The following is a 144179-nucleotide window of genomic DNA, read 5'->3' on the forward strand; positions in this document are numbered from 1 at the left end:
CTGTCAACCGTGAATGTGCCCTCACTACACCATCCTGCAGCCAACAACGGAGAGCGTATTGTGGCTGTCTTTAGTTTAACGGATGAGCATTAGTGGGTTGACAGTTGTCTGTCACTTCCACTAACCTCACATTGTGGTTCTGGTTGTTGTTGCCGCTACAGTTGGGTTGGCCACCCTGCCTCCCCGATGGTGTAATTTGATATTGTGTATGGCTCTGGTTTTGTGGTGGTCGGTTGTAACTTCCTGACATGCTCTGCGATGGACCTGGGTTGGCGTTCCATTGTGGCGCTGTGTTTTGTTGCCACTGTGGTGTCGGTTCGTTACGACCACGCCACTGGTTTCGGTTATTCCGCCATTGCGGATTGCCGTTACCATTATATCCATTACTCATGCGTCCATCATGATGTCTCTTTCGATTTTGACGATTATAACCGTTGCCATTATAACCATTGCCACTGTTTGTGCCTCGATTCTGTTGCCGGTGCTCTTCCCTATTCCCGTTACCATTTGGTACTAAGTTACTACCATTACTGTGGCTGCTATTGTAATCGGCTTTTTGTTGATTACAGCCTGCATGATTCCATTTGTTTTCGGTTTTCATATCTTCGATCAATAAGTCAACAGAATCCACTATTTCCATGAATTGTTCTATATCGTATTCCGGCACATTGATGAAATATCTTTTAATTTCACTGGGCAACTTCATTTTTATCAATCTGATTATGTCACGATCGGACATTGGCTCGTCCCAGTACCTGGTTTTGTTTATATACTTTTCGAAATATTTGCGTAACGTTCCCATCTTAGGATTGTACATTTCTGGACTGTACAACTCCTTTCGTAGTCTTTCTTGGACGCTATCGGACCAGAATTTTTGCAAGAATGCACCTTCAAACTGTTGCATCGTTAGACATTTTTCGGACACGTCGGTGGCCCGCAGTGCCGCGTCACCTTGAATAAAGGAGACCACGAACTGTATTCTTTGTCTTTCCGTCCATGTCCTGGGAAACACATTCCTGAAGCTCTTAATAAATACCACAGGGTGGACATTTCGTTTTTCGCTATTGAAGGGTTGGAATGTCCTGTGTTTTATTACATTGTCCTCTTTTTTGCACATCTGATTGCTACATTCTGGGACATTCATTACTTCGTGATGTGCGCTGCACGGTATCGCATGTTGTTCGTGCTCATAATTCGTATTAGGTTGCGGTTGCGCACTCGCACCCTGCCTACCGTCAGCGTTATTATAGTAATCAGTACGCGGAGTCGGATTCATTATCTGTCCGCCACTGTTTACATTGCTTTCCAATGCAGACAGTCTCCGCGCGACCTCCTGTTGCCAATTTGGCAACTCCACTGTCACACGGGACTTGATCTGTGTTAATTCGGCATTTAGTGCGGCAGCGCTAGCGTCAATATTTACACTCGCGGCCGCAGTCGCTTGTTCTACAGCTGTTTTTACGTCGCTTTCAATCTTTGCAGATATCTCGCGATCCTTTACTTCTAGCCATTCATTTAATTCTTTTTCTACTTTTTAAGCTTGCACTTCCAAATATGCGTCAATACTTTTCCGTGCATCTGTCTCCACATTATCTACGCGGTTGGTTAAAGTCTGGACATTATCTTCAAGCCTAGCCTGCGATATCTGTAATTTTTGCATTTCGCCGGCTAAGCTTTGCACAAGATCGGGTATTTCTTTGCACGCGTCCCACATCTCTGCAAGTTCGCTTTGGATACTGTCTAGTTTTGCTTCACTGCGCTGCTCTTGCTCAATGAGCTTTTGCGTTAATTCTTTCCCTTGGTCATGTAGCATTTGCGTTCATTTTTTCTCCCGCTCATGTAGCATCTGAGCCAGTTTTTGATCTCTCTCCCTATCCCTTTCTTCTAACCCGCGCAGAAATTCTGCAAATTGGTGACCATACTGGTGTCCCGCTTAATCTAGCACTCGAATGGCCCCCCTGCCCAGGCAGTGGAGTTGTTACTCTATTCCCATTCTGCTGTGGAGCGTCATTCACCGTCCACAGATCCTCGCCCCCCGCTCCGGAAATTATGTTCCGGAGGCGGTGGCTTGGGATTCGTTTACGTTTTGCAAAGGATCCTCACTTTCCATATTAACAGAATTTTGTTCTTCTGGTACGGATGCTTTAGGTTGTCCTATCTTACCCATCCTAAATTCACTTTAAGCCACTGACAAATCTTTAACACTGATACACACACGAATAATTATCCCCTCCAAAAATAAACACATGAATACACAAAACACCGAAGGTATCTCATGTGCACATGGGATCGATATTCCGCACAGAGCTACACAGGATACTTGCACAATAGGCCTTACCTTTATTTTTCTTTATCGTAATCCCTTTTCTTTTCTACACTTTTTCTTCTCCAGATCTCCTCAGGGTGTGGTTTTGTTGTTGTACATGTAAAAGAATTCATATAAGCATTAATATTTTACAAAAATTATACACATACATAATTACATTCAGTACAATAGAATCATATTAATCGGGCCCCAAAGTTGCGGCGCCAATCTCGCGTACGTCGGCCGTCGTAATTTAATATATTATTATTATTTTTTGATTGTTGCCGACTTACGTGGTGGGACTTAATAAAAATGATATTCCATTTAATTTTGATTTTACGGTTAAATGCTTTCCTGAAGTTCTCCCTTTTAACAATATTAATCTCAGATTATTTGTTACGTTAATGAATGTTAGACTTGTTGCATCTTAAAACATGAGCATACAAGCTGAACAATGTAATAAACTTTTCATATTAATTTCCTCGGCTAGTCAATTCACTTTAAAGCGAAAGATCTTTAGTTATTAATTACAATTGCTGCCCACACACGCGCGAGAGTATTTTTTCTTACCTCCGTTAACCATCGTATTGTAGTCGGAGTCCTGGCTCTGGGTCTCGGCTATGGTACTGAAAATAAGAATCTTAAAGCTAAGTATTTTCTGCAACGTCGGGCGGCTGTGGAGAAAAATTAATATTATGTTAATAGCGGGCGAGTTTTCCGCTTCCGCTAATTTTTAATAAGTTAATATCGCCACGTAATGGCGTCGTTGGCTACATCGGCCGCTGCAATTGTTGAGCTGTAAATTACTTGAATGCAGGTTAATTCAAGGAAGGCGGACATGAAATCGGGATCACCTCTTACAAATTAAAAGTGCACAATAATATTAAATCATTATATTATATGCTTAACTCATACAAATATGCTTACATTTGCCAGCACTCGAAAGATGTCCGTCGATACACAATAAAGACAAGAGAAGAAGTGAAGTCGACTAAAAAATTAACAAAAGAGCGTATCTTGTCGTCTCTTTAGATCATTTTGTCATAAATTATTTCTTTGCAATCTGAACCTACACAGAGAAATTATTATTTTACGGCTACATGATAAAAATATATTATTCAATTTTTTAATGTCTCTTCTTCATAAATACTGTTTTTAAGTCTTTTCGTAATATGGCACTGGGGACGCTATAACTGATGAAGTAGATGAAGTTAAGGAATTCTGCTACCTAGGCAGCCAAATAACCGATGACGGACGGAGCAAGGAGGACATCAAAAGCAGCCTAGCGCTGGTATAAATGGCATTCCTGGACAAGAGAAGTCTACTAGTATCAAACATAAGCCTTATGTTGAGGAAGAAATTTCCGAAATTGGAAATTTGTGGTAAGTACTATGGGAGCAAACTGCTGAGGTCATCTGTTCCTAAGCTTACAGACAACTTAAGCTAACTTAAACTAACTTACGCAAGGGACAACACACACACCCATGACCGAGGGAGGACTCGAACCTCCGACGGGGAGAGCCGCTCGAACGGTGAGAAGGCGCCTAGACCGCGCGGCTACCCCAGTTGGTGAAATTTCCGAGAATGTACGTTTGGAACATAGTAGTGTATGGTAGTGAAACATGGACTGTGAAGAAACCGGATCAGATGAGAATCGAAGCGTTTGAAATGGGGTGCTACAGACGAATGTTAAAAGGTGGACTGATAAGTTGAAGAATCAGGAGGTTCTGCGCAGAATCGGAGAGGAATGGAATATGGGGAAAACATTGATGAGGAGAAGGGAAATGTGTTAAGACATCAGGGAATGACTGACATGTTACTAGAGGAGGTGCGGAGGGCAAAAGCTGTAGAGGAAGACAGAGAGTGGAAGAATTCCAACAACTAATTGTGGAGGTTGGTTGCAAGGGGTACTCTGAGATGAAGAAGTTGACAAGGGAGAGGAATTCGAGGCGGGCCGCATGAAGCCAATCAGAAGACTGATGGATGGGAAAAAAGAAAAGAAAAAGTTGGTCACAGACGCCTCGACTCACGGACAAAAACCATGACTCGTGGTTGCCTACCGCTATCTGCCTGAGATGCAAAAAAAAAAAAAAAAAAAAAAAAACGGACTATTCTTTTGTGGAAAAAGTTATCACTTGGTGTTATGAGTACGAACGTACCACAAAACGACAAATTGCGGAAATTCACATGAAGAATCAACGCTTTGCCGACATAACCGACATTAAAGCTAATATGAAGAGCCAGTTGAACAACATGCAAAGGAGGAGTTTTGTAACAGTGTCATGTGATTGGATTAATGTTCTGTGCGTGTACTTAAGTGGGGGATAGGGAAGACTATGAAGAACACCTGACGCATTAAAACCACCATCATAACTTTTCTGTAAGTTTTGTTAATCTAGCCTCGAAACTTTCTAGACTGTCAGAGTTAGTATTAACGTTGGCACGAAAGAAAAGAAATTGTAGTTTAAGACCATCTCGTAAATGATCAGCATCTTGCCATGTACAGAGTATTTTAGAAAATACGTTTTCCTCTGTAACTTACAGAATCATTAGTCAAAGAAATATTTATTTACACAGGTAAACGTTAGAAACGTTACTTTTTCTGCGGAGCTATAAACCTAGTTATTTTAGTTATTTTTCGGGAAGTTATAGTATAAATGGAAATGGAAATGTCGTGTGGCTAGGGCCTCCCGTCGGGTAGACCGTTCGCCTGGTGCAGGTCTTTCGATTTGACGCCACTTCGGCGACCTGCGCGTCGAAGTTATAGTAATAAGTCATAATTTTTTAAATGGAACATCTTTTTATCTGACTTGTAGTTGCTATATTTGAGCAAACTACGTAAAAATAAATTTAAATTAAATTTTTATCAATTTTAGTTAGTGAGCTAGAAAAATTGAACGTTTGAAAAATTGAATGTTTTAGGAGTGGCTGCAACATGTTGTAAATGACGCTGCTGGTGTCACAGAGTCACAAGCGTACTTTACGCGCTGTTTGTTGTCATAAGAGGTTGTTGGTTCGGTGACAAAATCAACTTTTCTTCAGATATTTCCAGAAATCTACTGGTGTAAAATCGAGCGACCGTTCGGACCATTCCTCAGAACCGTAGCGTCTTAATCATCTTCCATGCTGCATCTACTTCTAAAACACATAACGATTCTAGATTCTTGACTAAAATGGACAGAAATTTAGTTTAAGCTGATTTAAAACGTAATGTTCTACTTAAACAATTATAGCTCGTTGCTGTAACTGTGCAAAATAGCTAAATAAACTCTGTACTATGTCTATTCGACAGAATGGCAACCACTTGGATGTCATAATTTTAATACCTGACCGTGTAAATCAAATAGAAGATTTTCTTAAAAATTAACACACTGCAGTTCATTTGAAAACCGTCCTTTCCCCGTTGTCACACATTACGCCATGCAGTCCGTTTCCTGCTAGATGAATTTCTGAAACACCCTGTTTATTGTCCGACTCGGGCTGACGTATCCGTCTAGTATGGTAATGAGACTTCGGATGAGAATTAATAGTGTAGTTGACGCGTAAAATTGAAACTAACCAGTTTAATTCCCTTTGTATTAGTTTGAATTTGATCATATAACAAAATTACGTGTATAACTGGACGTTACAGAAACACACGTCTGTTTCCTACGAGATTTCAAGCCAGAACACACAACAGTTTTTGCACGGTTTTGAGCCGGAGTATTTTATTCTGTACTAGATTTTTGCTCGCGCCTTCGTGCGCGTACGTATACATCACATGTATTTGACTTATTTCACACAGATTTGTACATATATTTCAATTACATCTGTATAGAATTTCAGCCTGTAACTTCATCTGAATCCTGAGGAGACTGTCTTATTTTCCGCTGATTTATACCACACAACATCACAGAAGAAGTTTAATGAATCTGAGGTATTCAGTCTTGTGGCATGATCTTTGGGCCCGAAAGTCGTCGAGAAAAATATTGAGCTGCTGCAGAGCTCAGTCCCACGACCTACTTGACGCACTGAACAACACGAACAAAAGACAGCTTGCGCTTCATACTTCTGAAGTAAACCCAGGTCAACTAAATACAGGAAAGAAATACCAACAGGGCGTTTTCCCATATCTTGAAATGTCTCCCCTTTTTATCTCTATCCTTACCTTGGGGAAGTAGGGTACATCATTTCCACAGCATTTTCATAAAAATAATGACTCATTTACATACCTGACGTGGCTGAAATTGCACCAGGCGTTCCTGAATTATGCTTTTATGTAATCTATCTTCACCCCCTACACTCCTCCAGCAGAAGGAGTGATAGGGGTCTCTCACTGTCACAGCAATTTCTTCCAGATAGGAAGTGAAACTTCCGACAAGTTTGGTGTAAATTGCTTCAGGCGTTTCAGAGATATGTTACTATATTTCAGCTGAAGGCGGTTGACTGAATGACCGATGTGCATTTTCCTTGTGTTTCCATTTGTATACCCTCACATCCAGCATGTGGAAGAGTTACGCTACCCTGGGTACCTACGCTGTCTGCCAATACAGGAGAGTCTAGGTCAGATTTGTGTTACGTTTTTAATAACGTCATTTTTACGTTAATGATAAATTTTGGTACGTTTTTGAACAGGACTTGAGGAGAGGAAATGGATTAGCGAAAACAATATAGTTTGCTCTTATAACTTAGTAACGAACAAAGTTACAACAAAGTCAATCACGCTGATTAATGTCCCCCTGGCGGCTAAACATTTGCTTCATAGATTTCTTTTTGCAACATTTCTTTTTGCTTCTGGACAAAACGTTATTTGGGTTAGTGAAGCCAAACGATGCACCGTGTATAGAGAGGTCGCAACAACATAAAATTGTGGTGAAATGTGGGAATGTCTGCAGAGCATCAACGCTTGATGGAGAAATTGGCAGCTGACGCTCTACATAAACGACTGTAACGTACTGCGCGTAAATAGTCGGAAAAATACATTAATCTGTGAGTACACGATTCTATAGCAATCACTGGAAGCAGTCACATTTAGGAGTTATTTGAAAGTATGCGTACAGAGTACCTGAGGAAGTGCAGTCCAGGCGCGATGGAAATAGTTCACAAAATCGTCATTCATACGATAACAAAACATATCTGGTGAGTCGGGACCACTGGCAGGCAGCACTGATAGAAGAAATAGAAGAAAACCAAAATATGGTCACAGCCTTTGCTTTTGATTGCGTCTCGGAAGAATTTTGAGCGGAGATTTCAGGATTCTCATTAGATGCATTATATCTTCGCGGAAATGACCTTTCATTGCTACCGAGCAAGAGTAATAGTGTGCCAAGTGCGGTAACCAAGATGAATGTCCCTTTATGTTCTCCTTTGCGACCGTACACTGTGTGTTATTATTATTACTGCTACTGCTGCTGTTGTTGCTGTAATTGTTGTTTCTCATGATAATGTCATTAGTTTGACGGTAGTTAGAAGCAGCTGTCCACGCTACGTTATCTTTTGCAAGTCTTTTCATATGTTTATAAATGCTGCGCCCTACATCCATTAGAATCTACTCATGCATCCAAGCCAAGCTCTCCTTCTACAATTTTTACCCCTATGCTTCCTGCCACTACCCAGCTATGTCTCCTTTGTTGTCCCATGCTTCATGTTATCAATTTATCCCTTTTAGCACCGTAAATCTCCATTCTCCTCAAATAAATTCAGTACGTCTTCATTAGCTACATGATCGATACATCTAAGCTTTAGCATTTTCTGTAGCACCATATTTCGAAACCTTGTTCAGTCTTCTTGTCTGAGCTGTTTATCCTCCTCTTTTCATCTTCATGTGGGGCTATTTTTCAAACAATTACCTAAAAATGAGGCTTTCTAACATTTATATTCATACTGGATGATGAGCTACACTGTATTAAGTTTTTATTGAAGTTAGTTTTGTAAATCATTTCAAGACACTACCCACTTCGTTAAACTGATTCCCAGAATACAATTACTACCTTCAACATTTTTACAATTCCCACAGCAAACCTTAAAATTTTATTTCTTCTTGAAAAACTTAAATTCTATTTCGAAATGTCTCCTTGCTTCCTGCTTGTTAAATGTAGAGGTCGAGTAACACAGGAAACGTTGATAGTAGAGTCAGATATAAATTTAAGAAACTGTACTCTAGAGACGGAACTGGACAAAACAAGGACCAAATGAAAAGAAACTACAATAAATAGATGGAGGGAAGTATTTGTCAATAAATATTATAAAAGAAAAGACATTAGTCTGATAAATGTTGAAGTATCCATGAATTATAAACTCGGAATGAAAAGGAGAATATAGAGAAAAGTTGTAGGTACAATTAAAGTTAGAATATTTGTGGAGAATGAACATAGAGATGAAAAAATCAGGAGAAAATAGGAAGGCAATGAAGAAGGCAGAAGATGATGACGTAAATGCCTTGCGCAGTGCGGAGATATCTTGTTGTAAAGCACAGCTGTTGAATTCTTCACCGCTGTGTCCCTGGGATTTCCCTGGGATAGTAGTCACACTACAACACAGCCATGGCGGATCGGTTGCCATAAAAGCAGGTATTTACCGCTGGCTTCTCAACTTGTGGCGGCATGCACAGCTTGTCAATCACAACAATAACCGGTATACGCTGCATGTCATCAAGTATACAACGATAGGTGTACGAACACCTACCGATGAAAGTGTTTAAAAGCTAGCCTGCGACTGGCTCCAAGAGAACGTGTGTCGCTTACGTTGCCGCCGCCGCAACTGAACTTATAATCTGTGCTAACTTCAGGTAACTGCGATCAATAACTTACGTCTGGCCGGCTGCTGTGGACGAGCGGTTCTAGGCGCTTCAGTCTGGAACTGCGCGACCGCTACGGTCGCGGGTCTGAATCCTGCCTTGGACATGGATGTCTGTGATGTCCTTAGGTTAGTTAGGTTTAAGTAGTGCTAAGTTCTAGGGGACTGATGACCTCCGATTTTGAGTCCCATAGTGCTCAGAGCCATTTGAACCATTTGAATAAGTTACGTCTCTCAACACATTGAATATCAATGTCCGTACCTCCTGAGCAGTGAACTTATTAATAAGGCTTCAAGTAGTTACCGTCAATGATTTGTGTCCCTCAGGAATTTGCAAAATCGTGTGTTTGTTCATTCCGAGTAGAGAACGTATTTATCAGTGACTTCTATATCCGTTGTGGAACCTGTTCAGAAATAAAATGTCGAATCAAAATGCCTTCAGGCATCTAATTTCCATTTGTTATTCTATTTGAGTAACAAATTGCAGCGCTACGTTACGCCATCTTGAGGCCCCTGAGCGACGTGTAGGAATATTCCAACCGTTGCTCCAGTCGAAATGGGGTCCAGTAGTCAGTGACCGGTATCCGTAGATTTATTCTTAACACAGCGATCCTAGTCGGCAAGTGATGATCCAAGGGATCACTGTGTTAAGAGAAATCTACGGATACCAGGATAACCCTATTCTGACTGGATCAGAAGCGTGATTCTTCCTATACGTCTGTCAGGGGGCCTGAAGATGGCGTAATGTCAGGCTGAAACTGTTTGCTCAAAGAAAATAACAGCTGGAAATTTAGGTGGCTGATAGTGTTCTGATTCGACATTTTAAACTGAACAGTCGTCTCGCAACCCCACCTGTATAAAGATGAACTTACAGAGACCATTTAGGAATAGTCATTTGTGTGTCATTCAGACGAAATGTACATGCACTTGTGACCCCAATAAATACTAATTATTGCAGTGCCTGTTATTCTGTGCCACTTGGGGTTCTTTATTTGCCTGTGTGGATCCAATTTGGTCACCTCATTTAATACCGAAATGGACGTAAGAAATGATAAGTACATATGACATTATCAGTCACACTGAAGGGCATAGCGCAACACGATTAAAGGGTCTTTTTTTTGAAATACCGCCATTTTCTCCCATTGCGTCGCAGAAGTTCGAAATTTCACTCGATGTCTGCAACCATTATCTTTAGTGGTGCATAAGTGTGGCACTCTGCGACGACATTCTCGGGCTCGGCGATGCTTCAAACACAAGCTGTCCCACACATACGGAGAAAGGGCCAGAACTCAATTCAGTGAGGTATAACGGCTGCTAATAACGTCACACTGACACCAAATTTCACCAAAATCCAGCCCAATTCCACCGTGGACGTGTCACATGATGGAACTCTTGTCACGACATCTCTCACCCACAGATCACCCCTTATTTCGACACCTCTGCGATGGACGTCAGATCTACGACTTCCAGCATTGGAATCACGCGGTTTTCTTATGAGTGGCAGAGGAAAACATTTGACATACTGTCGCTCAGTATATACACGAAAAGGCCTCACAGGGTGGCATAACCACCCCTTCCCTTGGGGCATTGATTCCCACACATTCTGCTATCGGAAACAACAGATCGCAGTGCGATGGCCAACAGGAAGACGTTCTTGACAACCTTTGACACTGCTGACAACTCCTGGACGATTCAATCCTTCTATAGGGCCATTGGCGTCCTGCAACTTCATTCAGCGTGATTCCGCGCCTTTGGCGTGAAGCACAACCGCAACTTTTGCTCTAGTATACAGGCTGCAATCTATATGGAGTGTTCAAAACTATTCGACGAAATTTTGAACATCATCTAAAGCAGAAAGTGTTGAAACGGCACCTGTTCTTAAAATTCTATTTCTTTTACGGGAATCAAGCTCAATTGAAGATGAGGCCCAGGTGGTTCAAATGGCTCTGAGCACTATGGGACTCAACTTCTGAGGTCATTAGTCCTCTAGAACTGAGAACTAGTTAAACCTAACTAACCTAAGGACATCATACACATCCATGCTCGAGGCAGGATTCGAACCTGCGGCCGTAGCGGTCTCACGGTTTGAGGCCCAGAAAAACAATTTTATACGCCTTACAGTTCAATACGAAAGAGGTAGTTAACATTCATTTAGTACTTTTTACTTCAAAGGCGCCAGCTTTGTCTGCTTTTGTGTCAGACCAGTGTGCAAACTGATTAACGCACTTGTTAGACGGCGGGTGACCGATCAGCTTACCACAATTCTTACAAAAATATCACTTAATTTATTGGAAACTGCTGGTACGACATATCTCAGGGACATTTAAGTTTCCTTTAAGGAAACAGGGAACGACAGAACGAGATAAGTGTTCGGTTGTTCGCCGTCCGACATTTCGCACCAATCCCTACCTTATTTGGAGCCTGAAATAAAAATCTAAAAGCTGAATGAGTATTATGTGCAAGAGGAAAACTCGGATAGGTGATGGAATTTAAATGACAGGCACGGCTGCATACGGGACATTACAATAATTATTCACGTAATTTAGTATAAAGAATTAATTTACATGTAGCTTACAGAGCCGCAAGAAGAAAAAAAAGGGAAAGGTTCTCAGGCAGCTGAAGAGCGGACGTTCATTTTTTTTGCGACAGGCATTCATAAAGCAGCAACATAGATTCTACACCAACATGAGTCGATAAAATGGTACAAACTACTCTTCTCCCCATCAACAGAAAAAAAACTTTACAAAAATCCATTACTGAAAATATGAATTGATATAAATCTCAGTTTATCCCAGTGGTAATGTTTTACTGTGTTTATGCTTATTCAGCCCTCCTGTTTCGCACCGTCTTGTGGGTTGATCACGGGTGCGACATTGACGCAAGCGTAAGTGAAACGGCAAAAAGTCCCTCTCAGACCGCCGAGTTCGGTGTCACTAACGCACCTTATACCTGTCAACAGCAACAGCGTCGCGGCTGTGGTAACATGAGTTCCCGTCAGATCACCTAAGTTAAACGGTTTGGCTTGCACTTCGATGGGTGACCGTTTGAGTCTGCCGAGCACTGTTGGCAAGCGAGATGCACTCAGCCCTTGTGACGCCAGTTGAGGAGCCGCTTGATTGAGAAGTAGCCGCTCCGAGAGCGAAAACTGACAACGACCGGGACAGCGGTACGTTGACCACTTGCCCCTCCACATCCAATGTCGTCTATCGCCTGAGGATGATACTGCGGTCGGACAGAACTGCAGGGCCTTCTGGGGCCCGTTAAGGTAAAGAGAGAGATCTGTAAATGTAAACATGGTTCAAATGGCTCTGAGCACTATGAGACTTAACTGCTGAGGTTAAAAAAAAAATGGTTCAAATGGCTCTGAGCACTATGGGACTCAACTGCTTTGGCCATAAGTCCGTAGAACTTAGAACTACTTAAACCTAACTAACCTAAGGACATCACACACATCCATGCCCGAGGCAGGATTCGAACCTGCGACCGTAGCGGTCGTGCGGTTCCAGACTGTAGCGCCTAGAACCGCTCGGCCACTCCGGCCGGTCTGTAAATGTACCTCTACCCTGCATACCAGGGCAAAAATTGCGATCGCGCTGCATTCCAAAGGGGTGTGATTATGTTCAGTGAGGCTACAGGCCTAGTATGTCTTTAAAAATGGTATAGGGGATGTCATAACTTCTGCGTCGGAGACAAATGCGGGGTTTCGGAAAAGTGACCATTTAATTGTGTTGCAAATAGTGTATTTTTTACGTTACGTTCCCCCTAAATATGTAAGCCTTTGGACGCTCGTACAACACTAATTAGTTTTCTCTGTTTCGTTTTCAAATTTTACATTAAACAAATTTTCGAGCTTACGAAGTAATATGCATCATTTGTATACTGAATAGCATATAAAGGTAAATGATGGGATTTCTGTGCTACGCCATCACAATAAACGCTTCAACAGTGATTTAACTCTGAAGAGACTATAAATTCTAAAAAAAGCATAATTTGTTGACTCTTAAGAGTTGTAGTCTACAATGGCAGTTGTTCGGACATTTGTATCTTTGCTTTGGAAATTTTGTAAACAAATAAAAGCTTTAAATCTTTCATTTGTGTTGTCATATAGTCTGTAGTTGCTTTATAATTACTGAATGTATCTCAAAAAAACACACGAGACATATCTAGGAAGAAAGACACAGACAAAATGAAGTAGGTTTAAAGCTTTCCCGGCATACTGATTGTACTACTACAGTGGTACTCACCTCAAGATGGCCAGAACACACTGCGCCGAAATATCGTGGCAGTACGTTACTGATATCCGGCAGTTCTCCCGTGTTTTTATGGAACAAAATGAAGTAGTGTTACATTGTGTTGTTTCACATAAAGAAACAGTTCTGCACATCAGTGTGCGGTTTGGTCAGAATCATCAGTGCCAGACGAAGGAGTACCGCAAAAACGTGCAAGCAGACAGCGTTTCCTGATATGAGTGAGTACCAGTCATAAAATACCGTAAGTAAAATTTATATCTTTCGTAACGAACTTTTTTAGATGTAGAAAGCGTGCCAAATTCTAAATATCTTTCATTATACACCACTGATGAAGTTTTTTTTCAATAAGACTAATAGTTATTGGTGACAAAAGACGGAATAGAGAAAGGTTCAGTAACAATCAAAACATGTTCATTTTTTACTCTGTTGTAGATAAACTACGTGTGACTACAAAATACCTTCAATAATAATTAAAACATGTACATCTTTTCCTCTGTGATTCATAGCCTACGTGTGGCGAAAGAAAAACATTTCCAGTGCTCTTTCAAATGAAGGGAAACAGTGCAGTTAAGAAAAACCTCGGCTGCAATTATTACAGCAATATAGTTTTAGTGTAGACACAGATTTTAAGGACGAGCATCTATTCAAGCTTCTCATTACAACAGGGATTTAAAATGCCTTCCACTAAAGTAGGGAACTGGTAGAACCACAGTATACTTCATTTCACTTTCTGTAGATATAACATTGCATTTAAAGCACTTAAACCTCCTAATTTGAATATAGTTAAGCGTACGAGGACACTGCATTGGTAAATAATTTATCGCCTCGCTTCTGTTGGTAGCAAGAGGAGTAATTAAGCACGTAAACCCTTCTACATGCAAATGTCTAAAGAGCGTTTGCAGAGATTTGTGAGTCAGCTCGTTTACCTGCACACCAAGTTGCAGCTTCCCCCGATTCCAAAGCTGCGTGAAACAGTTGTTTTCACAGTCGTATTTTGCAAACTTTGCATTCCTTACATGTGACAAATAATAATATCGTACTTGAATGTCATCACTGGATTGAATGTGTCTGTGACTGCCTTCATGCGCTCTCTGGGTGAAGTTTTAGGAGGTAAATTATTGAAGATAGTCGTCTACACCGACCGATTAATCTGCCCTGAGTCGTGAAAAACTGGAAAAACTCAGACCAAGTTTTTAACACACAGCATCACTCCACGAGTAATCGAACCTGATTCGGACAAAATGTATGCTGTCAGAAGATTCGCCTTACCAAGGTCTTATAAACAGTGTATGGAACTGTGGGTCGTAGTGTTGAGGAGTATAGGTTAATTAGATCGGCTTTAAACAGCAGCTACATGACTGTCCCTTGTGTCGTAGCAATGTGTGGAAGTAACTTTAAGTTTATGTACCACCTTGATTTAACAGGAGGAAGATGCACTGGACGGGACACCAAGAACGTTTTATGACTATGTCATTTTACAGAGCAGAGACGGGGAGAAAGTGACTCGCGCGTTTCGTTACACAGTGTCAGGGTAACAAATGTTGTCTGATTTCACGTCGTGCATGATCGAGTGGTGTCGCTGGTAACGGTCGTTGCAGTGATGGGCGGCATTGTGTTATACGAGGTGCATTCAAGTTCTAAGGCCTCCGATTTTTTTTCTAATTAACTACTCACCCGAAATCGATGAAACTGGCGTTACTTCTCGACGTAATCGCCCTGCAGACGTACACATTTTTCACAACGCTGACGCCATGATTCCATGGCAGCGGCGAAGGCTTCTTTAGGAGTCTGTTTTGACCACTGGAAAATCACTGAGGCAATAGCAGCACGGCTGGTGAATGTGCGGCCACGGAGAGTGTCTTTCATTGTTGGAAAAAGCCAAAAGTCACTAGGAGCCAGGTCAGGTGAGTAGGGAGCATGAGGAATCACTTCAAAGTTGTTATCACGAAGAAACTGTTGCGTAACGTTAGCTCGATGTGCGGGTGCGTTGTCTTGGTGAAACAGCACACGCGCAGCCCTTCTCGGACGTTTTTTTTGCATTGCAGGAAGGAATTTGTTCTTCAATACATTTTCGTAGGATGCACCTGTTACCGTAGTGCCCTTTGGAACGCAATGGGTAAGGATTACGCCCTCACTGTCCCAGAACATGGACACCATCATTTTTTCAGCACTGGCGGTTACCCGAAATTTTTTTTGGTAGCGGTGAATCTGTGTGCTTCCATTGAGCTGACTGGCGCTTTGTTTCTGGATTGAAAAATGGCATCCACGTCTCATCAATTGTCACAACCGACGAAAAGAAAGTCCCATTCATGCTGTCGTGGCGCGTCAACATTGCTTGGCAACATGCCACACTGGCAGCCATATGGTCGTCCGTCAGCATTCGTGGCACCCACCTGGATGACACTTTTCGCATTTTCAGGTCGTCATGCAGGATTGTGTGCACAGAACCCACGAAAATGCCAACTCTGGAGGCGATCTGTTCAACAGTCATTCGGCAATCCCCCAAAACAATTCTCTCCACATTCTCGATCATGTCGTGAGACCGGCTTGTGCGAGCCCGAGGTTGTTTCGGTTTGTTGTCACGCGATGTTCTGCCTTCATTAAACTGTCGCACCCACGAACTCACTTTCGACACATCCGTAACTCCATCAGCACATGTCTCCTTCAACTGTCGATGAATTTCAATTGGTTTCACACCACGCAAATTCAGAAAACGAATGATTGCACGCTGTTCAAGTAAGGAAAACGTCGCCATTTTAAGTATTTGAAACAGTTCTCATTCTCGCCGCTGGCGGTAAAATTCCATCTGCCGTACGGTGCTGCTATCTCTGGGACGTATTGACAATGAACGCGGCCTCATTTTAAAACAATGCGCATGTTTCTATCTCTTTCCAGTCCGGAGAAAAAAAATCGGAGGCCTTAGAACTTGAATGCACCTCGTACTACGATATAGCACGACGGATCAACCGATTCTGGTTGGCTGGTGGGCGACATATCCCTTTCGCCGTCATTGCAGCCGAGGTCAACGCATGGCCACCTAGCCGCCTGGTCATGGTCTTGTTTGTTTACAACCGCCTGCCACCCTTAAACACTTCATGGCACAGCACCGCGGCACGTGTATCGGCGGGTGCAGTTACTACGATGTCATTGCCATATTCTGTGCTACCACGACGACCATTTCAGCGCACGAGTGTAAAATCAGGGCAGAGTGTTGTGTGTGCTGTGCGTAGTGCAAATAACTGAGATCTTTAAAGTGCTTTGTATTAATGTGTTTACAAGTGCTGGGTATTTATAAGAACATGTCGTCGATAAACGTATCAGAGGGTTCATCGAACTACCTTCATAATTATCTATTATTCCAATCTCGTATATCGCGCGGAAAGAACGAACACATATACCTTTACGTACGAGCTCTGATTTCCCTTATTTTATCGTGGTAATCGTTACTCCCTATGTAGGTCGGTGTCAGCAAAATATTTTCGCATTCGGAGGAGAATGTTGGTGATTGGAATTTCCTGAGAAGATTCCGCCGCAACGAAAAGTGCCCTTCTTTTAATGATGTCCAGCCCAAATTCTGTATCATTTCAGTGACACTCTCTCCATTTTCCACGATAATACAAAAAGGGCTGTCCTTCTTTGAACTTTAACGATGTACTCCGTCAGTCCTATCTGGTAAGGATCCCACACCGCACAGCAATATTTTGAAAGAGGAGGGAAAAGCATAGTGTAGGCAGTCTCCTTGGTAGATCTGTTACATTTTCTAAGTGTCCTTCCGTTTAGAGGTAGTACGCTAAGCATGTGCCAAGTTAGAATTTTAATTTTCCTGTGAACTGCAAAAGATGTTGCTATTTTATTAGACAATGACTTCTTTTCAGTAGTACATAGTCCCTCTTTTCTACTTGTGTATAGCTTTATAATGTGGTATTGACGTACATATACAGCAAGCAATAATATATCGCGTGGCGGACGGTACCTTGTTCCGCTGCTAGTCATTTCTTTCTATTAGACTCGCAAATAGCAGCAGGGGAAAATATCTATATTTCTCCTTACGAGGCCTTACTTCTCTTACGTTAAATGCGTGGTCCTTACGCGGCGTGTATTTTGCTGCAGTAGAATCGTTATGCAGTCAACTTCAAATACCGTTTCTCTAAATTTTATCAATGCTATTTCACGAGAAGGATGTCGTCTTCCGCGCAGGGAGTCCCTTTTGAGTTCATGAAGCATGAAGCAGAAAATGGTATAACGGGAGTAGGATTCGTTATGAATAGGAAGGTAGGACAGAGAGTGTGTTACTATGAACAGCTAAGTGATAGGGTTGTTCTTATTAGAATCGACAGCAAACCAACACCGACAACGAAGATGAAGAGATAGAGAAAGTGTATGAGTATACTGAAAGGGTAGTGCAGTATGTGAAGGGCGATGGGACTGGAATGCAGCTGTAGGGGAAGGAGTAGTAGAAAAGGTTACTGGAGAATATGGGCTTGGAACAAGGAATGAGAGAGGGGAAACATTAATTGAGTTATGTAATAAACCTCAGCTAGTAATAGCGAATACTCTGCTCAGGAATCACAAGAGGAGGTGGTATATTTGGAAAAGGCCGGGTGATACGGGAAGATTTAAGTTAGATTACGTCATGGTCAGACAATTATTCCGAAATCAGACTCTGGATTTAAGGAGTACCCAGGAGCAGATATAGACTCAGATCACAATATAGTAGTGATGAAGAGTATGCTGAAGTTCAAGACATTAGTCAGGAAGAATCAATACGCAAAGAAGTGGGATACGGAAGTACTAAGGAATGACGAGATACGTTTGAAGTTTTCTAACGCTATAGATACAGCAATAAGGAATAGCGCAGTAGGCAGTACAGATGAAGAGGAATGGACATCTCTAAAAAGGGCCATCACAGAAGTTGGGAAGGAAAACATAGGTACAAAGAAGGTAGCTGCGAAGAAACTATGGGTAACAGAACAAATACTTCAGTTGATTGATGAAAGGAGGAAGTACAAACATGTTCCGGGAAAATCAGGAATACAGAAATACAAGTCGCTGAGGAATGAAATAAGTAGGAAGTGCAGGGAAGCTAAGACGAAATGGCTGCAGGAAAAATGTGAAGACATCGAAAAAGATATGATTGGTGGAAGGACAGACTCAGCATACATGAAAGTCAAAACAACCTTTGGTGACATTAAAAGCAACGGTGGTAACATTAAGAGTGCAACGGGAATTCCACTGTTAAATGCAGAGGAGAGAACAGATAGGTGGAAATAATACATTGAAAGCCTCTATGAGGGTGAAGATTCGTCTAATGTGATAGATTAGAAGACGAAACAGGAGTCGATTTAGAGGAGATAGGGGACCCAGTATTAGAATCAGAATTTAAAAGAGCTTTGGCGACATACCATCTGATTTTCGGAAAAACATCATCCACACAATACCAAAGACGGCAAGGGCTGACAACTGCGATAATTTTCGCACAGTCAGCTTAACAATTTATTAATCAAAGTTGCTGATAAGAATAATATACAGGAGAATGGAAGAGTTTGGCTTTAGGAAAGGTAAAGGCACGAGAGAGGCAATTCTGACGTTGCGGTTAATAATGGAAGCAAGACTAAAGAAGAATCAAGACACTTTCATAGGATCTGTCACATGGAAAAAGCGTTGACGTTTGAAATTCTAAGAAAAATAGGGCTAAGCTACAGGGAGAGACGCGTCATATACTATACAAGAGGGAATAATAAGAGTGGACGAACAAGAACGAAGTGCTCGTATTAAAAAGGGTGTATGACAAGTTGCAGTCTTTCGCCCCTACTGCTCAATCTGTACATCGAGAAAGCAATGATGGAAATAAAAGAAAGGTTCAGGAGTTGTAATAAAGTTCAAGGTGAAAGGATATCAATGATGCGATTCGCTGATGGCATTGCTATCCTGAGTGAAAGTGAAGAAGAATTACATGACCTGCTGAATAGAATGAACAGTCTAATGAGTACAGAGTGTGGACTGAGAGTAAATAGAAGAAAGACGAAGGTAATGAGAAGTAGTAGAATTGAGAACAGCTAGAAACTTAATATCAGGATCGATGGTCACGCAGGAAATAACAATATCGGGCCTAATTTGAGAAAGAAATTTCTGAGAATGTATGTCTGGAGTACAGCATTGTATGGTAGTGAAACATGGACTGTTGGAAAACCGGAACAGAAGCGAATTGAAGCATTTGAGAGGCGGTGCTACAGACGAATGTTGAAAATTAGGTGGACTGATAAGGCAAGGATGTAGGAGGGTGCAGAATCGGAGAGGAAAGGTGTATGTGGAAAACAGTGATAAGGAAAAGGGGCAGGATGATAGGACATCTGTTAAGACATGAGGGAATGACTTCCATGGTACTAGAAAAGGCAAAAACAGTAGAGGAAGGCAAAAACTGTAGAGGAAGAGAGAGATTGGAATACATCCAGCAAATAATAGAGGACGTAGGTTGCATGTGCTACTCTGAGGTGAAGAGATTAGCACAGCAGAAAAATTCGTGGCGGGCCGCATCATACCAGTCAGGAGACTGATGACAAAAAAAAAAAAAATATAGCTGTTGGAGCCACTCACAACTCTAGGAACCTATTCAGTATGGTTGTACCTTCATTTACGGTCTGCTCTGGGGCACGTTGTCAAAAAATTTCCGGAAATCTAGGAATACGGACTCTGAATGCTGCCTTACATCTATGATTCTCAGGGTATCGTGCGAGAAAAGTGGAAGAATTTCTACGAAAGAATCTTTCTAAATCCATGATGATTCGTGAACATAAGCTTCTCGGCCTCAACGAAATTTATTGTATCCGAACTGAGAATACGTTCAAGAATTCTACAGCAAACTGCTGTTAAGGATATTGGTCTGTAATGTTGCGGGTCCGTTATTTGATCCTTGTTATATGGAGGAGTCACTTGCGCTTTTTTCAGTCACTTGGGACTTTGTGCTGGGCGACTGAGATTCCATCCGGACCTGGCGACTTACTTGTCTTCATCTCCTTCAGTTGCTTCTGTACTCCAGAGATGCCTGTTACTATGTTCTCTATATGGGAGTCAGTGCGACGAACGATTAAAAATGATCTACTTATCTATAAAGAAAGAAAAAGAAAAAAACTTACGTAAAGCACAAAATAAAGAAGGGTGCAAAAAAATTATTTGAATATATACTTCTAAATTCACTTATATACGGTTTCCAAACGACAAGATAAAGTCAAAATCTTGAAAATTTTTTCACAGAAATATCAGTAAATTTGTAAATGAAAGGCTAACTGAATATATTCTCCACACTTTGGTAATTTTTTACAAAAAAATGGTTCAAATGGCTCTGCGCGCTATGGGACTTAACAGCTGTGGTCATCAGTCCCCTAGAACTTAGAACTACTTAAACCTAACTAACCTAAGGACATCACACACATCCATGCCCGAGGCAGGATTCGAACCTGCGACCGTAGTAGTCGCGCGGTTCCGGACTGAGCGCCTAGAACCGCTCGGCCACAACGGCCGGCAATTTTTTTTTTTTTTTTACATTTCCTATTCTGATGCATATGTACTCGCTACGATGGTGCGTAAAGCCACAAAAATCTGCACTTGATAATGGCCTAAGGCCGAAATTGCAATCATGAAATAAAGAAAGTGTTACGGTCACTGGCGTAAACACGATGTCTTTCATAATCCTCTATACAGTTCTGAAGACTACGTAAATCTTTAACACCACATGTCTGTAAATGGCCCCTTTTCATTAGGCTACGAATAATAACAGATTTCACGGACAGTACTTCGCGAGGCACTACCAGGGGCCGTTCCGGGAGAGTGTTAACTGTTCGTGGTGGGCGGCTCGCATGTCCGTAACTTTGAGCTGCAGTTTATTTCACTGGGCCGCATGTTACGTCGAGGAGTGTTATCGCAGTCGTTAGTTGCATAAATTAGGTAAAGTACGCATGGCCCGGAGACGCGGTTGACTCTACGAGTAGCAGGCCAATCTAGAAACTGCTGTTCGTACTTGTTCGCTATTTATTACCAGCTTTCCTCGTAGTCGGCAAAGTAAGAAGAGTTGTACATCACCTACTTGTTTAGTATTCTCCCGTTTCACCAAATGGAACAGACGTGGTGGATGATTACGAGTCGCGCTGATGTAAAAGCCCCAGGAAGAGCACAGGCAACCAACCCATTAGCGTTCAGGATTCATGCATTTAATTGCGCAGCATTTCAATGGCTCCTCAATGCGAATGGGAAGACGTGTGTGGGGAAGGGCTTTCAGAGGTTCTAGCCGCCTGGCTGGTACGTTTATAACACACAGGCCAGAGTCCCATTTTCACTGCGGTGCACAAAAGGATGGTAAGACGACATTAGAGGGCCTATTTTGTGTTGTCAGGTACTCATCAGTTACAAAACGAAGGACTAAAATCACACTAATACCTTTACGTGAAGCGAAATCGACTATGCTCGAACTACCATTTCCCGAGCACTCTGGTAGGGAGATGACGGTTTTATCCTTCTGTAGGGGACACTGTCATTAGAGATAGGAAGTGATCAGGACACAGCATTGAAGTAAGTTGTTAATCACCAGGACAGTGATTCAAGCAGTGTTGGTGTGTCTTGTGTCCCGGCAGTAAACACGTGTTTCATCTTTAGGAATGATAAAAACACATCCAGTTGCATTACGATTGACGTTCTAATCCAAGTTGCAGATCCTTAATATCTGGCAGCGACGACACTCTTCCGTGAGCACCGTTGATTTAATTACGGGCAGACCAGTGAGCAACATGTATACCAAGTGGTTGTAATTGAAGTGCAGCTAGTCATAGAGATCCAGTGTCGGCTATAACTATCGTATGACAGCGAAACTTGGCAGATGTGCTAAAGCGCTAATGCGGAACCGATCTAAATTGGAGAAGAGTTACTTCCAATTTTGGCCACCAGGTTCAAAAGTGGTTCAAATGGCTCTGAGCGCTACGCGACTTAACATCTGAGGTCATCAGTCGCCTAGAACTTAGAACTAATTAAACCTAACTAACCTAAGGACATCACATACATCCATGCCCGAGGCAGGATTCGAACCTGCAGCCGTAGCGGTCGCTCGGTTCCAGGCTGTAGCGCCTAGAACTGCACGGCCACTCCGGGCGGCCCGCCAGGTTCAATTTTGGCGTTGTACACTGTTTATATGACGGTATGACATACACCCTGTCATTCGACAAGCCACAACGTGAGCGAACAGCACGGCTATTAAGAAGAGAGGCCGTGTGCTGTTAGTGAAACCGTCTTTTGTGAACGGTGGCAATTACAATGCTGTACTGAGAGTGCGTCGCCGATTCAAAGGTCTGAGGAGAGGCCCAAACTATTAAATGGTTTAAAAGAAGGTGATAATGAAATTTGAAAACACGAGTGAGCTTGGTGCGGCATCAAGAAGAGGAAGGCGTCCTATCCAGGTGGAACTTATTGACGAGGTTGCTGTTGCCGTAGCTGACCAATCAGCACGATTCAGATGGTTCTCAGCACTGTGGGACTTAACATCTGAGGTCATCAGTCCCCTAGACTTAGAACTACTTAAACCTAACTAACCTAAGGACATCACACACATCCATGCCCGAGGCAGGATTCGAACCTGTGACCGGAGCAGCAGCGCGGTTCCGGACTGAAGCGCCTAGAACCGCTCGGCCACACCAGCCGGCGATGACGCGAAAAATTTGTTTCATCCAAAAGGTGTATGTTACGGCGTAAAGTCAGCGGCGGCACGCCAGTCGGGAACGAGAGAGAAGAGAAGAAGGCTGTGAGAAGAGGTCAGCGAATCGCTCGCTGACAGTCATCCCTCCAGGACGACAACGCGACAGCAGCGGCCCCTATGTGAAGACGACATAAGCGCCGCGCCCGACTGGTCTCAGCTCTCTTCGATAGCAGCTTCAACGTTAGCCACTTCGTTAGCCGACTCATCGTAGCCTCTGCATTAGCAATCTCTACGTAGCACAGTTAGAAATAAGCAGCCACTGCAGTTCAGTTGACATACGTTTGCTAGTAGCGGTCATTAGGACCAGAAGTGTTAGTTGTGTTTGACTATTCTGAAAGAGACTGATTATGGCGCCTTTTGTTTGCGACACATCCGTGTAATTGCACTTGTGGTTGATCATGCATAAAGGACTACAAGAATTCTCAGGTCAAAGTATTTTTGCTTGTCTTGTTGTAATAAAACTCATGAATACGAGTTGTTTGATTGTTCGTCTAGCGAGCTGAGTACGCAGGATTCCTAGACACAACAGTGTGGGGCTGGATCACCGCTCATTCAAGCATACATCTTGCCGTCTCAGCCTTATTCGAAACTGTGAAGACGCTTCACTTACCTCTTCATAGAATCACCCTGAATCTACGCCGCTTAATGAGTTCATACTATTACCAGACTAAGTCACAACATTTTGTACATGAAAAGTATCAAAAATCTGTATTCGCCATTAGCTACTTGCTAAAATTCTAAACAAAACTGGCACTTCATACTTCATTCCACGTGCAGCAGTTCGCCAAAAATTTAATGTTAAACAATGCATAATTTTGTTGCAATGCTAAAAACCAGTTCATGATTTCTGTGTCACAAAAATTAAGATAGCTTTATCAGTTTTAAAGTTACGGGCAAAACTATCCGTATTAATAAACAATGAATTGAAAAACACAATAAAAATATAAATATTACGAACTAAATGTTGGATATGGTGTGTAATTACGCCCGAGAACACAAACTGCCTTGCTAATTGTGAGGCGTCTTGTATTTAATTCGCAGATTTTTAAAAATTAAAGTTCAGTGAAAAAGTGCCTCACGGGTTAATTAACTGACAGAGGTGCGGTCGCATGGAGTCTGCGCTACTGTGCGTGCAAATCAAACGCTGATCGCGACCATAATTAATCACCCACCGTCAAATACAGTACATCGTGTCACACACATACAAAACCGCAGCTGCTTTCCCACCATTCCCGCGCCTCAATGCATTTCAAGCGGGTTGTATTTAAAAAACACCGGTCAGTCTGAGTCCTCACTCATGCATGTGGATTAGCATAAAGAAAATGAATGACGTTTACACATGAGGTACTTAACAAAAACAGACTATATGCAAAAATAAAATAATAAACAAACGGCGTAAGTAACTAAAGCATTTTGAATGGCCGTTTGTCATGTTGTCTTCACCATTTACATCAGGCACACCTAAACGATGCTTGTTTTTAAACAGTTTGCATTTATTCACTAAATATGTGCTAACACCAACTATTTTGCATGTATGGGATAACGAAATATGTCAATTTATCGCATGCTGTTGTCATATAGAGTGTAAATATAAAACAATCAGCATTATAGACATGTTTACATATTGAAGATAATTATTGCCGTAGTACTAGAACAACAAACTACTTTGATATGGAATTTTAGTCACTCATAGTGATGAACATTATCTTCCACTTCATGCATTGTATGTCTCCGTCTGCGTTTGTAGGTAACTGACGTTTTTATAAGCGATGAACGATTGTCAGTCTTAATTTGCGCTCTAACTACGTTAGAAATTGTCGACAGATCGTCTCACGAAGTAGCTGAATTTCCCTCCTTTACGAGAGTGGAATGATGTACCAATATTGTACGTAGCTCTGTTACACCTATAGAAATTTACATCACGCTGAAAGCAACGTGCTTCCTTTCAAGCTTTCTCAGTCGTCCCACTTCAAACGTATTCTTTAAAACCGCCTTTGAGTTTTTCCCTCTTCTGTCTTGACCAGGTAGGTTTGCTTCCTCCTCGATGCTCTGTCCGCTGAGTCCACCTCTCGAAGCTGCTCCTCCTACACCGGCGGGTACTAACCATCGACCGTTCGTCCGTCTTAATCTGTGTTTACAGCATCACCGACAACGGTCGTCAGACGGCGACGCCAGAGGTTTCCAGATAACATCATTCGACAGAATGAGATTTTCACTCTGCAACGGAGTGTGCGCTGATATGAAACTTCCTGGAAGATTGAAATTGTGTGCCGGACCGAGACTCGAACTCGGCACCTTTGCCTTTCGCGGGCAAGTTCTCTGCCAACTGAGCTACCCAAGCACGACTCACGACTCGTCCTCACAGCTTTACTTCTGCCTCGTCTGCTACTTTACAGAAGCTCTCCTGCGAACCTTGCAGTACTAGCACTACTGAAAGAAAGGATATTGCGGAGACATGGCTTAGCCACAGCCTTGGGGATGTTTCCCGAATGTTGACGATACCGCTATGGCTGCAGCACATGAGGACTTTGTTTTTATAAAACAGGTATGCCTCTTCATACTTAAAGCGCACAAATGCACATTTATGTCAGTAGCACTTTTCATTATGGTCCATTTATTGTTTTTAAGCTGTAGACAATCTGCGAGTGTATTTATGTTTTTCCCATTCTTTGTTTCAGTTCTGATGATGGTCATTGTAGACCGAAACCGGTAATCTGTTAACAAAACGTTTGTGACCATAGACGTAAATTAAAGGAAACTTAGTTGTGAAATTGTTGTATAAATAATAACTTATTTAATGCCCTCGACACTGATGCACAGCCATTTGATTCTGGACTTATCAGCACACTGTTCCAGCTAGTCATGTTTTATACTGTTGCAATTCTCCACAAGGAGCCCATGATACCACCTCGTACCAGAATCATCTTTATCACAAATAACATTTTTGAGCGATCTGTGTACAGTAATTCTATGGGAGTGCTCAGCAACGTAGTATTGGCAGCGTTGCCGCTGTTTAGTTCTGTTGGTATTTCTGGATTAATTTTTAGTTTATGTAAGATATCTTGTATTTATGTTCTGTTTCTCCTACTGAAAGAAGTACTCTTTCTGGCTACTTGCTCTGCTACATTATTATCACGGATTCTATGATAGCATCCGTTAAAATATTGCTCGTTTTCGTTTCTTTAATAATGAGTCTAGTACACTAGATCTAATTTTGACGATAGTCAAAGTTTTCCGGTGTTCGTATGAAAGTCTAGCTTAAAGGGCAGATGTTACATCATGCATTACCACCACATTATCGAACTCGATTTTCCGAACAAGAAATGGTGTATTGCAACATTTATGACTAGGAATTCATCATCAAGACGTGTTTAATATCTGTCAAGATTATGAGAGAAGGCGGGAGTCTTATCTGTGTACTCCTATACCTGGAGTTCCATCTTTTCCTGCTAGTCTGTATAACAAGGAGTTAGTCTTAGACTGGGTACTACGTTGTAATAGTGTCTGTGGAGATGGTTCTGAACATATCAAACTGAATGTTTTCTTGTGAGGATTTCTGTTAAATTAACTTTAATGGTGACATCAGTGTACATGACTGGAAAACCGGCGATATCAAGTTATGTTTCTCTGCGGATGGTCAGTAATCATCTTTTACGTTAAGTATTTTTGAAAATCTATTTTTGTGTATTCAGTGACACTGAAAATCTTATAATTCGACCAATTACTACCTTACGGTGACCTAGCAAATTTCCTCTGGAGGTTCGAGTCCTCTCTCGGGCATGGGTGTGCGTATTGTTCTTAGCACATAAGTTAGTTTAAGTAGCGTGTAAGTCTAGGGACCGATGACCTAAGCAGTTTGGTACCTTAGAAATTCACACACATTTGAACTCTTTCTAAAATAGGTATTCTTTTGATATCGTATAATATAACTTTCTTATATGTAACGATGTGGAGGAAAGAAAGTGGTGTTGCTCTAATTACTCCCACAATGATGCGTATCGCTAGATTGCAAGCAAACTCTAACAGAAATACTTATGTGGATATTAGCACTTCACTTCCACATAACGTCAGAGCTTTAATATAAAACGTATAAGAATCTACTGGTATAAAATGTTAGAATGTTTAGGTGAGATAAAAAGAAGCTTCTTTACCTGACAAAAATCTTACATGTTCCTCGTTCCCCGAGAAGGCTTTGACACTGGTTGTTATAGTCCGCAGACGGAAATCTGAATTTTCAGTTTTACCAGAGGACCAGGATTTTAAAGGACTGTATAATGGCTCGGATCCACTAGGATTGCAGAGAATGTCAACATACGTAGAGCTGCACTAATTAGTGACAACAATCTCACACAAAGAAAATATACATATTCACCTTTTACCTTAGGAGCCGCGTGGGCACCGGGAGTCCATTCACAACTCTCTCCCCTTTCGCCTTGGTGAGTGTCCCGCTAGCTGTTCTTGCAGGGCCGGCGTCATGGCTATTGTGACTCAGCCGAGTGTAATGACCAAACACTACTGATAATCGGAGGTGGTACGGCTAATGTTGATTTAGAGCTGTCGTTGACCTCATAGGCTGGCCAGGGTGGACGAGCGGTTCTAGGAGCTACAGTCTGAAGCCGCGCGACCACTACGGTCGCAGGTTCGAATCCTGCCTCGGGCATGGATGTGTGTGCTGTCCTTAGGTTAGTTAGGTTTAAGTAGTTCTAACTTCTAGGGGACTGATGACCTTAGAAGTTAAGTCCCAGTGCTCAGAGCCATTTGGACCATTTGACCTCCTATGAATTTCTTTTTGAAGAGGGCAGATGAAACTTTTCGTGTTTGAGACACCGACAGACAATTCTGAAGAGCTGGCTGTCCGTTTGGTAGAATCCGCAGCGATTATTCGTGGAACACGTCTCGAGCATATTAGGCAATCGGTAGCAGCCAGGTACCCGTTGGGCATTAATGTAAACGGACGAAATTTTCAGCAACATCTCTGAAACAATATTCGTCAGACGGCAGTTTGAGCACCGTTTCTGAACATCACTAACGTCAAAATTTCGATGCTCTATAACTTTTTCCTCCCGTAAGAAGTGTTACTTTTTTATCCTCTCTTAACATTCTAAAATTTTGCGTACATAAATTTTTTTACGCCCAGGGTAATTGATATGCGCAATTCAAAACGGAATGAACAATAGGGATGATGTTTGTAGCTGAAACAACCGCTTTTCAATTATATCGGTGGCAGGGGTAAAATACAGGGAGCGAAAGGCCATTTACAATTTGTACAGAAACCAGATGGCAGTTATAAGAGTCGAGGTGGTCAAAATCATTCAAATGACTCTGAGCACTATGGGACTTAACTTCTAAGGTCATCAGACCCCTAGACCTTAGAACTACTTAAACCTAACTAACCTAAGGACATCACACACATCCATGCCCGAGGCAGGATTCGAAACTGCGACCGTAGCAGTCGCGCGGTTCCAGATCGTAGCGCCTAGAACCGCTCGGCCAAGAGTAGAGGGGCATGAAAGGGAATCAGTGGTTGGGAAGGAAGTGAGACAGGGTTGTAGCCTATCCTCGATGTTATTCAATCTGTATATTAAGCAAGCAGTAAAGGAAACAAAAGAAAAATTCGGAGTAGGAATTAAAATCCATGGAGAAGAAATAAAACCTTTGAGGTTCGCCGATGACATTGTAATCCTGTCAGAGACAGCAAAGGACTTGGAAGAGCGGTTGAGCGTAATGGACAGTGTCTTGAAAGAAAGATATGAGATGAACATCAACAAAAGCAAAGCGAGGATAATGGGATGTAGTCGAATTAAATCGGGTGATGCTGAGGGTATTAGATTAGAAAATGAGACGCTTAAAGTAGTAAATGAGTTTTGCTATTTGAGGAGCAAAATAACTAATGATGGTCGAAGTAGAGAGGGTATAAAATTTAGACTGGCAATGGCAAGGAAAGCGTTTCTGAAGAAGTGAAATTTGTTAACATCGAGCATAGATTTAAGTGTCAGGAAGTCTTTCGTGAAAGTATTTATATGGAGTGTAGCCATGTATGGAAGTGAAATGTGGAAGTGAAATGTGGACGATAAATAGTTTAGACAAAAAGAGAATAGAAGCTTTCGAAATTTGGTGCTACAGAAGGATGCTGAAGATTAGATGGGTAGATCACATAACTAATGAGGAGGTACTGAATAGAATTGGAGAGAAGATAAATTTGTGGCATAACTTGACTAGAAGAATGGATCGGTTGGTTAGGACATGTTCTGAGCCATCAAGGGATCACCAATTTGGTACTGGAGGGCAGCGCGGAGCGTAAAAATCGTAGAGGGAGACCAAGAGATGAATACACTAAACAGATTCAGAAGGATGTAGGTTGCAGTAGGTACTGGGAGATGAAGAAGGTTGCACAGGATAGAGTAGCACGGAGAGCTGCATCAAACCAGACTCTGGACTGAATACCAAAACAACAACCGCTCAAAATAGTCGCATTCTGAAATAACGAATATTGTTTTTTTTGCTATCATTTCCACCAATAAACGCAAATTTGAAACAATTCAAAAAAATTCTAATGACGGTGAAGGAGTAGGAGACCTCGATCGATGTGAGGCTGAGGCGGTGGCAGAAATCAATTTCAGTGTCTCCAGTAGAGATGACGAAGGTGAAGGGATCGGCGCGGTGGAGGTGAAGGAAAAACGTCACGAATTGATAACTTTCTTGCATCGTCGCCTTTTGACGGTATCAGTTTTTCACCGTGAAATTAAGGATTCATTAACTGTTCCAAGTTTATAGCACATCAAATTATAGGTATGTGTGTCGCATTTACCTTCCCTTCCAAGGGATGTCGTGGATACTTTCTGCTTATGAAATGTCGCAGATTTGTTGTGCCTCCTCCCTCCTTTAATCTCTTACACCAAATGAAGCATGGTACTTCGTTGCTACCACACTTCGTAAAGTGCTTCAAAACTAGAGGTACTGTCGTTCTGCAATACAACCAATATCCAGTGACGTCAGTGAGAAAAAACCATACTGATCAGGTTGGAACAAGTCTTGCACGTACGTTATTGTTTCAGCAAACCTAAATGATTCTTGCTAGTTTCTAACTATCGGTGTTGCTATCGAAACAACACCGATCACTTTCCCCGTTTTCTATAATAACTCAGTATTTCAAAGAAGTGGAAACTGTACGAATAAAATTTAATCATTTCTAAAAAGCGGTTCGTATGAAAACCAAAATTATACTCCATTCTTTTACCCAGTATTGAGCAAAAAAATTAAAAAAAATCCTGTTATAAGCGAGACCTAAAAAATACCGAAAAGTGTAGGGTATTCAAAATTATAATACCGGTACTGGTTTTAACCGTTAGGTTTTTCCCGTCCTTAGAGAAAAACTTCAATTTTTACCAACAGATCTCGTAAGGGTACTTATTCCGCCCTTCCTTATGCTAACATCTTGGTAAAAATTATGATTGTGGGGATAATAGGTATAAAATGGAGTAATTGTAGTTGCATTTTAGCAAAAAAATTATGAAGACAATAATATGCATAATTGTGGAATATTACGTGCAGACTAAGAAGAAGAACAAATTACCAAATAAACGAAAAGTGGTGCTCCTAACAGTGTCTAGAATCAAACTTTGGGCTTCGTAGACTGAGCCAACACCATCTACTGTTTGATGATGAAGATGTTTGGTTTGTGAGGCGCTCGACTGCTCTGTTATCAGCGCCCGTAGAAATTCCTAAATTTTACTCAGTTCAAACTTGCCACTTTCATGAATGATGATGAAATGATGAGGACAACTCAAACACCCACTCATTTCGAGGCAGGTGAAAATCCTTGACATCTACTGTTTGAGTTGCCGCAATATAGTCCGCAGAAAATACTGCGTACCTGCCCTCTCACGCTTTCCTTTGTTGGACGTTTTACAACGGAACCACGTGTATCTCAACACGGACGTTACACGGACAGGAGAGCATTCTTCTCCTGTCGCCTGGTGTGGCGCAGCAACGGACGTCGCTTTGGCCATCCCTAATCCAGTCGACGCACGAAACACGGAAAACGCATACAGAAAGAGCACGGTCGACCGAGCCGCTCTGCATTTCATTGCGTTCTTCTCCTCTGCTGTTTCCCCGTTCTCGTTCGTGGAAACACGTAAAGCGCGCGCGCGGGATAAAATGCACGACTCGATTTGGCCGCGCGCCGCCAGCCGCCGTGCGCCATATTAGAAAGCGAAGTGGGGCGAGCGGGCGGGCGACCCTGCGGCAGCGGCAACCGGCGGCAGGAAATTCAATTTCCTTCGCCGGGCGCTCGGGGAATATTTCAGATTATGCACTTCCCGGCCGTAATTATGCGGTGTAATCAAAAAGTATCCGGATATGTGACATAAATCCGCGGCAGCGCGCCGCAAAGGCAAAGCAGGCCGGCCGTTGCGCGGTCTTGTATCTCAACGCGCATCAGCAGTACTGTTATTCGACCAGTAATAACTGCAACAAACGTGTAAAGCATTTTGTTGTGAATATGGTTCCAGTCAAAGGGCATATGTTCTAAATTGAACTCGTCTAAAATCAATATCTCAGAGTGATGTAGCCTAATTAACAGCAGTAATAAATATGTCAATAAAATTCTTCAGGGGAAATGTGTAAAATTGCCGACGTTTCGGCCTCTATTGCGTATGACCTTCCTCAGGGTATTTTCTTTGCTATATGAGGAATGAGAAAAGTTTGGTTCTTATACAGGGTGAATTACCTACAGCTTGCACTGCAGATATTGCAGAAATGGAAAGTGCTATTGATGTCCGGGTTTTCACAGGATGATTGGTAGTCAAGGGCTTGATTGTTAGCCAATTAAAAGATTGTAATAACACTTACAAAGAGTATTTTTTGTGCAAAAGTACATTTTTTTAAAAATAGTACAATGCCAATTGTCAATAACAGACTAAAATTAGGGTAGACTGGAACGTCAGTGATGCTTGTAGCTGGATTCTAGTGCGAGTCGTTCACGAGACATCGTATTTCGAAAAGTTCCCGCATCGAACCTCTACGATACCAGGGGAGCACACATTAAAGAACAACAAAAGTTTATACACCACCGGCAACGACAATACACGCTTCCAGTCCGGTATGGAAAGACTGCTGCGCACGTGCTAACGTTTCAGTGCGTATGTCCTAACAGGCTGCAGTAATACGTCATTCCACATCATCGGATGAAGTTGATATCTCTTGTAAACAGCGTCTTTCAGCTTTCCCCAAGCGTCGAAACTGGGGAATGTGCTGGCCAGGGTACAGGTCGTCTGCATCCAATTCAAAGAATTTGGAAAAAAAATTGTGAAGATATGTTGTATACTTCGTGCGCTATGCCTGGACAGCCATCATTTTGGTACCACATGTGACTGCTGGTCTGCAGAGGTACGTCTTCTAGCACCTGTGGAAGATGGTCTGTTAGGAGGCTGCGATACTTGCACATGTTCAGTGTTCCGTCTATGAAAAACAGGGCTATGAGCTGATGGTTCACTATCCCACACTAAACGTTTACACTCATGGGCACTGACGAAGCGAGCGGAGATTGTCAACAGAGCAGTAGTGTGTGTTTCGCTGTTAACTTGGCTACGATTGATAGATGTTGTTTCATCACAAAGCATGATACATTATACATCATTAGCATCCTGTCTTAATGCCTATGTGCAGATGTTAATACGGTTCTCTTAGTCATTACGTAGTTCTTGACGGGGAGAGATGCGATGGGGATGGAACGTATGAGTAGGGGAACAACCTTCGTGTGACCTCAAAGTTCCGTTATCCAAGATGGCGACCGTGTCTTCAGCTGATGACGTCACAGGCGCCATCTTAGATGACGTCATCAGCCGACTTCACCGCCGCAATCTTGGATGACGTCATAAACATACGTCACGGCCGCCATCTTGGATAATGGTACTTTAGGGTGTCACGAAGGTTGTCTCCCTACTAAAGTCATTTCTGTATGAGATTCGAGACACACCAGGGATATTTGTCAGCGTGCTTCACAATCTCGTTCGCCGATTTCATGCTTGCATTGAGGTTGATGGCCGTCAGGTTCAGCACATTTTGTAAGATGCAGTGTAAATGGTACGTTCATTGTCTCAGTGATGGTATTAGCAGTTAACTGTAACTAACGTAAATAAAAGGTACAGAGTAACGTGATTTTATTTATAGTATCTCCTTAACCTTCCTTTTCCAACCCCAAGTTCCTAACTTCAAATTGTTCATTGGAGCATCCTCTGTGTCCTGTTAAATTGTTGCACGCTCTTGCGGAAACACCCTGTGTAAGGGGCAATGAAAAAGATTCCGTTTGAGGACGTTGCTCAAGCGTATATGCAGCGTGGATCGACAAGGTTCAGCAAGGGAATAGTGTGGCATTCGTGTCTTTCTGAAGTGCGTGTGGTAAACGCGGAAACGTGAATTATGGCGACGTTATTGCCAAACGCGGCGAAACAGGACCAACGTACTTATTCTTTACTTGGCTGCCGAAGGACAAACAAAGGGCAGACATCCATGGGAGAGTGAAGAATATGTATGGGGCAGTACGACTGTCGAAAAACATCGATGTTGCACAAGCTCCAAACTGGTCGCGATTCGAAACGAGACGCTGGTCGATCTGCGAGGGAAGTTACGCGAAGTCAAGTGGGAGAGAGTCGATCACCGATCCTACGGTCCTGATCTCTGCCCACGCGATAATCACGTCTCCGGTAGTTAGAAAAGGACTTGAAAGGTCGACGATTTCTGTCGGACGAGGACGTGCAGGAAGCAGTAACGGACATCATCACGCAACACGAGATAGTATTTTACCAAACGGGTATCTTCAACCTGGTGCCTCTGTGGGATGGTTTCCTCGGTACTCACTGCTATTTTGCCAGATTTGCTTACCGATTCTGGACTGTACGGCCCTCGACGGAAACTTTTTGATCGCCCCTTATACTTTATTTGCCGCGTCACGTGTCTGTAACACAATGAGGCGACATTCTGTCTCGCGGCGGACAGTGGTCGTAATGTTTTCATTCGTCAGTTTCTGGAACACAAGCGATGTCATATGCTATTATGATGAAGTCTGTGCGTTGCAGGAACACCCATTTTAATCCTGACGTACAAAACAGTTTGCAGATGAGCCCGCTATTACTCTGTCACTAGCTGGTGCCAACAATAGCCTACAATTATTTGCCTATCATTATTTCAAATATTTCCCTGTCTTGTTATAAAGGAAGGCAGAAATCAACAATAATCTACAAATGTAATAAACACTCCTGGAAATTGAAATAAGAACACCGTGAATTCATTGTCCCAGGAAGGGGAAACTTTATTGACACATTCCTGGGGTCAGATACATCACATGATCACACTGACAGAACCACAGGCACATAGACACAGGCAACAGAGCATGCACAATGTCGGCACTAGTACAGTGTATAATCCACCTTTCGCAGCAATGCAGGCTGCTATTCTCCCATGGAGACGATCGTAGAGATGCTGGATGTAGTCCTGTGGAACGGCTTGCCATGCCATTTCCACCTGGCGCCTCAGTTGGACCAGCGTTCGTGCTGGACGTGCAGACCGCGTGAGACGACGCTTCATCCAGTCCCAAACATGCTCAATGGGGGACAGATCCGGAGATCTTGCTGGCCAGGGTAATTGACTTACACCTTCTAGAGCACGTTGGGTAGCACGGGATACATGCGGACGTGCATTGTCCTGTTGGAACAGCAAGTTCCCTTGCCGGTCTAGGAATGGTAGAACGATGGGTTCGATGACGGTTTGGATGTACCGTGCACTATTCAGTGTCCCCTCGACGATCACCAGTGGTGTACGGCCAGTGTAGGAGATCGCTCCCCACACCATGATGCCGGGTGTTGGCCCTGTGTGCCTCGGTCGCGCTCACCTGCACGGCGCCAAACACGCATACGACCATCATTGGCACCAAGGCAGAAGCGACTCTCATCGCTGAAGACGACACGTCTCCATTCGTCCCTCCATTCACGCCTGTCGCGACACCACTGGAGGCGGGCTGCACGATGTTGGGGCGTGAGCGGAAGACGGCCTAACGGTGTGCGGGACCGTAGCCCAGCTTCATGGAGACGGTTGCGAATGGTCCTCGCCGATACCCCAGGAGCAACAGTGTCCCTAATTTGCTGGGAAGTGGCGGTGCGGTCCCCTACGGCACTGCGTAGGATCCTACGGTCTTGGCGTGCATCCGTGCGTCGCTGCGGTCCGGTCCCAGGTCGACGGGCACGTGCACCTTCCGCCGACCACTGGCGACAACATCGATGTACTGTGGAGACCTCACGCCCCACGTGTTGAGCAATTCGGCGGTACGTCCACCCGGCCTCCCGCATGCCCACTATACGCTCTCGCTCAAAGTCCGTCAACTGCACATACGGTTCACGTCCACGCTGTCGCGGCATGCTACCAGTGTTAAAGACTGCGATGGAGCTCCGTATGCCACGGCAAACTGGCTGACACTGACGGCGGCGGTGCACAAATGCTGCGCAGCTAGCGCCATTCGACGGCCAACACCGCGGTTCCTGGTGTGTCCGCTGTGCCGTGCGTGTGATCATTGCTTGTACAGCCCTCTCGCAGCCCCATTTCCAGGAGTGTATATATCTCATTAATTTTTTTTACCTGTTGATTCCTGATCACGTCTATTTCTTTACATTGTGCGCTGCAGAATTAGCACGTTAGCGTTGACGTAAGACACTGCATAGTGATTAATATCATTCGTCGCTTCTAACTGAAATCTAAGAACTGCTGAAACGTTCAAAGAAAACTTGAGTTTGATTTCAAACACGTACCCGGCCCATAAAATTGTAGTTAGTGGCGACTAATTTACCCTCGATATGTTGGCGAAATACATGTTTAAACCCGGAGGGACGCATAAAACACCATCCGAAATTGTGCTAAACGCTTCATCTGAAAATTATTTCGAGCAGTTGGTTTATGAGCCCACGCGAATAGTGAACGGCTGTGAAAAGCAAACTTCACCTCTTAGTTACAAATAATCCTGAACTAATAACCAGCATCAAAATGGATAGATGGATTAGTGAACACAGGCCTGCCGTGGCAAGACTTAATGTTGAAATCACCAAATCCTCCAAAAATAAACGAAAAATACAGCTATTCAAAAAAGCAGATAAAAATCCACTTGACGTCTTCCTGAGAGACAAATTCCACTCATTCCAAATTAACAGTGTAAGTGTAGACCAGATGTGGCTTGAATTCAAAGAATCTACTGAAATTGAGAGTTTTATACCAGATAAATTAACAAACGACTGGGATAATCCCTATTGGTACACAAAACGAGTCAGAACACAATTGCAGAAAAAACTAAAAAGCATGTAAAATATAAACAAAAGCAGAATCTTCAAGATTGGCGATCTTTTGCAGAAGCTCGAAATTTAGCACCGACACCATATAGTTTGCACAACGAAACTTTATATCGAAACCTGGCAGAAATCTTATGCAAAATATGCTAGCGGCAAGACACAATCAATGCGTTCTCTGCGTGGAAATACTATCGACGACAGCGCTGCGGAAGCAGAGTTACTAAACGCAGCCTTTCGAAATTCCTTCACCTACGTAGAAGAAGTAAATATTCCAGATCTAGAACAAAGAACAACTGCCAACATGAGTAACTTAGAAGTAGATATCTTCGGAGTAGTGAGGCAACTTAAATGACCTAATTGTATACCAATCAGGCTCCTTTCAGAGTATGCAGATGCTACAGCTCCATACTTAACAATCATATACAACCGCTCGCTCGACGAGAGGTCCGTACCCAAAGACTGGAAAACTGCACAAGTCATACCAATATTCAAGAAACGTAGTAGGATTAATTCATTAAATCAATGGCCAATATCATTAACGACGATATGCGGCAAGATTTGGGAACATACACTACTGCCATTAAAATTGCTACACCAAGGAGAAATGCAGATGATAAACGAGTATTCATTGGGCAAATATATTGTACTAGAACTGACATGTGATTACATTTTCACATAATTTGGGTGTATAGATCCTGAGAAATCAGTACCCAGAACAATCACCTCTGGCCGTAATAACGGCCTTGGTACGCCTGGGCATTGAGTCAAACAGAGCTCGGATGGCGTGTACAGGTACAGCTGCCCATGCAGATTCAACACGATACCACAGTTCAAGAGTAGTGACTGGCGTATTGTGACAAGCCAGTTGCTCGGCCACCATTGACCAGACGTTTTCAATTGGTGAGAGATCTGGAGAATGTGCTGGCCAGGGTAGCAGTCGAACATTGTCTGTATCCAGAAAGGCCCGTACAGGACCTGCAACATGCGGTCGTGCATTATCCTGCTGGAACGTAGGGTTTCGCAGGGATCGAATGAAGGTTAGAGCCACGGGTCGTAACACATCTGAAATGTAACGTCCACTGTTCAAAATGCCGTCAGTGCGAACAAGAGGTTACCGAGAAGTGTAACCAATGGCACCCCATACCATCACGGCGGGTGATACGCCAGAATGGCCAGGTTCGTCGTTGAGTACACCATCGCAGGCGCTCCTGCCTGTGATGCAGCGTCAAGGGTAACCGCAGTCATGGTCTCCGAGCTGATAGTCCATGCTGCTGCAAACGTCGTCGAACTGTTCGTGCAGATGGTTGTTGTCTTGCAAACGTCCCCATCTGTTAACTCAGGGATCGAGACGTGGCTGCACGATCCGTTACAGCCATGCGGATAAGATGCCTGTTATCTCGATTGCTAGTGATACGAGGCTGTTGGGATCCAGCACGACGTTCCGTATTACCCTCATGAACCCACCGATTCCATATTCTACTAACAGTCATTGGATCTCGACCAACGCGACCAGCAATGTCGCGATACGCTAACCGCAATCGCGATAGGCTACAATCCGACCTTTATCAAAGTCGGAAACGGGATGGTACGCATTTCTCCTCCTTACACGAGGCATCACAACAACGTTTCAGCAGGCAACGCCGGTCAACTGCTGATTGTGTATGAGAAATCGGTTGGAAACTTTCCTCATGTCAGCAAGTTGTAGGTGTCGCCACCGGCGCCAACCTTGTGTGAACTGTCTGAAAAGCTACTCATTTGCATATCACAGCATCTTCTTCCTGTCGGTTAAATTTTGCGTCTGTAGCACATCATCGTCGTGGTGTAGCAATTTTAATGACCAGTACTGTATATTGTATTCGGAAATTATGAATTACTTCGAAGACACACAGTCGACACGGATTTAGAAATCATCGTTCTTGTGAAACACAACTATTTCTTTACATACACGAAGTGTTGCACGCTGTTGCCAAGGGATTTCAAATTGATTCCGTGCTTCTAGATTTCCAAAATGCTTTTGACACTGTATCACACAAGCGGCTGGTAGTGAAATTGCGTGTTTATGGAAAATCGTCTCAGTTATGTGACTGTTTCTGTGATTTCCTGTTAAAGAGGCCACAGTTTGTAGTAACTGACGGAAAGTCATCTAGTAAAACAGAAGTGATTTTTTCGCGTTCCCCAAGGTAGTATTATAGGATCTCTGCTATTCCTTATCTACATAAACGATTTAGGACACAATCTGAGCAGCCGTCTTAGGTTGTTTCCATATGATGCTGTCGTTTAGTCTCTATTTAAACGCATGAGAAGCTCAAAACAAATTGCAAAATGTAACAGAAAAGATATCTGAATGATGCGAAAATTGGTAGTTGACCTAAATCATGAAAACTGTGATTTCATCCACATGAATGCTAAAAGAAATTCGTTAAATTTTGGTCACACGTTAAATCAGTCAAATATAAAGACCGTAAATTTAACTGAATACCTAGGAATTGAAGTTATGAACAATTTAAATTGGAAAGACCACATAGAAAATGATGTGAGAAAGGGTACCAGAGACTGCGTTTTGTTGGCAGAACATTTAGAAAGTGAGTCTACACTAAGCTTGTCCGTCTTCCTTTGGAGTACTGTTGCACTGTCTGATATCCTTACCAGATAGTATTAACGGAGTACATTGGGAAAGCTCAATAATGATCCGCACTTTGTATATTATCGAGAAATAGGGAAGAGACTCTCAAGTACATGATTCAGGATTTGGGATGGACACCATTAAAATAAAGGAATCTTTTCTTTGTGGCGTAATCTCATCACAAATTTCAATCAGCAACTTACTCTTCCGAATGCGAAATTATTTTGTCGACCCGACCTATATAACGTGAATTGATCACCATAATAAAATAAGGGAAGTCAGATCTTGCACGGAAAGATATAGGTGTTCGTTTTTATCGCGCGCTGTTAGAGAGTGGAATAATAGGAATTATTGTGATGATTGCTCGATGAATCCTCCGCCAGGAACTTAAATGTGATCTGCAGTTTATCCAAATAGATGTAAATGTAGAACAACAGCTGAATATTAGATACTCTGCAGACTACATTGCTGGCCATTAAAATTCCATCACGAGGGAAGACAGAAAATAACTAAACTCCACTTATTCTGCATATATGGTATAGCAGAAAGAATACATAATTGAAATGGTAGGTGATTTGGGATATACAGATTGCAGAATTACGAACACTGAGTTTCTGCCTCTAGCTGCAACAATGACTCCAGCCGGCCTTGGCATGAAATCAAATTGAGCTGCGATGACTAATGAGACGTTCCGAAAGTAAGTTTCAGCATTGTTTTTGAAAGTGACACAAGAAAATTCCTTATGAATCCACACCCGTTGCTGGTTCAACGACGGAAGGAGATTCAACGGAGGAGGAATGACTGATGAGCAGAGCGTAGAATAAGAGAGACCGGCGTGATCGAGTTATTCGAGTACGCATCACGATGGAAGACGACGTGTACTGGGAATATGGCCTCCATTTGAAGTGCTTGCCGTTAGTCCGTATAAATTGGCACGTGGGACCAGTGTGCCCATCATCCATGAACGCCTACAGACCGTGTATGGTGAAGAGGTTATGTCTCTTCAGACGGTTGGGGTCAGAGAAAGAAGGCAGAGTATGGAGCATGGATGTCGAAATGGGCGTCCCTGCACATCCACTAACAAACGCCGTGTTGGAGCTGGCTGTGAGACAGTTTCTTGCATCGCAGGGCACAGAGTTTTACCAGAGTGGGTGCTTCAGACTTAATGCTCACCATGACAAACGCCTCATTGTTGGTGGTGACTACATCGAAAAGTAGTGCAAGGTGTATAGTTCATGATGCGATGGCGTATTTGATTTCGTCAATGTAATTTCCATGGGGAAAAGATTCCATGCTGCGGCTTAACAAACACAGTAGTGGCGAGTCGGCAACCGACTACCAGTTTCATGGAGGTATGTTCCGTCTATGCAACTAACTGAAAGACAATTCGTTTTTTGCCAAACGTGTTTCACTTCTTTCATTTATGAAGCATTTTCATTGGCCTGTTTAAAATGTTTCTTTTTAGACATATCATAAAAACACATTATGTAGTTAGTCCATATGTGCCGTCCAGGAGATGTGTTTATTCGAGCCTTATGCTCCTTCTGGCCGATTTCCGGCGTTTTTTCACCCACATTTTAACACATCAATTGTACATTTCATTTCGCAATCACCGTGTATGTGTTTACAGATTGGCGTTATGTTTCATCTTTTGTTTTCGCGTTGTGTGTGTGATTTGATATTTCTCATTTGTTCTCTCTCTATCTCTCTCTCTCTCTCTCTCTTCTCTCTCTCTCTCTATGTGCCGGCCAATTGACCGAGCGGTTCTAGGCGCTTCAGTCCGGAACCGCGCTGCTGATACGGTCGTGGGTTCGAATCCTGCCTCGGGGATGGATGTGTGTGATGTCTTTAGGTTAGTTACGTTTAAGTAGGTCTAAGTTTAGGGGACTGATGACCTCAGATGTTAAGTCCCATAGTGCTCAGAGCCATTTTAACCATTTTCTCTCTCCCCCCTCTCTCTCTCTCTCTCTCTCTGTGTGTGTGTGTGTGTGTGGATGTGTGTGTGTGTGAGTGAGAAAGAGAGAGAGAAAGAGAGAGAGAGAGAGAGAGAGAAGAAAGAAAATTAGGGAAGTAGATTGTAAGTAGCCTGTTTATGTGTTTGTATGTTGGCAGCGCTATATAGCGCTTTGCATTAATAACTCTGACAGCGCTGTGCGCACTCTGTAAGAGACTTTGTGTGGCTGGTCGGACTTGCAGTTGGAGGTGAACTGCCAGCAGTGATGGAAGTTGGGAGTGAGTAACCAGCGGTGATAGAGGTTAGAGGTTTGAAGTAGTACTGCAAGCGGACGATCTGGACGTGTCCGACATGGAGACTGAATATTATTTATGATTATATAATTTTTGGAACTGTATGTTACGGACGATTATATATTTTTTTGAACTGGATGTCACATTATTAAGGTAAAAATACATTGTTTGCTCTGCAACAAAATCTTTCCTTTGCTGACCACACGCCTATCAGTAGTTAGAGCCTTCAATAGTTAGAACCTTTTATTTAGCTGGCAGTATTGATGCTTGCGGCATTGCTATAGTTCGGGTAATGAAGATTTTTGTGAGGTAAGTGACTTATGAAATGTATGGGTTATTGTTAGGATTTCTTCTAATTCAGGGCCATTCTTTTGTATTAATTATTTGAAGTCAGGTTATCACTTTTGAGCAATCAGATTGCGTTGCGTCAGAATATTCTGGGTCAGTTTTGAGATGATGAGAATAAGTAAAGAGAAAGTAGGCTCAGAACGTTCAGTTTCACTCAGCAGTTTAATCAGGTTCCCTTGCATTCAGTTGCACTCTGCAGTTTAAGTAAAAATTTTATTAAGTAGTTTCACCTTCTCAGTTATTTCAGTTTAAATAAGCAGAAAATTTAAATAAAGAAGTTCCAAGATTCATTATTTATAGTCGAATGCCTCAGCATCGAGGTAGGATGAGACAGCACAGGAAAATGCACTCTTGCGTTATCTTGTTGGAAGTTAATGTCACTGAGTCCTCGAAGATACGGCACAGCTACCGACCATCAGACGTTGGTACAGAATAACTTGTTATCCAGCCATGCGAGTAAGAGATGATCGTGTTGAGCATCCAGTGACACTCCACACTATCAGTCAAGGTGCTGTACCAGTACGGTGATGACAATCGCAGTGTGGCAACGTTCGTTCTCCTCGGAACCTTCACACGTGGGTACGTCCACAGAGATGCTGTGCGCAGAACCGCGACTCGTCTGAAAGTGCAACACAGTCTCACTCCTGCGTGGCTGTGTAGTCGTGGGCCACACCATGTAGGCGCGCCTCCTTCTACTGTTGCGCGAAGCTAAGCCGCAGCAGTGATCGCCGTGCTGACATTCTATAGTGCACCAGACGTTGTCGCGTTATTATTTCAATCGAAAAACGTAGAAAATGGAGTGCATAACATCATTTCTTGCTTCACAGGTTCCTTGTATAATTCCTAGTGCTCTTACCAGCAGTTGCAACACCAGAACGATGTGATTGAAGCCTGGTACTTTCAGTGTTCGGGGCAACACGGTTCGTCCCTGATTTAGCTCATGGAAATGATCCATAAAGTAATAGAGAATGCTATATGCCGTTTCGTGAGATTCTACTCATTTTTCCCGGCATTCATGGGAGTATCTGAGAATGTGACGAATGACGTAAGAGGTGATTAGCTGTCCTATCTGACACTACTTCCCTGTCACCAGATAAAAGAAACATCACCAGCAGATCTTCTGTCCCCTTACCGTGGCAGCATCAGATCACGACCCTAATGCAGTTTTTTTCTACCAGAATAGGTGATGTACAAAGGAACAGTGGGAAGACCAAAAACCAGTAACAGGCGAGCACTTAATTAATGGATCATTGAAGGAGCTGGTTGGGGAGTAGTACAGTAATGGGATTTCAGAAAGTTTCATTATCAAAGCAATTAAGCTCACTTGCAATTACAAAATACATAATTTAATAGTGGAAGCACTGGTGACTAGTGAATAAGACAGTTAAAGCCAATGCTCACCATATTAACAAACACATTTCTTGAAATATTGTTTTATTCATGTTGGATCTTGCAAACTCCGGTAGTTGATAAATGACACAACCAGCCACAAATACTTTTTAAACGTTTTATTATAGTGCCATGACCGGTTTCGGGCTACCACGGCCTTCTTCAGATGTCTAGGTCAACAGCATGCCGTTTTCTGCACACTGCACGAGAATATTTGAGTATTTAGTGCCAGTTTATCATATGATTCGTTAATAAAAATAAGCTAAAGTGCTTGCATTTATACAAATGACCTAAAATAGTTATGTTCACTTACATACGTTCCAGTAGATGGCGATATCTTTTGTTGTGGTCTATGTACTTTTGTAGCTCGAGCTATACGAGTATGGTTTTGAATTCCACCACAACACACGTATTGTAAATGAGTTACTGTGGCATACTTGAAAAAAAAAAAAAAGAAGCACTTCGTCTTCAGGCCACAAGTGGCCTATTGGGACCATCCGACCGTCGTGACATCCTCAGTTGAGGATGCGGGTAGGAGGGGCGTGTGGTCAGCACACCGCTCCCCTGGTCGTTACGATGGTTTTCTTTGACTGGAGCCGCTACTGTTCAGTCTAGTAGCTCCTCAATTGGCGTCACGAGGCTGAGTGCACCCCGAAAAATGCAACAGCACATGGCGGCCTGGATGGTCACCCATCCAGGTGCCGGCCACAGCCGACAGTGCTTAACTTCGGTGATCTCACGGGAACCGGTGTATCCACTGCGGCAAGGCCGGTGCTCGCCGTACTTCACAACATTCTTAAAATGCGTGCTGAGCATCGCATACGTATTATACGAAGGTTGGAACTGAAATGGTGGCAACTATTTATTCACAACTGGTATAAAAGACTTACATGGCCGGCCGTTGTGGCCGAGCGGTTCTAGGCGCTACAGTCTGGAACCGCGCGACCACTACGGTCGCAGGTTCGAATCCTGCCTCGGGCATGGATGTGTGTGATGTCCTTAGGTTAGTTAGGTTTAAGTAGTTCTAAGTTCTAGGGGACTGATGACCTCAGATGTTAAGTTCCATCGTGCTCAGAGCCATTTGAACCATTTTTTGAGTTATATGTTTGCACCTGTTACTGTCCTTCAAAGTAGTCATCAGCGTTGTGTAGAATCCGTTGCTAGCGATGTGGAAGGCGTAGGAGCCTGTTCTGTTGTTGGTGCGAATGGAGCTGTCTACTGCCTGTCGAATCTCTCGAACAGTTCTGAAGCGAATGGTTCCTTCATCTTCGGAGTCAAATCAAAGTCGTAAGGAGTTAAGTCCGGGAAGTGTGGTGGATGGTACAGTACTTCCCAGTCCCATCGATTGAATAGAGCAGTATGCGCCCGCACATTGTCGTGCAAAATGATGGGTGGGTTGCACAGAAAGTTTCGCCGCTTCTTTCGCAAAGCTTTTTTCTTTTTTGGAGCATTACCTGCGACCGGCTGACAATTGACCAAAAGAAGAAAAAGAAACAACCAAGAATGTAGAACGTTGGTGGACCCAAAACGAAATTACCAATATAATTTAAAGCACTAAGCAGTACCAGCAAGATTTACTAATTGCCACACGGAGTTACTTGTTAACAGACCATGACAGGTAAAGAGCGTCAGTTTATCAAACAAATAACTACACTTAGCAGCTCCACAAACGCCTTAAAGCCCGAAGATAAACGCCTACCACGGCGAAACGATAGTAATTTAAAGTGGTTAAATTTTATATACAAATTTTGTTAAAGAACACGATGGCTCGGCGATAAAGACAAATTTTCAGTAACACAGACCAATCTCAAATGAACAGAATTTCACTACCAAGAACTTTAATAGCTTTTAAGCAGAATACAGGGTAACTGAATCATCGGGGCCAGCAGCCATGCAGACAGGATTTACAATTGGCGAAGGAGCTATAAGATTTACGGGAAATTTGGTTAAAATACAAGACAACCATTAGTGACTATTTCGAGGGATTTTAAGGTTACGTCTGAACAGGGCTCCGCGGGCAGGCAGTTGTCAGGCTTATAAACACACTGAGCTTCATGGCGCAATGGCCGATCACAGCAGTTAGGTACAAGGCGTGAAGGTCGTGAGAGTTTCGCGGCGGATCGATTAGAACATACTGGGTGCCACAAACGCGCGAGTCGAGCTTTCACTAAGGCCTACCTCTAGACACTGTTACTCAAATTTACTTCACATCTACATCTACATGATTACTCTGTAATTCACAGTCAACTGCCTGGCAGAGGGTTCATAGAACCACCGTGAAGCCACTTTTCCTACGGTTCCACTCTGAAACAGCGGGTAGGAAGTACGAGCACTAAATCTTTCCGTGCGAGGTGTGATTTCTCTTATTTTACTACGATAACCATTTCTCCCTATGTAGGTGGGAGCAAAAACAAAACAAAAATAAGAAAGTTGGTGACTGAAATTTCATGAGAAGGTGGTGCTGCCGCAGCGGAAAAAAAACCTTTGTTTTAGTGACTGCCAACCCAATTTTTGTATCGTATCGGTGACACTCTCTCCCCTGTTTCGCAATAACAGAGAACGAGCTGCCTTTCTTTGAACTTTTCCGAAGTCCTCCGTCAATACTTTCTGATGCGAATCCCACACAATACAGCAATATTCCAGAAGTGAGCGGACAAGTGCAGTGTAAGCAGTCTCTTTAGTACAACTGTTACATTGTCTAAGTGTTCTGCCAATAAATCGCAGTCTTTGGTCTGCTTTCCTCATCGCATTATCTATGTGATCATTCCAATTTAAGTTATTCGTAACTGTAATCCCTAATCATTTAGTTGAGTTTACAGCCTTCGGATTTATGTGATTTGCCGTATAACTGAAATTTATCGGATTCTTTTTAGTGCTCATGTGGATGATTTCACGCTTTTCATGATTTAGAGACAATTGGCACTTTTTGTACCATATAGATAGCTTCTCTAAACCATTTTGCAATTCTTTTTGATCATCTGATGACTTTACATGGCTGTAAATAACAGCATCAAAGCCGGCTGCTGTGGTCGAGTGGTCTAAGTGCTTGAGTCCGGAACCACGCTGCTGCTACGGTCGCAGGTTCGAATCCTGCCTCGTGCATGGATGTGCGTGATGTCATTAGGTTAGTTAGGTTTAAGTAGTTCTAGGTCTAGGGGACTGATGACCTCAGATGTTAAGTCCTATAGTGCTCAGAGCCATTTGAACCATTTTTTGAACAGCATCAAATGCAAACAATCTAAGAGGGATGCACAGATTGTCGCCTAAATCGTTTATGTAGATCCTCAATAACCGGTAGCCTATAACAACTCCTTGCGGAAAATCAGATATTACTTCTGCTTCAGTCGATGACTTTCCATCAGTTATTACGAACTATGATGTTTCTGACAGGAAATCAGGAATCCTGTCACTCAAATGAGACGTTACTTCACAGGCACGCAATTTAATTAGAAATCGCTTATGAGGAAAGTTTTCAAAAGCCTTCTGGACGTACGCTGTTGATAGTTTTCATTAGTTCGTGAGAATGAAGAGCCAGTTGTATTTCACAAGAACGATATTTCCTGAATCCGTGTTGGTTATTTGTGAATAAATCATTTTCTTCGAGGTGATTCATGATGTTTGAGCATAGCATATGTTTCAAAATCTTGTTGCAAATCGACGTTAGTTGTCTGGGTCTATAACTCAGCAAGATTACTGCTGTTTCTTTTCTTGATGTTGGTGTGACTCGTGAAATTTTTCCAGTCTTTGGGTACGGATCTTACTACAAGCGAGCAGTTGTATATGATTGATAAGTATACTCAGCACACTCTCAAACAATCTGGACCGGAAGCCTTGCTTTTCTTAAGTGTTTTAAGCTGCTTCGTTGCGCCGAGGATATCTACTTCTAAGTTATTCATGTTGGCAGTTGGTCTTCATTCGAAATATGGAGTATTTACTTCTTTTGTGCAGGTATTTTGGAAAACCGTGTTTAGTAACACTGCATTAGGCACACTGTCACCAGTAAAATCATCGTTGTTGTCGCGTAGTGAAGACAGTGCCACTGGTGTACTTTACACACCACTAGAATCTCTTTGGGATTTTTGTCAGATTTAGAGATAGCGTATCATTATGGAAACTATTAAAAGTGTCTCGCATTGAAGTTCGCGCTAAATTTCGAGCTTCTGTAAAACTTCGCCAGTCTAGGGTATTTGGAAGAAATCACTTGCATCAAATCACAAGGAGACAGTTATAAAATAATAGCCCCCTTATCGGTACTATAGAAACTGAAATGCATAACATCGAAGTAAGGCAGATGCTTGATCTCAGAGGATACAGGCAAGCATACAAGGGCTGTAACGATCAAATATACTCGTATGGAAGGGATCAGCTAAGCCCGGCGCTTCGGAGAGAAGCGGCAAACAAACAGATCATAAGATAATTATTACTCAAGCGGCTAGTTCGGTAAACAGCCAATACAAATAATGCGGATTTACTAGAATCAGCTGGCCAGTTTTCATATCAAAGTAGACGCCTTTTCCGAATTTACATTACAAAATAATTTGGTGAATGCCACAAGACCAATAGTTCAGCGAGGTCCTTTTCTGGGTTCGCTCCTGAATTCAGTAAATAAGACATTAAATAATAGCTAATCCGTCTCGTAACACATCGTTCTAATAAAATACAAAGCGGCAATGAATAAAATAAGGCTGCAAGCACTTAATAGGTAATGCGCCAGAAAAGTAGCTTACAGGTAACCTCAACAGTGAGTGCATTATACACTTTTCCAATAAAATACAAAATACCAATGAATTAAAGAAGGCTGGCGAACATTGAATAAGTAATACGGCAGAAAAGTAGTATACAACTAAGTTAACAGAAAAAGATTGACAGAAAGTGTGGGCTTTCTTACGCAAGCAACCGAGTTGCGCTACCCAGTTACATGGAAACAAAAATCAAATTAAATGTGCGTCCCAGGCCTCCAGCTGTCCACAGCGCTGCCACTCTTGGTTGCAGAGCACGCCCCTAAACCTCCGACCACTGCTGCTCGCGCACGCTCTTTCGGGGAGGCTTCCTCCATTGTCACAGCAACGGGACAGAGACATACACAGGGCAGTTACAGTCGTTTACTGAGTGCCAAGCATGTTACACGTGCACAGCATACTTGTATAATGGACTTTTAGAAACACACTTAACTATAAGTTAGCACTGTTACAATATAAGCAACATCGATTCACAATTCTGGATTACTCGTTCGACTCCTGGTTCTCAGTAGTAAAAGCAAGTAACACGGTAAAAACAACTTGAACAACAATTGTAAGGTTATCTAGCCCCTGGAATGAGAGAAATATTCGGAAACAACTTGGATGAGGTATAATGGTTCGTCACGACATCTACTCCATGAGCATTGTTTGTTTGGTGCAGACGGCTTGTGGTGAAAGCTGCAGACACAAAACCAAAAATCTACCTATGTGATTTAGCACATGACTGTTTCCGAAGTAATGAAAACCAGTACATGGACGACCGGAATGAGTCTGAGCATGAGTTGCTCCATCAAATATACTGACGGAAACAAAATAGCAACACCAGAAAATAATATATGTAGAGTTCAAGGATCACATGAGGAGGAGGTATACTTGGAAAAGGCCTTGGAAAAGGTTTCAGTTATATTACATCATGGTCAGACAGAGATTCCAAAATCAGATACTGGATTGTAAGGCGTACCTATGAGCAGATGTAGACTCAGATCACAAAGTGATAATGATGAAGAGTAGGCTGAAGTTTAACAGATTAGTCAGGAGGAATCAATACGCAAAGAAGTAGGATACAGAAGTACTAAGGAATGACGAGATGCGCTTGAAGTTATCTAACAACGGAACCTCCCCATCGCACCCCCCTCAGATTTAGTTATAAGTTGGCACAGTGGATAGGCCTCGAAAAACTGAACACAGATCAATCGAGAAAACAGGAAGAAGTTGTGGGGAACTATGAAAAAAAAAGCAAAATATACAAACTGAGTAGTCCATGCGAAGATAGGCAACGTCAAGGACAATTTGAGCTCAGGAGCGCCGTGGTCCCGTGCTTAACAGCCGGCACGGTAGCTCACAGGTTTCGGTCAGAGGGTTAGCTGCCCTCTGTAATAAAAAACTGAGTTAATCGATCAACAACGAACTTAAACGGATGTCTTACGACGTCCGCCCCGAGCAGATACAACGAACGAAAGGGAAAAAAATTAGATTAAAAAAAAAGCGTGAGCAGCTGCGGAACGAGAGGTCCTTGGTTCAAGTCTTCCTTCGAGCGTAAAACTTTATTTTTTATTTTCAGACAATTATCAAAGTTCAGGCACTCACACGTAATCAACTTCGCTCTCCACTATTCCAGGACATGTTCAGATGTGCTTGGACATATGCAGTATTTGACAGTCTACACACGGAAAAATTTGAAAACGTTAAAAACATATGTTTTGACAGAGCACAGGGAAAAGTGTGCGACTGTGAAACTGTTGGATTCATTTGTTGCAGTTTATGTGACAAACTCTTATGTTTTCATCACTTTTTTTGGAGTAATTCTCACATCCACAAGAAAACCTAAATCGGGCAATGTAGAAGAATCTTTTTACCCATTCGCCAAGTGTACAAGTTAGGTGGGTCGACAACATATTCCTGTCATATGACGCACATACCCTCACCAGTGTCGTATAGAATATATCAGACGTGTTTTGCTGTGAAGGAATCGGTTGACCTATGACCTTGCGATCAAATGTTTTTGGTTCCCATTGGAGAGGCACGTCCTTTCGTCTACTAATCGCACGGTTTTGCGGTGCGGTCGCAAAACACAGACACTAAACTTATTACAGTGAACAGAGACGTCAATGAACGAATGGACAGATCATAACTTTGCGAAAATAAAGAAAAACTTTTCACTTGAGGGAGACTTGAAACAAGGCCCTCTCGTTCCGCAACTGCTCACGCTAACCACGGGACCACGGCGCTCCTGAGCTCAGATTATCCTTGATGTTGCCTATCTTCGCATGGACTATCCAGTTTGTATATTTTGCTTATTTTTTTCATAGTTCCACACAACTTCTTCCTGTTTTCTCGATTGATTTGTGCTCAGTTTTTCAAGGCCTATACACTGTGCCAACTTATAACTAAATCTGAAGGGGGTGCGATGGGGAGGTTCCCTTGTAAGGCAATAGATACCGCAATAAGGAATAGCTCATTAGACATTACAGTTGAAAAGGAATGGATATCTTTTACAAATGTTGGAGTACAGCAATCAGTCCTCCTTTTTTGCAGTTTTTTTGGCAAATGTAAATTTAGGCTAGTGCCTAGCCATTATCCATGCACTATTTCATAGTATCAACGCATGTCAATTCCCTGTTATTCGGGCCCTGTCAGATTTGTAAACGTGATGAATGGATATCTCTAAAAAGGGCAATCACAGAAGTTGGAAAGAAAAACATAGGTACAAAGAAGCAACTGCGGAGAAACCACGGATAACAGAAGAAATACTTCAGTTGATCGATGAAAGACGGAAGTACAAAAAATTTCAGAGAAGTACGGAAATACAAGTCACTGGGGAATGAAATAAACAGGAAGTGCAGGGGAGCTAAGACGAAAGGCTGCAGGAAAAATGTGAAGAAATCGAAAAAGAAATGATTGTTGAAAGGACTAACTCACCACATCGAAAAGTCAAAACAACCTTCGGTGAAGTTAAAAGGAAGGTTGGTAATATTTGGATTCCAATGGGAATTCCACCGTTAACTTTGGAGGAGAGAGCGAGTGGGTGGAAAGAGTACACAGAAGGCCTCTGTGAGGGAGAAGACTTGTTTAATGACGTGATAGAAGAAGAAACAGGAGTCGAATTAGAAGAGACAGGGGTTCCAGCATTAGGATTAGAATTTAAAAGCGCTTTGGAGAGCTTAATAGCAAACAAGCAGAATGTGTAGATAACATTCCACGAGCATTTCTAAAATCATTGGGGAAAGTGGCAACGAAACGACTGTTCACATTGGTATGTAGAATTTATGAGTATGACGATTTACCATCTGACTTTCGGAGAAATATCATCCACACAATTCCGAAGATTGCAAGAGCTGACAAGTGACAGAATCATCGCACAATCACCTTAACAGCTCATAAATGTAAATTGCTGGCAAGAATAGTATACAGAAGAATGGAAAAGAAAATTTAGGGCTTGTTAGATGACGATCACTTTGGTTTTAGGAAAGGTGAAGGCATCAGCGTTCCAATTCTGACGTTGCAGTTCATAATGGAAGCAAGACAGAGGAAAAACCAAGACACGTTCACAGGATTTGTCGACCTGGAAAAAGCGTTCGACAATGTCAAATCGTGCAAGATTTTCGAAATTCAGAGAAAACTAGGAGTAAGCTGTAGGGAGAGAGGGGACACAAGCAAGAGGTACAAGAGCCAAGAGGGAACAATAAGATTGGACGACCAAGAACGAAGTGCTCGCATTAAAAAGGGTGTCAAACATGCATATAGTCTTTCGCACCTAGTGTTTAATCTGTACATAAAAGAAGCAATCTATGGAAATAAAAGAAAAGTTCGGGAGTGTAATCAAAATTCAAGGAGAAAGGATATCAATGGTACGATTCGCTGATGGCATTGCTATCAGAGTGAAAGTGAAGAAGAATTACAAGATCTGTTGAATGGAATGAACGGTCTGATGAGTACAGAGTATGGATTGAGAGTAAATTGAAGAGAGACGAAAGTAATGAGAAGCAGAAGAAATGAGAACAACGAGATAGTTAACGTCAGGATTGATGGTCATGAATTAAATGAAGTTAAGGAAATCTACTACCTCTGCAGAAAAATTACCAATGACGGACGGGGCAAGGAGGACATCAAAAGTAGACTATCACTGGCGAAAAGGCCATTCCTGGCCAAGAGAAGTCTTCTAGTATCAAACATAGGCATTTATTTGAGGAAGAAATTTCTGAGAATATATGTTTGGAGAACAGCATTGTATGTAGTGAAACATGGACCGTGGGAAAACAGGATCAGAAGAGAATCGAAACATTTGAGATGTGATGCTACAGACGAACGTTGAAAATTAGGTGGACTGATACGGTAAGGAATGAGGAGGTTCTGAGCAGAATGGGAGAGGAAAGGACCACGTGGAAAACACTGACAAGGGGAAGGGGCAGGATGAAATAGTTCAGATAAGTGTGTGAGTTCTTAAGGGACCCAACTGCAGAAGTTATCGGTCCCTAGACTTACAGACTACTTAAACTAACCTATGCCAAGAACAACACACACACCCACGCTCGATGGAGGACTCGAACCTCCGGCGGGAGGGGCCGGGACAGGACGATAGGACATCTTTTAAGACTTCGAGGAATGACTTCTATGGTACCAGAGGGATCTGTAGAGGGCAAAAACTGTAGAGGAAGACAAAGATTGGAATACATGCAGGAAATAACTGGGAGTGCTACTCTGAGATGAAGAGGCTGGCACAGCAGAATAATTCGTGGCGGCCCGCATCAAACCAGTCAGAAGACTGATGACTCAAAAAAAATATATATATAATTCGGGAATAGATTTCTCTAGGTAACATATTTAAATGATTAAATTGCGCTATCATAGATTAATGCATGCTTGAGTTAAGCGATTGCAAATTTGAAATGTTAGTATATTAATGACCGGTGTAACAGCCAGACTGTTGAATGCAAGCATACAGATGCGCATGCACTGTCTTGACAGGTGCCGGGTGTCAGTTCTATCCCGGGTGCACCTGATCCGTCAATACAGGGATGATTAATGCTGTTTGTGGATGACACTGGAGTTGATGTCTGATGGTGTCCCATATGTGCTCGACGACTGACGTAGAACCTTGCAGTCAGGATGCGTGGAGGACTCACGAGAGTGCTCCTGCTGTCATACGAAACAGCACCACAGACGATAACTTCAGGTGGATGTCCAGTGTGTCTAGCACGCAAACAGGTTGACTGCTGGCCCTCAACTGGCCTCCTTCTAACCAAAACACGGCCATCACTGGCACCGAGGCAGAATCAGCTTTCAGTAGAAAATACAATAGGCCTCCACCCTGCTCCCCAATCAGCTCTCACTCGTTACCACTGAAGTCGCAAGTGACGACGGTTTGGCGTCAGTGGAGCGCACGCTACAGGACGTCTAGATCGGAGCTGTCCTTGAAGTAACCGGTTGTTAACAGTTCGTTGTGTCACTGTGGTGCCAACTGCTGCTCAGATTGACACTGCAGATGCTGTACAATGTGACAGAGACATACGCAGAACGTGATGGTCTTCACTCTCGGTAGTGCTACGTGGCTATCTGGAGCCTGGTCTTGCAGCGACCTTACATACACGTGACGACCGCTGCCAGCAATCATGTACATTGGCTACATTCCTGGAAAGTCTTTGTGCAGTTTCAAAACAGAAGGAACATCCAACTTCTCATAGCCCTACCACACGATCTCGTTCAAACTCAGTGAGATGTTGATAATGAGATCTTTCTGACCTTAAAGGCATTCTTGACAAACGGGAGCTACTTACGTCCAGTTGAGAGAGGACGAGTCACTTTCTCACTATTCTCCATATGTAACGGCACAATGTGATGTTGATTTTCCACGCAAGACATCGTTTTTCTTAGATAACAGGAAGTTATCATCATGACCAGTAATTGATGAAAGCGTGTACAGTCTTAGTGCATGTGGAATCTTTATTGTGAGTCTCTTGGAATACTGCTTTACTGGAGTTGAGAACAAGTAGGCGGTTTGGTCATTTAACAGTAAATCTTGGCGTGGACCTTTGGGGCTTGACAACCATGAGCTGCTAGTAGGGAAAGGAACGATCCGAGGCACTTACTGGGGACAGAATTTCTCTCTTTTATTTTTTTCTCTGTTTTATTTTTTGTCATTACGCTCAACATGTACTTTTGCCCAATTTTTAATCAATGCAGCTGTGCCATTACTATTATACGAGATCAATTCCATGTTGACATATTAGTCATCGAACAACAATTGGGAAAACTATTGAGATGCCCACCATTTCATTAATACTATTTCAGCATTCAAATTCATTGAGATTCCGATAACAGTGCTAACCTCTAATTAATATTGTCGACAACAAACACAGGTACTGGGCAAATTCGTTTAGTAGAAGCATGGGGCAGGTAATTAAGTGTCAGGTTTACTAGTTAAAGTGATTGCTGTCAGGGTGGTAACTCAGAGTCGCCTATAGCCCTGTAAAACATACCGCAAATACAGCTTAATCTTGCAATTTGGTGACAGCTGCCAGGACCCTGAATGGATGGCACATTCTGTGACCGTCGGATACGATTTCTGTTACTGTTTTCACATGTTGAAATTCAGTAGGCGCACTGAGGTAAATTAGTTTCACGTAACCATAGAATTTCTGGCGCTAAATATCTTAAAGACTTATATGTGTTGTTGGTTTGTATTTTTCATACATCTGTTATTTTGATTTCTGTGTCAGTTTTGATTGCCCCTGACAGAGAACGGCATTGTGTCAACGTGTCGGATGGGCTGTTGCATTTATCTTAGATTAGGACTTTTTCATTTGATATGCATTGTCAAGTGTTTAGAATTAGTGGCTCGTCAGAACAAATTTCCGGATAGAATTGTGTGGCGTTGAGACCAGGAACAATTGAAATCCGTTGTGAGTAGAAACATGAATGCTTGCTCACTAGAAACAAGGCACGTTAGCTTGAAAGTGGTGAGAATATACGAATCTCGTCACAAATGCATCATTGTCAGACCGGTAGTACTAATAAGGAGAAAGTTGCGGAGAATTGCCAGTAGCGGCTGACCTTGCAGATACGAGTATATCGAACGCAGTATTTTCTGATTACGACGAACTCCAGTGAGACAACGGAACCGCAGAAAAGCGCTAAGTAAAATCTACAGGCATGGCACGACGTACCGATAGTGAGAGTGGCAGATCAGATTCACCAACAGTAGTCACCGAGCGATGGACTCTCGTTCGTCTAGCCTGACGTGTTAGCGGAGGATCTCTATTTGAGGCTCAAAAATGGTTCAAATGGCTCTGAGCACTATGGGACTTAACATCTATGGTCATCAGTCCCCTATAACTTAGAACTACTTAAACCTAACTAATCTAAGGACATCACACAACACCCAGTCATCACGAGGTAGAGAAAACCCCTGACCCCGCCGGGAATCGAACCCGGGAACCCGGGCGCGGGAAGCGAGAACGCTACCGCACGACCACGAGCTGCGGCTTATTTGAGGCCTCTATGTAATTCACGCATGAAGTAGAGAAGAGAGACAGCAGAGAGAGAGAGAGAGAGAGAGAGAGAGAAGTTAGCCACGAAGGAGATAAAGGAAATAGTCACTAAGGAGACGAAGGAGATACTGGTGGAAGCTGAACAGCTTGTTAAGAAGAAAATCGCTGGTGTTAAAGAAGAATTGGAAAGCATCAAATAAACAGTAACCGAGACGCGAGAGGTAGTGAACGAGGCAAAATGCGATGTTAGGGAGGCAAGATTAGCAGACCAAGGTGCACGCAAGGAAGCTTTGCTAGCTAAAGAACAAGAAAAACAGGCGAAAAAACAGGTGAAAAAAATAGTTCTGGCCACCCTCCAAAAATGAGGAAGATAGATCGTAGAGGAAACACAAGAAGAAATTAGCGATAACATGAAGCGCATCGATCAGATCGAGAGCAAACAGGCAGAACTATCAGAGGTTGAAGAACAGCAGGCTCGGATACCTCACAGCAAAACGAGATAGCAAAAGAGTCCAGCAAGAACGTCAGCGGATTGCGCTGCCTGATACGGCAGCACTTCCCTATGATCAGGGAACGAGTGAAGAGCATGTGTTAACGACATTTCGATGCGCAACATGAGGCTACTTCACCGGTACAAAGCCGAATGCCGCAGGAGCACACCACGACTGAGGGCGCTCCGTTTGAGACGCAAAATATGGCAGAAACCGAACCAGAAAACAACTGTGTACGTCTTCGGCGAACGGAAACATTACTCCGTGAATCTGACGACACAAGAGGTGGCATTAACAGTGTACAAGGATCGTTTGGACACCGCTTTATGTAGATCCCTGCTGCAGAAACAAGGGAAAATTCGTTCGTAGGAAATGTCGAACCATTCGACCACAAAAATTTCTTATCCATTCAAAATTTCCAAGTGTACAAAGAGAATAACAATACATTACATCCAAAAAGTTGGATAGCCCAATACGATGAACGGCTATTGGAATCGTGGTCACTGAAATACAAGCTGGAATTTATGCGTGGATTTTTAAAGAAGTCGATTGCGGAACATATGCACAGAGTTGCTGAGAGCTGTTATATACAGAGTTCAGGAACGTGTTCCTTAACACTTACTGGTCGCAAGAATACGCAGGAAAGAATAAAGCTGGAGACTATCCTGGGCAAAGACCTAGCAGCGTCAGGATTCCATAGTTCCTTAAGTCGCTAATTAAGAAGAATCGGATTTTGGACCATCCGTTCAGTCCCAAGTGAATTATGAGACACTGTTACGTCAAATTACCACTGCACCACCAACAATTCCTCATCGGAAGGTGCAACAATTCCACTGAATGAATCCTTCAACAGCACGCTACAGGAATTAGACTATGTCAACGAGGTACAAAATGCAAGAGACAGAAACAGATACAATGACCGCAGTTGGCAAAGCTCGTCAGAAAGGAATGACAACAGAGGAAATGGAGGAAATTATGGATCCCAGGGAAACAACAATAGCTCGAATTATAGAGAAAGTAACCAGCCGCCATGAGAGAACAGAGACAGAAAATACAATTACGGCGATAATTACAACGAACGGCAACTATAAGTCCAGGCCAGTCCCAGCGGGATACTGGTGCACCACAGCAGCAATGAAACAACTGGGAGACCAAAAGTCAATGACAATAAGAAAACCAATAAGATCATAAAACTCAGATTAGGCCATCCAACTCGTCACAGGGGAAACGAAGCAGAAATTTGAATAGAAACTGACGCTCGGCTGCTGCGGACGCAGGAACAATCGGAACGAAGGACATCAACATGCTAGAATATGAAGAGACAAATGAGCTTTTGTGTGAGGAAAAAAAAGGTCACAGACACGACCAGATCTACAACCTATTCGTCACGTCATCGTGGGAAACATCAATCTGACAGCAATTGTGGACAATGGAAGCCACGTTACGGCAATCTCGGAATTTGCGTACTAGAGATGCATTGCAAATCACCCGTGGCCAGCACTCACGTTGAAGGAAACGAAAATCACTGGCGCGCTGAAAGGGAAGCACATGAAGGTGCGGATACAGACCAGGTTGATGTTCAGCTGGCAAGGGCACACCTTGGAAGTCAACTTTCTGGTCGTCACTCCGCTAGCAATTGAAATAATATTCTGCATGGATTTCCTGAACCAACATCAGGCCGTAATGGACGTGGGACGAGGAGAGCTGACATTGCAAAAAGATATTGTCAGGAAAATTACACTTGTTGATCTCGCAATACAGGTGCCAATTCCTGCCGAATGCATCAACCTAAATTACACCACAAAACGGGAGGAAGATTGTAATCAACTGTGGCGTGATCAGCGGTTTTCGCACCGCGCAGGAAGATGAAAAAACTGTGTGCAATGCATTTATCAGGTGTTACAGAACGTCGGAAACATTGCAATGAATGACAAAGATCTGGAAAAAAATCTTACTTGAAAACGGGATGTATTTCTGCCGAAAAACTGGAGCCATCCGTAATTCTGAATAAGTTTTCTGGTGCATGACCAGACAAAATTCTTTGTACCATCTTATCAGATCCCCTTGGCCGAACGTCATAAAGTTTTTTAGAGATCATTGAACCAGCAATCTCCACGTACAACTACCCCATCACGGTAGTAAGAAAGTCCGACGGCTCCATCCGTTTGGTACTGGATTCACGCCAAATTAATACCGTCATACAACCAGTACCAGATCGTCCCGAGAAGTTGGAGAGACTCCTAGAAAACTTCCATGGCGTAACAGTATTCTCGTCCCTCGACCTGTGGTCCAATTTCTGGCAAATTCCACTCTACCCAGACTCCATTAAATACACAGCATTCCTCGCCTTCGGTGGATGTTACCAATTTAGACGGCTGCCATTCGGGTAAATGTGTCCTTACCAACCTTCATTAGGGGACATGATGATATTCTGCGAGACAAAAAATTACCACTTACGTAGACGATCTCTTCATTGCGAAACCGACGTGTAAGGGACACAATGTGATCCTAAAGGAAATATTATAGACCTAAAAGGAATGTGACAACATCAGAAAGCCATGTACTGGGACCCCACGAGTAAAATTCTTCGGCCATATCATCACCGCGGAAGGAAACTGGCCAGATCCGGACAAGATCGAGGCGATAGCAAAAGTTTGAACGCCAACAACTGAGAAACAACTCCGTGGCTTTCTAGGTGTCCCAGATTTCTACAAGAGATTCATTCACATAAAGGAACTAGCAACACCGCGATTATGCCAGCTCACCAGGAAGAAGGCCCGTTGGACAGGGACGATGTTGCGGAAGATGAATTCCAGCCCTCAAAACCGCGCTGGTTAATGCACCGATTTTGTCGAACCCCAACCTGGTGGAGGAATTTTGGATGGCAGTAGACAGCTCATACTCTAGGTGTAATAATTTTCCAGAGATATCGGCAGGAGGGGAACATGGAGCATAAGACCATTGCTTTTGGGACCCATGTCATCAGTAAGAGCGAGTGAAACTACTCCGTAACTGCACTGCAAGCGTTAGCGGTCGTTTTTGATTTCGAAAATTTTCGATTCTACCTGTATTGGAGAAAAACAAGTCTTCTCCGATCAGAAAGCGTTAGAGTGCCTGCTCACGGTGAAGCTCCGCAATAAGAGACTCACGAGAGGGGCACCTGTTCTACAGGATTATAATTTTACTATTACGCCTGGACTCGCATTCGGGAGGACGACGGTTCAATCCCGTCTCCGGCCATCCTGATTTAGGTTTTCCGTGATTTCCCTAAATCGTTTCAGGCAAATGCCGGGATGGTTCCTTTGAAAGGGCACGGCCGATTTCCTTCCCAATCCTTCCCTACCCCGAGCTTGCGCTCCGTCTCTAATGACCTCGTTGTCGACGGGACGTTAAACACTAACCACCACCACCACTTTACTATTACGCACGTACCAGGGGAGAAGAACATCATTGGGAATGTGCTGTCTAGTTCACCTGTGGGATTCGAAAGAAGTGGCGCAAGACCGCTGGAAGAAGAACACTACAGCTCGTATCACATTAAAAAAGTGGCCTTTGAGAGTTACGTCACAACGATCCTTAAGGGCATAGCAGGGAACAAGACAAGGACCCAGCTCAGCTTACTCTGAAGAAAAGATTGAAGGCCTGAACGGAAACTAAGCTCAAGCCGGTCTACCTATTGACGAAGAGATTCTTTTTCTTTCGCAGTGAAGCAGAAGGAGCCCCCTGTCGTGTTTGTACGAGGTGCATTCAAGTTCTAAGGCCTCCGATGTTTTTTCTCAGGACTGGAAAGAGATAGAAACATGCGCATTGATTTAAAATGAGGCCGCGTTCATTGTCAATACGTCCCAGAGATGGCAGCACCGTATGGCAGGTGGAATTTTACCGCCAGCGGCGAGAATGAGAACTGTTTTAAATACTTAAAATGGCGACGTTTTCCTTACTTGAACAGCGTGCAATCATTCGTTTTCTGAATTTGCGTGGTGTGAAGCCAATTGAAATTCATCGACAGTTGAAGGAGACATGTGGTGATGGAGTTATGGACGTGTCAAAAGTGCGTTCGTGGGTGCGACAGTTCAATGAAGGCAGAACATTGTGTGACAACAAACCGAAACAACCTCGGGCTCACATAAGCCAGTCTGACGACATGATCGAGAAAGTGGAGAGAATTGTTTTGGGGGATCGCCGAATGACTGTTGAACAAATCGCCTCCAGAGTTGGCATTTCTGTGGGTTCTGTGCACACAATCCTGCATGACGACCTGAAAATGCGAAAAGTGTCATCCAGATGGGTGCCACAAATGCTGACGGGCGACCACACGGCTGCCCGTGTGGCATGTTGTCAAGCAATGTTGACGCGCAACGACAGCATCAATGGGACTTTCTTTTCGTCAGTTGTGACAATGGATGAGACGTGGATGCCATTTTTCTATCCAGAAACAAAGCACCAGTCAGCTCAATGGAAGCACACAGATTCACCGCCACCAAAAAAATTTCGGGTAACCGCCAGTGCTGAAAAAATGATGGTGTCCATGTTCTGGGACAGCGAGGGCGTAATCCTTACCAATTGCGTTCCAAAGGGCACTACGGTAACAGGTGCATCCTACGAAAATGTTTTGAAGAACAAATTCCTTCCTGCACTGCAACAAAAACGTCCGGGAAGGGCTGCGCGTGTGCTGTTTCACCAAGACAACGCACCCGCACATCGAGCTAACGTTACGCAACAGTTTCTTCGTGATAACAACTTTGAAGTGGTTCCTCATGCTCCCTACTCACCTGACCTGGCTCCTGGTGACTTTTGGCTTTTTACAACAATGAAAGACACTCTCCATGGCCGCACATTCACCAGCCGTGCTGCTATTACCTCAGCGATTTTCCAGTAGTCAAAACAGACTCCTAAAGAAACCTTCGCCACTGCTATGGAATCATGGCGTCAGCGTTGTGAAAAATGTGTAAGTCTACAGGGCGATTATGTCGAGAAGTAACGCCAGTTTCATCGATTTTGGGTGAGTAGTTAATTAGAAAAAAAAATCGGAGGCCTTAGAACTTGAATGCACCTCGTATTCTAGATGAACTTGTGAAGAAGGTTATCTGGCACACTCACCTCAGCTATGCACATTTTGGAGCCAGGAAATGCTACCTCAAATTACACGCACTGTTCCACTTTGAAAATGTGGACAGACGAATTCGTAAGGTTTTGGCGATGTGTAAAGCCTGCCAGAAATCAAAGCATGATACTATGACAATGCAGACACCTTTGCATCCCATAATTACAACCATACTAAAACATCTCGTTGAAACAGATTCAATGGGCCCTCTTGTGCACACAGGTAGAGAATATATTAGTTGTGGAGCTGACATCTAAGTACGTCATCTTCAGACTTCTAAAAGAGGCAGCAGCACAAGCAGTCTGCAGAGCCTTCTGCAAAGATTTCCTCACCCAGGCAGGCCACGTAGATACGATTATCTGCAATGACGGATCCCAATTCCGGTCAGAGAAATGGAAAGCTATATTAAGGAAACACAGGATTAAACCGATATACACATCTATATTGCATCTCCGGTCGTCCCTGGCAAAAAGGATAATGAAAAGCCTGGGAACCCTTTGCTGTATAGACTGCGTGAAACAGTACGCCACCTGGGATGTGTTCCTGCGCAACTTCCAGAACGTGATGAACGAGTTGCCACATAGAGTCACTAAGCCAGCACCAGTGACTGTTCTCAAGGACAGGCAAGGCAGAGATCTAATACGTTAATTAATAGACTTCCCCCAGAGAACCTGTAACACGTCCGTATTTTATATATCCCGCTCGATCGGGATTTGAATAGCAGCCCAAATAATAGTTAATTAATGTGACCGTGTACCTAATGGGGCTGACAATCGGAATGGACTGCTACGGAGTTGTTACATTCCATTTTGTCCTCAAATGCTGCAATAATGAAATGTCTGGTGACAAGAATAACGCCAACACAGCTTCACTAATCAAGACCTATATTCGTCTCAAAAACACAAGAAAAAGGAGACAGCCACTGCCTTCGTCACACACTTTTAATAACGGCTAATCTCAGCACAGGCTTCTTCGTTATTCATATTCGTCACACGCTGATACAATCACTGCAATCCAACACTGCAATCCAACACTGCAAATCCAAAATAATGCCGGCGCGGTAGACGCGAAATCAAAATAACGGCACAGAAATATCACTGATCACTCTCGTAATTATACTTTATCACTTTCCCGTATTATTCTAACACAGAGGGGTTAAACCGCGGCGATGGCCACTCCCTTTGTCGGTAAACCTTGCATTACAACAACTGCTAGCTTCCGCACAGCTCGGCCCGCCACACGGGAACTACAGACTCAGCTCTCCACTCGCTCTCGCAACACGACACACTAATCGATAGTTTGCCCTGTCGACCTGTGCCGAGTGCAAACCTACAGTAAGGGCCTACGGACCCCTTACATCCCCGCCCTCGAAAACTTCTTTGGAGCAACTGGCGTAAAAGAATCGGCAAGGGAATTTGACACTACTACATCTGAACAAAACACATAGTGTAAATAATCAATGAAGTTACAATTCACCAAAAAATCCCTCGACTCCAGTAGTGGGCTGCCTCCACAATAATTTCTACAAAAGGTTATTACATCTCATAAACATGGCATTGTCCAATTACAATTTTTTATCAAGCAGCAATAGTCCTCTATAGTGCATATTGAAAGAAACACACAACATACAATCAAAATTATTACGTGAACACATGACATATGAATTACTATACTACAAATTAGTTGTTACAGGTTTTATACCCATTCTCAGGTAATCGTCGATATGAAATATGCAGTTCTAGTTATAATACATCAGAAAATATAATGCAAATACACATTCCCCTTCTTCAAATGTCCGTTCAACAACTAAATGTTCTAAACATGTATTATCCAATTACATCAAGGAACTTGAACACTCTCATTTCAGACACTCGCCCTAATCGAGTTCCCCTTCCTCATCTGGGTTATCCCTGTTCTCGTGTGAGTGGTACCTTTTTATGTTTTCCACATGTTCCTTACCATGCACTCTCTTCGTCCGTACATATTCCAACTCCACAGTGTTAGGATGACCAATTTTTATAGTCCTGTATGGTCCCTTATAAACGTGGTTGAATTTATATATTTCAGAGTTTATTTTCTTTGATTTTGCATGAACCTTTACTAGTACCAAGTCTCCCACTCGGTAAGTTATGGGTTTCACTAGCTTGTCGTGTCTTTCCTGTCTTTTCCTAGCTTTCTCCTTCATACTTAATTCCACTAGCTCCAATTTCCTTTCCCAGGTCAATGAACTTCCTGGTGGGTAGACTAACAACTCACGAAAAATACTGTCGGGTTCTTGATTGAGCAATACTTCACATGGTGCAAACCCTGTAGAATCATGTAGTAGGTGATTCCTGACCCGCTCAAATTCTTCCAGATATTCTTTCCATGAACCATGCTTCCTGTGACAGTATGTTCGGCATAAACGGTTCAATTCCTTCATTGTTCGTTCTGCCGGGATATAAGCTGGCCTATACCTAGAAATGGCAATTTGCTCTATTCTGTGCTCATTTAGCATCTCTGTCCACTCCTTTGACCTAAATTGTGACCCATTATCACTCAAAATTCGCTTAGGAATACACACCTTTTGAAAATAGTCTTTCTCAAAATGGTTAATGATGGCTCTACTAGTAGCTTTCTTCAACGGGTAAAATTTTATGTACTTGGAAACCAGTTCTTCCACTACTAAGATCTGTTCGTAATTCCCTCGTGAGGCAGGAAGTGGCCCAAAGAGATCCACTGCAACTATGTCCTTAATTGCTGTTGGTACAATCGGATGCATATATCCTTTATGCTGTACTGTAGTCGTTTTAGATTTTTGACAGGTGTCACATGTACTCAGTATCTTACGTATACGCCTTCCCATGTTGTTGAATGCACAATCTAACTTCAACTTTTCCAGACACTTCTTCGGTCCATAATGCGCATTACTATAGTGCGTATACCAAATTAACTTTTTATCACATGCTCAGGCACACAGAGTTTCCAGTTCTCCTCACTCTCCTTGTTTCTTTTATAAAGTATCCCATTATGAATGTAATAAAATGTGCGAATTCTTTCCTCTCCCGCACACCTGTATTTGTTTTTAATTGTCTTTAATCTCTCATCCTCGTTCTGTTCCCTGCGCACATTCTTTAAGAACTTCCTTATGAATTCTTCATACTGTACTCCCTTCATCAGGTTAATTCTAACTCATTCTCCTTCTGGCCTGTCCACCAACATTCCTCTCGAGTCAGCTGGTAATCTTGACAAAGCATCAGGTATTATATGTGTTGCTCCTGGTTCATAAATTATCTCAAAGTCATAGTCCTGTAATGCCAGGGCCCATCGCGTTAGTCTGCTATGCCTCAACTTGCTTGTGGTCAGAAATGTAAGGGCCTTATGGTCAGTCACTACTTTCACATGCCTCCCGGCCAAATAATACCGGAAACGCTTAAACCCCCACACAATTGCCAGTGCTTCCATTTCAGTAATCGAATATTTCCTCTCCCAAGCATTTATACTTCTGCTCCCGAACGCTATTGTTCTTACACTCTCACCATTTCCGCTCCTCTCCATTTGGTACAAATGTATTCCTAGTCCATAGTCAGAGCTGTCTGCTCCTAAATAAAAATCCTTGGAAAAATCCGGGTGGTACAATATGTCTGCACTATATAGTGCTTCCTTGATATTCTCAAACTCAGTTTGGCACTCTGCACTCCAATGCCACGGCATCCGCGCCTTGGTCACTTCCCTCATACTCAGGGCGTTAAGTACAGATCCTTTGACAAATTTTCTATAAAACTCACAAACCCCAAAGAATGCTCGCAACTGCTTCTTACTATGGGGGGTCGGAAAATTTCTAATAGCCTCCATTTTACTAGGATCAGGATAGATACCCTCCTCGGATATTATATGGCCCAGGAATTTTATCTTTGATTTGCCAAATTACGACTTGTCCAGGTTTACAGTTACCCCTGCGGTTTCAAAAGCTGCCAAGATTGCATCCAATCTATTCAAATGTTCTTCCCATGATTCGCTTGCTATCAAGAGGTCATCCACATAGACGGTGCCCTTTTTAAGTAACTCCTCGCCTAGTATTTTATCCATCGCTCTTATGAATTCAGACACTGACACATTAAGCCCAAATGGCAACACTCTAAATTGATAGCACCTCCCTCCATAAGTAAATGCTGTATACTGGCGGGACTCTGTGGCCAATGGTATTTGCCAGTAACCAGCAGTTAAGTCGATACTACTAAGCACCTTTGCTCCTCGGAATTTTTGAATCAGTTCTTCTATAGTCTCAGGTTTGTCCCGCTCCAGCTCGATGATTTTGTTCACTGTTCGTGCATCCAAAACTATCCTCACCTTTCCATCCTTCTTATCAACAACAAATAGGGGGTTGTTATATTGACTTTAGCCCTTTCTATAACACCAAGGTCCATCATCCTCTGTATTTCTTCATCTACTGCTCTTCGTTTCGCCTGGGGAATGGAATACTGTTTTATATTGAACGGTTTATGGTTCTTTATCTTTAGCTTACATTCCACCCCTTTCATGGTACCTGGCCGTTGAGAAAATACCTTACAACGCCTGTATAATACTGTGGCTAATTTCTTCTTAGTCCCCTCATCTAGGTGTGTCATCTCCTCCAACTTTTTGATGATTTATCCTCTTTATGTCTATCCTCTCGTGCTAATCCCTCAAGGTATATCAACACTTCTTCTCCTAGTTCCTCTTCCCCGTATCCCATGGTGGGTTCCTCTTCATGACACAAATTTATTCTTCTGAATTCCTCCTCTTCTTCGATTGCACTCCCCTCATCAAACTTTAACCTCTTCTCTTCTCCCTTTCTTCCTTTGACCTTGGTAGTACCTTCATCAAAACTCACTACTGCATCAACTTCATTCAACCAATCTATCCCTAAAATAATTGATGTGTTCAATCCGGCCACCACCAAAAATGTTGCTTCGTATTCTTCTCCCTCTATCTCGAAGGTAATCAACACTTGTTCTTTAATAGGTTTACTCCTTGCACCCAACGCATTCACAATTCTCACTCCACTAACCGGGAAACTAGGCAAGCTATTATTTGCTTTTAGTACCTGTTCATATAACCTCTTGGATATTGCACATGCTTCACTTCCTGTATCGACTAATGCCTCAATATTCAATCCACATAGCTTGATCCCTATCATGGGTAGCATGGGTTCTTTGGGAATCCTACTTCTTTCCTCCATTAAATCTTCTCTCAGATCTCCACCATTGTCGTGTCTTAGTAGGTTTACTCTGGTCCTTGTAGCTCTCACTCCTGACCGGACCTCATCTGGAGTGTCATTCAGTTTTCCGGTCTTTCCGCCTCTTCTATATGCACTGTGTCATTCATTCGCCTATCCCATCCTCTCTCATGATCTCTTGGTTCTTCACTCCTTCTCCAATCATTTCTCCATTGTCGTTCACCACCACGGTTCCTGTACCTATGGCCACCACCTCTTCCTCTATAATTAGATGAATTACCAAAATGATTCCTTGGGTCATTACTTCCCCCTTGGTTTTGATCATTAGCTTGATTGTATTCCTGTGATCGAACAGATTCCATCTGTTCCAGTATCTCCATCAAGGCCTCCCTATCTTTAATTAGGCTCCCAGATACAGTTTCTTGCATTCTCCAGCTCATTCTTCTTTTTATCGCTGATATCATTACGTCATCACTCAGGGGTTGTTCCAAAGTCTCGTTCAATTCCCACAAATGTTCGGCAAACTCTCTCAACGTTCCTCTCCATGTACTAAGTGACTTGTGGTGGAGTAGGTCCTCAATTGCTGCACACTGATGACTTTTGGACCAGTATTTCTTCAAGAATTCCTCTTCAAACTGATCATAACTAGTAGTCCCTTCCTTTTTCCTGACTCCCCAAGTGAAGGCCTCACCTTCCATTCTATCTATTGCAAATTGAATCTTGTCTGAGTCTTTAAGATGTGCTGGGAAAACTCCTTTTATCATTTCATAAATATCATTGGGTGTAACCCTCCTTTCGGTCTAAATTTCTGCCCTGTATTATTTTGGACGTACCGATTATCACTGCTCATCAAGGTAACGATTCTACCTTCCCCAACGGTTAAAGTGGCATTGCTAATTCGTTTATCAATTTCTTCTGTCTTGCTCTCCAATTGCTGCATTCCCTGTTGTAATTGCCTGACTTCCAATTCAACCCTCTTGTTATCCTCTTCTCGTACGGCTACAGCATTTTTCAGATTGACAGCCAGTTGGTTTTGCCTATCTCCTATTCCCTTAACAGCATCATTGCATTGTTTCTGCATCTGCGTCACCTCGGTGATCCTTTCTCCCAATTCGGCTTTAGCTTCTTCAACATCGTCTTCTATCTTTTTTGTCAACTTTCCTTCCATCTTCTCCACGTCTCCCTGGACTTGGTCTATACTCTTCTGTAGCTTACTCTCTCTCTCGTTGATGTCCAACTTCAACTGTTCTTGTAGCTCCTGCATCTCCTTCTTCGGATTATATTCTATCTTAATTTGCGATGTTTTGATCTCTTGTGCTGTAGTTCCTTAAATGACTCCAAGCTTTCTTTGGTTTCTTGTAAATCTTCCTTTAATGATTTGCGGAATATTTCTTCCCTTTCTCTAGCTTCTTGTAAACTTTTCTCTACTGATGTGTGGTACATTTCTCCCCTTTCTCTAGTTTCTTGTAAATTCTTCTCCAATGATGCGTTAGTCTTCTTTATCAAGTTTACCGACATCGACCACTTATCTGCATCCTCTGAAACTGACTTATTTCTCGTCGTTTGTCCCGGTGTCTCGGGATAACTAGTTGAATGTGCTAATGGGCTATCTAATGACAATCCACAACCACTGATTCCTGAATCATCTCTGTCTTCCTGTCCTATCCCTTTCCCTTCAACTATTGCCTCACAAACCTGCTTATCTTCAGTAGACATGTTTGGTTTATTTTTAATGCACAGGCAAGTAATATAAAATAACCTCTAGTAACCCAAAACACTCCTAATTACCACAAAACTAATTAAACAGTACCTGCAGTATTCTCAGTTAATCTCAAATTGATACAATATGCATGAGTACCGAACATAACAACCCTCAAACCTAATAACTTCAACTATCAATTTTCACATACACAGTTTATGCAAAATGTTTTAAATAAGATAAATCACACCATTCATTGAATTTATAAATGTAAAATCCCCAAAGACAATGAGCATATCTGCATAATTACCATTTAGACAACGCAGTATGCATCAATCGGTATGCTATATTTCAGAGTATGTTTCGCAAACTTTTCGGAAATTACTATAATTGGGCACTTTACCTAATGTAAATATCGGTTAAAAATTGTTTATTTACCGTGAAGATTGCACACTACAATTTAATGTTATGCCAACCAGTCGTCTTCACTCACCAACTGACGTTACCACGAGTCGGGATGTTTGGACGTTTGAAGTGGGCGTGGCACCGTACTGCCGCTGGAGCCGCGTGAAGTCACGCTGAAGATCTGCGGCGAGATGTCGTGGTTCTCCATCGGCCGCTCCGTGACCCTGCAGGCAGGCGTAGTTTGTAGTTCGGCCGCTAGATGCCGGGTCGGCGCTCGGTGTCTCGAAGTCGCGCTGAAGACCGTCGGTGTAGTGCGTCTGTGCTTGAACTACTCCTTGCACAAGTAGTTGGGATGACGTGTGAAATCACCTCGCGGATCGAAGCTCTTTGGCGCGGCTGCTGCACAGGTCTGCGTGACGACACTCAATAATTGCGTCGCCACAATACATTGTCGTCCGCATAACAGTTTATGGGTCCACAAGAAGCTGTCCAATTTTCACTTTTCAAAAAGCAATTTCAGTCAAAATATTACCACTAAACACTTCTTTAAAGCTTTCGTGACGAATTCTTGGCTCGTTTTGCTATCTTAATGTTCACACGTGTCTTTCTTTGGTGTTCACTTTTCACAGTTTTTCGCGCGGATTTACGCATTTGCACATTATAACGCAGTTTATTGACACTATTGTTCTTATCTAGTATGGTAAGAAAACAGTTTATTCACAATCGTAAGATGCTATTACTTCGTATTGTTCAATAATGTACTGTTCCTTGTCGCGATTTCAAAGTTTATATTCTGTCTCGATCCAAATTGAAAAAATATTTTCTTGCATTAAGTAAGGTAAAATTGCCTATTGTTCTTACTATTCGTCCGAAAATTGCACTTGTCCTTTCACGGTAAGGCAAGGGTGTAACACGTCCGTATTTTATATATCCTGCTCGATCGGGATTTGAATAGCAGCCCAAATAATAGTTAATTAATGTGACCGTGTACCTAATGGGGCTGGCAATCGGAATGGACTGCTACGGAGTTGTTACATTCCATTTTGTCCTCAAATGCTGCAATAATGAAATGTCTGGTGACAAGAATAACGCCAACACAGCTTCACTAATCAAGACCTATATTCGTCTCAAAAACACAAGAAAAAGGAGACAGCCACTGCCTTCGTCACACACTTTTAATAACGGCTAATCTCAGCACAGGCTTCTTCGTTATTCATATTCGTCACACGCTGATACAATCACTGCAATCCAACACTGCAATCCAACACTGCAAATCCAAAATAATGCCGGCGCGGTAGACGCGAAATCAAAATAACGGCACAGAAATATCACTGATCACTCTCGTAATTATACTTTATCACTTTCCCGTATTATTCTAACACAAAGGGGTTAAACCGCGGCGATGGCCACTCCCCTTGTCGGTAAACCTTGCATTACCACCACTGCTGGCTTCCGCACAGCTCGGCCCGCTACACGGGAACTACAGACTCAGCTCTCCACTCGCTCTCGCAACACGACACACTAATCGATAGTTTGCCCTGTCGACCTGTGCCGAGTGCAAACCTACAGTAAGGGCCTACGGACCCCTTACAAACCCGAGTGCAACACCAGCCAGTTGTTGACCTGGCACTCGGCTGGGCTGCGTGAGGCGGGAGTGAAAAGGAAAGACATCTGGGGTAGAATGGCACACGTAAGAGAATTCTGCATTGGTCAAAAGGTTTTGGTTAAAAGTTTCCGACTACCTAACAAGCAGAAGCAGTTGGGTCACATTCTAATCTGTCTACGGTGGACCTGTCTGAATCAGCAGGATCGCTCACACAAACACACTGGAACGCGAAACCTTAAAATCAAGAAAAATCTCTCGATATTCACCATATCTGCCAAGTGAAACCATTTATACAATAGGCGTTTACAGTAGTTCAGTTAGGTTAGAATCAATTTGTACACAGATGATCAGGGGAGATTAGCAAATCCTAGATGATACTGTGTTGCGTGGTCTGGATTATTCATTTATAGAATTTCTGAAATCGGTATGTTTGTGATAGTCATTTGTTAGCTTACGGTACGACTCCTTGAGGAACGTGGTCAATTGAGTAACCTGGCTCTTACATCATTGTATCAAAGCAGTCACTGCCTGCTTGAAAATCAAAGTCAGTATTATTTAGAAATTCGTCATAATTGACAGCTCTTCCTATTAACTGACACCTCTCAACGGCGTGATAAATTCTGCACATTGGCTGATCTAAACCCAGTGACTGATCTTTATTTACCTCTATGAAAAATAGCCATAAGGTCTCTGGACCACACTGGTGTTGTCGTTTATCACGCGCCAATGAGTATAAGACTGTTAGTTAAGAAACGACTGAATTATGAATATCAAATTTAGTTGAAGTAGTATCTTCCATAAGATCACTATGAAACGTCCCCTTAGGAACATTATACACGACTGTGCTGATAAACCTCTTACACTATTTGCTTTTCAAACAGCTGAGCAAAACTGAACGTACTCAAACATTCACTAAAGTGACACACAATATTTTTAGCGCAACGCAATCTGACTTTCAATAATCCCTACAAAACAATGGCCCTGACTAACTTTAACCTATACCTTTCACAAATCACTTACCTCACAAAAATCTTCGTTACTCGAACTACTGCAATACAGCGAGCGCCACTACTATGGAGAATAGGTAAAGAATGCATTGCGAAGTTATATGAAAAAGATTTGGGCCAAAATGAGTATTGTACAATGAGAAACAATTATTTTGAAAGAAATATGAATAGAATACAGGAAGGAGGTATAGATAGGACTTTTTGGGAATAATGATGAATGAAGGGAGATCTCCAAGAAGCAAAGAAAGTTTTGTTTGCAAAATACTGCAATGAAACAAACCCTGTCCTTTCCTTTTGTGTTATCCCACTATGTGTTTGTATACCCTTGTGTATTTGTTTTCTTCCTGTCTCTGTGTAGTTTCATAGAATTTTTTCTTCTTCTAATACTAAGCTACATTCACTATGATGAGGAATACTGTTAACCTCAAATATAACTGGCATTAACAATATGTTATTTACCTTGGAAAGATGCTTAGACATTATTTATTCTGTTTTGTTTTAATGCTCATGTGTAAAGTTCATGTTTCAAAAATTATTCAGATCGGTTATGTATTTACTTATGTCATAATTCCTGTAACACTGATGTATATGTTTATTTCTATTGTGTTGTAAAGCCTGTACTACAAAATGTTATCTGTATTGTTATGTTCTTTAATGATGTATTTTGTACCTTTGTAATTGTATTCTCATGTTATAACATTGTAATTGACACCAGTTCATCAAATTAAGTAACTTGTAAGCATTTATTTCACTGCACACATTTCTGTTGGTCATAGTAATGCACAATATGTGAGAAGTTGGGACTGTTAGTGTTTGCACGTGTGTTACTAATTCAGCAAGGGACTGGATAACAGCATTGCTGGTTCTAAGGACAATTCCAAAAAACTTTGTGAGTGCACAAGTGGTGATTATGGACTTGCTATATTCTCTGCAAGACTTTTCGATGGTGATTGTGCACCCGCACAGTCACGGCAGATGGCTGCTGGCTATCTCTACAAGGACTACAGTGGGTCTGCATCTCTGATGACCCACCAATACCATTATTTCTACAAGGACTGCAGTGGGTCTGCACCTCTGGTGGCCCACCAATACCATACTCTCTACCAGGACTACAGTGGGTCTGCTCTGTGATGACCTACCTACCAATATTCGTCAGAACTTCGAATGACTCTGCTGTGGGTTTGCTCCATTGTGGCCCATTACCTGTCTGCATGTCAAGAGTCAGCACTGTCTTTCCGTTGGAAGGACAACACTACTTCGTCAAGATTGCATGGAAATCCACTACTTCTGTGTGCAATTTCTTTTACTAATGAAACTTTATGAAAAAAACTGTAATTAGTAATATGGTGAATGATCAGGACTATCTTTATGGACTGTGAGAAAATTTTAGCTTTTGACCAACATTGTATCAATAAGTGTGTGCATTGGATATCTTTGTTAGTGTAATTATGAAAAATTTTATCAAATCATTATTGGCCACTGGCCAAAACAATTTGTAAAATTTTTTGTGGGGAGCATGGGGGCTATGTAAGTAGGCTGTTTATATTTTCTTATTGGCAACGTTACGTAGCGCTCTGTATGAAAATCACTGGCTGTGCTGTGTTCAGCCTGTGGCTAGTTTGCATTGTTGTCTGGCATTGTAGTGTTGGGCAGCGGCAGCTGGATGTGAACAGCGCGTAGCATTGCACAGTTGGAGGTGAGCCGCCAGCAGTGGTGGATGTGGGGAGAGAGATGGCGGAGTTTTGTAATTTGTCATGAACTGCTATATATATATTATGACTATTAAGGTAAATACATTGTTTGTTCTCTATTAATATCTTTCATTTGCTAACTATCCCTATCAGTAGTTAGTGCCTTCTGTAGTTTGAATCTTTTATTTAGCTGGCAGTAGTGGCGCTCGCTGTATTGCAGTAGTTCGAGTAACGAAGATTTTTGTGAGGTAAGTGATTTGTGAAAGGTATAGGTTAAAGTTAGTCAGGGCCATTGTTTTGTAGGGATTATTGAAAGTCAGATTGCGTTGCGCTAAAAATATTGTGTGTCACTTTAGTGAATGTTTGAGTACGTTCAGTTTTGCTCAGCTGTTTGAAAAGCAAATAGTGTAAGAGGTTTATCAGCACAGTCGTGTATAATGTTCCTAAGGGGACGTTTCAACTATGGCTGTGAGAGTATTTCTGCCCCTGCCAAGAGGCAGGTGTATGTTGCTTTCCGCTGTTTAGCGATGACGAGATTGCAGCAATACTTCTGTTCATGTTTGTTTGGATTTGTGGGTGTGTTATGAGTGGTATTAGCTGCCCACACTCTAGGTGGGTGGAGACACTAAGTTTGTTGGGATTCTGGGCCATCGCCAGCCATGCAATGAAGGCATTCTCGAAGTATGTGTTTTGCTAGCGCCTGGAGAGTACCCTAGGCAAAGTACACTGTGAGGAACGAGCAGGTACAATGCGAGTCACGGTGCTGTGACGTACCTACCTCAGGTTCAGGAAAAGGAGGACAGCAGCAATTAGGGAGCCATTGGTGAGGATGAGGTTTGACCTAAATTAGAGAAATTAACCTTCGATTTTATTGCAACAGTGATTCAATGTGAGGAAATTGGAGGTATTCTTGTAACATGTCGAAAAACAAGTAAGCAGGAACCAGTGACATTTGTAAGATTCAGATGTGTGAATGTGGGATCAGGGGTCAACAGACGCCATCTGTGCAGAAGAATGGGAGCATGGTTTCAGATCACATCGGCGTTGGGTGACAAGGCTTCTGAAAGTGCCGAGTAGGCAGAGCTTAGAGAGGTGTTGGGTAAAGAGAATAAGTTAATGCTAAGAGTTGTGTGGAAAGAGTACACACAGACCTGAGACACCTCATATATTTAGGACAAGTATAGTCTAAATGAGAATACATACTTCTTCTTTTCATTCTTTTTGTTATGATCACACAATTAATTACACAGGGGGTCATAATGTGTTCATTCATAGAACTTATTTTTGTGTTGGTATCTTAGGTAAAAGTAACTATGCATGTAGAACTTTGTGAAATATTGGCACTGGAATGTACTACAAGGACTGTGAAGATTTCAGGAGCTGTCAAAGTCACCAGAAAGACATCCTGTGGGGCACTGGAAGGCAATACCCTGTGGCTGGCGACAGTGACCATGTGGCAGCCTGAAGGAGAACATCAGAGGCAGCATAACATAGATATCTGCCAAGCGCAGGACTTAAGTCAGTGCTGAATGAGTGCTGCGACAGCTGGGTGTCTGTCAGCCACCTGATCAACCTAGTACAAGTGAGATAAGAGGAGGAGCTACGCCACACAATGTGGCCGCTGTAAACCAGCTGGCTGTGAATGAGGTGTCTTCCAGACAGGTGATCTGCCAATGATGCCACATCACTAGCCTGGTGGATGGGCTGGGCACCTAGTAAATGAGAGGTGGCAGAAGCCACCCACTGAGTGGTTATGAATGCGGCTAAGAGACTGGACACTCATCTCTAACGCCACAACACGCCTTGAAAGGACCTGCAGATGAGCTGGCGCCACAGCAAGGCCCAGAGGAGTTCCTCATGTGGACATACCTCATATTCAGACGGCCTATAGAACCAGATGACCACGATCCGGATGAGTTGCTCCAGCTGCTGTGTATCATGACAAAGATGGTCACCGGCAGTGGTGGAGACATCATGAGTTACCTGCTGGCTCAGTAGGAGAGAGGAAATTCTCACTAGGCGATGGGTTTCAAGCAAAATGCAATGCCATCTCACCACTGAATCCAAGGGGAGACTACACACTTTCAGCTACTATATCGAGAGATGACACTGAGGTTGAGACTTCACTACCTGAGAGACCGCCAGTCGCTACCAGGTCGAGATGATACCAACAGCCCTGCCGCCTCACTGATGCTGCCATGGACCAGATCAGTGACCAGAGTCACCTTATGCTGCTCCTACTTCAAGTGCTAAGTGAAGAGCACCCCTGACTGGTGAAACCTTGCTGGACCTTGATGATTCAGTCAGTCCAGGGACCATATGTGTGTGTTTAGTGCCATGTTCTATCTGTGTGTCTTTGTAAATGTAACATGTCTCCCCAGGAACCCTTGTGGAGGGAGAAACAGTATGTTTCATGTTTCAGACATTCATGTAATCCAGTATACTTTCCTGTGAAACTAATTTTTACACATAATCTAGGATGAATAATTTTTCCTAGTGACTGTTAAGTAATTTAAGGAAAGTGATTTTCAAAGGTCTAGTAGATAGAACAATCAATATTACACTGCTCGAGTAAATAAGCATGACAGATGACACATGCCATTTATTTGTTTAGATTTTAAGATTGGGTGAATTTCTGAGTCAATTATTGTCTGTTTATATATGATGGATGACTGAAACCTTGAGTAGGGATAAATCACTGAGGCAGAGAACAGTGCAAAGTCCATTGAAATGTGATATGATTAGGGACATTACTCATCTCTGACCTCAGAAATTGTATGTGTGAATAACATATCCTGTTGCAAAGCCTTTTAACCGCTCAGTAATTGTCTATCTGAAGGCTGGGGTGTAGCAACGACCCTTGGGTCCTTGTGAATCGTACTACAGTCAGCATTGTTCACCTATACAACTTGCAGGCATGCAGCTTTATGTGGATGAGTGACCTCTGAGGTGAATGAGGTCAAGTTAGGACGTTTTCTTATGTGTGGACTTCTTTGGCAAAGTCGCTCCCCCACTCATGTCATTATTGTGAGATTTTAATAGTATTTGACGATTTCCTCTGTTCCATGTAATACTGTGACATTTTGAAGTGAGACACTTCATGTGCGTAAATCAATCACGGTGGGGGCCAGTGAGAGAGGATAAAGCACTCTCACTATTCTCCATATTCAAAGGTATAGTTTAATGTTGATTTTTCACCCAAGACATCGTGTTTGTGAGATGACAGGAAGTTATCAGCAAGAGCAGGCATTGATGGAGGCGTGTACAGAGTTAATGCAAGCGGTATGTTTATGGTGGCTCTCCCTCAAATAGAACTTTCGTGGAGTTGAGAACAAGCAGATAGTTTTCTCATTTAACAGTAAATCTTGCAGTAGGCGTTTGGCGATTGAAAGGGACGTGCAGCTATTAGAGAAAGGAACGTCCTGAAGATTTTGCTAGGAACGGAATGCTGGACCCAAGAATTTTTCCCACAGTGTGCAGACGATGCGATCAGTCGAAGAGGTGGAAAAATGGCCTACCTGGACTTAGCTGTTAGGCACCTCTTGCCACAGCAAACGGCGGGGTGTGTGAGAGAAGTCTAGGTCGCCTTGCCGTCACGTCACGACAACGTCATGAATGACCTTTTTAAATAGGAATGGTGACAATAAAAACTGGCGTTTCCATGTTCAGTGTGAACCAGACGCTATCGAGGGAATCATCAGTTGGTGTCGCCCTTCGGCCTGCAGAGTTTTCTGGGAAGCCTCAGACCTTCAAAACAATTTTAGAAGGAACACAACATTTATGGCAGCTCTGAAATGATCTATGTTGGGAGACAAGAACACTTCTCTTGGTTTAGCTGGGGCCCCTGGTAGGACGTGGGGTAACATTCAGACCATCCAGATAATGATCTCCATCATAAATGTATTGTTCACTTAGAGCTTTACGGAAACTCAAAATAAGACGCTACCTAAAGTGACGGTGGAAAAGAAAAACAAGTCGGGAGCGCAATATCTCCTCCTCTGCGTGTGGGAATTTGGGAGTCGGGGTTTGTCTGCTTCTTCTGGAGAGAGAAGAATGTTGTTAACTTTGATTAGGATTGGCTGATGATTAGAGCAGACGAGTTAGAGGGGAAACATGGAATTTGTGGAGTATTGTGATTGGCAAGAGACGCTTGTGGTGATTGTTGCAGGAGTGTTTTGTGAAGTTTATTGAGGTTTGAGGGAATGTGAGGAGAGCTGATACTTTATTTTTTGATTAAGACTCCTGTATGGAACGGGTCTTCTCATTCAGAACCCAGTATGGCGGGGATACTTCACTTAACTTGTCTTCTGTTATGAGTGGGATACATTTGGGACACTTGTCCAGAGCATGACTCCACACTAGCACTAGTCTTGATAAGGAAGCCTGTGGCGAGGACTTAGCTGTGCCGACAGTTTAGAGCTCAGTCAACTTGGACAATCCGCTGCGCCAAGGGCAGTCTTATTCGTGATGGGTCTGCTGCTCTAATGTTTAATCTCCGTGTGCCCACTGCTGTATAAGTGAGACAAATTGTTCCATCATACGACCGGCTAACGGGAGTGTCACAAGCTGGAATCTGCTGAGATATCAAGTCTCCGTTGGAGATCGATTGTGATCCGTCTTATAGATCGCCAACATTGAATTTTCATATTTCGTGATCGTGATAGGGAACTACAGGCGCCGTACATAGTTATTTTTAAGACGCTTGAGCCACGACCGTCACCTGAGACGGTGCAATGCATTGAGAAAAGGGATATTGTATTGCTGTTGTGGCTTATTAGGGCAAACAAGATCACAGTCTCGCTACTTCTCTCAGCTGCACCAATATAGTATAACTTCTGTGTACAACAAATACACCAGGGTTTATTCAGTGTTGGAAAATTTCAGATTGTGTTATCCAAATTTTGACCTAAAGTAAATAGTTCAATCAGATAAACCTTAGTCTTAGCCAACCAGCGGCCAACAGGGTTGTTAATTGTTGAATGTATGTTTGTTCTGCCACAAATTTTTTTGTCATCACGATTAACATATATTTTTGTTCAATTTTTAATCAATAAACTTGTGCCATTACTTTTATAAAAATCAATCCCATGTTGATATATTAATCACCCATCAAGAATTGACAAAAATAATGCTGGGGCCTCCATTTAATTAATACTATCGAAGCATTCAAGTTCATTTAGATTCTGATAACTGTGTTAACCTCTAATACAGGTTATCAACAACAAACATAGGTAGAGGGCAAAATCATTTTAGTAAATGCATGGGGCAGGTAGTTAAGTCGGAGGTTTACTAGTTAAAATTGTTGCTGTCAGGCAGTAACTCAAAGTCAGCTGTTGTCTTCCAAAGCATACCGCAAGAGTAGTGTAGTCTCGCAATGCCACAAAGGAAACTTACGCCCACTACCGTTACAGTGTGTATTTAAAGCAAACTTAAACTGCTTCCTCTTACTGGCACTACTATCGCTACTCTTATGCGACTGGCGTGAAACTGAAACGGCATTGAAAGTGTCGCCATCAGAGATCAAGCACCATATATTAAGTTGGATTTGAATAGACATCTTTCAGATGTAGAAACTCACCGATCAACTTTCGTTTATATCGCATAGCTCGTTCTTAGTATTGCGAATTTTTTCCTTCAGTGTATTTCTTGACCAGTCACCTCCATCAGGAATCCGCAACCAAACGGGGATTGGAATGAGCACTCCATGGTATCATTGTTTCAGAGCGCACACATTGGGTGTCTGCATCAAGAAAAAGTAGTTCCTGTAGTTGTCCTTGGAGGAGAGTGAGGGCAGCACTGATAGTTACAGCAGCCTCTTTTAGCCAGAGGGCTGCAGAAGAGTTTCTTCCGTTCAGGTAGATATTCTTTGATGGCGCCATACATACGTCTTCCACCATAAAAAGATCTCCTTCCGCTCTGGCACGTCTATTGCTACTATTTGAATGTCATGTCGAGGCTCTTTACTCATTTTTGGAAGCCTGTGGCTTTCTTAAATTAACTGATCATCAGCTATTAGAATTAATTCACTCTACCATTCGATGGTCATGTGTCTAGACAACACATCGATGGTTGAGAAGGCAAAAGAAAATTGATAATGTAGTACAAATCTGCCTGTTAACTATTTCGATTTATTAAGTGTTAATGTAATCAACTTATGATTACTGTCATTGGATCTGTAATTTAGCCCATAGTATTAATCCACAATTGGAAGTACTATTTAGCAGTCAATTAAGAGCTCTTGCTTTGTGAGAGAGTGAACAACATAGCCATTGAGGGCTCTCCACAAGTGAGAGATATTTGGGGGAAAGTCCCAGGTTTGCAATAAATTGAGCATAAAACCTTCTTCTACCCATCTGTGTTATAAGCCAATATGTGTACCTTGGTTTTTGGGACAAGGCGGTGCCCGCACAATTTGTTAGTGCATATTGCATTCACAGGGGCAAACATACATTCAGGGGCATACTTGACTGATTTGTGATTTGCTCGCCCTCTCTCCTCCCATAACATATTGTTTGCTAAGTGGTTTACGACCCCCTCAGGGTTGATTTATGATCCCCTGGAGATAATCTGCCCTTCTGAGAAACCCCTCACCTCTGACCCCCTCCTCTACTCCCACCCCTTGGGAAATTCCCAATTCCTCCCACCTCCCCAATACAAGCACACTTTTAATATCAAATTAATTGACTTGCTAGTTAAATCTATGAATTAATCAATCCTTACTCCCCTCTGGGAAATCCCCTAGCCCTCTCTTATAGCCTCTTCCCCACTCCCACTCCCCTCCTCCATGAAGAAATTGGCAGGGAAAGGACTCAGTCTGCGCTGGAGAGGAAATATCTCATGATACGAAATTGAAGTCAAAATAGTTACACAGCAGAGGATATATTGTTTATTTATAAAATTAAATTTTCAGCGACTGAATCTCTTTATTTGGAGGGAAAAGCTCAAATTCAGCAACTACATGTCCTAATTACATAATTACTCTGCTGCAGATTGGAGTTGTTGTCTTTTTGGAAAATTTTTGTGCATGTGCCTACCTTGACATGTAGGGATTGACTGAGCTAGTGCACAATACCACCACGAGAGCACCCCACCTCCATCCCCTCACCCCTCCCTCCTCACTCCTCCCACGAAACGTTAGTGGGAAAAAGACTCAGGCTGCGCTGGGGAGGAAGGATCTCACGACACGAAATTTAAATCAATGCCAATAATATATTGATGCATATTCTTTTTGTAATGAGTTTTCAGGAGTCAGGACTCCCACAGTTGGGTAGAGCTCACGTCTGCATCCCCCAGCCCCTCTTCCCATGATGCAGTAATTGTAAACAACAAGGAATGGGTGGTTGAAAGGCGAAGTACTCACTACAGAACAAATGAAAGAATTAAGTGACAGCATGAAAGAACATTATCTGCATGAGTTTACTATATTGCTGTATACTCTATTATTATTATTATTGTTATTAGTAACAGTGACCAAACACAATGCACTGTCAGCCTAAAGTCTTCCAGCTGATTGATTGATTGATTGATTTTAACAGGGAAGATAAAACAGCTTAGGTCTGATCCGCCACTGCCCGCACCGAATCTAGGTTTACTGTGCGGTATCGCTCCCTGTATATCTAGTAAAGCCAACTAGTGCCCTTAAATAGTGCAAGGAGTCCCTCTACCAGTTTTTTGTTGGACACAATTTCTTCAGGTCTAGTTGTCCCAAAGATTCTGTATCTTTTACTCTCCAATGCCATGCATTCGAATATTAGGTGTGATGCAGTTTCTTCACCCTCATCACAGATCCTACATTTAGGGTACTCTTCCGTTATACCCATCGTGTGTAGGTGTTTTTTGAAATTTCCATGGCCGGTCATCAGTCCACTCATGAGTTTGATCTCTTTCCTGTCCAATCCCAGGATTACAGAGCTTCTTTTAAAACATGGCTTGGGGAATCATTACCTTACCCTGTTTTTGTTTATGGACGTTGGTCCAATATCCTACGTGCTGTTTCCTAAACCAGTTGCGTAGCTCTAATTTGAACATAGCCTTGGCGATTGTTAGGACAGGTTACGGTCCAATAAATGGAGTTGTTGCCCCGATCCTAGCCAATCTATCGGCTTGTTCATTGCCACAGATCCTTGAGTGGTCACGGACCCTCCCTAGGTTTACCCTATTGCTTCCCCCTAGCTCCACGAGAGCCCTGTGGCAATCTGCAACAATCTTAGATCTTGTTGCAGGAGATGATTTCAGGGCTTCCTGGTTGTCTGAATAGATGTATATGCTACGGTCATTGTAGCACCTACGTATATTATTCTCCACACATGCCGTGATTGCAGTTATTTACGCTTGGAATACAGAGGCCAGTTTCCCTAGAGAGATGATGCTCTCCCATCTTGTCTGAACCCTGTATACTCCTGCCCCAACGCCTTGGTCTGTTTTCGACCCATCGGTGAACCAAACGATGTCCCCCGTACGGCGTCGAACTGTTTTTTCCCACTGCTGCCTACTTCAAATAATTATGTTTAAGGCTTGTCGAAGTAGTTGGCAATTATTATATAGTCGGCAGGCATTTCCCCAGCCATTCCTATATTTGCCTCATTCACTATGTTAGTGTGTGATTCTGGATATCCAAATGAGACCCAGTTTTTGCCAGTTTTAAGTCTGTGTGCCCCAGCTGCTGCCTCCATCTTGACCCAAAGGTAAGTGGAGGCATATCCAGCATGGCTTCCATTCCAACGGTTGGTGTGCTACTGATTCCGCCCGTTATGGCTAAGCAGGCCAATCTCTGCACCTTATCAAGCTCATTAGCTGCAATCCACTGTTCTACCTTCTTCCACCACACTACGGCCCTGTAGGAAATCCTAAGTCTAACCACTGTGGTGTATATCCAGTGCATACCCCTGGGGCTTAGGCCCCAGTTTTTGCCACAAGCCCTCCTAGTACTCACTAGAGTACTTTTTGCCTAGGAGCAGATGCTCTTAATGTGAGGGGTCCAAGTAAGCTTCTCATCCAAGGTTACCCCTAGGTATTTCACTATCCCCTTCACAGATAGAGTTTCATCGAAGAGCTTTAGATTCCAACTTGCGTGTTGAATATGTCTCTTCGTAAATGGCACCACAACAGTCTTCTTAGGATTAACTCTCAGATCCTGTTTAATGCACCATTTTATGCACAATGTCCAATCCTCCAATTTCGGTTTCTGCCAATTCATAAGCAAGAAGTCCAGAAGCGGTAGGCCTAAGTATAGCGCGCACTTGTAGATTTGTTGATTTTAAATGGGGGCGCCATGTGTGGATGAAGCAAGTGTGGCTATGGAGATGAGTGGCACAGAGGAAGCATGGTTTGTAATAAGTATCTGTGCTCAATGTGAATAGTCGTCTTTCTATTCTGCGAAGGAGTTGTAGGTAGCACTCTCAATGGACTGAGAATTGCTTCATCATTTTAAAACAAAAGTTGATAGGAATATGCTGTACCAGTTGTCTCATTGACTCATTAGATGCAAAAATTACATATCATTTAGCTTTCATCATTTTAAAAACGTAAGTGTTCAAAAAAACTTTTTCATTCTTAAGTTTAGTTAGGCACTCATTTTGGTGAAGATGGGGAGGACGTACTAGTTAATATAAGGTTTCACTTAGGGGCAATGGTCTCGGAAAGGTTGGCAAAAATGTTCAAAGGTGTGTGAAATCTTATGGGACTTAACTGCTAAGGTCATCAGTCCCTAAGCTTACACACTACTTAACCTAAATTATCCTAAGGACAAACACACACACCCATGCCCGAGGGAGGACTCGAACCTCCGCCGGGACTAGCCTCAAGGTTGGCAACCTCTGGGCATTAACACCCACTGTGAGTGTTCCTTTTGGTTGAGTTCTAACAAGGAATGTTTTAATCATTTTAATTCACACTACTACGTCCTAAAATATTTAGTATTTCTGCTGAAACAGCTTGTCTAACGGTTGTTCATCAACGAAATAGTCTCTCAGCAACTCGCCGATTTGCATGGGCTTAGAAGAAACTCTATCGAATTGCCTGTCGGTATACGGCAGTGTAACTAAGTTTAAAGTGAAATTATACACAAGTGCTCCGGACCACTAATTCGGATGGCGCCCGCGGTCTGTGGACAGGAGGCAGAACGTAATTGTCGTGCGCGCTGTAGTGCTGTGTCAACACGAGGAAGCGCTCGAGTGCCTCAGGTACCTGATGCAGAACACGTACCCCTCCCACCAGCTTTACTCTGTTAATGGCGTCCAACACCTAACAAACGAGCCCTTTAGATTACGAGGGATTCCCTACTAGTTTAACGGAACGACGGAGAAGGACTGCTTTTCTTAGGTTGTAAATGTACTTTTTTGCAACGTTCCTCGTTCGCCAATGGACTTACACCAATATTAGCCAATGAGCGAATGATGCTTGGGCAGATTTCCAGCAGGTCTACAAAATTTTCAATAGGTGTACGAATAAGTGTAAATTAAAGACTTCCAAATCTGGTGAGTGGTGTTGACTAGTCCCATAATTTGTACTTCTTTGTAGGGTAACGAACAGTTTGTGCGGCCTCAGTTACGTTTATTTATTGCCCTCGCGATTAGTTTCATACTTAGACCATTTACATTAGAACGCGCTAAAAGTTAACAGGTTCTAAGCGCGCAACTAATCGTGAGGGTAAGAAATGTTTTTAACGTATGACAGTCAGTTTATTTACTTCAACGAAAGGCGCAAAAACTTGCTATTTAAAAAGGACGCATAAAAATATTTAGCAGATGAAGTGGACACTTGGTTTAAGTTATTTCGTAACATGAACGAACTTTTTGACATTAGTATCATCTCTGTTCTGGTCGAGAAATTGTATCATTTCCCTCAGAGTTCAGGAAACTGGTCTATCTCTAAATGTGTTACTTTGTAATAGCCGACTTCTGGTAAAATATTACACCCTGGAGTATGTCAACTACCTGGTATCTTACCAAGAGGTCGGGGACAATCTATATGTGTTATTATTAGCTGTCGTTTCCTCACTGTGAGGGCGGACCATATATTGCTGCAGTAGGTCCCTGAAGTTTATTTTCAGTAGCTACCTCAGCTGTAATTGAAATGGGAGATAGAAAGAATTGATTTAAGGTGACACACGACGAACTAATCTCCTTTGTGGCAATTCACTCCCTCACCTCAAATTGAAAAATTGATTCTGATAATTGTTTCACTGACGGCAAATCAAATTATACAAATTTCACTGCGTGGAGGTGGAGTAATGTCCCCAAACCCTAATACGTACCAAGTTAATGTCACATATTTTCACTGAGATCAGAACTAACATACGCACCAGTGATTCATTGAAATATTTCTGTCAGAAGGGGGTCCATTTGATAAAAATTAATACGAATGCTTCAGTGTGGGCATCCAAAGATTGTTCTGACGATAGCATGCATTGCCGCAATCTCGTACTTCACAAACTGTAACTTGTACCAAACCATATTAGTCCTGTTACTTTAATCAGGAAATTTACGAAGAGAATGAGCTGCACTTCGCGAAAAGTTTCAGTTTTTTGTTGCACGTACGAGCTTGAAGTTACAACAAGAAATGGCTGAACGCAAGAACATTAAAAAAAAATTGTGCCTGTACGCTTTGTTGTGACGGAGAAAGGCGGCACTATTTTCTTATATTTAATAAATGAGGGGGCCTGCTGGCCGTGCTAAGCTGGACTCAGAGGCTGTTCGTGCGAGAGTCACTGTGTTCGCCAGTAGATGGTGGTAGGTTTGTATCACTTAGGTCAGCAGACGACAGAGTTCATTCTCCGGGACTGACTTAAACGACACAATGAGAAATACTAAGGCTGCGTGTGTGTAGCAGCAAACTGGTGATTTGGCTCAGCGGCTGGAAAAACACAGTCCACTTGGCTGTTCGAAACGAGCGCGACTGGACTAGTTGCCATGGCGGAAACTAGACTACTATACTTAATAAACAGACGAAAATTACGTAACACTAGATCCAGGAGAGCTGTAAGATATTCAAGCACATCTACAGAAAGGAAAATATAAGACGAGTGCGCCCTCAATTGGGCCAACAGTTATTGTGGTATTAGATACCAAATTCTTGCAAGTAAAATGAACTTCAAGAATTAATTCATTCGTAACACCTTGGATGATTGAGATAAACTATGTATTAACGGATAGAGCTCGAGGAGCACTATTAGAGCATACCAACAGAATAATTGTAAATATTATGTAATTTGAACTATATGCCAGAATATGTATTCCAAGATATAAAAACGCGATTTTACGCAAAATAAATAATAAATGGATAAAAGTAGTGGCAGCACTGTAATTATTCAAAAGAATTTATCTATAAATGTATTCATCTCTATATGTCTATAATTTTTAGTAGCGTGATATTGTAGATGAATTATTCACTGACGAAACTGTAACTTTTGATAAATCTAAAATACGCAGCAAGAAACTGAAAACACTGTAAGAAAACTGAGAAAATTTAGATTTAGTTTGATATACTGTAATATGTTCAGTATTAGATAAATGTTTGTTAAGATGTATGGAAAATATTGTACGGAAATTTCCTCAGTGACAGACTAAGGGCATAAATAGAAGGCAGCCATCTTGACCTAGATGAATAGTTCTGGAGACCAGGCACAGAGGAGATATACGTTCTGAGGAGCCGTGCCTCACAACGTGAAGTGTTCGGAATATTTCTAAGTACGAATCTGGGGTCCTGCTACATTCTAGCTTGTTGGTGGTGAAAACTTAAAATTCTTGAGAAAGGTTCGTGGGGCGTTGTAAAATTTCTAGCCGGTGTTTGGAATTTTAATAATTCTCACAAGCTGGACTGAGGAGAGTTAAAAAAATTTCCACTAGTTAACTCGGTGTTCAGGCTTGGAATAGTTTGTTGCAACTCGGACGGTTTCAGCTCAGACTATTTCACTGGCTTAGCATGAGTAAGACTGAATAATTTCACTTGGGTTAGCTAGCGTGGAACATTAAGCGGTTACACAGAATGATTTTGGTAGTCTACCGGAACTACTTGATAGTTAACTCGGAAAGCTCCTCTCATCAAGTAATTTAAAAAGCTTTACTTGTGTTAATTCAACCACGAAAAGGCTCTTAATAAACTTTATTTACTTTAAATCGAAACCAAAGTGAGCTGAGAGCAGTATTTGAATTTTTGTGACTGGATCAACATCTACATCTACATCTACATGCATACTCCGCAATCCACCATACGGTGCGTGGCGGAGGGTACCTCGTACCACAAGTAGCATCTTCTCTCCCTGTTCCACTCCCAAACAGAACGAGGGAAAAATGACTGCCTATATGCCTCTGCACGAGTCCTAATCTCTCTTATCTTTGTGGTCTTTCCGCGAAATATAAGTTGGCGGCAGTAAAAATGTACTGCAGTCAGCCTCAAATGCTGGATCTCTAAATTTCCTCAGTAGCGATTCACGAAAAGAACGCCCCCTTTCCTCTAGAGACTCCCACCCGAGTTCCTGAAGCATTTCAGTAACACTCGAGTGATGATCAAACCTACCAGTAACAAATCTAGCAGCCCGCCTCTGAATTGCTTCTATGTCCTCCCTCAATCCGACCTGATAGGGATCCCAAACGCTCGAGCAGTACTCAAGAATAGGTCGTATTAGTGTTTTACAAGCGGTCACCTTTACAAATGAACCACATCTTCCCAAAATTCTACCAATAAACCGAAGACGACTATCCGCCTTCCCCACAACTGCCATTACATGCTTGTCCCTCTTAAATTATATGTTACCTACATTTTTATATAATTTATTGGACATTCGGTATGAAGATTAACATGCTGTTGCGATAGATACGTTGGTTTTCCACTAAAAATAAACTAAGCTAAATAACTTACAAGCAAACACACATCCAGAAGCCTAACAAAATAGTTGTATAAAATATATTTACACTACCGTTGCAGAAACAGACTACCTACAGCGTTTTGGATGTGAATCCAAGTAAAATGTTTAATTTTACGTGTTCAGTTGGTATAGAAGTCTTAAATTAGTTTGAAGCGATTTTCTGTTAGAGCTTAGTGACAGCGATGGTAAAACACCAACAATATTCGGTGTTATACTGATGCCGTCTATGAAATGAATACCTCACCACCCCTGTATCGATCGTGCAAATGCAATATTCTTGTGCTTGTTGTGACAAACAGTTTTCTGTTCACACTCAACTTTGTATATCACACAGAATGGTCAGAGCTAGTGGAAAAAGTCTGATTAACAGGCGAGAGACCGAGATGACGAAGGGGAGAAATAGGTGCCCTCCAAGACCCCTACTGGCAACTCATTAACTTACGACTTAGTTTCGATTCGCAAAATAAAACCTACTCCAAAACTTTATCTTAATTCCAGAAGAAGATTTAGTCTTCTTAAATCGGATGAGTCTTTTTCATACCGCTGATATTCAAAAGGGCGTGGGGTAGCTGCTCAGTGTTTTGTAATGTGACCGAGCCGTGTTGCGAATGGACCGGCTGCCACGCCTAGAGGGCGTCCGGGGGCGACTTCTAAGAGGTATCTGAGGAGTTCCATCTCTCAGTCAGCAAAAGAGGCGGACGGTTCTTACCTGGAAAGGTCGTGGGGCGTACGGAGCGGTCCCGCGTTGGCGGCTGTGCTTTCGACGATATGGCCGGCGTGCGGGCCGCGTTTCAATGTAGCTGGTGGTATCGCGGGAAGAGGGGCCTTTTCCAATGCGGCATAAGGACTGGTGCTGCACACCGCCGTACGTGTCAGAGTTCTACTCTATGTGCCGCAAGGGGCATGATTACGTCTCTCCGTTAATACCAGTTGAGGTGCTTTGAAGTAGTTGCTTGGATTTAGCAGTGCAGCAGCGCTGTTGTCATTACAATTACGACACTTTATACCAGCCGAGTGTCTAGCAAGGTGCGCTAATTTGAGTAAAGTTCGTTAACTGGGCGAACCTCTGAGAGAAGCCGATACCTGCCATTTATCATCATCTTGCTGTTTAAATCATTTGATTTGTTTGAGAACATTCAGCCTCCCTTGGTAAGGCATCCTTCTAATTACACTACTGGCCATTAAAATTGCTACACCAAGAATAAATGCAGATGATAAACGGGTATTCATTGGACCAATATATTATACTATAACTGACATGTGATTACATTTTCACGCAATTTTGGTGCATACATCCTGAGAAATCAGTACCCAGAACAACCACATCTGGCCGTAATAACGGCCTTGATACGCCTGGGAATTGAGTCAAACAGAGCTTGGATGGCGTGTACAGGTACAGCTGCCCATGCAGCTTCAACACGATACCACAGTTCATCAAGAGTAGTGACTGGCGTATTGTGACGAATCATTTGCTCGGCCACCATTGACCAGACGTTTTCAATTGGTGAGAGATCTGGAGAACGTGCTGGCAAGGGCAGCAGTTGAACATTTTCTGTATCCAGAAACGCCCGTACAGGACCTTCAACACGCGGTCGTGCATTATCCTGTTGAAATGTAGGGTTTCGCAGGGATAGAATGAAGGGTAGAGCCACGGGTCGTAACACATCTGAAATGTAACGTCCACTGTTCAAAGTGACGTCAATGTGAGCAAGAGGTGACCGAGACGTGTAACCAGTGGCAGCCCATACCATCAGGCCAGGTGATACGACAGTATGGCGATGACGAATACACGCTTCCAATGTGCGTTCACCGCGATGTCGCCAAACACTGATGCGACCATCATGATGCTGTAAACAGAACCTGGATTCATCTGAAAAAATGACGTTTTGCCATTCGTGCACCCAGGTTCGTCGTTGAGTACACCATCGCTGGCGCTCCTGCCTGTGATGCAGCGTCAAGGGTAACCGCAGCCATGCTCTCCGAGCTGATAGTCCATGCTGCTGCAAACGTCGTCGAACTGTTCGTGCAGATGGTTGTTGTCTTGCAAACGTCCCCATCTGTTGACTCAGGGATCGAGACGTGGCTGCACCATCCGTTACATCCATGCCGATAAGATGCCTGTCATCTCGACTGCTAGTGATACGAGGCCGTTGGAATCCAGCACGGCATTCCGTATTACCCTCCTGAACCCGCCGATTCCACATTCTGCTAACAGTCATTGGATCTCGACCAACGCGAGCAGCAATGTCGCGATACGGTAAACCGCAATCGCGATAGGCTACAAACCGACCTTTATCAAAGTCGAAACGTGATGGTACGCATTTCTCCTCATTACACGAGGCATCACAACAACGTTTCACCAGGCAACGCCGGTCAACTGCTGTTTGTGTATGAGAAATCGGTTGGAAACTTTCCTCATGTTAGCACGTTTTAGGTGTCGCCACCGGCGCCAACCTTGTGTGAATGCTCTGAAAAGCTAATCGTTTGTATATCACAGCATCTTCTTCCTGTCGGTTAAATTTCGCGTCTGTAGCACGTTATCTTCATGGTGTAGCAATTTTAATGGCTAGTAGTGTACAAGCTTGTGTTTATTGCGCTAGACCTTTGGTGAGACAAGTGGGTAAGGGCGTCCGATCTGATGTTCAGTAAATTTTGCCGTTGTGAACAATGTAAACCTTGGTGTGACTTTTAATCATCCAGCTGTGTTTTTGCGGCCAGCGTTTTGGAGTTGATCCGGTCTGGGCTGTCTTAATATTAATGGAATTATCTGTTCAAGACTGGTAGGGCGGATCTCACAACAAAAGAAAATTTCTGCTTCTTGGAAATGAAGAAAAATTATATTACCTGGTACCAGGAATTTAATTACTTGTCCTCTCTTATACTGTAAAACACAGTGGTATTGAATGAAGGGGTCCAGCTAATCCCTAAATCCAATCACCAGAGTGCAAGATACGCCACTCTATATTGTGCGTGTTAATTTATTGTGTTTGTAATAACAACGTTGTGTATGTTTTAGAACCAGTTGACTTGGGCGACTGGTGCTCTTGTTGAGTGTCACGGGTTTTACAGCACTGTGCAAACCGCTCGCAACCCCAAAAAGTTCTCCGAATATTGTGTAAAAATTTACCATCGTATTCCTTATTAAATATGGATATGTTGTAAGTTTCACCTAGAAATTTTTTATTACAGCTGTTTTATACGTAAAAGTCTCACCTTTAAGTTTCTCATAACAGTTGATGTATTCGTCTTTTCTTACAACATTTAAATCGGTTTAAATGTCGAAAGATGTGCCTAGTTAGGGTTCAGGTGGATGTTGCTGTGAGCTTACGTACATTATTTCATGCACTGATAAAAGCTTTCAAGGGTTTTATGATTTTATTTAAAACCTATATCGTTAAGATTACTTAATTCTCCTTTCAAATGGCTATTGATGTAAAGAACGTTTGGTAAATTTTATTGTATCTAAATGTTTGCCTTGCAGTGCTCTTAATGTAGAAACTGGTAAACTATGCCCTTTGGTTCTGGAGGCCATCGTTTTAAGTTTGCTGATTTATGTGGAATATTGTAATCCGAATAAATTGTAATTCAAATGTGCATTAAGGAATGATGTTCAGTTCCCATTTGCCCGGGCCCTCCTCGTCCTACATGCAACGCCTCTCAGTGACCATATCGTCGGAAACATTAGATATCACTCAATATTTTAATTAACTATCAAATAATTAAAATTTTTGTGGTGGATAGTGAAATTTAAATTCACCCTGAACTGAACCTCATTTTTGTATAATAGTTTCATTATGCAGAACACCAATAAGGAAAGGGAATAGTTTGGAAGAATAATGATTATAGACAAATCACGTGGAACAACCTGGTACAACCGATGAAAAGCATAGCGTGCGACGTACGGACGTTAAACCGCTGAAGGGGCGCCAAGGCAGGGTCACAACACAGTGAAAGTGTTGGTGTAACCAGTGAGCCGTGCGTGGCTCGTGTTCTCGCCATCATGTATTTTACACCGTTTTTAACGTACTTCCACCTCACTACGTTAATTTAAATTACTACTGTCACTGAGTTGCTGCTTTGCTTGACCATGAGCGGCGCTAGCAGCGCGTATCGATATATCCCCTCTCGTAGTATCTTTGTTCGACTGCTATTACTTCGCGGTTGTGGTCTGTCGTAAGTGAATTCGGGTCGTGAGTTCGGGCTGCCAGGCAGTTGGATCGTGTCTGGCGCACAGTCCGGAATTGCCAGTCGGGGAGTTGCAATGCGGCACTAGTGCCGTCGGGTTGGAGCAGTGAGGTCTGCGTCCACATGGCTCGCCCAGCCAATGCCGCCACGCATCACTTGAGCCGGGCCATGGTCTTGGTGGATTGTCGCTCGGTAGTCCTACCGGACGACGCGTTTTGGCTTGCCGATCGTTCATGAGTCGGCTGTGTGTGTGTGTGTGTGTGTGTGTGTGTGCGCGCGCGGATCGACTCCCGATTTGTCTTCGTGTGTGCTTAGTTATTGTTGGGTATCTTTCAGCTCTTCGTGCAAGTGTTTGTCAGTTTGTGTGTGCAGTTGGTCTTATTTCCACTGACGACTATTTTAGATGTTGTCGGCATTCTGAGAGGAATCGGTCGGTTGCTGCGGACCAGGGATGATATCTCCGCTCAGTGCAGTCGGCTGGGTCCGCTGGCGGTCCCTGCACAGAGTCGGAGCGTGTGTGGAGCTGTCCGTCGCTACGAGCTTCGTGGTTCACCGACCCAGGACGTCAAAGTTGAGTAGTGGTTTCAACTACCCAATCCACGTCCATTCACGTTGTGTGGTTCGTTTCGGTGGGTCGCTGTTGGGGAGATTTTGCTGAGAGCAACACCGAGTGTTTCTATTGCTGAAATTTAGCTGCCATGAAGTGTAATTAACTATATTGGTTGACTATAATTCAAGTGCCTTGTGGCCGTTAGTGTTTTGGTTACCTGCACTGCCCACTGACGTAAATTCAGGCAGTGTTCCTTTTGGGCCGGCCGGCGTGGCCGTGCGGTTCTAGGCGATGCAGTCTGGAACCGAGCGACCGCTACGGTCGCAGGTTCGAATCCTGCCTCGGGCATGGATGTGTGTGATGTCCTTAGGTTAGTTAGGTTTAATTAGTTCTAAGTTCTAGGCGACTGATGACCTCAGTAGTTAAGTCGCATAGTGCTCAGAGCCATTTGAACCATTTGTTCCTTTTGGGTGAAGTTAACCATATATTACCAAATTCAAGTGTACCAGCGGAATTTTCTGCCTTGTGGTCGTTAGTTTTCCGGTTACCTGCCCTGGCCACTAACGTAATTTCAGGCAGCGTACTTTCCTCACCTGTTGACGCTGTTCAACATGGTGTATAGGTTTGACAGCTAATACATATTTCATTGTGGATTATCACGTTCGTAACTTCATTGGGGGAAGTGGCAACAAAACGACTATTCACGTTGGTGTGTAGAATATATGAGTCTGGCGATGTACCATCTGACTTTCGGAAAAGCATCATCCACACAATTACGAAGACGGCAAGAGCTGAGAAGTGCCAGAATTATCGCACAATCAGCTTAACAGCTCATGCATCGAAGCTGCTTACAAGAATAATATACAGAAGAATGGAAAAGGAAATTGAAAATGCGCTAGGTGACGATCAGTTTGGCTTTAGGAAAAGTAAAGGGACGAGAGAGGCAATTCTGACGTTACGGTTAATAATGGAAGCAAGGCTAAAGAAAAATCAAGACACTTTCATAGGATTTGTCGACCTGGAAAAAGCATTCGACAATATAAAATGGTGCAAGCTGTTCGAGATTCTGAAAAAAGTAGGGGTAAGCTATAGGGAGAGACGGGTCATATACAATATGTACAACAACCAAGAGGGAATAATAAGAGTGGACAATCAAGCCTTTCGCCCCTACTCTTCAGTCTGTACATCGAGGAAGCAATGATGTAAATAAAAGAAAGGTTCAGGAGTGGAATTAAAATACAAGGTGAAAGGATTTCAATGATACGATTCGCTGATGACATTGGTATCCTGAGTGAAAGTGAAGAAGAATTAAATGATCTGCTGAACGGAATGAACAGTCTAATGAGTACACAGTATGGTTTGAGAGTAAATCGGAGAAAGACGAAGGTAATGAGAAGCAGTAGAAATGAGAACAGCGAGAAACTTAACATCAGGATTGATGGTCACGAAGTCAATGAAGTTAAGGATTCTGCTACCTAGGCAGTAAAATAACCAATGACGGACGGAGCAAGGAGGACATCAAAAGCAGACTCGCTATGGCAAAAAAGGCATTTCTGGCAAAGAGATGTCTACTAATATCAAATACCGGCCTTAATTTGAGGAAGAAATTTCTGAGGATATACGTCTGGAGTACAGCATTGTATGGTAGTGAAACATGGACTGTGGGAAAACCGGAACAGAAGAGAATCGAAGCATTTGAGATGTGGTGCTATAGACGAATGTTGAAAATTAGGTGGATTGATAAGGTAAGGAATGAGGAGGTTCTACGCAGAATCGGAGAGGAAAGGAATATGTGGAAAACACTGATAAGGAGAAGGGACAGGATGGTAGGACATCTGCTAAGACATGAGGGAATGACTTCCATGGTACTAGAGGGAGCTGTAGAGGGCAAAAACTGTAGAGGAAGACAGAGATTGGAATACGTCAAGCAAATAATTGAGGACGTAGGTTGCAAGAGTAAAAAAAAAAAAACTTCTGGTATTCGAATTCGATTGGTGGCAAGCAAGTCGTTTTGCCGGTCGGTCAGTGGCTGTCCCCTGGTTAGGTTCCGACAGATCAAGTGTAGTTGGGCCCACCACCTGTCTCACCTAAGTGAACGAGTGCAGACGGCAGACCGACCTCCCTGGAGGTCTCTTTGAGGTCTCTTTGAATTTTGGAAAATCAGTTTGGGCCTTCAGCCGCTTAAATCCTTATTCTTAAAAAAAAGAAAAAAAAATCTTGCAGCCTTCTGCCTTTGAAATGTTATGGTAATTTATTTTAAAATCTTGAAAATTTCATTGTGCGCCTCCAGCCGTTTGTATTGCATCTTGTTTATGTTTGTCTATTCACCCTTGCTTTGAGGCTCTCAGCCTCGCTGTGTATACAGTATACATGTTTTTACCACTTGAGATTTATCCTGTTGCTTTAAGATTTCTTGTTTCGAGGCCTTCAGCCATGAAGTAATTGCCTTTTTGAAACTCGTAGTCCTAAAGGTTCGGCTATGTACCGTTTTGGTTGAAAGGTGTTGTTGTTGTTGTCTTCAGTCCTGAGACTGGTTTTATGCAGCTCTCCATGCTACTCTATCCGGGCAAACTTCTTCGTCTCCCAGTACTTACTGCAACCTACATCCTTCTGAATCTGCTTAGTGTATTCATCTCTTGGTCTCCCTCTACGATTTTTACCCTCCACGCTGCCCTCCAATGCTAAATTTGTGATCCCTTGATGCCTCAGAACACGCCCTACCAACCGGTCCCTTCTTCTTGTCAAGTTGTGACACAAACTCCTCTTCTCCCATATTCTATTCAATACCTCCTCATTAGTTACGTGATCCACCAATCTAATCTTTAGCATACTTCTATAGCACCACGTTTCGAAAGCTTCTATTCTCTTCTTGTCCAAACTATTTATCGTCCATGTTTCACTTCCTTACATGGCTAAACTCCATGCAAATACTTTCAGAAACGACTTCCTGACACTTAAATCTATACCCGATGTTAACAAATTCCTCTTCTGCAGAAACGCTTTCTTTGCCGTTACCAGTCTACATTTTATATCCTCTCTACTTCGACCATAATCAGTTATTTTGCTCCCCAAATAGCAAAACTCATTTACTACTTTAAAGGTGTTATTAAATTACAATAAATTACAATTTTGAGTGAACCTGACCGACACCTTATTTGGCCCTTTCCACAATCCTAAACACCTGTTCTGCCCAGCGGGTTTAGTGGGCGTCTCAACCAGTGGTAATGTTGTATGTTAACAGCAGGTGTTGTAAAACAAAGCGGAAATATTACGTAATAACTCAAAAGGAGTGACTTAGGTCGCTTGTTATATTTAATAATTTACCTACGAATCAACGTCAAGAAAAGATCCATGCTCTCAAGCGGAGCTCACCATCATCTCGGAGGTAGCACAGAACGTAATATATGCATATGTGCCACAATACTTCTCCGAAGTGGAAGATACCGTAGAACATTGTTTCAAGATGACTCGGGAGTTTCAACGAACCAGATAAAAAGTTTTTGCCTAACTAACTCTGTTACCAACATTTCATTGCAGTCTTATTATATTATATCAACAGAAATTAAAAAAGAAAATAGTTGTCTAAATAAACATTTGAAAACGTACACTTAAAAGTTGAAAAACAGAAGACGCCATTATACGGCACGTTATAATTTAACTAATGGGAGAAGAAACATTCTAGAAGTAAAAATTTATGTGATCATACGGCTATTTATTAAGAAGTGGTGTAACCATCTGACGACTTGTGACCTTTTCCTGTATCGTGTAAATCATTAAACTCTCTATACGTACTACAGACAGCATTGTCAATAAACGTAGGAGTTAGCCAAACTTCTACCTATCCCTACAGTTGTTCCATTGGTCTTCTGTTTGTTCGCTGGAGTGCCTGGTAATCAGTGTTCGGTACGATTCCAGCTCAGTTCTTCTTCACTGCAAGATGCATTTATTACATTGCATTACCTGAATCGCTTAAGTTTAATATTATTTCCTTACAAGAACTGAACACATCGTGTACTTACATTTAACAAAATCTGTATCAGAAACGTTTCGTCTTTTGTGTTGTACACCGCCGTTATCATTAATATTAATATTTCCTGTAGAACTAAGTATTCAGTCGGCTTGCGTTGATTGATACATAAACCACAACAAATGAAATCGTTCGGGACCGAATGACCGCTGGCATGATAACAGTTTCAGCTGATATAATTAATTGAATATGTAATTAGCCTAGTAAGATAGCCGGCCTCAGTGACCGAGCGGTTCTAGACGCTTCAGTCCGGAACCGCGCGACAGCTACGGTCGCAGGTCCGAGTCCTGCCTCGGGCGCGGATGTGTGTGATGTCCTTAGGTCAGTTAGGTTTATGTAGTTCTGAGTTCTAGGGGACTGATGACCTCAGAAGTTGAGTCCCATAGTGCTCAGAGCCATTTGAACAATTTTTTTGTTTTGAAGAGTGTTCTTTCTTCTCATCTCGTTGTCAGTTATGTGGCATAATGACTATGAGATCAATGAATATTTTCTTTTAAATTTCGTTTGACGTATTCTGGAGTGTACACTGAGCGTGATTTTCAGTGAGTGAGAGAAGACACCTTAACAAGCTACATTCCATGTGTAGTTCGTATTTCTAAACCGTAAACTGCAACACTGATATTTATATAGTACGCTGAACTGTTGTACTGAAACCTAGAGATATTCTCGGGTTCTCCTTTGGTTTCTCATTTACAGAAAATAAGGTAGGCCCTACATGTTTCAAGAAACTGACATATATCGTCTGTAGATAAGATATCTTCCTTATTCCCCTACAGAGCGTTGCATCCATAAGATTTCGAGTTACTCGCAATAAATAAGCCAGTAAGATAAAAGTTTCTTCCGTATCCTAAAAAGAACCTCTCATTACTTTATCATAATTTTAAGAAAACATGCGATCGCAGTAACAAGAAAGATGAGCTAAATATTTGAAGCAGCGATCTGAGCCAGCTACGGCAAGCGCATTGGGTCTTGGCATTTCACGTCAGATGTACACACATCAAAAATGTTTTGCATCACCCCGGTTCCGAGAGTTCCGGAACCTGTACAGAAAATTGCTCATGAAACAACACGTTGCATGTTCTACCACTATAGAGCGAGACCTTCAGAGGTGGCTGTCTAGACTGGTGTAGCCCGTCCTCTTGCATTGATGCATGCCTGTATTCGTCGTGGCTTACTATCCACAAGTTTATCGAGGCACTGCTGGTCCCGATTGTCCCACTCCTCAACGGCGATTCGGCGCAGATCCCTCAGAGTGGTTGGTGGATCACGTCGTCCATAAACAGTCCTTGTCAATCTATCCCTGGCGTGTTCACTAGGGTTCATATCTGGAGAACATGCTGGCCACTCTAGTCGAGCGATGTCGTTATCCTGAAGGAAGTCATTCACAAGATGTGCACGATGGGGGCGTCAATTGTCGTCCATGATGACGAATGCCTCCCCAATATGCTGCCGATCTGGTTGGACTATCGGTCGGAGGATGGCATTCACGTATCGTACAGCCGTTATGGTGCCTTCCATGACCACAAGCAGCGACGTCGGCCCCACATAATGCCACCCCAAAACAGCAGTGAACCTCCACCTTGCTGCACTCGCTGGACAGTGTGTGTAAGGAGTTCAGCCTGACCGGGTTGCCTCCATACACGTCTCTGAAGATTGTTTGGACGAGGGCATATGCGACACTCGTCCTTTAAGAGAACGTGATGCCAATCCTGAGCGGTCCCTTCAGCATGTTGTTGGGCCCATCTGTACCGCACTGCATTGTGTCGTGGTTGCAAAGATGGACTTCGCCATGGACGTCAGGAGTGAAGTTGTGCATCATGCAGCCTATTGCGCACAGTTAGAGTTGTAACATGACGTCCTCCGGCTGCACAAAAAGCATTATTCTATATGGTGGCAATGCTGTCAGGGATCCTCTGAGACATAATCCGTGATCATCCTCTGCAGTAGTAGCCTTTGGGCGGCCTGAGCGAGGCATGTCTTCGTTAGTTCCTGTTTCTCTGAGTCTCCTCCATGTCCGAACAACATCGCTTTGGTTCACTCCGAGACGCCTGGGCACTTCCCCTGTTGAGAGCCCTTCCTGGCACAAAGTAACAAGTCGGACGCGATCGAATCGCGGTATTGACCTTCTAGGCATGGTTGAACTACAGACAACACGAGCCGTGTACCTCCTTTCTGGTGGAGTGACTGGAACTGATCGGCTGTCGGACTCCCTCCGTCTAATAGGCGCTGCTCATGCATGATTGTTTACATCTTTGGACGGATTTAGTGACATCTCTGAACAGTCAAAGGGACTGTGCCTTTGATAGAATATCCACAGTCAACGTCTATCTTCAGAAGTTCTGGGAACCGTGGTGATGCAAAACTTTTTTTGATGTGTGTTTATTGAAATCACTAGGAGTAACAATAACACAGGATTCAGGGGACAGAATAACAGTTATAGGCCACTCGAAAGTAATGAATCTGTTGTAGAAGATCGTCTACTGAGGCCACAAAATATGATAAACCGAAACTAAATTTTTGTCGTGGTATTGACATTACTGTTAACGTATGGAGATCGTAGAAATAAAAAAAAAAGTGAAGAGATCCAACAAGAAAAAGACATAGATGAGTCAGTTTGAAATGCTTTGGTCGTATGTAAGGAAGATGCCCTAGTTCAGCCACGAAACTAGCTCCAACACGCACTTTCGCTCCATAAGGTGGTCTGCAACTCTAGGTTGACTTTATGACACGGAAGCCGTCGCCTGGATGCGAATAAACAGTCTGGATGTTTTTGGTGCTTCTCACCAGTGATGAGTGAACATGTCTCAGAAGCAATTTGACTTTACAAGGAATAAAGGCACAAGAGACGCAGTAGTATTCTTGTCAAACATGGGAAAAAAGACTTACTGTGAAAGCAACAGATTTATACGTCTGTTTTATAGACCTGAAAAACGAATTCCGGAATATGACTCTGGCTAAGCTTACAATTCAAATGAGGGAAAGAGAGATTGGAGCGGAAAACACGTTACATTTAATTTAAAAAAAGGCAGTAAGAAGATAAAGTATGAACTAGACTAAATGAGGAAAAGGATTAAGACAAGGGTGCTGTCTGTGTTCTATTGTTTCAACCTGTACTTGAAAAATTTAATTGAGCCATGATGACTAGATGGCAAGTGGGTAAAAACTGGAGGACGAAGATATGTAGAGGACATGGTCCTTCTATAAACGGACGAAAAAGGTGGTGGGAAATGGTGGAGACCATTGAAGCTAAACGAAAGAGTTACACAACGAAAGTCTATACAAAGAAAGCAAAGGTAGTAACACTACGAGTGAATAAAACAGTAAACGTAATGCTGAATGAAGAAATATTAGTACATGTGCAAAGCATTCAATACTTATGAAGCGAAATAGGAAGCAACTGTAAGTGCAGTGCGGAAATTGAAACAAGGATAGCAATGACAGAAGAGGCATTTTATAAGGAAAGCAGAGTCTTCTTCAGCAGTATAGACAAAGGTTTGTGGAAAAGTCTGATGAAGGGGTTGGTACTGAGTGTTTTCCTGCATGGTGCTGAAAAGTGGTCAATGAAGAAAGAAAGACATAGAGAAGTTGGAGCTATTGAGAGGTACACGTGGTGAAGGATGGAAAAGTCAGTTGGATGGACGAGATGAAAGATAAGGAGGTGCTGAGAAGATTGGGAGAAGAGAGACAGTTATTGAGACTAAAGAGTGCGCAAAACTTAAGGACGAAAGTAACTCTCGCGTGTTGTGTCTCTACCAAATCACTGAACAATTTGTTTGGCATTATGTTCACCTCAAGGTAACACATTGCATGACGTGCCACGAGTCGTGTACCCAGGATACTATAGCCAATTTCGCTTAGTTGTCCGGGCAGAATGCTGGCTAATTACGACCAGCGTATCTACTATTCATTGAGGGATTCGAAATGTAATTACAGTTCGTGATGAAGTTACTCTGTCATCTGACTATCTCACAGAGGCATCCCACTACTCTATCCCATCTACGTCCCTCACCCTGCCCTTAAAACGTCTACAGAGCTTCAGTGGGGAGCTAGATGATATGAACTCGAAGTAGCAGACCTATAAATATTACTTATTGGTGGTGATTTAAGATGCTGTTGGTATACGGGCTTGTGTGACAGCGGCGCGTTATGCACTGTTCTGACGAGAATAAGATCGTAGTTCTAAACGGTCATTCAACTTTTTCACGAAACGAATGGTTTTGGATGTAAATTTCGAATGAAAGTCATTGTGTGACGGAAGCATTTATGGAAAACATATCCAATGGAGCACCAGAATATATTTAAAACTAACTCCAGCTCTAAGATATACCTATATATGAGACTTATACTGAGGTTAGTAATACCTATTAAGTTTGTCAATAGCCCTGCCTCCTACTTTTGAGAAATGATAAGTTGTTAGGCTGTTCAAGACTAATGCCGCTTAGAGAAAGGCATATGCTGAGGAACGTTTTAGATATGATTCTAGATGGAAATGCACACTGAGGTGACAAAGGTCATGCAATAGCAATATGCACATATACAGATGGTGGTAGTATCTCGTACACAGGGTATAAAAGGACAGTGCATTTTCAGAGTTGTCATTTCTACTAAGGTGCTTCGTGTGAAAAGGTCTCCGTCGTGAATATGGACACACGCTGAGAATTAATACACTTTGAACGCGGAATGGTAGTTGGGGTTAGACGAAGGGGGCATTCCATTTCGGAAATAGTTTGGGAATTCAATATTTCGAGATAAACATTTCAACAGTGTGCCGAGAATACCAAATTTCAGGCATTACCTCAACCGAGAGCAGCGTCACTTGCGTAGAGTTGTCAGTGCTAACAGACAAGCAACACTCCGTGAAACACTCGCAGAAACCAATGCTGGACGTACGACGAGCGTATCCATTAGGACAGTGCGGCGAGATTTGGAGCTAAGGAGCTATGGCAGGAGGTGACCGACGCCAGTGCCTTTGAACAGCACGATTTTGCCTGTAGCACCTTTTCTGAACCCGTGGCGATATCAGACGACTGGAAAACCATGGCCTGGTCAAATGAATCCCGATTTCAGTTAGTAAGAGCTGATGGCAGGTTTCGAATGTGGGACAGGCCCCACGAAACGTTGGACCCAGGTTGTTAACAAGGCACTGTGCAAGCTGGTGGTGACTCCATAATGGTGTGGGCTGTGTTTACATGAAATGGACTAGTGACTTTGGTCTAGCTCAACCGATCATTGTTTGGGGATGGTTATGTTCTGCTACTTGGTTCCAAACACGATTGAATTTTTATTAATGACAATGCGCCTTGCCTCCTGGCCACAGTTGTTCGCGATTGGTTTGAAGAACATTCTGGACAATTCGAGCGAATGTACGTATATGGGACATAATCGAGAAGTCTGTTCGTGCACAGAGTGATGCACCGGAAACTTCAAGCGACTTGCGTCAATGCCACATCGAGTTACTTCACTACCCGGGCAAAAGAAGATTCGACACGATATTAGGAGGTATCCTATGACTCTTGTCACCTTAATGTATTACAATGATACAGGTGAATACAATGAAAGCTGCTTCGAAACCGTACAGGAAGCAATCCGAGTTCTCTATCTCCTACTATGTTGGTTCAACATACGTGCTTGGTCAACACAGACTGCAAGCCAGTGCTGACCATGCAGAGGGAGAGAGAGAGAGAGAGAGAGAGAGAGAGAGAGAGAGAGAGAGAGAGGGGGAGAGAGAGAGAGAGAGAGAGAGAGAGAGAGAGAGAGAGAGAATGTATGTGTGTAAATTTTATCCTGAAACCGCGTTTTTGATCCACCTACGCTTAAAATGAGGAACAAATCAATTTTTAGAAAACTATAGGTAGGTGACATGGTTGTCTTACCTAAAATATTGAAAGGCCAAATCTCTGAAACAAAACTGTTTATTCTTTGCTACTATTTCATCCACCGCGTCCCATGAAACAGCAAAGTACGCTATCAACGGTACAAACATCTCCCTCCACGGCCAAAATATTTTAAAATACATGAAATCGATCCAATGTAATTCAAAAGTGAGACATTTACATTTAATTCTGTTGCTCTCTCCATCTTCACCCTGCCCGAAGGACATCCCTTCCTTCACCTTTGTATTCTGGGTTGCATGCCCCGCAGGCGAGGTCGTGAGCACTGACAGTTCAGATATGTCTCTTAAAGGGGATGGGAGTACCTTGCCACACTCACCTAGGACGCCGACCAGGAGCCACAATGGCATCATTTGGCCAATAGAGTCAATGGGCGAGGGGTTCGTTGTCTCCAACAGTGGCAAGCAGTCGTATGGAATCGCGCTGTATTGCGACCTACGGTCCGAGAGCTGTAGAGTAGTTGCAGATCTACTCCTTATCGAGTTGTAGGTACAGTTGCGAAGTTGCCAGCAGATGCTGTAAACTATTGAGGGATGCCGGACTGGAATACGCTGTGTTAGTAAAGAGGCTTGTTTTTAAAACCATCACATCCATCGTGCTGTATTGTAGATGTGCACTTAGTCTCTAGAGGATAGTTACTGCTGGAAGTTTTAAATCGTCATGTACTGTTCTGTATTGAATATTCGTGTACCAGATTTCGTGTCAAGGTATTTGGTGAGATATAATAAATAAGAATTATTTAACTTAGACTAATTTATTTTTATAGAGGTTTCAGAAGGCAAGTTGGTGCTATCGTTAATGTAAGTCACCCAACAGCAGTATGGCCAATAGTGCCACATCCAATAGGGAGTCACAACATAACAGTGACGTGGCTCAACATCAGTAGAGAGCACGTCACAACAGTTTTTAAAATTATTAAAAAAATGATTATCGTTGATAGCGTTAAAGAAAAAACTGTTATGTTTCGTTTCCAAGTTAAAAGTTGTCATACTTTGGTAAAGATAAAGATAAAATTATGGCACAGAAAGGCGAATATTTCAAAAATAAGAGTTTCTCATTCACTGGCAGCGACAGAACCTGGATAATTAGGGGAGGGAAGATTAGACGTTGGATGTAGTTACAAATAAAGTGGTGCAGCAGACATGCGAACAGGATAGGGAGGTAGTGTGGGCAGCAGAAGGTAGAAATGGGGTTGAGGGCTAGGATGTGGGCTTATGTGAAGGAGGAGGAATAGGGCCAGATGGAGGCGGTGGTAGAGAGCACTTACGGGGGTGGGGTGGGTTAGGGAGGAAAATGTTACAGACTTTTTATTTTTTTCGTCACTGATTTGATGCGGCTCGCCACAGATTATTCTCTTGTGCAAGCCTCGTCACGTCAGAGTAGCACTTGCACCAACTGCACAGTTTTTACCCACTACAACTCCCTCCAATACTGTCGAAGTTATTCTTGATATCTTACCAATTGTCCTATCATCTTGTCCCTTCTTGTCAGTGCTTTCCGTATGTTCCTTTCGTCACCGAAGGATAGGATAGTCATAGCTGCATCAATGAACTTAAAAGTGTTTATTAAGCCGGAGAAACGCGCTAGGAATTTCAGAGCAAATGATAATGACAGCGTTCAAAATGCAGTCGATAAAATCCCAAAACACATCTTGGCATAAATAAAGCTGTACAAAAAGAGGCTGGTTGCTGCATTTCTTCAAGTAATTCAATACCTAGCACCGGAGATCAATCAACTTTAACATGGATAAATTAAAGTATAGTGAACATTTTAAAATGAATTTCCTTTAAGCCTCCTTCAAGATAAACAACAAATGTTTAGGGAAGTGGTAGTATGAAACACTGACAGAGGTAGTAAGAGAACAGAAAGAAGCGTGTACGGTACGTACATAAGATCCGTCCCAGGTAGCTGAATGGTCAGCGTGACAGACTGTCAATCCTAAGGGCCCGGGTTCGATTCCCGGCTGGGTCGGAGATTTTCTCAGGGGCTGGGTGTTGTGTTGTCCTAATCATCATCATTTCATCTCCATCGACGCGCAGGTCGCCGAAGTGGCGTCAAATCGAAAGACCTGCACCAGGCGAACGGTCTACCCGACGGGGGGCCCTAGCCACACGACATTTCATTTCACCTACATAAGATGCAATATGCGCGTAATGATTTTGCTCCTTTTTTATGTTGTGTTTCTTCCCAGGACAGGAGGATAACATAAGCTGTAAGACCCCGTTCTGAGCGCACGTGTAGCTTTATGTGTGCCATTCCGAAGGACAAAGTACCATATTGCTAGGTTCATCGTTCCTCTCACACTTCTCTAGGTCCCGTTACAGATAATTTTGAACACAAATAATTAATAAATATGTATATACATATTTTTAGGTATGGAGTTAATCAGTAGAGAAAGTAACAGCGCTATGGGCCGGTCGTAAGAGTTCACTGACTTCGAACATGGACTATGCACTGGATGTCACTGCGTCACAAACCCATTGGGAGCATTTCCACCCTTCTATAGCTCCCATATTGATTGCTGGCGATGTGACTGTGAAGTAGAAACGTGGAGGAAGAGGCGCAGCTAAACCAAGGCATGGCGGACCTCTTGTACTGACTGACTGGGACTGACGATCTTTGTGGCGGTAAAAATCCGCATGAAGTCAGCGGAAGGAATAGCTAGTGAGTTTCAAAATGCTACCAGCAGTCCACCTAACACAACGACTGTGCGTATGGAGTTAAAAAGAATGGGGTACAAAGGCCTAGCAACTCCTCATAGGCACAAATTTCTGTATTCAGTGCTAGGCAGCGCTAGAGATCGTATAAAGAGCGACGCAACTGGACAGAAGATGATTGGAAACGAGCGATTTGGAGTGATGAATCACGCTGGAGTCTGTGGCAATCCGATAGAAGGGTTTGAATTTGGCGTATGCCTGGAGAAGGTTCCCTGCCATCATGTGTAGAGACAACAGGGAGGAAAATGTTACAGACTTTTTATTTTTTTCGTCACTGACTTGATGCGGCTCGCCACAGATTATTCTCTTGTGCAAGCCTCGTCACGTCAGAGTAGCACTTGCACCAACTGCACAGTTTTTACCCACTACAACTCCCTCCAATACTGTCGAAGTTATTCTTGATATCTTACCAATTGTCCTATCATCTTGTCCCTTCTTGTCAGTGCTTTCCGTATGTTCCTTTCGTCACCGAAGGATAGGATAGTCATAGCTGCATCAATGAACTTAAAAGTGTTTATTAAGCCGGAGAAACGCGCTAGGAATTTCAGAGCAAATGATAATGACAGCGTTCAAAATGCAGTCGATAAAATCCCAAAACACATCTTGGCATAAATAAAGCTGTACAAAAAGAGGCTGGTTGCTGCATTTCTTCAAGTAATTCAATACCTAGCACCGGAGATCAATCAACTTTGCGGTATGGAAGTAGTGTTCGTGGTTAGGGTATCGTCTTTATATCGTGAAGAAGAAAACGCTTAATGCGGAAGGGTTTGAAGATATTTTAAAGGCCGGCCGGTGTGGCTGAGCGGTTCTAGGCACTTCAGTCTGGAACCGCACTACCGCTACGGTCGCAGGTTCGAATCCTGCCTCGGGCATGGATGTGTGTGATGTCCTTAGGTTAGTTAGGTTTAAGTAGTTTTAAGTTCTAGGGGACTGATGACCTCAGATGTTAAGTCCCATAGTGCTCAGAGCCATATTTTAAAGCATCGTGTCGTATTGTGTACAGTAGAGGAACAGTTCGGAGACGATAGTGAGACGATAATGCACCCTGTCGTAAAGCAGCATCTGTGAGGCAATGCTGCGTGGACAATAACATTACTACAATGGACTTGACTTCCCAGAGTCCCAACCACAACCCAGTGGAACACTTCTGGGCTCTAGGAGCCATCATCTAACATCATTACATCCTCTGGTTTCGGCTCTTGAGGAACAATTGAGTACCATTCCTCCACAGACCAGAAACGTCATTGAAAGTGTCTCCATCAGAGATCAAGCACCACATATAGGATGACATTTATTGAACTATATGAAACAAAATCGTCATAACTTCTGAACGATTTGCGTTAGGACGTTCAAGCTGCACGGTTGGCCGTGGGGCATGATGGAAATTAGTATACGCATGCAATAGCGCCTTATTGTTGTCGGCCATTTGCACGTGACAATGTCACGGTACGGAATGTGCCTGAGCGTAGAGCACTGCAAGAGCAGTAACAGTACAACTGCGGCTCAAAGGAAGTTGGCGTTCGAGTTCAAGCTAAAGACAATCGCTGCAAGTGTGCTAAGAATCAAGACTTTGATTCGCAAGTTTGAGAGAACGGGTAGTGCTCGTGATGGCAGTGTTGGTAATGTTAGTCGCCCAAAAAGCGTGAAAACGCCTGAAAACATCAAGAAGAGATGTGCTGTGTTTCAAAGTAGCCCCAGGAAATCGATCATACGAGCTGCACGACAAGTGGGAATTCACCGGGAGATACTGCGACAAATTGTTGTTGAAGAACTGCATCTCTTCCCATACAAAATTAAAACCCATCAGATATTAAGAAGCACAGGGCCGTCGAAGTGCAGCTGTGTTTCATAGCACTATTGTCCACAGAATTGACGAACAGGACTTTGATGTGAATGTGGCCTGGATGGGTCCGTTAATAAGAAAATTTGGGGCAATTGTGGGACTGAGAACCCGTATTTCGCGATCGAGATGTCTACTCACCTTCAACGGGTGTCTGTGTGATGTGCAGTGTCCTGTCATGAAATAATCGTTGCGATATTCCGTGACGTCGCGGTGACTACCGAAGGATACGTAGAGGTTTTGGAAAATGATTTCATCCCCATTATCCAAAGTGACCCTGATTTCGACAAGATGTGGTTCATGCAAGACGGAGCTCGGCCCCATCGAAGCCGGAGAGCGTTTGATGTCCTGGAGGAGCACTATGGGGACCGCATTCTGGCTCTGGGGTACCCAGAGGCCATTGGTGTAGGCCTCGATTGGTCGCCATATTTTCCGGATCTGAACACATGCGACTCCTTTTTGTGGGGCTATATTAAAGACAAGGTGTATAGCAATAACGGCAACACCATTGTTAAGCTGAATACAGCCACTGAGGAGGTCATCGACAGCACCGATATTCCGACACTTTGACGTGTCATGCAGTATTTCGCTATTCGTCTGAGCCACATTATATCCAATGATGGCAGGCATATCGAACATGTCGTAACCTGAATCCGAATAACTGTAGTGACGTTTACGTATTGAACAAAGTGTGTGCAGGCCGTAGTTTGTAATTAATTTACATTTCTTTTATGTAGTTTAATAATTATCAGCCTGTATTAATTTGCGGTAGATTCAGCGTAGTGCTAAATGAACTGGTTATGCGTCCAGCTAGATTATGTTCTAGCTGTTGCCCTGAAAGACTTACTCCAGGATTAACTCAGCGTCAGAAGAAGCAGAAAATATACAAAATATCAGTAGCTCACATTAAAGTGAAACAGTCTTTTCTGGCATGTAAACATCTGAGTTATTAGTCACATCTAAGATTAACTTTAGTTATTAATTAGGGAACACCGACATTCATTTGATTTTCGTAAAATTTTACTCGAAACTGGATTTGTTCCCCTCTGACTACTATCATATCATTCACATATAAGTACAATGAAACTGATCTGTCGTGTTGTAGAAAGTAGGATATGTAGCTGCAATATGTGAAGCACATGGGTCTGAGACACGAGCACAGAAAAAAAGAAAGAAACGTCTAACGTTTGGGCAGTTACTTAGAAGACTGAAAGAATGCCGCGCGTCACGCAGAAATAGTACGTGTTGGTTGTTGGAGGAGAGATGCTTTTTAAACGATAATATGGGAAATGAGATAATGTAAGTCGGTGTGAATTGAAACAAACTGTCGTCATCATTGTCTGTGACTGGAGAGACAGGTGACGGACATCAGATATTGCTGATGCGTGTAGTGACATAATCGTGAACGGCAGTTCCCATGCCAGCAAAGTTTAGCGAATACATAAGTTAAGAAAAGAGCACTCAGTGGATTTGTTTTGCTTTAAATCGGGAGTTTTTTCATTGGGACGACCAGATACGTGACGTGTTGCAATGTTCCACTAATAAAAATACTTTCTCCTTATGCTTCTCTCTCTGGCGTAAATTTGAAAGTGTTACTGTTCTGGTCAGGCCTTCAGTTCACTTTTCCTATTACATAACACTAATAAAGCAAAATAGTATTTGTGTGTAGAATCTGCGGTGGATTTTCGATTGTCATTAATACAGAACAATATATATTTTCTAACAATATGGCTCCAGATCCGAAAATGTTTGCTTTTCGATAAAATTGATGAGAACTAAGCAGAGCCCAGGTACACGTTTCTAATGATTGTGGAAATGAGCCACAAAGGTGGTAAGTACAAAACATTAGTAGAGAGAACACCCAGATTCACAAACACCAAAGTCTGGAGAAGAGCAATGGGCTCCATATGAGCGGTGTGAGTTAAAAATCAGCACGTACAGATCAACCATACGCCAGCAGACAAATTTTGTTAAATTTTCCTGTTTCTGGGTTTAACAAAGGAGGAAAGCGGCTGTGAAAATAAATTTACGTTATCAACATTTGGAGGCTCTTGATAAACCTCGGGTTTATTCCTTCAATGTGTCGTCTAAACAGCATTTGATATTGTGTCGTGATGCATGAAAATACAATCTGCAAATCATGGCGAGTCTGAATTTTGATCCCTTTCCGGCGAGTTCTTTGTGAATTTCATTGAGTAAGGAACATTAATTACATTAAAGATTCTTGTTATTTTGAAGCTACGCCGTACACGGAACTAAGAACATGGGACGCTGGGTTTTTGAATTACTTATACACTCCTGGAAATGGAAAAAAGAACACATTGACACCGGTGTGTCAGACCCACCATACTTGCTCCGGACACTGCGAGAGGGCTGTACAAGCAATGATCACACGCACGGCACAGCGGACACACCAGGAACCGCGGTGTTGGCCGTCGAATGGCGCTAGCTGCGCAGCATTTGTGCACCGCCGCCGTCAGTGTCAGCCAGTTTGCCGTGGCATACGGAGCTCCATCGCAGTCTTTAACACTGGTAGCATGCCGCGACAGCGTGGACGTGAACCGTATGTGCAGTTGATGGACTTTGAGCGAGGGCGTATAGTGGGCATGCGGGAGGCCGGGTGGACGTACCGCCGAATTGCTCAACAAGTGGGGCGTGAGGTCTCCACAGTACATCGATGTTGTCGCCAGTGGTCGGCGGAAGGTGCACGTGCCCGTCGACCTGGGACCGGACCGCAGCGACGCACGGATGCACGCCAAGACCGTAGGATCCTACGCAGTGCCGTAGGGGACCGCACCGCCACTTCCCAGCAAATTAGGGACACTGTTGCTCCTGGGGTATCGGCGAGGACCATTCGCAACCGTCTCCATGAAGCTGGGCTACGGTCCCGCACACCGTTAGGCCGTCTTCCGCTCACGCCCCAACATCGTGCAGCCCGCCTCCAGTAGTGTCGCGACAGGCGTGAATGGAGGGACGAATGGAGACGTGTCGTCTTCAGCGATGAGAGTCGCTTCTGCCTTGGTGCCAATGATGGTCGTATGCGTGTTTGGCGCCGTGCAGGTGAGCGCCACAATCAGGACTGCATACGACCGAGGCACACAGGGCCAACACCCGGCATCATGGTGTGGGGAGCGATCTCCTACACTGGCCGTACACCACTGGTGATCGTCGAGGGGACACTGAATAGTGCACGGTACATCCAAACCGTCATCGAACCCATCGTTCTACCATTCCTAGACCGGCAAGGGAACTTGCTGTTCCAACAGGACAATGCACGTCCGCATGTATCGCGTGCCACCCAACGTGCTCTAGAAGGTGTAAGTCAACTACCCTGGCCAGCAAGATCTCCGGATCTGTCCCCCATTGAGCATGTTTGGGACTGGATGAAGCGTCGTCTCACGCGGTCTGCACGTCCAGCACGAACGCTGGTCCAACTGAGGCGCCAGGTGGAAATGGCATGGCAAGCCGTTCCACAGGACTACATCCAGCATCTCTACGATCGTCTCCATGGGAGAATAGCAGCCTGCATTGCTGCGAAAGGTGGATATACACTGTACTAGTGCCGACATTGTGCATGCTCTGTTGCCTGTGTCTATGTGCCTGTGGTTCTGTCAGTGTGATCATGTGATGTATCTGACGCCAGGAATGTGTCAATAAAGTTTCCCCTTCCTGGGACAATGAATTCACGGTGTTCTTATTTCAATTTCCAGGAGTGTATTTGCGACAGTGAACCGAACTGTTCAGACTTTCTAAAATTCTGGTGACAATTTTTCAAACAGTAACTTTAGTGTCGTGAGTTCGAAATCGAGCCTTCCTACATTCCAAGAAATTTCTTGATTTTCAGTATGTTGAAGATAATGAAGCACAGAAATTTTCAGTTCTCGGTTGACTGAAAAACCGGAGGCAGCCTTCGGCACAGTGTTTTTAATTACGGTGCTTACAGCATACGAAAACCGATTGAAAGAATACTAGGATCTGTGTAGAAACGCGGGCATAAAGTTAATGAATTTGGCTCTGATGAGTAAGGTTTGATTGTTAGCTTTGGGATCCTTTAGCCAACTGGCCCTTGTTTCTTTAGTAGCTTGTCGTGGACGTGTAGAACCATGCTGACAGTTGATGTAACACTATTTCCTCTGAGCTTTTGTAATTTAATCATGTGGATACTAACAACATGAAAGTGTTTTTCATTAAATACATCTACATCTATAAGTATACTCTAGAAGCGGCCTTCAAAAGTGTGGCGGAGAGTTGTTGTAGTACCATTACCTTATCCACCCATACCTGTTCCACGTACGAACGGCACGTCGGCAGTTTGATTGTTAGTAAAGCTTCGTATCAGCCCCAATTTTCTCATTTTGCCAATTTCGCGAGCGTTATATCACCAACGTAATGTTTCTCAAGTTTTTATTAATCCAGTCTCCAAAATTTTCGGACTGATGGGGAGGTATAGAATTATGCGAATCTGTCGAACGACCTTTCTCGAAAATGTGAATGGCCTGTACCTTTATCGAATCGCTAGATGTGGGAGGGAAAGCGAAAAGGAATCTCTCTTCGGAGAAGTAAAATTTTCAGGACGAGCAAAAACGTTCGATAATGTCCAAAGTAGCTATTGTTTCTTTGTATGTTGTAGTAATTTACTTCAGTCTGCACACGCTCATATCGATTTAAATGTTGTTTACATCCAATAGGACTCAATAACATTATTAAAAGCAATCGATGTCAGTCCTCAGAAAAGGGACCCCCTGTCATTACAGCGAAATAACACAGGCTCGAGAAGCAGCCGCATTTCTTGTCCTCCTTGGTACACAAAAATGGTCAGAACACTGTTGCAGAAACAACGAAAAAAGCATGTCAAATTTAAACGAACGCAAAACCTCCAAGATTGGCTGTCTTTACAGAAGCTCAAAATTTAGCGAGAACTTCTATGCGCGATGCTTATAACAGCTTCCACAACGAAAGTTTGTCTCGCAACCTGGCAGAAAATCCAAAGAGATTCTCGTCCTTTGTAAATTATGCTTGCGGCAAGACACAATCAATGCCTTCTTTGCATGATAGCAGTGGAAATACTATCGACGATAGTGTTGCATAAGCAGAGTTACTAAACACTGCCATCCGAAATTCCTTCACCGAAAAAGACGAAGAAAATATTCAGGAAATCGAACCAAGAACAACGGCCAACATGAGTAACTTAGAAGTAGGTATCTTCGGAGTAGTGAGACAACTTAAATGACTTAATAAAAGCAAGTCTTCTGGTCCAGATTGTATACCAATCAGGTTATTTTCAGAGTATGCTGATGCAACAGCTTCATACTTAACAAGCATATACAGCCGCTCGCTCGACAAAAGATCCGTACCCAAAGACTGGAAAGTTGGATGAGTCACGCAAAATTTCAAGAAAGTTAGTAGGTGTAATCCACTAAATTATAGGCCAATATCATTAACGTCGATATGCAGCAGGATTTTAGAACATATTGTGTTCGAACATTATGAATTGCCTCGAAGACAATGGTCTATTGGCACACAGTCAACACGGATTTAGAAAACATTGTTCCTGCGAAACACAATTAGCTCTTTGCTCATACGAAGTGTTGATTGCTGTTGAAAAGGTATTTCAAATTGATTCCATATTTCTAGATTTCCGGAAGACTTTTGACGCTGTGCCACACAAGCGGCTTGTAGTGAAATTGCGTGCTTTTGGAATATCGTCTCAGTTATGTGACTGGATTCGTCAGTTCGTAGTAACCGACGGAAAGTCATCGAGTAAAACAGAAGTGATTTCTCGCGTTCCCCAAGGTAGTAGAAACGATTTGGGACACAATCTGAGCAGCCGTCATAGGTAGTTTGCAGATGATCCTATCGTTTTGTCGTGTAGTAAAGTCATCAGGAGATCAAAACAAATTGCAAAGCGATTTAGAAAAGTTATCTGTATGGTGCGAAAATTGTAAATTAACCCTAAATAAAGAAAAGTGTGAGGTCATCCAAATGAGTGTTGAAAAGAATCCGTTACATTTCGGTTACGCCATAAATCAATTAAATATAAAGAGCGTAGATTCAGCTAAATATCTGGGAATTGTAATTGCGAACAACTTAAATTGGAAAGGACATATAGAAAACGTTTTGCTAAGGAAAACCAAAGACTGCTTTTACTGACAGGACAGTTAGAAGATGTAACAGATCTACTAAAGAGACTGCCTACACTACACTTGTGCGTCTTCTTTTGGAGTACTGCTGCGCGGTGAGGAATCCTTACCAGATAGGACTAACGGAATACACCGAGAAAGTTCAAAGAAGAGCAGCACTTTTTGTGTTAACGCGAAATGGGGGAGAGAGTGTCACTGACATGATGCACGTTTTGGGGTCGCACCATTAAAACGAACGCGTTTTTAATTGCGGTGGAATCTTATCACGAAATTCCACTCACCAACTTTCTCCTCCGATTGCGAAAATATTTTGTTGAGCCGACCTACATAGGGAGGAACGATCATCATGACAAAATAAGGGAAATCAGAGCTCGTGTGGGAAGATATATGAGTTGGTTTCTTCGGCGCGCTGTTGAAGATTGTAATAATAGAGAATTATGGTGAAGGTGGTCCGATGAACCATCTGCCAGGCACTTAAGTATGATTTGCAGAGTATCGATGTAGATGTATATCTCTCAGAGGCATTTGCAGTACTTCACGAAATAGTATCTTCTGAATTGTATAGGCGTTTTAAAGAGCTCAGAGTAAGTATGTATAAAAGAAGAACAGTTTGTACATACTATAATGTCGAAGAAGAGAAGTGGTCCCTTTTGTGATAGTTCTAAATACCTACACATGTCACCAGTTGGCAGTTGGTGGCCCTAAAATGCCAGCTGACAGCATACATTACTGTGGCAAGAGAAGCTACACCTACATTTCGGATCTGCTGTTGCGTACAGAAACGAAAAAGGTGAAGTTGCTGTGAAAACATACGACTGGCTAAATGTGTTGAAGAATAGTAACGCTAACAATGTACCTCACATAACTAAAAATATCGACTTTGAGTTCATTGTGTACATTGCGAAATGGACATTGATCGAAATGAAATTACGCAACGTATCTTTCCCGAAGAAAATGAAGCCATTTGGTTTCCTGGTGCAGTAAGTCCAACAGGGATGCAAAACAATGAAAAAATTTTCTTTCAAGAAATATCAGGAGCTATTACAGGGACTAATAAAAATGCATTCTGTGTCCTGAAGCAGAACCAGAACCTAAACCAGAAGCTCAAGTCAGTGACAATGAATATCTTGAGGAAGAACCTGATCAGCCAGATATTCAATAATCAGAGAAGAAGAGGCGTGAACGCCGTTTTTGAACAATCTCTAACCCTTCAGTCACAAGTATTTCAAAAGTAGAAAGTCAAATCATTTGGCCGATACAAAATATGGGATCTCAGCAACATATTTTTGAGGGTTCTGGGCCGGCCTGAGAGGCCGAGCGGTTCTAGGCGCTACAGTCTGGAACCGCGCGACCGCTACGGTCGCAGGTTCGAATCCTGCCTCGGGCATGGATGTGTGTGATGTCCTTAGGTTCTTTAGGTTTAAGTAGTTCTAAGTTCTAGGGGACTGACCACCTTAGAAGTTATGTGCCACAGTGCTCAGAGCCATTTGAACCATTTTTGAGGTTTCTGTGTATTTAGAATTTTCGATGGTTTTGGGTCCATGAATGGCTTCAAAACAATATTTTGGTACAGTAGATGCCATAACACAGAGTAATAATACCAGTATTTTGTCAAATACGCTATGCAGAATGTGCTAATTAATCTCAGTTTTGGCCAATTTATTTCGTTTGAAATTTTTATATATTTTAATCTGCTGTAGGTCGGAATGGTGAAGCACTTTACTGATGACTTTAAAAAGTGTGTAAGATTCGACAAATGACATTTTAAGGGTAACATAGATGCAGAATTTGCATCTTGACTCTGTGATATTACAGAATGGTAATGTACTGAAACCTTAAAACGCATTATCTCGAAGCATCTATTTTCCATTAACAATATTCAGCCTGTCATAACTCACTCAAATTTTGAGGTATAAACCTACCTTTTTTTTTTTTTTTTTACAAATTGTTCTGAATAGCTCAAAACCAATACTTTTTGTCAAAAGGACCTTAGTCGCTTTCCTTCTCACAGATACCTTTCGTTTAAGACCGGGATGTATGGAGTTCGATGGCAGTATTTGAAACATTATTTACGTCTGTATGATGAGATCAGTAGTGGAGAGGACCGTCTGTTGCCGTGGACATGGGTCACAGAGGCTGGGTGGACGTGCAAACACGCTGGCCGCGTCCCAATGTACCGCACAGTGGTGGGGCGGCCTGCGCAGCATATCACAGCGGCCGCGAGCCGCCGCCCCCGACACTTGTCCCGATAACAAATGGCTTTCCCGATAATACGCGATAAACATCTCAATATTGGTACTGCCTGCGAGACTGATCCAGAACAGTACGCCACACCAATCAATACGCGGCCCACCAGCACTGCTAACTGCGCTTTGCTTCATAAGCGCGAATCATAATCGTTTCTGCAACACTTTAAAACTAGGAACAGGAACAAATTGGTAAGGAAGTCTTGGGCTACACTAACATGGTGTGTCCGACATGTAAATAGCTTGAAAAATGATCGCAGTATTATAGAGATAGCGTCCTTTCTGTAAGCCGTAATGAATGATCCAGATTACTCTTTAAGGGTTTTTATTCTAGCAATTAGTCGTCATTTCGATACTAAAAACTTGCTGTTATTCTATATCGTTATTTTTACTGATTCTAACGTGTCGCTTGTTTAGCAACGTCCCGCGGAAGCGAGTTAAGCTTTTTGAAATAGTCTAAAACAAAGAAATTAAAGTAACTCAGTACCACGTAGTGTGCATACTTCAAATTCCTTTGAACCTATACTCCAGTAGCACAGAAGATGCAAATATAACAAAAATTAAATTACATTAAATACAGCGTGAACATTAATAAAACGAACAAATCGCAGGGACGGATTCCTGACAGGAAATTGAGTGAAACATGTGTCCTGAAATGTATCGTTGCCACGGTACATGACGCTGACGAATGACAGTTCCTCTGACCACGTGCTGTGTGTTCCTTGTGTGTTGCAGACTGCATGATTGAGGCGGCGTACTGTAAACAGCAGAATGGTCCGCATTCATGTCGGGAACAAGCTGCGATGGTGTTTTTGTGCGGCCAAGCAGAAGCAAATGATCAAGAGGCAGCACGGCTATACCAAAATAAGCAGTGTCACAGACTCTAACCCAGAGCCGGCCAAACGCTGCACAGTGTGCAGACGTGCGGAAGTGCTGCACATGTGCGCACGTGTGCGACAGCGACATCTGTTATTAGACATGTGTCCTAAATGAACGGCGGCGGCGCAACAGCGCAACTTACCCAGTCTCGTTTACCCCTGGTAACCGAAACCTTAACAGAGAAGTACTGAGAAATGGCAGGTGCTGTGAAAAAGCAAAGGACGGGAGATCTATGTTCTCAGTCGTTTAAAAATGACTGGGAACTGCAATTCTTTTTTGTAGCTGTTGGTGAAAACTCACAATGTTTGCTGTGCCGCCGAATAATAGGCGGCCAGCGTAAGTTTTCAATTGAAAGACACTACGATACATATAACAAAGACGAGTGTAGTGTATTCAACAGTGAAGAACGACAAGCAAAAATAAATGTCCTTAAGAAAGTGGATGAGACACATCAACTCGATTATCATTTCTCATGACCAGTGATAAACGTGTTTGGATTTATTCCTTATATAATTAAAAATTATTGTTTACGAACTGTGCATTATTGCCTCATTCTGCTCCATGTTACATTATTATCAGGAATGTTGGTCATTAAACCGATTGTTCCAATGTATACTTACATTTAGGTTTTTTTTAATGTGTGAAGGGCTACGCCCAGCTGAAGTCGATAAAACATAACATTAATCTAATTGTCGGTTATTGTGCAGATTTCAGACGGAACTGATGAAAGATACAGCAATAATAGTATTGAAATAACAGGTGATCATAAAGAGGTCTGCGGTTATCATTCTGTTCAGAGGTCAGTGAGACAGAAATTATGTGGGTGTAACTGAAGGCACCGAGAATTAGTTATAGAAAACCTTGCATTAGTTTAATGTTATTTGAAATCATGAATAAGGTTCGCTGCAAGTCGGTAATTTTTTTTCTTTATTGTTATTTTAAACCTGTACAACAGGTAGGCTGTCAGCAGCATGCGAGGTCGGTAAGTGCTCTCTTTCTTAAATACTAGATCAAAAACATTACTCGTATTTACGTGCCGTCAGTCAAGCTTCCTTAATAAAAACCCACGGTTGTTAACTGTATTACTTGTCTTACTGGGTTAAACTGTTAACATAAAAGTAGACGTCTCAATGAATAGACTGTGACAATATTTTAAATGTTTAATACGCGAAATACTCTCCCATGGTTGGCTTGCAAGCTGTGGAAAGAGCACTAGAATGCGCCGGTACAGAGTATCCCAGCAAGTGGGATAAAGCGACATCTGTGCGTAGAAACATGCACTACATGAACGCTGACGGCTGCGGCGTGCACGCTGAGACCCGGAAGTTGCACATGTGCAGGAGCACCGCACGCGTGCAAAATTTCTGGCCGGCCCTGATCCAACCACATCACATAACCTTTCAAGTCATCCCTATCACCTGCAATCCGGCTACTCTGAACATCTGTTGTGACGTCGACGCGGTGTACCCGTTTACTGTGTTCCGAGACGACTTTTTGTCGTTGCACACGCACCGTCCATTTCCAGACACATGTTCGTGGGATCTTTTTTCCTCCATTTCCAGCCAGAAATCCGTCCCTGCATTTTGTCGGTTTTATCAACGTTCAGTCTGTATAAAGCAAAAACACACGAGAAATATTTGTTTTTTGCCTTCCTCTTGCTGCAATAGAATATTTATAACATTCCAGATGTCTTTCGCCCTTTATATTAAAGGTACCTTTGATCGAAATATTCAGGAAAATAAAATTTCGGTTTAGAGGAACTGCCCCTTAGGGTTAAGGATGAGTTAGCTGCCGCAGTTGGATAAAAATAATTCATATTACTCTCTAACGAGACCGTGTAATATAACTGATATTAAAAAATAATATTATATTTATCACTTTTGCAGGAGGAAAAGTTTATGGGAGGTTAAAATGGTGCAGAGAAAATATGTACTTGCTTTGTAATAAATTTTCATTACGCCATCCAGCATCAGATTCACAACAGACCGACGAAAACGTTGACCGACGGCATTGTTTAGAGGCCAGTGACCGATCTCAAAATTACGCAGTTTGCGTAATTACCTTGCCCTGATACTAATAAAAAAGATTTGTAAAAGAGCTCTCAGGGATGCAGAAATAAAAGTTTCATAAAGTAAATGCCGACTGAACACAGTAGCGTTCGCCTGTACCACCAAACAATTCGTCGGCAACTCTCCTTCGCCGCAGCTTGAAAAAGTTCTAAAATGCAACATAATAAACTGAGAGGTCACATTAACGGAAGAGGAAACTAGGTCTTAATTCAAACATGGCTTTTATACCAAAACTAACGTAATTATTTAACCAAAAGTTACAGATACGAGAGCGACACTTACGTTTTATGAAACAGCCGTCGAAAACAAACGAGAGCGAGAGAGAGAGAGCTCACAGCTCCTGCTTTTATATAGTCCAAGAAAAAAAAAAAATTAAGGCGAGTGCCTTCAACTTTTTTTACAGAGCGTTAAGTACCTATATGTAATCATTTCTCTGGAATATTCTTCATCGGAACAGCAAAAAAATATATCTGATATATTAAATCATGTCCTTTTCTCCTTACTTTACAGATTTTGGTACACAGAGAAAGTTTATTCTTAATGTATTTTATCCTAAATTAAACGTTTGGGGCATATTCTATTAATTATTCAAAAAGTAACATTTCAACCTTTCGTCCATGTAGATCAGAAAGAAAAATGTTTATGTCGTTTCAGTAAACGAGATGGGAATACATGGCAAGTTGGGTATGGGTGTTATCCGTCTCATCGGCTTAGGGAAGGACGGGGAAGGAAGTCGGCCGTGCTCTTTCAAAGGTACCATCCCGGCATTTGCCTGGAGCGATTTAGGGAAATCACGGAAAATCTAAATCAGGAAGCCCGAATGACATGGCAAGTCTTATTAAAGCTAATGAAGCCTGCATAATATTAGGAAAGGAAAGCTGACTGAAGCCCTAAATTCAGATAGGTTACACGCTAATTTAGACTGCGTAGTTATTGTGGTAAAAAACTGGTAGCACCTAGTGAAGTTACCGCAGATTCCGAATGTGAAATAATCTGTGTAGGGATAAGCATCAAATGCGGGTCAAACACGACAGTGAGATGCTTTTATAGCTCATCTGATCAAGGAACCGTAGCGGTAGAGCGCTTCAGGGAAAACTTGGAGAGTATCCCAAATATGTTTACTGACCATGATGTTGTAATAGAGGCTGACTTCCATGTTTTTTCTTAGTACGAGGGACAGGGAATAAATTGCAGTATATCTGAGGATGAACATGAAATATTCAGTTCCATGAAGGATGTTATAGAGCACAAAAGCATGTAGGAGGTTATAGAGCAAAAAAATGGTTCAAATGGCTCTGAGCACTATGGGACTTAACATCTGTGGTCATCAGTCCCCTAGAACTTAGAATTACTTAAACCTAACTAACCTAAAGACATCACACACATCCATGCCCGAGGCAGGATGCGAACCTGCGACCGTAGCAGTCGCGCGGTTCCCGACTGAGCGCTTAGAACCGCTAGACCACCGCGGCCGGCCTTATAGAGCACAAATGCATGATCTTCAAAACCATTTTACAATACGCTTTAAACAAATGTGCGCTGAGCAACATTATGAGGGATTAGGGATAGAGTGGATCCACTGCACTGTTTGTTATTACAGTGGATGAGATTCCTGCAAAAAGTCACTATTTATGTTATAAAAGTCACTATATTGCCCTTTATTGATTTCGCATGTTTTCACATCTGTTTACGGAAGTTGCTCACGAAGGTTATTACATAGAACATATAGTAGGTCTAAAATTTGTTCCTAACACATTTTCATCTTCCTTTTCGTAGGTGTCGCCGTCGACATGTGAGCATAATGCATTGCAGATACGGTGTGCCTGTCTTTTACACGTGAGGCTACAGTACAATAACACTTATTTGTAAGTAATTGAAAGTTACAGTCTATTTTTTAAAAATTTTCTGGTTATTGTCAGAAAGGAAAGAAGAAAATGAAAGCGATAACAACTAATATTAGAAATTCTGATTTTACTTCATTAATATGCAACCACATGAAATGTACTCGTGGCTGCGAATATGGACCCCCATCAGCTGTATAATGGAATGGTGACAACGGAAATTTGTACCGGACAGGGACTCGAACCCATTTGCCTGATTCTCGCTAGCGGTCACCTTACCTTTTTTATTTTATTTTATTACTATTTTTTTTATTTCCACTTCAGGTGTTGGCCCCTATCACCCATACTACCCCCAAAAACCTATCTAATCTAAAAACAAAAACAAACGTAGTGCCACCGCCACTTTCGCCCTAAAAGCTTACTAGGACGGTTGTTTGCCACCACTTCAGGCTTCGCCCATGATCAAAAATTAAATACGCCTCTTAACGTTTTGTTAAAAAAAGAAAAAATTAATGGAAGAGGTAAAATACTTGTAGTATATTTGACTTGTTAAAATGCATATTGCGGAGGCGAATGCCTTCCAAACACTGTCGTAGACCATGAAGTGCAGGCTCGAGGGCAACGGCTAAGAGAAAGGCTGACAGAGGGCATAATTGTCACACAGGGCGCTCAGTAGTGAAAGCTGACGAGCGGTAGCCATTGAACAGAACTATGGAAGGGGCTCCGTGGATGAGACGGAGAACCAAGTCTGCCGATATTGGGGAAAGTCGCATCGTCTCTAAGATAGACTGCAAGAAATGGTGTTCAACTCTGTCAAATGCGTGGTCTAGATCAACTGCCACGAGGGCGCCTTCTAAGCGGCACGCCGACATGAGCGACACCACATCTCTGTAAGAGCTTAACGCCGTGTGTTTATTACTCCCACCTCCCAGACATGTTTGGTCGGCATGAATGGCATCTTTTACAGTAGCGAGGAGGCGAGCACGAAGAATGCGGGCGAACAGCCTGTAATCCGAATTCAGTAACGTCAATGGCCGGAATTCTTGCGGTCTGCACCCCACGTTTGGTTGTGGGACAGAAATGATCATACCCTCCAAAAATTGAGGGGGGGGGGGGGAACGCGAAAGTCTGGATCTAGGAGTTCGCAGCACACCTGCCGCCAAACTACCCCACGCCCCTCTGATAGTAACTGCTCTTCACCTGTTCACCTTGTTCCTAAAGAGGACGACACTTTACACATGTGCAAAGACTACAGGTCCCTTAATGGTAGCACCATTATCGATAACTACCCCATTCCTCATATCCAGGATTTCACACATTTACTACATGGTTCTTTCTCTGTTTTAAATTGTTCCAAGGCGTAACATCAAACACCTATGCATCCACCGGACATTCCGAAGACGCCCATCATCACACCCGTCAGCTTATTTGAATACTTTAACATGCCTTACGGATTGAAAAATGCTGCTCGGACGTGGCAGCGGTTCATTGATTCCACTTTGCTACCTCTGCCATTTGCCTATGCTTACTTAGATGATATACTGATCTTTAACTCCTCTGCTGAGGAACATCAAGTTCACCTCGATGCAGTCCGTTCGGCCCTCGCTGCCAATGGCATGGTGATCAACCATGATAAATCTCAACTCTGTGCCATATCTGATAAGTTCCTAGGCCATACTGTCTCTGCCAATGGCCTCCGACCGATGAGTTCTCGTGTCGAAACCATACTTGATCTCCGTCTTCCTGAAGATTACGCTCAGCTCCGTCGTTTTCTGGATATGGCAAACTTTTACCGCCACCATATTCCTCAGGTTGCCTCCGTCCAATTGACCCTCAGCGACGCCCTCTCCGACAGGAACAGCATGGGAAAACGGAAGTTGGACAGGACCAAACCCATGCATTTGGTAAGCTTAAAAATGCCCGATCCAAGGCCGTTACACTCGCCCATCTTGACCCTGAGGCCCGTGTTTCGATCGCGACTGGTGCCAGTGACACAGCTATGAGCGTTGTTTTGCAACAGCACACCGCGACTCAACCCAACCACTCTGCTTCTTTTCCAAGAAACTGACTAAGAGCCAGTGTAAGTGGTTGGCTTTCGATCGTGAGCTTCTCGCTGTGTATGAGGCGATTAAACACTTCCGTCGTGACCTCGAGGGGCGACCTTTCACGATTTATTCAGATCAAAATTCTCTCGTGGACGCTATTCATAACCTGGCTAAGGACCTCCCGCTGAGGCGTTTCTGCCGTATGGACTACATCTGTCAGCACTCTTCCGCCGACGCATGCTATATCCGCAGTGGAGTATGTTGTGGCAGACTATCTAGCCTGCATCTGCGTGCTAACCGCACCGTTGAACTTGAAAGAGCTCGCCCGACTTCAGACTGAAGACGACAAATACAGCGATTAATTTCAGACAACGAGTCATCACTCTCTGTCCAACACCACATCTCACACAGGTCGACGAACCCGGTCCTTTGCAACATCTCTAGGGGCATTCCCCGCCCCCTGGTCCCTACTGCTCTCTGGCACGGGGTCTTCACTGCTTTGCACGGCTTGGCGCACCCGGGAATGCGAGCCACGACGAGGCTGGTTACTGAGCACTTCGTCTCTCCCTGCCGTACTTCGACGCGTACATGTGTACCTTACCAGCATAGCAAGGTCGACCGATTCGTGGAGATAACATCTTGGACCTACTGATAACAAACAGACCCGAACTTTTCGACTCTGTAAGTGTAGAACAGGGAATCAGTGATCATAAGGCCGTTGCAGCATCCCTGAATATGGAAGTTAATAAGAATATAAAAAAAAGGGAGGAAGGTTTATCTGTTTAGCAAGAGTAATAGAAGGCAGATTTCAGACTACCTAACAGATCAAAACGAAAATTTCTGTTCCGACACTGACAATGTTGAGTGTTTATGGAAAAAGTTCAAGGCAATCGTAAAATGCCTTTTAGACAGGTACGAGCCGAGTAAAACTGTGAGGGACGGGAAAAACCCACCGTAGTTCAACAACAAAGTTAGAAAACTACTGCGAAAGCAAAGAGAGCTTCACTCCAAGTTTAAACGCAGCCAAAACATCTCAGACAAACAAAAGCTAAACGATGTCAAAGTTAGCGTAAGGAGGGCTATGCGTGAAGCGTTCAGTGAATTCGAAAGTAAAATTCTATGTACGGACTTGACAGAAAATCCTAGGAAGTTCTGGTCTTGCGTTAAATCAGTAAGTGGCTCGAAACAGCATATCCAGACACTCCGGGATGATGATGGCATTGAAACAGAGGATGACACGCATAAAGCTGAAATACTAAACACCTTTTTCCAAAGCTGTTTCACAGAGGAAGACCGCACTGCAGTTCCTTCTCTAAATCCTCGCACAAACTAAAAAATGGCTGACATCGAAATAAGTGTCCAAGGAATAGAAAAGCAACTGGAATCTCTCAACAGAGGAAAGTCCACTGGACCTGACGGGATACCAATTCGATTCTACACAGAGTACGCAAAAGAACTTGCCACCCTTCTAACAGCCGTGTACCGCAAGTCTCTAGAGGAACGGAAGGTTCCAAATGATTGGAAAAGAGCACAGGTAGTCCCAGTCTTCAAGAAGGGTCGTCGAGCAGATGCGCAAAACTATAGACCTATATCTCTGACGTCCATCTGTTGTAGAAATTTAGAACATGTTTTTTGCTCGCGTATCATGTCGTTTTTGGAAACCCAGAATCTACTCTGTAGGAATCAACATGGATTCCGGAAACAGCGATCGTGTGAGACCCAACTCGCTTTATTTGTTCATGAGGCCCAGAAAATATTAGATACAGTCTCCCAGGTAGATACTATTTTCCTTGACTTCCGGAAGACATTCGATACAGTTCCGCACTGTCGCCTGATAAACAAAGTAAGAGCCTACGGAATATCAGACCAGCTGTGTGGCTGGATTGAAGAGTTTTTAGCAAACAGAACACAGCATGTTGTTATCAATGGAGAGACGTCTACAAACGTTAAGGTAACCTCTGGCGTGCCATAGGGGAGTGTTATGGGACCATTGCTTTTCACAATATATATAAATGACCTAGTAGATAGTGTCGGAAGTTCCATGCGGCTTTTTGCGGATGATGCTGTAGTATACAGAGAAGTTGCAGCATTAGAAAATTGTAGCGAAATGCAGGAACATCTGCAGCGGATAGGCACTTGGTGCAGGGAGTGGCAACTGACCCTTAACATAGACAAATGTAATGTATTGCGATTACATAGAAAGAAGGATCCTTTATTGTATGATTACATGGTAGCGGAACAAGCACTGGTAGCAGTTACTTCTGTAAAATATCTGGGAGTATGCGTGCGGAACGATTTGAAGTGGAATGATCATATAAAATTAATTGTTGGTAAGGCGGGTACCAGGTTGAGATTTATTGGGAGAGTCCTTAGAAAATGTAGTCCATCAACAAAGGAGGTGGCTTACAAAACACTCGTTCGATCTATACTTGAGTATTGCTCATCAGTGTGGGATCCGTACCAGATCGGGTTGACGGAGGAGATAGAGAAGATCCAAAGAAGAGCGGCGCGTTTCGTCACAGGGTTATTTGGTAACCGTGATAGCGATACGGAGATGTTTAGCAAACTCAAGTGGCAGACTCTGCAAGAGAGGCGCTCTGCATCACGGTGTAGCTTGCTCGCCAGGTTTCGAGAGGGTGCGTTTCTGGATGAGGTATCGAATATATTGCTTCCCCCTACTTATAGAGAGATTCGAGCGCGCACGGAGGCTTTCAGACAGTCGTTCTTCCCGCGAACCACACGCGACTGGAACAGAAAAGGGTGGTGATGACAGTGGCACGTAAAGTGCCCTCCGCCACACACCGTTGGGTGGCTTGCGGAGTATAAATGTAGATGTAGATGTAGATGTAGACATGCTCAGTCTCCATTAGGCAAGTTTGAAATTCCAGGACGACGCCTTCGGCACGTCCACATCGACATCGTTGTTCCCTCCCTGCTTCCGCTGGGTCGAGGCGGTCCCTCTTGCCGACATCATGGCCGAGATCATTGCTAGTTCTTTCGTATCCACGTGGGTCGCGTGATTCTGTTGTCCCCTTTTCCTCACAACTGACCAGGGACGACAGTTCGAGTCCGTCCTCCGTGCTCGACTGTGCGAACTGTGCAGTGTTGCTAAATTCCACACCACAGCTTACCATTCACAGGCGAACGGTCTGGTCGAACGGTGGCACCGAATCCTCAAGGCCACGCTTATGTGCCCACAGCGGCTTATGGTCCGAGGCCATCCCTTGGGTCCTGCTGGGCATTCGCTCGGCGCTTAAATAAGACTTGAACACATCGCTCGCTGAGATTCTATATGGAGAGCCCCTCCTCCTTCCAGCAGAGTTCGTGGAGAACTCACTGTCGGCCGATGCTTTGGACCTTCCAGCTCTGGTTGAATGGGTTCATGCGCACGTCGAGCGCCTCTGCCCCTCCCCCCCCACCCCTGCCACGCCCTCATTCCGCCCCACCTGTTTTCGTCCACAAGGACCTTGCATCTTGTGAATTTGTGATGCTGTGTTATGACTCCATGCGAGCGGCCTTGCAACCAAGATATACGGGTCCTTGTTATGTCAAGGTGTCAACACATTCGTAATTCATCTACATCAGGGCTTCACAACATACGTGCTCGCGGAGCAAGCTGGGAGCAGCAAGGCGCGAGCACGGAGCAGCGCGAGCACGCTACCCCCACTACCGGACCAGAGAGGAGAGAGGGGAGAGCCACGTGGGGCACACAACAGCTGCCGCCAGTCATCCGCGGCCACCAGCAGGGATATCACTCACGAATTATTACTGCGACAAATGAAACAAATAAAGGAGAATGTAGACATGTCACATAATTTTATTAGCTTAGTGTATGCCTCTAAATTCGCATTAATTTGTGAACTGTTACACAATAAAAGGTGTCACTGAAGTGTGGGATTCTCGGTTATCTTGTACTTTTTGCCCTTTACAACTGCGTCTATGTTCGGAGTAATTGTTCTTTTGCATTTTAGGCGCAGCGTGCAGTTTAAATTTCGATCAGACAATGCGTTTCTGAGGCGTGTCTTGTTACATTTCATTGCAGAGAACAGTTGTTCACAAACATACGTGGAACCGAACATTGATATTATTGTAGCCGCCAGTTTGTGCAAACGAGGAAATCTATCCTGAGGGAAGTGTCTGTAGAATTCCAAAATGTTTTTCTTGTTCTGAAATTTGTCTCTGTATTCTCTGTCACACTGCAGGTCAATAATTTCTTGCTGCAGCTCAGGACGAATCTCTTAAATATTCGCTGAATATGGGGAGAACAGATCAAAATCACTGTCTAGTGCTGTCAGATCTTGAAAGCGCTGATCAACTAAACTATGTGAATAACGTTCACAGTCTTTGTGAACATCTTGCATGGATGATAATTTAGGAAAATGAGCTAGATTTCCTGTTTCCAGCTGACTCACCCAAAGTGTCAATTTCATTTTAAAAGCTCGTATTCGATCTATGAAATGAGTAATTAGCAGATCTTTACCTCGTAGTAAAATGTTCAAAGCATTCAGATGGCTAGTTAAATCTGCTAAGAACGCGAGATCACATTCAAACGTGCGCGCGCATTTCCCCTCCCTCCCCTCCCTCCCTACTCCGCGACCTTGTGCCTGCTCGCGAGCACGTGCCTGAGCAGACGCGAGTACTCGCGCTCATAACCGGCCAGTTGTTAAGCCCTGATCTACATGGTCGAAGACAGACTGTGTCTGTTAATCGCCTGAAACCAGCGTGGTCACTCTCCGACCTGCCTTCCGACGCTTCCAGTCTGTTCTCCGTCGCTGCCGCTCCGCCTCCCGACGCCGCCGACCGGCCTTTGACCGACGCCTCTCCGCCTATGCAGCAGCTGGCAGCATGGGACTCTCGCAACGCAGTTCCCGGCGCGCCTACTTCTCGCACCGGCCGCCGTCTACATCCGCTTTGCTGGCACGACGACTACGATTTCGAGAGATGATGCTTAGGCAACGTCTGTTCACTGACCTTGCCGGATCGTGGCAGCGTAGGCAGGACGTCAGCTGTAGTCGATGAAGTAAGGCATGGTGCAGCAGCCATGCAGTGTGAGGAATCTGAAGTAGCGTGAGCAGGTGCATCCTGGAGATTCGTCTGCAGCGATGCGAAAACGGCAGCAGGCGGTGGAATGCAGATTCGGGAAAACAAGCAGTAGAGGCGTGTGATGGGTCGCCTCGTTGCGGTTCTGCAGATAGGCGACATATCGTATGCCGTGCTTGTGATAATTCAGCAGAGGCAATGCCGGCACATAACTCATTGTTCTGTGTGCGCACATCCGCCAAATGAGAGAGCCGTGGAGAGAGCCTTGTAGTAATACGCTCGAGCAGTGATGCACCCATGGAAAGCATAGCCAAGGAGGCAGAGAGCGAAGTGGTGCTGAAATCGTTTGAGCAATGGAACAGTACAACCAGACACGTGGCGGAGCATAGCGGCCTGCAAGTCTGGTGAAAGTTCGTAATGGTGTAGAAAGTTCATCCCAATCACAGGGTCATCCACGTCGGCAACGTGGAAAGACCAAGGGAAGGTGTGGACTGGCGATAGGTGAAGCGGCATCTTGATGAGGCCAAAGGCCGCAATAGGAGAATGATTGACGGCGATCGAAGCGAGGTTAGCAGGTGAAAGTATGTTGCCCGCGTGATTGGCCAGAATAACGCTGACGTCGGCGCCAGTATCGACGAGAAAGCGACTGCCCAATGACAAGTCAGTGGCGTAGAGGCGTCGCGCTGCTGAAGCGAGTGATGCGGCGTCAGCCGGTAGGTGTGAAGGAACGTGGTGGGGTGTGGTGCCTAAACGTGCCCGTCGGAGACGGTTGGCTAGGCGCAAGGCGCGCAGCAGTTGCATGCGGTGTACCCGTAAGCAGCATGGTACCAGCACAGTGGTAGGCTGGGGGGCGTGGCGATGTCGAGAGGCAGGGGGCCACAGCTTTCTGCATTGGGGCTGGTAGCCGTTCGGGCTGCTGCTAGGGCAAGGTCGGCGGCCATTGGGTGGCTGCAGGCAGTACTTCCTGCAGGCCGCTAGGTGACAGCTCCTGACCCACAGCTGAGGTGCCGAGGCGAGCACGCTGGCCTCTGCCAGCAGGGCGTACAACCGAAGGTGCAGGAGTGCTAATTGACAACGATAGAGAAGTTACCCGTGTTGGTGACGAATGATAGCGTAAGTTCGATCAGACATGCGTAAGCGAAACTCGAGAGGTTCAGCGACGTGAGACAGAAGATGAAGTTGTAGATCCGAAGGCATTTTGACCATCCACAATGTCCAAGGTAATGCTTGATCATTAATTAATACACAGAGGCACCGCCAAAGCGAAGGGGTGCAGCAGGCGTCAAGATGCTCGTCATGAATAATGTGGAGGTGAGCCTCCACGGGGGGCGGGGGGGGGGGGCGAGAAAGACGCTCGATGAGCAGTGCTTTGGCCGTCGTATACTTGCAGGCCGTGAGAGAAGCAGGTAGCTGATGAGGTCTGGATGAATGTGGAGGTGACTCACAAGGCAGACAAAACGTGCGTCATCGTCCAAAATACCGTGGATATCCAGCAGGTGATACACTAATGTGAACCAAGTCTTTGGGTTACCTTTCTGCAAAGCAGGCAGCATAGGAAACCTGCTGGGTAATACATATTGACGCAGCACCAGCAGATGCAGATCCGTGCGAGCAGAGCAGGAAGCCCCTGACACCAGAAGTGCAGTAACGGTGGACAGTGTGTCGTCTGAGGTCTGCATGGCGGGGTGGGGGGCGGTCGCATGTAGCACACGGTGTGGAGTGTGCAGGTGCAAAAGTTACCACGGTGTGTCCCAACTGCAGAGCTGATGATGAACACGGCGCTGGTGTAATAGCTGGTGCCGTTGCAACGGCGGGCGGAAGGCGGTTGCGGTGCAGCCACCGGGGGGCTGACCTGGTAACTGGCGAGGGCGGAAAGGCCGGCGCCGTTACGAAAGCAAGCGGAAGGTGGTCATGGTGTAACCATGGAGCGACGGTGGCGGAAAACAGCGCAGTAGTGACAGCAAGGGTGCGGGGGGTTCTCCGACACTAGACATGTAAGAACGTGCCACCCCGTGCATAGCAATATTCGAATCACAGTGCTGGATCATTGTTGGCACATCAGACCAAACCAAAGGAGACTGCATAGCTGAGGGTTAAACCACAACGTCAATAACTAGGTGATCGTCCGTGATGTCGTTAGGCGGCATGTACACTGTCCATGTTGTGGCCTTTGTTGAACTGTTGCATTTGACGGTGGCCATGTTGGGCCGGTTAAGGTTAAGTGGCCGCCGGCTTGACCGGGCGTAGATAATTGTTCACTTTGAACCGAACACGCATTAGGTGCACTTGACCACTTGTGCTGACAAGCACAGTTAATAGGATATGTGGCACTAGCACTGAAAGACACCGTTACATCCATTGTTCTGAAGATGATGTGGGCTGGCACATGAAGTCCGTTAATGACAAAGGGAAGCACAAAATAACTCGCAATCATATGACGACGATGTTGGAGTCACCACTGTGGTTATCACGTAATGCTGATCAGTAATAACACTTTAAGTACCGTAAATGCATTTATTAGACACGAAGCAAGAAGAAGAAAGCATTGCAGTACACATATTGTTCACCGAGATAGACATAGAACAAAGTAGTTCAAAGATATCAGAGTTCTTTTCAGAATTACTTCAAATTTTTACGCAGTTCTCTAATGAAGATTCGGACAGGCTATAAATATTTTTTAACATATAAGTGTATATTTAATAAGTGAAGGGGAAACGATGTTGCTAAAATTCCTGAAAATTTGTTGATCGATTTACTTTAAACTTAAATACGGTAGTCAAATTGCTATTCAGACGGACATGGGCTACATATTATTTTAAACACCAATTTACAGGTTTACTGTTAAAATTGACTTCGAGAAAGGAACATCTGTGCTGCGCTCTTCCATAAAAATGTGCGGTTTTGTTTTCTTTCTCACAGCCAGACAAACTGTTTCTTGCGTATGTATTCTTTCTGTGTACCCGAGAAAGTGCAATTTTTTTCACAGAATATTTGTTTGCAACAATAAAGAGGCTGACGGCCAGAGAAAGGAAGGAAGAGGATATGGGCAGAGAGGATTTAGGAAATTGATAGGGAGACGGAGGAGATGGGGGTAGGAAGAGATAGAGACAGAGGCGCATGTGAAGGACAGAGAGAGAGGGAGGAGGAGAATGAGATGGAGACAAAGAAGGTCGAAAAGGAGTATAGGACGTATATCCAATTTTCGTGCATATTTAGTAATTGTGTAGAACTGCCAGGCTTACTACATATTTATAAACACTGAAATGTTTGCAGGTGTGAGTTGTCTAATCACATCATATGTGTCTTCCTATGTGATCAAATAAATTATTCGTGCATTGAATAGACCAAATATTGAACGTGGCTATTAGATGATCAAAACTGAGTGAAGTGCAAAAGCACAATAAAACATGTTTCTTTTCTCTTGTTCTTACAGTGATAAATCTGAGTGCAAATATCGAACCTTAATTTGCATCCTATATTATAAATAGTATTATTATATGTTCTGTTGATTGTTCCGTTGTAATGTAAAAAATAAGCAGTACTATTTTTGTACTAAGGGCAAAATATATAAATGTGAATTACAAACGTCACAATTGCAGTAAAGCAGCGGTTCTCATAATGTCTACTTTCGATAAGACAGTCTTTTGTTTAGCTGAATAGACGTACATCTCGAAGAAGATACGTATTAATAGTAATATCTTATATATTTCACTGTTATTATTCTTATTAATATCATAAGCGTCTATGGCTTGTTGCAGGAGGGACATAACTAACTTGTGGCGCCCTTCCCGCCCCCTCCCGAAGAACTGAGCCGTGAATCTGCACCTGGATGAATCTGGCCTGTAGCAAATTAGACGGGGCCGGGACGTATTTCAGAGGCTCCTTCATTTACGTTTCCATAAAGGGGACGAGCACAAAGCCTGATTATTATAAAGACGGTCGTGAAGCTGGAAAACATATTTACAGAGCTGTAAAGTTTATAGACGTCTAGTGGAGTCTTAGTTGATGGCTGCGGTGGTTGTATTCGTGCTGCGTTCATAGCGAATGCCAAATACATTAGGGGAAACGTGCGGCAGTTCTTGGCCATATTACGTTCCTTCCGTAGTGTACCTCGAACTAGAATGCTGACTATAAATCAGCGTGGACTGTGACTCGCCGAGAATGTTCCTATTTCAAATAGCTAGCTAGTACCGGACCGTGTGTGGTGCGGTGCGCTACGTGACGCGTATGAAGCGGGCGGGCTTTGTGGCGGTGGCGTGACTCGGGAGCGAGGGCACTTCCCGAGGCTTCGCAAGCCACACGTCGCATCCAGCACGCCGAGGCAGCGGAATACGAATGAACTCGGGGCCGGCAGTCTGCAGTCGGCAGTCGGGCACGAGTGGAAGAGCGGCGAGCGTGCCGAACAGCTGCAGCTGCGGCAGTAGGAGTCCGTCTAGGTGCAGCCGGGATTCGGTAGAGAACTGGCTCAGGCTGAGATTTTGGGCAAGTGTTTGAGCCTAGAGAAACTCCGTAGGAATTACACAGTGGATTCTCGTCAGAATTTTTGTAGCCAAACGAAAAGTGGGAATGGACAAATGGCATATAAAAATTGGCCCGCGAGAGCTCTAGTTTTGCAAAAAAAGGGTGTTATTGCATGGAAGTAATCAAGCTAATTAAGAAAATAATAGAAAAAATGGTTCAAATGGCTCTGAGCACTATGCGACTTAACTTCTGAGGTCATCAGTCGCCTAGTACTTAGAACTACTTCAACCTAACTAACCTAAGGATATCACACACATCCATGCCCGAGGCAGGATTCGAACCTGCGACCGTAGCGGTCGCTCGGTTCCAGACTGTAGCGCCTAGAACCGCACGGTCACTCCGGCCGGCCAAGAAAATAATAGACTTCCGAGCGATATTTATACAGGGTGTTACAAAAAGGTACGGCCAAACTTTCAGGAAACATTCCTCACACACAAATAAAGAAAAGATGTTATGTGGACAAGTGTGCGGAAACGCTTAATTTCCATGTTAGAGCTCATTTTAGTTTCGTCAGTGTGTACTGTACTTCCTCGATTCACCGCCATGATTTCATACGGGATACTCTATCTGTGCTGCTAGAACATGTGCCTTTACAAGTGCGACACAACATGTTCATGCACGATGGAGCTCCTGCACATTTCAGTCCAAGTGTTCGTACGCTTCTCAACAACAGATTCGGTGACCGATGGATTGGTAGAGGCGGACCAATTCCATGGCCTCCACGCTCTCCTGACCTCAACCCTCTTCACTTTCATTTATGGGGGCATTTGAAAGCTCTTGTCTACGCAACCCCGGTACCAAATGCAGAGACTCTTCGTGCTCGTATTGTGGACGGCTGTGATACAATACGCCATTCTCCAGGGCTGCATCAGCGCATCAGGGATTCCATGCGACGGAGGGTGGATGCATGTATCCTCGCTAACGTAGGACATTTTGAACATTTCCTGGAACAAAGTGTTTGAAGTCACGCTGGTACGTTCTGTTGCTATGTGTTTCCATTCCATGATTAATGTGATTTAAAGAGAAGTAATAAAATGAGCTCTAACATGGAAAGTAAGCATTTCCGGTCACATGTCCACATAACATATTTTCTTTATTTGTGTGTGAGGAATGTTTCCTGAAAGTTTGGCCGTACCTTTTTGTAACACCCTGTATAGGTGTAGGGTGGAGCTTTCTCAGTCAAGAAGTTATGTTGATGGAAATAAGAAGATATTCGACTGCTCAGCCCGAGTGCGCACTTCGGATACCATTACGTTACAGGGCCATTCCAAGACAAGACGTGCACAAGCGGCAAAAAAAACTTTTTCTAAATATATTTAATCCAGATAGCAATAACACAGAAGGAAATGGAAGAGATAAGACGGTATTGTTCATAAAAATGCGCCATGCAATATTAAACCAAACTAAACTCCACCCTGACAGGCCATGAAGGCCCAACGGCACCAACTGGCCGCCGTGTCATCCTCAGCTCACAGGCGTCTCTGGCTGCCGATATGGAGGGGCATGTGGTCAGTATACCACTCTTCAGACCGGAGACGCTACTTCTCAATCGAGTAGCTCCCCAGTTTGCCTCACAAGGGCTGAGTACACCCCGCTGGCCAACAGAACTCGGCAGACCCATGCAAGAGTTAGCCCTGCCCGACAGCGCTTAACTTCGGTGATGTGGCGGGAAACGATCTTACCACTCCAACAATGCTGCTTGCCACGAAATATTAAGTCAGGGTAAAATAAGGTCTCTTGTTGAAATGTATGAATACTAGTTATAAATCTTTTCTCCACCAGTTATATCGGATTCATCAGATCGGTCAACACTACACCCAGCAGCATCTGCTATGCATTTGAGCAACTGCTTACGTTTAAAAAATAATAAATGAGTGGGGCTATGTGAACCAGTCTTAGTGGGACTTTCTGAATAGGAATACGATACATATGATATGTTCTTTATTCGAATATCATGTAACAAAAATTATACACAATAATCCCTCAGTTCTGCATTACAAACTTTATTTTTGGTGAAATGCGCTGTCTGGTGACGTGCAGCTAAGAGACTTTCGTGGACAGGAATTTTCCCCTTCAATTCCAGCGTAATACCATCATATAAAGTTTTTCATTCGTCCACATTTCTGAATGATGAGTGCCGTTTTGGAACCACAGAATTAGAGCTCATCTCAGACCCTGCAAGTGCTAATCCTCCAATAAATTCGAAAATTGCCATCTGACTTCACTCGTTCATCTCATTCTTACAAGAGGGAAGAGAAAATTGCATTTTGAAAACTCTCAAGCAAAGATGCTCACGGGTTGCAGTGAACAGAAACCTTCAAATCCAGAAGAGAATTCGTCTTCATCATCTGAATCTGGGTCGGTAGAAGAAAACGTTCCTTCTGATTTCTGCAACATCAAATATAACGAAATTATATCTGTGAAGAAAGGGAAATGGATCAGGTGTGATAAGTGTAAGGTGTGTTGTCCCGTGTTTGTGTGTGTGTGTGTGTGTGTGTGTGTGTGTGTGCGGGGGGCAGGGGGGGAGAGCGAGTGGGTGGGAGAGGGGTAGCTGATCGCAAACAATTCCGGTGTGGAAATGCGTGTAACAACTGCTAGATTAGTTAAAAAGTGTGATCTTCCATATGGTGTATAACTGTATGGCAATTTACAGTGACTCAGATAGCCCCATTTACTATTCAAATAGCTCCACAAACCGTTTAACTTTTGCTTTGTTTCAAAATTTTAAATTTTGTTATTTACAGTGAGGAAAAATAGATCTTGAAGCAATCTGTCTTTATCATACTAAACTTACAACTAGCATTTATTCACCACAAGAGTTTAACATGCGTAGTAAAATATTTACTACCCCTTTGGGGCCTAGGAAGTTAAAATGAATCATTTAGCATCATCTTACCCTATTATATTTTACACTTTCTGAAAATACACTTTCTTGAAAATAAAAAGAAAAGTGAAAAAAATACAGTCAAATGTTTTATCAAACAATTGTTTAAAAGTAAGAAACAAAACATATTAGAAAAAAACATTTGACACACCATTGAATGATGCTCTAAATCATTTAAAACCAGTATCCACTATTAGTCTTTAAAGCTCTAAGACTGTAAGCTAAACATTGGACTTTATAATAGTGAACTTCAGGATGTTCTGTCGAATTGTAGTTTCAATACATATTTCGACGATCAACACAGTCGTCTGTCTGATTTGCTGATGTGTGTACCAGCTGTCTGATTCCAACCAGACTGTGAACTATTGTTGGTATCACGCCGCTATTTATAGCCGACTTAGATTTCCAGCACCCACTACGCTCTTTCATGCTCTTTTGCTTTTCAGAGCTCTCTCTGATATTCCGTGAAACGCAAATACTCTCACCTTTTTCAACCCTGGTGGATGCGATAGCTGCCGAGACTTAAATAAATTGAATGCCGGAGCGCAAAAGTTATTTAACCTGAAACTACCATCCCTCTTTATTAGCTTTGCTGCAGCCTTTATTTCGATTGATTCCTTAATTATGCTGTCCCAGGAACCACGGCACCACGATACTGGTCGAATCGTATTTCAAATCATGATTATAGTGGAGGCAGTGCTCTGTGACAGCTAATTTGCTTGGTTGTTTTAGTGGGGTATTTCGATGATGTTCCTAGCATGTCTCCTCGACTGTTCTGATAGTCAGCTCCACCTAATAAATGCCAAATCCGCATGGAATGCTATAAGTACTCGGCTTTCGGAGACTTACTGTGAATAAAAAGGAAACAATCATTGGGCAAAACACCCTGAAGTACACTACTAATCAATCGATCCGAGAGTGATCGTACCTGGGAGATCATTGAAGTTTAAATTATCAATCGGCACCTCATTTTCTGCACATGATTTAGAGCATCATTCAAAGGCCCGTCAAATATTTCTCTAAACTTCTTTATTTCATCTTTGAGAAAAAGCATTTCACAAAACATTTGATCATTTGTTTTGTTTTAACTTTTTGTGTCAGACATACGTAATGTGAGCTGCTCAGTGTGGGGTTAACCGCAATTTCTGGGTGGTTGTTTATGTACTGTTCTTCACAGTAAGAGCTCCTTTATTAGCTAAGCATCTCTCATGCTTTTACACGTTGTACTACAGCTTGTTGTTATAGTTTAAGTCCCAGTTGCAAATCAACTAGTAAGTCTAAAATGCAGAGGTTTATATATTAGGTACACAAAAGTAACGTTTAATTGTGAAAAGGGTAAATAACTTACAGAAATGTTTGATGCAGCCCTGAATACAGTATTACATCAAGTTTTTTTTCCCACGCAACACTGTTTCTTTCCAACGTTCCCGCTAGGTGGAATGCGCGAATGGTTATTCCAACAATCATCATGGAGGCATATAACGGTGCAGGGCGTGTGCAGTGTTGTTTCTGATTTCGTGAATCCAAATCCGCTGATACAATTTAGAGTCAATTAAAGACTAAATATCGCAAGTCATCACTTCAAATACAAACTGTTATTAATTGGTACAATCGTTTTATCGAAACTGGTTGTGAATCACTGAATTTTATGTAGAGATGTCTAACAAAATGCAGATTTTCTTCGTAAAATTGTGTTCAGCTACGAAGCCACCTTGCATATCTGAAGTAAAGCGAATCGGTATAATATTTGGTTATGGGATGAGCAGAAAACACGTCACGTAAATGGTTTCTGCGCTGTAACCTGTAACAGGATGTACGCTTCTTTCTTTTCTGTCGAGTCAACTTGAACTGGCACGCTTGGATATCATCTAATGCCTCGATTACAATAGGGTATAGGCACAGAATTTATTTTCCAGCAAGATGGCGCGCCACCACATTATCATCTTGAAGTTGTCGCGTATCTCTGTAGAAATGTGCCGCCTTCCATTTGACGTGGTGCAACAATACCCTGTCACAATGATCACCTGATGTAACCGCAAGGACTTCTGTGTATGGGGTTGCATTAAAAACAAAGTGTTTGTTCATATCCTTCCGGGAAATGTGACATTCTGCGACAACGGATAGCACAGGCAGTTGCCACCATGCATTAAGACTTACCTCACAGGATTTATCAGGAAACTGATTATAGATGGGACAACATTTGTCGCGTTTAAAAAGTCAACCACACTGAATATTTGTAAATAAAACTTGATGATATGCTGCATTCAGTGCTGAATCGAACATTTCGTAAGCTATTTACCTTTTCCATAATTAAAGGTTACTTTTGGATAACTAACTTACAAACACCCTGTGTAAGGAAAATAATTAAACATTGATTAACAGGGTCGCGTCTATTATTTACTGCTGGAAATGGAAGAAGTAAGTTCTGCTGCTCTTCATCTCTGCTACAGACCAGCTATTTAACTGTACTAATCGTATGTTATTAACTGGCGGAACTTACAAGCTGTTATGACACTTTCGTTCCATGAGGCACAGAAGTAAACAGTAATCAACATTTACTTTAATGGATTTAATTACACCTATAGACAAAAAATTAGAAATAATAGAACACGTAGATAAATAAATTGCAAACTGTCTGGATAGCTAATCCTAAAACTAACATATGTGTCACTGCACTTCAAGCTTAAGGAAGCTGGTGTCCCCATTACATTCGACTGAATAATTTGAAATTCTGCCAATCGCACCAAATTCCCCACCACAATGCAGGCCACCTTTACTTGTTAGTTAGTTGGCTGTTCCTTAGAACAAATTCACGATAAACGTTATGCCGTTAAACGTGTCAACGGAACAAACACAGAACATTGATACACAAATAAATAAAAAAATAGTATTTATATGGCCGCATGCATGTTTTTTATGGCAAATTGTCTGTAATCAAGAATTCCTCTATGGTGTAAAGGTTTTTTTTTATGGATTAATATCTTTAATACACATTTGCAAACATTTCCACTATGTGTCAGACATTTTACGAGTGGCGTTCAATAAGTAATGCAACACATTTTTTGAAAGCAAGCTGGTTTTAATCAGATTTCCAATACACCATATTATTCCCCATTCTTTTGGCTAAAAAACCGCATTTTTCAACATAGTCATCAGGCAATGCGACGGCGTTACGCCACCTTACCGAGAGAAGGAAAGATAATGGAACGTGCTTCGTACAATCTTTACTTATGTGATATCACAATACAAGGGAAACCACAACCAGTCCAATTTTCTTTGGTTACAATTTAAATTTTGTCTTGACATTGTTGTTGCACGTAGTTACAGTAGTCCTGACCACAAACTATTGACACGGTGATAAAACGTACGAGAGAGTTTAATAACTAACACAACAGATTTTTGAATGAAAGCAGGTTGGTTTTATTCAGGATTCCAATACAAAATATTATTCCCTATTTTTTGGCTACAAAACACTATTTTTCAACATGATCTCCGGCCTTACTTGCAGGGCCTACACTGGTCGACGTCTGAGCCAACGTCGTGTTGCATCAATAACCTCCCCACCATCCACATACTGTTGGCCCAAACAGATGGAATACTGGAGGTGCGAGATCCAGGTTGTAGGGTGCATGAGGGAGAACAGACCAATAGATTTTTGTGATCTCCTCTCGGATGCGCAGATTTGTGTGAGGCCTTGCGTTGTCATGGAAAAGGAGAAGTTAGTTTGCATTTCTGCGACAGCGAACATACTGAAATAATTTATTCAACTTACGGAGGGTAGCACGATACACTTCAGAGTCGATCGTTGCATCGTGAGTGAGAACATCAAAGAGAAGAGTACCAGAAGACCGTCGCCATGACTTTATCGGCTGAGGGTGGAGGTTTGGACTTTTTTGTTGGAGGATAATTAGTGTGACGCCAAGGATTGCCGTTTTGTTTTCGACTCGAAGTGAAGAATCTATGTCTCATCGCCTGTGACGATGTTTGACAAAAAATTGTGACATGGTTAGGCGGCAAGGAACCCAGCATGCACACTCCTTTGAGTACCCTAACTGGTGGACGAATGTGTCAGTACTACCAACAGACACGTCCAGGTGTGCAACGAGATGTTTGACTATGATACGTCGATCATTTCGGTTAAGAATGTACGCACGTTCCAACAATGCAGGAGTCACATCTGTGTGCGACCGGCTTTTGTTCACTACCAGGTCGTTGTAGACATTCTGGAAGCGCGTGTGAATATCTGCGATGATCTGGTTTTGCGGCAAAAGAAACTCAGTGACAGGTCTCTGCTCAGACTGTACCACCGTTAGAGATGCCATTCTGAAGGCTACGAATAGCGCTGCCACCTATCGGAACTTCACGAAACCATAGGGTCTGGGAAATATTCCACTATGTCTCACAAGAAATTCCACATTTTTTTCACTCTAAGCTGACCGAGAACGAAAATGCGTTGCTTAATTGGTTGAACGCCACTCACAGTTCCATAGGTAGACGGTCAAGGAGTTTTATAAATGCATACGCCACCCCGTTCTGTGCTAGAGTTTGGTTTATTAAAGGGTAATGCTGATCTTTTATCATTCTAGTGCTGTACTTGTCAATACTCCGCCACAACATCTCACTCGTGGCCGTCCGGGTCCCGTGGGCCCAAGATACCAAGTATCTCGGGGTCTGGTTGGATAAGAAACTTTGCTTCCATCGCCACGCAGAATACATCACCCATAAAGGGTTAAAGTTAACAAAGGCCTTGTACCCGATCTTCTCCAGCCGAGAGCTTTATTTAGATACCAAGCTCCGGCTTTATCACTCCGCTGTCCTTCCCTCACTAACGTACGGCTCCTCTGCGTGGGCCACGATTATTAGGTCCCGGATGCTGACGCTCCAGCGCCTAGAGAATAAAGTTCTCAGGTGGAGCCTTCACACTCCTCCGGTCACCAGTATTGTCACTCTGCATGAGGAGAGAAATACGGCCCTTCTCAAGACGACCATTCGCTGTAAGGCTCGCCAACGATACAGTAAAGTGGACGCCCTCCGTCGCACTGTCGCAGTACTCCAAACCATCGTCACCACAGTTCGACGGCGCTGGCACCGACAACCCTTTCCGCTCACCATCCTGGAGGACTCGGATTCGGGCTATGACTGACGATAGGCCCAATACGACCACGTTTTTCTCTCCGTTTTCGTACAATCACTAGTAGTGGCCTGTTCTCGTCCAGCTTCTTTTTTCTTTTTTGACCATAGAGTTGGAGCATTACTGCGCCCCTCCTCTGTATATCCACCGTCGTAGGGCGGCACGGAACTTCAAGTTCCAACGCCACACTTTCAACGTGTTATGCTCGGCTGTTATTCAGCCGTTGCTTTGAGTCTCCTGTCACTTGTCCACCGAGACAATTGGACCGGATCTGAACCGGTGATGCTGTGTATCAGTAAACTACCACAAAAAACTTGTCAATAACTCTGACATTCCCGTACCTGGATTGTTGACAGCAAATTTCATAACTGAGTAAACGTGCTGTGAGACAGTGTTTAATATTCCCAGCTGCTAAAGAGATATCTGCAAGATGTACGTCTGTGAATTCCATACATAATTCTACTTTCCTTTGTGCAATGAGTACTTTTTGTCTGAGTGTGTAATTACCCCCGAATATTGTCCTCTAAGACATGAATGAATGAAAATATGCATAAGAATGACTTATTATGTAACGTTTACAAAATACAGGTATCCATTTAATACAAGTCTTCTTATTTTTAAAAGTCCTTATTAAATCAGATCACTGACAATTCTAATAATTCGTAATTTAGGATTCGTTATTTCTCACCACAATCTCTTCCTATGGTTTCTCTGTTAATTCAGAATGTCCAAACTCTCGAATACAGGTAAGTGGGGCGGGGCCTATTCGTGAAAAAAAGAAGAAAAAAAAAACACCATCGTTGTGGGAGTGTGTTTGCCGAAGGAGCAGCTTTCCCAGATCGGACAGACGCCCCGCAATAGTCAGCCATCAGGCTGGCTTCCAGCCCTGGATGAACAAATGGAGACTGCAGCTTCTTTGAAAACTTTTATGGAGGAAACTTTGCTGCCACTACGTGTAATTACGTATTAGAAAAAGAAACATGAGTTAACAGGGAAGAGATTGGGATCAAATATTAGACTCGGCATTTAAGAGAGCTTTGGACGACTTAAGGACAGATAAGACAAAAGACGTGGATAACATTCCGTTGGAATTTCTAAAATCATTGTGGAAATGGCAAAAAAAGTATAAGACTGGCGATATACCATCAAACTTTCGAAAAAAAAAACATTATCCACACTATTTCTAAAATACTAAGAGCTGATAAGTACGACAATTACCGCGCAATTAGCTTAACAGATCATGCATCAAAGTTGCTGACAAGAATAATATACAGAAGAACGTAAAAAAAGGGAGAATCTGTTAATAGACCACAGAGGCAATTCTGATGTTGCGGTTGATAATGGAAGCAAGAATGAAGAAAAATCAAGACACATTCATAGCATTCGTCGACGTAGAAAAAGCGTTAGACAACGTAAAATGATGCAAGATCTAGAAATTTTGAGAAAAATAGGGGTAAGCTGTAGGGAAAGACGGCTCATACACAATATGTACAACAACCAAGACGGAACAATAAGAGTGGCACACCAAGAACGAAGTGCTCGGATTAGAAATGGTGTAAGAGAGAAATGTAACCTTTCGCCCCTGCTATTCAATCTTTACGTCGAAGAAGCAATGACGGAAATAAAATAAAGGTTTTAGACTGGGATTAAAATTCAAAGTGAAAGGATATCAATGATAACTTTTGCCGATGACATTGCTATCCTCAGTGGAAATGAAGACTACTTACAGGATGTTTTGAATGGCTTGAACAGAATAGTGAGTACGGAATATGGACTGAGATTAAATCGAAGAAAAACGAAAGTAATGAGAAGTAGCAGAAATGACAGTGAGGAAATTAAGATCAGGATTGGTGATCATGAATCAGACGAAGATAAGGAACTCTGCTACCTTCGAAGCCAAATTACCAATCACGGACGAAGCAAGGAGGGCACAAAAAGCAGACTAGCAGTGGTAGTAATAGCATTCGGGGGCCAAGCCTGCTTGTATGACATAGGCCTTAATTTGTGGAAGAAATTTCTGAGAATGTACGTTTGGAGCAGAACATTGTATGGTAGTGAAAATGAACTAGGGGAAACAAGAATAGAAGAGTATCAAAGCCGGTTCAAATGGCTCTGAGCACTATGGGACTTATAACACAGCTCTACAAAATAAAATTTTTTTTTCGTTTCCAGGGAAGTTTGAACGAAAATGGGATATTGTTATGATACTCATTCCGAGTATATTTGTACTTTTTCCAAATTGGCTCTGGTTTTTGAGATATAGGTTATTTGTGGAAATGAGAGTTTCATGTGGATAATATCGACTGCAGGGTCCATATATGGTGTAATGTATTTGCTACCTGTTTTTTAATTAGTGATATTGTACTATCTTTATTAAACAATTGTGCTCAGGGAGTGCATCTGTGTGGTTGAGGATTACATCATGCAAACATCACACTGTCAGCATGTGTTCAGTCCTGTTGTGCGGTGCGTGTGTTGAAGATATTGAGGGTTGTGCAGATTTGAATTCGGCGGTACTCGACATTCATTTGTTGGCCGAGGTAATCCCCGCAACAGCCGATAGGTAGCGTTCAGTGTAAACAAGAAAAATGGCGATGGTCGAAAGTCACACACATGTGCAGTGCAGCTTCAAGGAGATAGAACCTTTTCATCGTGACGTAGCAAATAAGAGGTGAGTATTCATTTCACACAAAACAATTAATGATGTTTATTGGATGTGATTGACATGCAAATACAAGAAAGTTCTGCATAATATGTAGTATTTGTGCAATTTTGTTTTAGGAAAACATGAGTTCTTCACGCTGTCTTTGCGTGAACCATCCAGATGAGTTCTGCTACATTTGTGGTGAATACGTTCTTCAAAAGAACAGGAAGAATATCACTCCTTTTGTGAAGGAAGCGTATCTGGCATATTTCGGAATTAAACTTGGAGATCAAGAGAAGGCGTGGGCACCCCATAAAGTTTGTAAATGCTGTGTGGAGTGCTTACGGCAGTGGACAAAACGAAAAAGGAAAAGCTTAAACTTCGGAGTGCCTATGGTATGGCGAGAGCAGAAGAACCATACAGATGATTGCTATTTTTGCATTGTTAATGTGAAAGGTTTTAATAGGTTCAAAAAACGAAAGTGGGAATATCCCGATTTGGAGTCAGCAAGAAGACCGGTGGTGCACAGCAACGATGTTCCTGTACCAACCTTCACAACATTACCCACGCTAACATCATCAGATGACGAGGTGCACGGCGAGGAATGTACAAGTAGTGGTTCGGAATACGAAGGACGTGAGACACAACCCCAGCAGTTCGACCAGAAGGAGCTCAGTGACTTGATACGAGAACTCAATCTTTCAAAGCAAGCATCAGAACTCTTAGCATCCAGGCTTAAGGAAAAGAACTGTCTTCATCCAAGTGTTAAAATAACAGCTTACCGGACGAGAGAAGAAAACCTTCTTCCATACTTCAACCAAGAAGAGGTTATAGTGTATTGCAGCAATATACCTGGACTTTTACGTGAATTGGGGCTGCCGGAATATAGACCAGAGGACTGGCGTCTCTTCATAGACAGTTCCACTAGAAGTTTAAAATGTGTTCTCCTATACAATGGCAATCGTTACGCATCTATTCCAATTGCCCACTCAACAAAACTTTGTGAAGCATATGCTAACATCAAGATGGTTCTGCAGAAAATTCAGTATATGCAGCATCAGTGGTTGATTTGTGTTGATTTGAAAATGGTGAACTTCTTGCTTGGACAACAAAGTGGATACACAAAGCACCCATGTTTTATCTGCATGTGAGATAGTAGGGCAAAGCACGAACATTGGAAGCAGAAAACATGGCCTCCAAGGGAACATATGGCTGTTGGTGAAGCAAACGTCATTAATGAACCTCTGGTTAGTAGGGACAAGATTGTTCTTCCACCATTACATATTAAGTTAGGACTAATGAAGCAATTCACCAAAGCTTTAGACAGAAATGGTAATTGCTTCACATACATCTGCAATACGTTCCCTGGACTCAATAGTGAAAATCTTAAGGCAGGAATATTTGATGGTCCTCAAATTCGCAGGCTCATCAACGATACCAATTTTACAAGTGTCATGACTGTCACTGAAGCATCGGCCTGGAACAGTTTTGTCGCTGTTGTAAAATGTTTTTTGGGCAATCATAAAGCTCCCAATTACGAGGAACTGGTCAAAAACATGCTCACTAACTTTCAAAACTTAGGAGCTAACATGAGCATAAAATTGCACTTCCTTCACAGCCACTTGGATCGATTTCGTCGTAATCTAGGTGATTTCAGTGAGGAACAAGGAGAGCGGTTCCATCAAGATATGAAAGGAATAGAGGAAAGATATAAAGGAAGATGGGACAGGCATATGATGGCAGATTATTGCTGGAATCTGCAACGTGACTGTTCTGAAGAGACCTATAAAAGGAAAGCGTGCAGGAAGCGGTTCGTCATGGACGGAAAATGATATACTTATAGAGAAACTTTTCAATTATGTTTTATACATGGACAAATGCCTATCAGGTTTTCATAGAAGCTATTTATAAAGATTATTTTCTTTTTTCATTGTAGTTTGTAGCGCTCGAGTTCAGTATTAGCAATTTTTTCTAATTTTTTGAATAAATCATGCATTATCTCAAAAACTAGAGCCAAACTGCATAAATGGTTACTATATTCGTCCTCAGCAACACTAACCCATCCTAAAGCCACTCAAATATCCTTGGCAAGAAAATGAGTGTTGACCAGTGTAATCTGAGGTCATCAATCCCCTAGAACTTAGAACTACTTAAACCTAACCAACCTAACGACATCACACATATCCATGCCCGAGGAAGGATTCGAACCTGCGACCGTAGCGGTCGCGTGGTTCCAGGCTGAAGCGCCTAGAACCGCTCGGCCACACCGGCTGGCAGTATCGAAGCATTTGGGATGTGGTGATACAGAAGAATGCTGAAAAATTGGTGGACTGATAAGGATGAGTAGGTTCTTCGGAGATCTGGCGAGGAAAGGAATATATGTGAAACACTGACAAGAAGAGGGCACAGGGTGATACGACATCTGGCAAGACATCAGGGAGTAGCTTCAACGGTTCTGGAGGGAGCTGTAGAAGGTAAAAACTACAGATTAAAACAAAGACGAGAATACGTCCAGCAAGTAAATGAGGACGTAGGTTTCAAGTGCTACTCTGAGATGAAGAGATTAGCACAGAAGAGGAATTCATGATGGGATGCATCGAACCATTCAGGGGACAAATAACTAAAAAAAAAAAAGTTTTGCACATTTCAAGGAGAACAACGCTGCAACAACCAATGCTGAGTTGATGGAAGCGTACAGCAACAACGCACTCTCATATGACCAAGTGGTTATGTGGCGCAGACGATTCTAAAGTGGTCAAACAAGGGTGACTGACGGAGAATAATAGCGCAGACCTTCTGTCTATGAATAACCGGGAATGGAAAGAGAAACAGAGGCCCTGTTTCTCAAAGAGTGGTGTATCGCAATCGCTTTTTTAACACGACAAAGGTCGCCGCCCGCTAGGTTCCGCGACTGTTCACAACCATTCAAAATGCCCAGCGAACAGGCGAGCAATGGAAATATTGCAGCTGTGTCGGGCCAATCCAGATAACTTGTTAAGCAGTCTGATCACCTTGAATGAGTTATACGTGTGTCACTGTGACCAGAAGAGTACGGAAGAAAGCTAGCAGTGGGAACATGTAGAGTCTCCACCGCCGAAATTCCGAAAAGGCACTGAACGCGATGGTGCTGATTGCTGTTGTGAGGTGCCATGGTGTAATATTAACAGATATGCTCGTAAGGGGCAAACCTTCACTGCATGTTAGTACTGTAATCTCCTGAGGAGATTACCGGGTCTGTC

This window comes from Schistocerca cancellata, chromosome 1, assembly GCF_023864275.1.
Source record: "Schistocerca cancellata isolate TAMUIC-IGC-003103 chromosome 1, iqSchCanc2.1, whole genome shotgun sequence".
NCBI classification, from domain to species: domain Eukaryota; kingdom Metazoa; phylum Arthropoda; class Insecta; order Orthoptera; family Acrididae; genus Schistocerca; species Schistocerca cancellata.